The following is a 130650-nucleotide window of genomic DNA, read 5'->3' as shown; positions in this document are numbered from 1 at the left end:
GCCCCATCCCCCATGCTGCGCACTCCCCCCGTCGTGCCCCATCCCCCATGCTGCGCACTCCCCCCGTCGTGCCCCATCCCCCATGCTGCGCACTCCCCCCGTCGTGCCCCATCCCCCATGCTGCGCACTCCCCCCGTCGTGCCCCATCCCCCATGCTGCGCACTCCCCCCGTCGTGCCCCATCCCCCATGCTGCGCACTCCCCCCGTCGTGCCCCATCCCCCATGCTGCGCACTCCCCCCGTCGTGCCCCATCCCCCATGCTGCGCACTCCCCCCCGTCGTGCCCCATCCCCCATGCTGCGCACTCCCCCCGTCGTGCCCCATCCCCCATGCTGCGCACTCCCCCCGTCGTGCCCCATCCCCCATGCTGCGCACCCCCCCGTCGTGCCCCATCCCCCATGCTGCGCACCCCCCCGTCGTGCCCCATCCCCCATGCTGCGCACCCCCCCGTCGTGCCCCATCCCCCATGCTGCGCACCCCCCCGTCGTGCCCCATCCCCCATGCTGCGCACCCCCCCCGTCGTGCCCCATCCCCCATGCTGCGCACCCCCCCGTCGTGCCCCATCCCCCATGCTGCGCACCCCCCCGTCGTGCCCCATCCCCCATGCTGCGCACCCCCCCGTCGTGCCCCATCCCCCATGCTGCGCACCCCCCCCGTCGTGCCCCATCCCCCATGCTGCGCACCCCCCCCGTCGTGCCCCATCCCCCATGCTGCGCACCCCCCCGTCGTGCCCCATCCCCCATGCTGCGCACCCCCCCGTCGTGCCCCATCCCCCATGCTGCGCACCCCCCCGTCGTGCCCCATCCCCCATGCTGCGCACCCCCCCGTCGTGCCCCATCCCCCATGCTGCGCACCCCCCCGTCGTGCCCCATCCCCCATGCTGCGCACCCCCCCCGTCGTGCCCCATCCCCCATGCTGCGCACCCCCCCCCGTCGTGCCCCATCCCCCATGCTGCGCACCCCCCCGTCGTGCCCCATCCCCCATGCTGCGCACCCCCCCGTCGTGCCCCATCCCCCATGCTGCGCACCCCCCCGTCGTGCCCCATCCCCCATGCTGCGCACCCCCCGTCGTGCCCCATCCCCCATGCTGCGCACCCCCCCCGTCGTGCCCCATCCCCCATGCTGCGCACCCCCCCGTCGTGCCCCATCCCCCATGCTGCGCACCCCCCCGTCGTGCCCCATCCCCCATGCTGCGCACCCCCCCGTCGTGCCCCATCCCCCATGCTGCGCACCCCCCCCCGTCGTGCCCCATCCCCCATGCTGCGCACCCCCCCCCGTCGTGCCCCATCCCCCATGCTGCGCACCCCCCCCCGTCGTGCCCCATCCCCCATGCTGCGCACCCCCCCCGTCGTGCCCCATCCCCCATGCTGCGCACCCCCCCCGTCGTGCTCCACAGTCACACCCCACTTCTGCCTGTGCCCTCCGGTGGGCAGTCCCAGCAGCTGTGCTGCATGCCGTGCTCTTCTGCCTTCTGCCGACACGCACACCTCCGATCGCGTACACGCACACCTCCGATCGCGTACACGCACACCTCCGATCGCGTACACGCACACCTCCGATCGCGTACACGCACACCTCCGATCGCGTACACGCACACCTCCGATCGCGTACACGCACACCTCCGATCGCGTACACGCACACCTCCGATCGCGTACACGCACACCTCCGATCGCGTACACGCACACCTCCGATCGCGTACACGCACACACACTGACGATATCGCACAGACGCGCTCACACACTCCCAACATCCGGAGATACCACATGCTTCCGGCCATGTGATCCTCCGGCAGGTCCTGGAAGGTCACTGCACGCCAGTATCGCCGCCGAGAAGCAAGCGATATCACTGGATGGTGTGAGTGTGTGGATGCGATCTGATGTGTGTGTGAGGTATGTGTGAGAGTGAGTGTGATCTGGTGTGTGTGTGTGTGTGTGTGTGTGTGTCTGTGTGTGTGTCTGTGTGTGTCTGTTCTTATGTGTGTGCGTGTGCGTGCGTGTGCGTGTGTGTGTGTGTGTTCCGCCGCTGCAGGACCTTGATGCGCTCACCTGGGAGCCGGTGTACGCTGGTAACCATGCTACACAATATTACCCGATGTGTACCATGGTTACCAGCATACCCCGCCCCCCGCACGCACGGGAGCCCACACCAGCGTACGCCGGCAACCCCAGCAATGCGAGGGTATGTGTCAGCTGGGTTGCCGGCGTACGCTGGTGTGGGCTCCCGGGGGTACAGCACTCACCTGGGAGTCGGGGCTCCATGTCAGTTCGGGGAATGCGTGTGGGGGGCGGGGCCAGAGCGAGCGTGCAATGCGTGAGGGGGGCAGGGCGTGGCAGAGTTGCCAATCCGTGCGGGGGCGGAGCCGAGGCGAGCGGCCAATAAGACGCTTGTCGCGGTAACGACAGAATTTTAGAGCAAGACAGACAGAATAAGGCAAATATGTATGTATGTATATATGTATGTATATATGTGTATATATATATTCAAGAACATCAATATTTTGTTTAATAATGCTGTAAGAAGCGATCAAAACATCATATCTATTTCAAAATGGTATCAATAAAAATGTCTCCACAAAAAAAATCCATCACATGGCTCCATGGACCGAAAATCTAAAATGTTATGGGTCTTGGAAAATGTAGATACAATCGCCCCAATTGTTTTTTATTTATTTGCAAACTTATGAGTTCTTTTTTTTTTTCACCACTAAAATAATAAAAAAAACAAACAAAAAAACCTTGAACCTGTTTTGGTATCATTGTAATCCTATTGATGAGGAGAATATTATTTCAAGGTCCTTTTTACAACAAAATATACACCATAAAAATGATTCCCCCCAAAACGTTTTTTTTTTTTTCATGCTTTTTAGTGCACTGTGTGCTAAAATGAATGGTGTCATTCAAAAGTGAAACTCGTCTCGCAAAAAACAAGCCCTCATATATCTATCTGGACGGAGAAGTATTAAGACAAACGGAATTTGGCCACGTTGTGAAGGGGTTAATGCAAGAAAACAAAACGTAAATGCAATATAGAATTTGACTCAGAGGTTTGCTCTGAAGCCTTCACAATTGTGAATTCAACTCTGTGGGGTAAATTCAGCTCAAATTACCGTATTTTTCGGACTATAAGACGCACCTGACCATAAGACGCACCCTGGTTTTAGAGGAGGAAAATAGGAAAATAAAATTTTAACTAAAAAATGTTGTCATGACACACTGTTATGGGGCGAGGATCTGCTGCTGACACTGTTACGGGGGTAATGTCCCCAAATTCTCTACTATCCCATTCTGGAAATAATCCTCCTGCCTTGTTTATGATCCTGCTCATATTACCCCCATCCTGCTCATATACCCCCATCCATCCTGCTCATATACCCCCATCCATCCTGCTCATATACCCCCATCCATCCTGCTCATAATATACCGCCATCCATCCTGCTCATAATATACCGCCATCCATCCTGCTCATATGCCCCCATCCATCCTGCTCATATACCGCCATCCATCCTGCTCATAATATACCGCCATCCATCCTGCTCATAATATACCCCCATCCATCCTGCTCATAATATACCCCCATCCATCCTGCTCATAATATACCCCCATCCATCCTGCTCATAATATACCCCCATCCATCCTGCTCATAATATACCCCCATCCATCCTGCTCATAATATACCCCCATCCATCCTGCTCATAATATACCCCCATCCATCCTGCTCATAATATACCCCCATCCATCCTGCTCATAATATACCCCCATCCATCCTGCTCATGATATACCCCCATCCATCCTGCTCATGATATACCCCCATCCATCCTGCTCATGATATACCCCCATCCATCCTGCTCATGATATACCCCCATCCATCCTGCTCATGATATACCCCCATCCATCCTGCTCATGATATACCCCCATCCATCCTGCTCATGATATACCCCCATCCATCCTGCTCATGATATACCCCCATCCATCCTGCTCATGATATACCCCCCATCCATCCTGCTCATGATATACCCCCCCATCCATCCTGCTCATGATATACCCCCCCATCCATCCTGCTCATGATATACCCCCCCATCCATCCTGCTCATGATATACCCCCATCCATCCTGCTCATGATATACCCCCATCCATCCTGCTCATGATATACCTCCATCCTGGTATATGGCCTGTATCCCATGGCACAGAAAAAAAAAAAAACGTTTACACTCACCCTTCCTCACTCCCTGCAGCACCGATCATCTTCCTCTGTCTCAGCTGCAGCGCCACTGAGTGGAGCAGTCACCGTGTGTGGAGCCGTCCCCCTGCAGCTTCGCGATGTCTTACTGTCTGTGCCGGTCAGCTGATCTGTGTGGACACTAGTGGCGCGCACAGCGATGACGTCATCGCTGTGCTCACCGCTCTCTATACAGATCAGCTGACCGACACAGACAGGAAGACATCGATGCTGCAGGGGGACGGCTCCACACACGGTGATGGGTGATTACAGATTCATTGCACCCCGCGCTGATAATGATGCGCGGGGGCAGTGAATACTGCTGCACATGATCACTCCAGGCTGCAGTTGCCAGGGGTGATCATGCGGCCGGCTGTTAATTATGCGCGCCCCCCCCTCGCTCATAATCCCGCCTACCTGTCAGCGCCGGCTTCACCACTGAGATGGGCAGGAGGATGGGCGTGCATATGTAATGAGCGGGCCCACGTGGTCATGGCAGGCTGCTACAGCCTGCTCGTGCCCCCGATGACCTGTTCCACCGCAGCACCTCATTCCCCGCAGCCACATTCAGACCAAATGACGCACCCCCATCTTTCCCCCAACATTTCGGGGAAAAAAAAGTGCGTCTTATGGTCCGAAAAATACGGTATGCTCTGTGGTGTGAATACAGCCTTCAACTCTGTATCGGTAGCCAATAATGGTAATTCCTACATGACCTGGATCTGAGTCAGGTGAATTTAAAAAAAACAGCCTCAGGGTACGTACGCACAGTAAGTATTTGCAGACATTTCTGCATCAAAAACATGTCAGAAAAAAAGCTGTATGTAAAATACTTGTGTTTTGCCGCTTTTTGCTCTTTTAATTTTTTTTATGCATGTTATCTCATATCTTGTTCACTTTACTCGGACAGTAAAATGCTGCGTGTGAATGGACCCTCACTATGCCCGATGTAGGAATGAATGAATTTTCCTTGTCCAACTATACTGTGTATGAGGAACCTTAAGAATTAAATTGCGCCCAATTATGAGATGATCAGTTGCCGCAATTCTCACTCATCCAACCTCATGCATAAATGCCTATATGGATATAGTAATGAATTATTTTAAGCTTTTTTTTAATTTTTTTTTCTTGACAGTATGACTTTACCCTGGAGAAGAAAACTGTCCAGTGGGCAGACGAAGTAAAACAGATCAAAGCTGCTCAGAAGGAAGCCGAAAGGAAGGCCGAGGTAGCCCGATCCCAAGCTGCTTCCGATTCTCAGGCGGAGAAAGTGGGTGACGAAGGTTTAGGATTCCCTCCCCCTATCAACCATATCCTCAGGGCAAGCCTCCAACACAACAGCATCCTGACCCCAACGCCCGCCAACAGTAGTGCCATACCGCAAAAAGTGCTGAGCCCCCCTCACGGCAAGGCGGATTTTAACCCTGCTGACTTTGAGTGTGAGGAGGACCCCTTTGACAAGTTAGAATTAAAAACCATCAATGATAAAGAAGAATTAAAGACCATTCTTGACATTCACGTGAGGCCTGTGGTGAGCCAAGACTCGAGTAACGCCGACACAGTCCAGAACTCCCAGTCGCCGCTGAAGGACGAGGACGCCCTCTCCAACCTAAAACAAGAAGCTTTAGACTTTAAGCATCTCCACAAACCCAATGGATTTATCACTTTACCACAGTTGGAAAACTGCGAACTGCCCCCGTCTTCCAAAGTGTCACTTGCCCCCATGACTACGGTCAGCAATATCAAATCCCTATCATTTCCCAAACTAGACTCTGACGAGAGCAATCAAAAGACGGCACATGCAAGCACTAACTGCCTGCCTAATGGCACTTTCCTTAATTCCTTACAATCCCGCTCGCCTCATAATGATGATGAACTGAACGGACATCTCGTGTGGGGATCCTCCCCGCTCTCGGACAGTGTGGGACCAGTCACTGCTACAGAAGGAATTTCGAGGACCTGTCTTAGTGGTGACACAAAGGTAAGATGTTATAGAAATCCATGGGGGGGGGGTTCTTTGTACGTATGCCAGTTTTCTTTACTAAAAATTTAGCAAATTCTTCCTGTTTCCTGTCTCACAGCCATAGATGTAGGATAACTGTCACGGGGTGTTTGGCTCTAAACTTGCCGAGTGTCATGGCGGCATCTGACACTGTTCACACTGCAGAATCTGACACTCCACACTTCTCTAGTGCTTCTGAGTTGCACAGACAGGCTCGAGCGTCAACTATCTGTGTTCTCATTCATGATCAGGCTTGTAGGAGTTAATCTCTGTTAGGCAGGTGTCCCACTTGCGATTGCCTCGCGTATATCTTGCGCGAGTTTCACGGTGCATCACCCGTTATGGACTCACAGGAGCGGGTCGGCTGCATGCATCTCTATGCAGCCAACCCGCTCCTGTGAGCAGAGTTTGAGCCTGTGCCGGGTGATGTAATGCGAGACTCGCACGGCAATCGCAAGTGGGACACCGGCCTTACCCTGACCAAAAAAAAGAGTTTATAAAGTGGTACCTTTTTGGCTTCGGATTCTGTAAATGGGACACGGGGGCGGTGCTGTGATGTTTATTACCAAGCAACCGCCCATAATAGATAGGAGGTAACGTGGGGTCAGCAGCACCGCGCTTGCGCAGAACGAAGGACGCCGAGGGGGAAAGCGCGGTCCCGCGATTATGGGCGGTTGCTTGGTAATAAACATCACAGCACCGCCCATAATCTAAAGCCTGCGCGCACGTCACCAGCGGTGACACTGGGCACAGTGCTCATCCACGAGAGATAGGCACTGGGCATGCGCAGGGACCTCTGGAGCACTGGGCGGCATCCACAAGTATGGAAAGGAGCGATGGGGGACGGCCTAAAGCGGCAGGAGGCAGAATAACGGCCACCAAGCAGCCCGCCCCCGTGTACCATTTACAGAATCCGAAGCCAAAAAGGTACCACTTTATAAACTCTTTTTTTTTTTTTTTTTTGGTCAGAAAGGGGGCACAATAATAACAGGGACCTTTCTAGAATGCAGCCCAGGAGCTGCAGAGGGGGAATCTTTTAGGTTTTAGGGGAAATTTCTTCTGACAGGTTCCCTTTAAACCATATGATGATGTGTTCCAGTTGCTGGATTTATTGCTTGGGGTGCTGTGGAAATCCTCTCGTCGTTTGGCTATTTCTTCCTTATCACGTATTGTCTTATGTGTCAGTGTGTGCTAGCTGAGTGATGGAGTTTTTGGTTTTCCAGTTTGTCTAGATCTGTTGGTTCAGCCACTCCTGTCCCGGTCCTCCCCTGGGTTGGGGGAGTAGGGGTATGAGATTAGGGCTTGCCAGGAGCAGGACAAGAAAGGTGGCCCAGACATCTTCACCACTAGAGGTATCTCTGGGATGAGGGACAGCTAGAGCCCCTAGCCTGAGGGCCAGTTCAGGAGCCCCTGTTTATCCCTTCGCACCCATTGCCAGTGACATTCTGGCTTAGGTTTAGTAGGAGCTGTATACACTTCTGTGCCCTGACCTCCCCATAGTGGTGGCTGCGAAAATGTCATGTGAAGGGAAGTCATGTGAAGGGAAGCAGCAAATCTTGTATTCCGGATTCCACACGTTACCGATTTGATTCTTCTGCCTTTGTATTTTCCGTTTCTTACATCGCTTCATCAGGTGGATTTGCAGTTTGTTCTCTTCTGACCAGTATCTATCTTTTTTTTTTTTTTTTTTTTTTTACAGTTTTACCGGCGGCAGACTATTGTGAACGATCAGCTGATCGCTCCCTGCAGCCGGGTGATCATCTGATCGCTGCCTGCAGTCGGCCACCGGGTGATCAGCTGATCGCTGTCACTTGCCGGCGCCCGGGCGCTCAGCTGAACGTTCGGCCACCGCGAGCCAAAATAAAGTTTGTGATTTAAAAAAAAAAAAAGAGCATGCGCTGCTCAAAACAACGTTACATGCTACGTTCCTCCCGCTGCACGGAAGCAACGGAGTGTCGCCCAGTGGAAGCAACGCAGGTCCTTTTGGTACAATCCGTCAACCATACAAGTCTATGGGAAACAGCGGAATCCGTTAACGGATTCCGCTGTTTTCCAAAAGGGCGGATTGTAACGGAAGGAAAATAACGCAAGTGTGAAAGTACCCTTAAAAGTTCCCTGGAGCTTCTGTTAGGAGCCTCGACACAGAAAATAGCCAGATATTCCTCCGGGAAGGACCTAGCCAAGAAGTGACTCTCTTTAGGAGACCACTATAACCACCATATTAAGTGGCCCTTTTAGTCAATAGGATTTCACTGTGTTGAGCGCCTTTGCTGGCTGCCGGCAGTGTTTTCTCTGGCTGGTCTCCCCGAGATCAGTGATTGTTTTGTCCTGCTGTATCTTAGTTATTTTGCAAGAAATACAGCGCGCACTTGACCAATGTGTATCGCTCCCATTGAGCTGATGATGAATACAGTAGACACTACACACGTCCTTAGTGACATCTGCTATATGCCAAATACTGTATGTACAGGAGCTCTATGGACCGGGTTCAGATACTAATCGCTATCACAGAAGTTTAACCCTTTTTATGCTGCCATCACTGCTTAGTCAATTCCGTTTGCTGACTGTTTCCATGTACTGGTTATTTCTGGAAACAAAAAGTAAATATTTGGCATAAGACTTAATGAAACAATAGAATTTTGTTGCAATAAATGATGATTTATTACTTCAGTTGCAAATAAGAAATCCGGACACAGGAATTTAACGTTTCGAACTATAGGTCTTTTTCCAGATTATCGATGACCTTTCCACATTCTCCTTCTTTACCAGCCACTTTCTGCCAAAACAGTACTGTCCATGGCTGGTGTGGAAAGCATTGATAATCTTGAAAAAGACCTCATTGATGATGATGTCCAATTTATCTATCTGTATTTCTTATTCGAAATAGGAGTAATAAAGCATCATTTATTGCAACAAAATTCTATTGGATCATTAAAGGGGTTTCCCACAGAGTCCATTTTAATCACTAGATCTTGGAATAATAATAATTTCCACAAATTGAATGTTTAAAAAAATGTTCCTGTGAGGTAATGTTATGTGTCCCTGCTATGTACTGTGTAATGGCAGTGTCTGGTATCTGTATACTTTCTGTATACCCACATCTCCGGCCCAGGAGTTGTGGTATTATCAGACCATGTCCCTGTATGGGCAGACATGGCCATTACACAGCGCTTAACAGGGGCACATATACTACTCACAAAAAGTTAGGGATATTTGGCTTTTGGGAGAAGTTTAAAGGGAACCTGTCTACCAGGTTTTTCCCCTTATGAGCTGCGGCCACCACCAGTGAGCTCTTATACACAGTTTTCTAGAATACTGTATATAAGAGTCCAGGCTGCTCTGTACAACATAAACACCTTTATAATACTCACCTAGGGGGCGGTTCAGTCCGGTGGGTGTCGTTGTTCTTTATCCAGCACCTCCTTCATCTTGTCCGATTGCCATCCTCCTTCGCAGGACCGTGTGGAGGACATGTCCTACATCATCCACACAGGCAGGCATTGTGGTCCTGCGCAGATGCACTTTTATCTGCCCTGCGGAGGCTGGTTTCCCACTCTTCTTGAAGGGAGAAACTCTGGTCATTGAGGTTCTGGGGTACAGACTCATGAGCCTCTACATGGTGACTCAGCTGATTCCATAGATTTTCTATTGGCTTCAGGTCTGGAGAAAGTGCAGCCTCTCCATTTGAGGGACCCATATTCTCCAGCAGCCGTTCCCTAGTGATGTGACCTCGATGAGCTGGAGCTGTTATTCATGCAGAGGCACAAGGACTGGATTAATGATGTTATTCCAGTAGTACGGGCTGTCACTGTACCATTCAGACAGTGCAGGGCCGTTCTGTATTTTCTGCCCACACTGTAGCACCACCACCAAAGCCTCATCTGGTGACAGCATTGGCTGATGCTGTCTCTCCATAATGTCTCCAACATTGTTGGTGGCCATCGTTTCTGCTCAGCATGAATCCACTTTCATCTGTGATCACCACTGAGGTCCACTGGTCCCTCATCCAGCATACAGTGGTGTGAAAGGGTTTGCTCCCTCCCTAAGTTTTGTTTTCTTTGTCGCTCCATTGGGAGACCCAGACAATTGGGTGTATAGCTTCTGCCTCCGGAGGCCACACAAAGTTATTACACTTTAAAAAGTGTAACCCCTCCCCTCTGCTATACACCCTCCCGTGCATCACGGGCCCATCAGTTTTATGCTTTGTGTTGAAGGAGGCACACATTCACGCAAGCTCCACATTTTAGTCAGCAGCAGCTACTGACTTTATCGGATGGAAGAAAAGAGGGCCCCTAACAGGGCCCCCGGCATGCTCCCTTCTCACCCCACTTGGGTCGGCGGTGCTGTTGAGGTACCCATTGCGGGTACACAGGCTGGAGCCACATGCCGTTTTCCTTCCCCATCCCTTAGGGGCTCTGGGAGAAGTGGGATCCTAGCCGGTCACCAGGCACTGGGACCGGGCTCCCTCCGCAGCCCCTGTGGGATCCTGACGGACAGGAGTCTGGATGTCATCAGGGACAGGCCCTGCTTCTTTGAGGTACTCTGTGTCCCCTTGGGGACGGCGCATAGAGCGCCTGTGGATCGGATACTGCAGCAGCTGCGCTGTGTTTGGGGCCGCCGGGACTACCGCGCCGACCGTGCCTGTTTGCCGGCCGCGCTTATAACTCGAGTCCCCGGCTTTTGCGGCCTAGTACCGCATATTCCCGCCCCCGGGCCTGCCAGTCAGGGGCAAGGGCGGGACGCTAGACTTAACGTCAGCGGTGAGGGCTGGAGCATACTTAGTATCCTCCTCCCCCCTCACTGAGCACCGTGGGGCACCAGATTCCCGCACTTTTTAAGGCACGCCCACGGCTCCCTCCTCCTCACAGAACGCTGGCAGCCATTATTACATCGATGCTGCTGGAGGAGAACTTCTGAGAGAGCTCATAACGCTGGGAGGCCCAGGCAGGGAATCTGGTGGACACACAACCGCTGTGCGCGGTCGGTAAGCCGCACCTGTTACAGGTGCTGGCCCCCCTGGGTGCCGCAGTGTATATATATATATCCATATTGGGTATACATTTGCTCTGCTCGGCTGCAGTATTTGCTTAGCTATATACCCTCACTATTTGCTAAGAGGAGATAACAGCATGTCGTCTGCAAAAAGCAAGGGTGCCAAGGCACAGGCTTATTTTGCAACTTGTACCTCTTGTGCGGCCATGTTACCTGCAGGTTCCACCTACCCTCATTGTGTGCAATGCTCGGCCTCTGTGACACTCACTCAGCCGGAGCCTCAGGCACTGGTGGGACCCTCGGCTCAGGTAGAACCACCGGCTGCCACTGTCCAGGTGGCAGGGACAGAGTTTGCAGTGTTGGCTGAGAAACTTTCTGACTCCCTTTCACAATCCATGGCTCAGTCTATGGACAAATGGTCTGCTAAGATACTTGAAACTTTGCAGTCCAGACCGGTAACACAGGCCCCGGGCACTGTTGAATCATTGACCCCAGGCCCCCCTCGGTTAGAGCAGCAAACTGCTCCTGAGGTGACACATAGGTCCCACGGGGAGGACTCCGACTCGGACTGTAGTCACAGACCGTCTAAGCGGGCTCGCTGGGGACCTTCATCCACTTCATCACGCTGCTCAGGGTCTCAGCATGAGGACTCTCTGGAGGATGAGGCGGACGTTGCAGCTCAGGGCTCTGATCCGGACGGTGCTCTCAATCTTGATACACCTGAAGGAGACGCCATTGTAAATGACCTTATAGCGTCCATTAACCAGGTGCTAGAACTTCCTCCTCCAACTCCACCTGTTGAGGAGTCAGCTTCACAACAGGAGAAACACCAGTTTAGGTTTCCCAAACGTACAAGGAGTGCTTTTTTCGATCACTCTAACTTCAGGGATGCTGTCCGGAAGCACAGAGCATATCCGGACAAGCGCTTTACTAAGCGCCTTAATGACACACGTTACCCCTTCCCACCTGATGTAGTTAAGGGTTGGGCTCAGTGTCCCAAGGTGGATCCTCCAGTCTCTAGGCTGGCGGCTAGATCCGTGGTATCAGTGGCAGATGGCTCATCGCTCAAAGATGCCACTGACAGGCAAATAGAGCTCCTGATGAAATCCATCTATGAAGCCATAGGCGCGTCTTTTGCTCCAGCTTTTGCAGCCGTGTGGGCGCTCCAAGCTATCTCAGCTTGTTTGTCTGAGATTAAGGCGGTCACACGCACCGCTACTACGCAGGTCGTGTCTTTGACTTCTCAGGCGTCGGCTTTTTCGTCCTACGCCATGAACGCGGTCCTCGACTCGGTGAGCCGTACAGCGGTAGCATCCGCCAATTCGGTGGCAGTCCGCAGGGCCATGTGGCTACGCGAATGGAAGGCAGACTCTGCTTCCAAGAAGTTCTTAACCGGTTTGCCATTTTCCGGCGACCGCTTGTTTGGCGAGCAATTGGACGAAATTATCAAGCAATCCAAGGGAAAGGACTCGTCCTTACCCCAGTCTAAACCGAACAGACCTCAGCAGCGAAAGATTCAATCGAGGTTTCGGTCCTTTCGGCCCTCAGCCAGGTCCCAATCCTCCACGTCCAACAGGTCACAGAAGGGCCAGAGCAACTCTTCGGCATGGCGGTCTAAGTCACGTCCTAAAAAGACCGTCGGAGGAACCGCCCCCAAGGCGGCCTCCTCATGACTTTCGGTCTCCACAAACCGCATCCTCGGTCGGTGGCAGGCTCTTCCGCTTTTGCGACGCCTGGTGGCCACATGTCCAAGACCGATGGGTGAGAGACATTCTGTCTCACGGTTACAGGATAGAGCTCAGGTCTCGTCCTCCGACTCGTTTCTTCAGAACATCTCCGCCCCCCGAGCGAGCCGATGCACTTTTTCAGGCGGTAAACACTCTGAAGGCAGAAGGAGTGGTGATTCCCGTTCCACCTCAGGAACATGGTCACGGATTCTACTCCAACTTGTTCGTGGTGCCAAAAAAGGACGGATCATTCCGTCCCGTTCTAGACCTCAAGCTGCTCAACAAGCATGTGAGCATCAGAAGGTTTCGGATGGAATCTCTCCGCTCTGTCATCGCCTCGATGTCACAAGGAGACTTCCTAGCATCAGTCGACATCAAAGATGCTTATCTCCATGTGCCAATCGCTCCCGAGCATCACCGCTTCCTGCGTTTCGCCATCGGGGACGAACACCTTCAGTTCGTGGCACTGCCTTTCGGCCTGGCGACAGCCCCACGGGTCTTCACCAAGGTCATGGCAGCAGTGGTGGCGGTCTTACACTCTCAGGGCCACTCGGTGATCCCTTACTTAGACGATCTTCTAGTCAAGGCACCCTCCAGGGTGGCATGCCAACACAGCCTGACCGTCACTCTGGAGACTCTCCAGAGGTTCGGGTGGATCATCAATTTCCCAAAGTCAAATTTGACACCGACCCAATCGCTGACTTACCTCGGGATGGAGTTTCATACCCTTTCAGCGATAGTGAAGGTCCCGCTGGACAAACAGCGTTCACTACAGACAGGGGTACAATATCTTCTTCAGGGTCAGTCACACCCCTTGAGGCGCCTCATGCACTTCTTAGGGAAGATGGTGGCAGCAATGGAGGCAGTTCCCTTTGCGCAGTTTCATCTGCGTCCACTTCAATGGGATATCCTCCGCAAATGGGACAAGAAGCCGACGTCCCTAGACAGGAACGTTTCGCTGTCACGGACAGCCAAGACCTCTCTTCAGTGGTGGCTTCTTCCCACTTCCTTGTCAAAAGGAAAATCCTTCTTGCCCCCATCCTGGGCTGTGGTCACGACGGACGCGAGTCTGTCAGGGTGGGGAGCGGTCTTCCTCCACCACAGGGCTCAGGGAACCTGGACTCCGACAGAGTCCTCCCTTCAGATCAACGTTCTGGAGATAAGGGCAGTGTATCTGGCCCTAAAGGCGTTCCAGCGGTGGCTGGAGGGACGGCAGATCCGAATACAGTCGGACAACGCCACGGCGGTTGCGTACATCAACCACCAGGGCGGCACTCGCAGTCTTCAAGCCATCCGAGAAGTTCAGCGGATTCTGCTGTGGGCGGAAGCCACAGCCTCCACCATCTCCGCAGTTCACATCCCGGGCGTAGAAAACTGGGAAGCAGATTTTCTCAGTCGCCAGGGCATGGATGCAGGGGAATGGTCTCTTCACCCGGACGTGTTTCGGGAGATCTGTTGCCGCTGGGGAACGCCGGACGTCGATCTAATGGCGTCTCGGCACAACAACAAAGTCCCGGCATTCATGGCTCGGTCCAAGGATCACAGAGCTCTGGCGGCAGACGCGTTAGTTCAGGACTGGTCGCAGTTTCAACTGCCTTATGTATTTCCTCCTCTGGCACTGCTGCCCAGAGTATTACGCAAGATCAGGTCCGACTGCAGTCGCGCCATCCTCGTCGCTCCAGACTGGCCGAGGAGATCGTGGTACCCGGATCTGTGGCACCTCACGGTGGGTCAACCGTGGGCACTCCCAGACCGACCAGACTTGCTGTCTCAAGGGCCATTTTTCCATCTGAATTCCGCGGCCCTCAACCTGACTGTGTGGCCATTGAGTCCTGGCTCCTAGCGTCATCAGGGTTATCTCAAGATGTCATTGCCACTATGAGACAAGCCAGGAAACCAACGTCCGCCAAGATCAACCACAGGACTTGGAGGATCTTCTTATCCTGGTGCTCTGATCAGGGTTTCACTCCCTGGCCGTTTGCCTTGCCCACTTTTCTTTCTTTCCTTCAATCCGGATTGGACAAGGGCTTGTCTCTCGGCTCTCTCAAGGGACAAGTATCGGCGCTTTCTGTGTTTTTTCAAAAGCGTCTAGCCAGGCTTCCGCAGGTCCGTACGTTCCTGCAGGGAGTTTGCCACATAGTCCCACCTTACAAGCGTCCGCTAGAACCCTGGGATCTTAACAGAGTGCTGACGGCTCTCCAGAAGCCACCTTTCGAGCCGATGCGGGATGTCTCTCTATCTCGCCTTTCGCAGAAGGTGGCCTTCCTAGTGGCAGTCACATCACTTCGGAGAGTGTCTGAGCTAGCAGCGCTGTCATGCAAAGCCCCCTTCCTGGTGTTTCACCAGGATAAGGTGGTTCTGCGTCCGGTCCCGGAATTTCTCCCTAAGGTGGTATCCCCTTTTCATCTCAATCAGGATATCGCCTTACCTTCTTTTTGCCCTCATCCAGTTCACCAATGTGAAAAGGATTTGCACTTGTTAGATCTTGTGAGAGCACTCAGGCTCTACATTTCACGCACGGCGCCCTTGCGCCATTCTGATGCGCTCTTTGTCCTTGTCGCTGGACAGCGTAAGGGGTCGCAAGCTTCCAAGTCAACCTTGGCTAGGTGGATCAAGGAACCGATTCTTGAAGCCTACCGTTCGTCTGGGCTTCCGATTCCTTCAGGGCTGAAAGCCCATTCTACCAGAGCTGTAGGTGCGTCCTGGGCATTGCGGCACCGGGCTACGGCTCAGCAGGTGTGTCAGTCAGCTACCTGGTCGAGTCTGCACACTTTTACAAAACACTATCAGGTGCATGCCTATGCTTCGGCAGACGCCAGCCTAGGTAGGCAAGTCCTTCAGGCGGCAGTGGCCCACCTGTAAGAAGGGACCGTTGTTTCGGCTCTTTTTTATCGAGGTATTCTTTTACCCACCCAGGGATTGCTTTTGGACATCCCAATTGTCTGGGTCTCCCAATGGAGCGACAAAGAAGAAGGGAATTTTGTTTACTTACCGTAAATTTCTTTTCTTCTAGCTCCTATTGGGAGACCCAGCTCCCGCCCCTGTTCCCTTCGGGCTGTTGTTCTTTTGTGTACACATGTTGTTCATGTTCAATTGTTCTTTGGTTCATGGTTTCAGTTCTCCGAATATCCTTCGGATTGAATTTACCTTAGACCAATTTATAAGTTTCCTCCTTCCTGCTTTGGCACCAAAACTGATGGGCCCGTGATGCACGGGAGGGTGTATAGCACAGGGGAGGGGTTACACTTTTTAAAGTGTAATAACTTTGTGTGGCCTCCGGAGGCAGAAGCTATACACCCAATTGTCTGGGTCTCCCAATAGGAGCTAGAAGAAAAGGAATTTACGGTAAGTAAACAAAATTGCCTTCTTTTTTTTATCCTTTTTGATGTTTTTTTTTTAAACATTTAAATCACCAAACAAAGTTAAATATTAGCCAGCAATACCACAAAATGCAGTTTATAGAAGAAGGCCTTTATTATTAAGGGGAAAAAAATCCAAACCTACAGGGCCCTGTATGAAAATGTGATTGCTCCCCCTTAAAATATAAATTAACTGTGGTTTATCACATCTTTAGGAAGCTGAGTACAGTTTGCCTATCCACACCCAGGCCTGATTACTGCCACATCTGTTCTCAATCAAGAAATCACTTAAATAGGACCTGCCTGACAAATTTGAAGTAGACCAAAAGATCCTCTAAAGCAGGGGTCTCAAACTCGGCTGGGTGTATGGGCCGCACAGAGGGAAAAAAAATTATTTGGGGGGCCGCACTCTTTGCAGGACAAAGTGACATTTTTTATTGGTACCATATATAATATATGTATATATGTATATATATGTATATGTATGTATATGTATATGTATATATGTATATGTGTGTATATAATATATATATGTGTGTTATATATATATATATATATATATATATATGTATGTATATGTATATATATATATGTATGTATATGTATATGTATGTGTGTGTGTATATATATGTATGTATAATATATGTATATATTTTTTTTTTTTTTTACACACACCTTGGGATCACTGATTTTGAACATTTTCACTTGTTCATTATAGCAAACGTGCACATTTTGTTTAAATATAAACATTTTTTTTATTACATTTTATTCCTTTCTTGTAACTAATAGTCTTACAATTAGCACTATATAGAAATTTTGACCAACATCTTTTAGTAATGTTCCCCATATTGTTGTAACGTGCCCATTCTTGTCCCCTTGTAGTATTGTGCCCCATCCTAGTCCCCATCCCACAGTAATGTGCACATCCTTGTCCCCATCCTAAAGTAATGTTCCCCATCCTTGTCCCCATTTTGTAGTAATGTGTTCATACTTGTCCCCATCCTATAGTAATGTCCCCAATCTATAGTAATGTCCCCAATCTATAGTAATGTGTCCATCCCCCATCTTATAGTAATGTTCCCCATCCTTGTCCCCTTGTAGCAATGTCCCCATCCTATAGTACTGTCCCCATTCTTTAGTAATGTGCCAACCTTGTCCCCACCCTATAGTAATGTCCCCAGCATTATCCCTATTCTATAGTAATATTTCCCATCCTTGTCCCCTTGTAGTAATGTCCCTATCCTACAGTAATGTGCCCACCTTGTCCCCATCCTATAGTAATGTGCCCACCTTGTCCCCATTCTATAGTCATGTGCCCATCCTAGTCCCTATCCTATAGTAATGTCCCCATACTATAGTAATAATGTCCCCATCCCTATTGTGCCCATCCTTGTAATGTCTCCATCCTATAGTAATGTCCCCAGCCTTGTCCCCATCTCATAGTAATGTGCGCACTTTGTCCCCATCCTGTAGTAATGGGTCAGCAGCTCTACTCACCTTCCACAGACTCTGGAGTGAAGCTGAGGGGAGTGGTCTGCGGCCGCAGATCCACAGTGATTGGAGAGATCGGTCACAAGGCCGGTGTCTCCAATCAGAGCTGGGGGCGGGTGAAACACAGGTCACCCAGTTCCAGCCAATGATCAGGGCTACAGCTGCACTGATCTTGGCTGGATTTCAATGTTTCAGCGATTTTTCAATGGCTGAAACATTAGTGGCTGTGATTGGCTGACGAACGCCGCTCAGCCAATCACAGCCTCCGTAGGTCCGGGGAGGAGACACCACCCCTCCTGAGGTCCCCTCCTCCCCGCATCTAATGTATTTGCAGCGATCGCAGCCACCGGGGCTGCGATTTCGCCATGAGGTACTGGGTACGTCATGGATCCTTAAGTACCAGGGAGCTATAATGTACCCAGTACGTCATGGGTCGCTAAGGCTACTTTCACACATCAGTTTTCTGCATTCAGGCACAATTCTTTTTTTCCCTGATCCAACGGATCCGGCAAAAAAATGTAAAAACCGTATCCACCGGATCCGTTTTTTAATGGATCCGTTATGCCGGATGTGTAAAAAAAACGGATCCGTTGGATCCGTTTTTGCATCCGTTTTCTCCGTGTTTTTTTTTCTTTTTTTTTTGCTGGATCCGTTTTTTCCAAAACATTGGAGCATGCGCAGTTTACAAAAATGGATCCGGCAGTCTAGTTTTTTGCCACATTGTACCGGATCCAGCGTCCATAGGCTTCCATTGTAAAACACGCCGTATCGCGCCGAATGCGGCGCGATGCGTTTTTTTTTGCTGGACAAAAAACCGTTGCAAGATACGTTGCCTACGGCCGCCGCTTTAATTAATTTTTGCCGCATCCGGAAAAAAACGGATGCAACGCAAAGCCATCAGGCACAATCCGGTAACAATGCAAATCTATGGGGATAAATCGGATGCGGTACCGGATCCGTTTTACCTGTTTTTTTTCCGGATTGTGCCTGATGGTAAAAACCTGATGCGTGAAAGTAGCCTAAGGGGTTAACGTCCGACACACACACACACACACACACACACACACACACACACACACACACACACACACACACTTCTTCTCACCTGTCCCGCGCTCTCTCTGCTGTCTCATCTCTGCTTCGTGCGGCCCCCAGGCCCGTGCCCCCGGTCACTATCGGGGCAGCTGCAGTGTCACTGTCAGTGATTTATGTGAGATGATTGTATTGCCGGCGCGAGCGCGCAGCACCAGCAACACATTCATCTGACAAAGTGCAGACAGTGGCTGCGGCCCCTGCACCCCTGCGATAGTGACCAGGGGCACAGGCCTGGGGGCCGCACAAACTACCCTGAGGGGCCGCATGCGCCCGCGGGCCTCGTATTTGAGACCCCTGCTCTAAAGCCAAACATCATGCTGTGATCCCAAGAAGTTCAGGAACAATTGAGATCTATCAGTCTGGAAAAGGTGTTAGGCTATATGCGCACGTAGCGTAATTACATGCAGTTACGCTGCGCTTTGTAGCGCAGCGTAACTGCATGTGTCCTGCGTCCCCTGCATAATCTATGGAGATTGTGCAGGGGCCGTGCGCACGTGGCGTTTTAGAGCGCAGCGCTTCGGCTGCTGCCCGAAGCGCGCGTTCTAAGAATTGACATGTCACTTCTTCAGTGCGCTTTGCCGGCAGCTCCTGCTCGGTCTATGGCAGGAGCTTCAGGCAGAGCGCTTGAATCTGCTTTTTTTTTTTTTTTTCTCTACGGACATTTTCTGCAGCGATTTGAAGCACACGTGTGCTCTTCAGATCACTGCAGAAATTTCTGCAGGGCTAGTACGCAACGTGCACACATAGCTTTACAGCCATTTCTAAAGCTTTGGGACTCTAGCAATCCACAAATGGGTGAGAGGACTATTTAATACCATTGCTAATTGAATCTGAAGTTTATTGGGCTGATTCACGGATCAAACACCTTTTTGTGAATTTTACCATTTAAGCTCCTTGTTAGATAAAGTTGTGCAGAAAGTCGTGAAACACTGAACAGTTGGACATGAGCATCCAAAAGATTAGAGAAGGTCACAATAAGTTCATCGGAAAAAGTTAGAGGGCATTTTAGGATCATCCCAAAATTTTACTAGAAAGCCATATATTCCTAACTTCTTGTATGTAGTGTATACAGGATTATCTCCGCACAGGAATCCAATTGCTGCACTTATTATTCCAAGATCTATTGAGTAAAATTAACTTTGCTCATGGGAAAACCCCTTTAAGGCTCTGTGCGCACTGGGAAATGAAATTTCCTTGCGTAAATTCCGCATGCTCTCAAAGATTACCGCACCCGCGGTAAAAAACCACGGGAAACCGCACCCGAAAACCGCATGCGGCTTGCCGCGGTTTGCTGCGGTTTTACCGCGGTATTGTTCGCGGTATTGCCGCGTGCGGGTTGGGATGTGCTTTATTGCATTCAATGCAATAAAGCACATTGAAGAAAAAAAAAAAAATACATTTAATTCTGATAGTAGATAGACAGAAGAATAGATAGAGGGATAGATAGATAGACAGATAGAGGGATAGATAGATAGATAGATAGATAGAGGACAGATCGCTGCATTTCCCACGGTCGGCAGTGAGTTCACATTACCGGCCGTGGGAAATGACCGGTAATTACCTCTGCTGTCTGCTGCATTCAGCCTGTGTCTGTGACAGTCGCGGCTGGATGGAAGCAGCGCAGGACGTCGGAGCGGTGGATTACGCCGGAGCTTTGTTTGGGGGGTTAATAAAATGGTGAACGAGGCTTGTTGGTTTTATTTAAAATAAAGGATTTTTCGGTGTCTGTGTTTTTTTCACTTTACTTACGGGTTGATCATGTCAGCTGTCACATAGACGCTGCCATGATCAAGCCTGGAGTTAATGGCGGTGATCCCCCACCACCATTAACCCCTTATATTACCTTGCCACCACTGCTACACGGTGGCAAGAAGAGCTGAGGACACTCCCGATGCTGCCGCATAATGCATGCGACAGTGCCGGGGCAGCTGCGGCTGATATTCTCGGCTGCGGGAGGTGGGAGGGAGGCGGGGGACATTACCCCTGCCCCTCTCCCTCCCCAGCCTGAGGATACCGGGCCGCCGCTGTGTGCTTACCTCGGCTGGAAGGTAAATATGCAGCGGAGCCCACGTTCTTTTTTTTCTATATTTCCGTTTGCTTTCTATGTGTGTTCTATGTGTCTGTGTCTTTGATCTATGTCTGTGTGTGTGTGTGTGATCTGTGTGTGTGATCTGTGTGTGTTTACTCTGCATGGCTTCCTCTTCCTGTAATGACATCACTTCCCTGCAAAATCGCAGACAAGTGATGTACATTACCGGAGGTAAACCGCGAAATACCGCAGGGAATAACGCAGGAAAACGCAGTGAACCGCACAGAATTTGCTGCCTGCGTTATTCCCTGCGGGATTTCATGATTAACATTGAGTCAATGGAGTGAAATCCCGCAGCGATGTGCGGAAAAGAAGTGACATGCACTTGTTTTTGCTGCGGGATTCCCGCAGCAAAACATGCAGCTGTCAAATTCCGCCCAGTGCGCACAGGATTTTTTTTCTCCATAGGATTTGCTGGTGATTCACTGCAGAGATGTTATGAACATTTTCTGCAGCGAAACATGCAGCAAATCCGCGGAAAATCCGCGGCAAAATCCGGTAAGTGCGCACATAGCCTTAGTCTTGTGCCGAAGATTTACTTTTTGTTATACGACTTTGCTCATTTTTTCCCTGCATAGCACATGTAGGCAGAGTATGAGTAAGCCAATCTTATGTATGTATGAGTGCAGCTCTGGGGTGTAATACAGTATGTAACTCAGGATCAGTGCATGATAAGTAATGTAATGTACAGTATGTATAGAGTGACTGCACCAGCAGAATAGTGAGTGCAGCTCTGGAGTATAATACAGGATGCAACTCAGGATAAGTAATGTATGTACACAGTGACTGCACCAGCAGAATGAATAGTGAGTGCAGCTCTGGGGTATAATATAGGATGTAACTCAGGATCAGTACATGGATAAGTAATGTATGTGCACAGTGACTGCACTAGCAGAATAGTGAGTGCAGCTCTGCAGTATAATACAGGATGTAACCCAGGATCAGTACAGGATAAGTAATGTATGTACACAGTGACTCCACAAGCAGAATAGTAAGTGCAGCTCTGGGGTATAATACAGGATATAACTCAGGATTAGTACAGGATAAGTAATGTACCGTATGTACACAGTGACTGCACCAGCAGAATAGTGAGTGCAGCTCTGGAGTATAATACAGGATGTAACTCAGGATTAGTACAGGATAAGTAATGTACCGTATGTACACAGTGACTGCACCAGCAGAATAGTGAGTGCAGCTCTGGGGTGTAATACACAGCTGCAAAGTTGTGTTTGCAGGGGGGAAAGTGGTGGAAAATGCTGGATATAGGTCAGATAGCAGCCAGACATTAGTTTATTTTTATGCACAGTCAACGCTCAGTTTTTTCTGAAATGACAGATATACTTTTAAACGATTGTGAGAAATGAATCGGAATTCTCTCTTCTTACATTTTCTATATTTCTCTTCATATTTGCAGACGTCGGGTCATCAGGTCTCAGTGTTCAAAGTGCCCAATAGTGTAAGCAGTGTGCGGCGGCTCAGTGTCCCGGGCTCCGAGGAGCTGCTCCAGGCGCTGTCCAGCAGCGAGCGGCAGTGTGCCGAGACCATTGTCAGTATGGGCTATTCCTATGAACACGTGATGAGAGCCATGCAGAAGCAAGGACAGAACGTGGAGCAGGTGAGGGTGCGGGGCTGATAAGGGGATCACACCTTCTTATATATAATGGTGACTCTGTAACGCTTGATGCTGCATTATCACCCTGTGTAACACCTGGATGTGCCAGCCTGGCGGAGAGCGTGGTGTGAGCAGATGAAGTGAAGCGGGTGACATCTATTCATGTTGTTACGACACGGATTTCCTCTTAGTCAGGATTAATCACTTCTGTATGGGCATTTAAAAACCACTGTCCGAAATCGCTCCCCATAAATCTTTTTATTCTAAAGTCCTGGCTAACGACGCACTGCCAGTATGAGCCGACATACAGTACTCATTATGGTAAGACCACTATGTATGCTGTCAGTCACACCCAGGGAGGCGGGACTAGAGGATCTAAGGCAGGACTAGTCCAGGGGAAGAGGCATCTCACTGGACTAGTCCCACCTCATCAGCATCTATGATGTTGGAGAATAAAACGTCATTCTTTAAAGATTGCAGCATTAGTAGGTTACATCTAATAATGTGTTAACATTCAGAATTATAGGCTCATACGACTGCTGTAGTGTAGTGTGGACCGTTGGGAGGACTCGCTATGCAGTGGTATAGTGAGTACACAGAGCTGGGCGTTCGAGCCCTTGTGTCGTACCTTCTTTTGTGGTGGGTGGAATTTCCCTGAATTTTAGAACCAGTTCTGATTTCTGGTAAATTCTGTTATTACTTCACCTGATATGAGAAGTGTAGCCGTGACCTGTGCAGCTTTTATTGTTTACCTGATTAGTTTCCTGTGGATTGTATTTCTTCTGTAGACAATGTGTTTGTTTTCCAGGTGCTGGAGTACTTGTTCATCCACTCCCAGCTGTGTGAGAAGGGCTTTGATCCATTGCTGGTGGATGAGGCTCTAGAGATGCACCAGTACTCGGAGGAGAAGGTATGTGGCCAGCGTCAGCTCTATGATCTACTACAGTGAAAGCGCCACTCCAGTGGCTTGGGGTTTTTTTTTCAGCTCTGGAGTGGCGCTTTAAATGTAAGCCTCTTGTCTTAGAATCACCTTCTGGCAATTTCACCGTTTCCCACCATCGCTTTGGTCCCCTGTACTTTTAACTGGCCAGAAATCAGAAGACATGTCACAAGGTCTCAGTACAAGTCTATGAGAACCCCAAAGGGGCTCTGAGTTGTATTAATTTGTGACCTCCGGCACCCTCCATGAAACACTGGAGCAGCCGGCAGCTGACAAATCTGAGATCGCCCAGAGCGGCACCAGAAGAAAATGAAGTCGGCAGAGGATCACTAGAAGACCGGGGGAGGGGAATTAGATTTCAAGCACCACTCGAGTGGTTCAATAAATAAAAGCTTAAGTGGTGCTTAAACATGACTCACCCGAGTATCGCCGCCCTATAATATATGCATCATTTACAAAGCACAGGATATAGGTGTGATCGCTCTGAGTATATCTTGCTAATCGTCCTGTATTCGACTGTATCACATTTGATGAATCAAAGATGAAAAGATCTGTACTGTTTGTTTCTTTGTCAATCTGAAGTCCCCTATAATATTATCTCCCTATAGTTCTGAATATGACTATAATACTGCCTCCTATGTACAAGAATATAACTACTATAATACTGCCTCCTATTTACAAGAATATAACTACTATAATACTGCCCCTTATGTATAAGAATATAACTACTATAATACTGCCCCTTATGTAGAAGAATATAACTACTATAATACTGCCCCTATGTACAAGAATATAACTACTATAATATTGCCTCTATGTACAAGAATATAACTACTATAATACTGCCTCTATGTACAAGAATATAACAACTATAATACTGCTCCCTATGTACAAGAATATAACTACTATAATACTGCTCCCTATGTACAAGAATATAACTACTATAATACTGCTCCCTATGTACAAGAATATAACTACTATAATACTGCCTCTATGTACAAGAATATAACTACTATAATACTGCTCCTATGTACAAGAATATAACTACTATAATACTGCCTCTATGTACAAGAATATAACTACTATAATACTGCCCCTATGTACAAGAATATAACTACTATAATACTGCCCCTATGTACAAGAATATAACTACTATAATACTGCCCCTATGTACAAGAATATAACTACTATAATACTGCCTCTATGTACAAGAATATAACTACTATAATACTGCCTCTATGTACAAGAATATAACTACTATAATACTGCCTCTATGTACAAGAATATAACTACTATAATATTGCCCCTAGGTACAAGAATATATCTACTATAATACTGCCCCTATGTACAAGAATATATCTACTATAATACTGCTCCCTCTGTACAAGAATATAACTACTATAATACTGCCTCTATACAAGAATATAACTACTATAATACTGCCCCCTATGTACAAGAATATAACTACTATAATACTGCCCCCTCTGTACAAGAATATAACTACTATAATACTGCCTCTATGTAGAAGAATATAACTACTATAATACTGCCTCTATGTAGAAGAATATAACTACCATAATACTGTTAATTCTTGAGCAAAAACATCAATATTTATTCAAATACAATCAGTCCTCACATTCTGGAACATCAACATTTTGTGTTCTTCCTATTACTAGCTCAGATGTCAATTTTCTTTTCTGATCTGCTATTCTTATGGTGCAGAACCCGTCCTATAGTGGTGGGTACATGCCATATTTGCAAGGTTTAAATTAGCTGCTTATATTTATTATTCTCTATGTACTGTTAAGTTTACCCCTAGGAGAAAGTAGACACCCCGTAAAAGAATCGCACTTACCAGACCCCAAACAATTAGAGTTGGCAAGTGAATGGGCTCTCACATACAAATCTGTGTCACTATCTGGTCCCCTTGTGTTGTACTGCGGTTGGCTCCCCCTGGTGACTGGAAGTAGTATCACTCAGGCGCAGCGATACTGGTACTCCGATCTGTGTGTGAGAGCTGCAGTGCAATGTAGCTGGTATGACAAGGGACCTGACAACGATGCAGATCTCTGCGTGAGAGCCCATCCACCATCAGCATTTGCCAACTGTAATTGTTTTAGGGTCTGGTGAGCCCAATTTTTTTTTTTTTGGGGGTGGGGGGGGTCTACTTTCTTTCAAGAGTCCCACTGTATTTAACTTTTTTAGCTGCTTGGACATTTCCTTATGGAACCGCAACTAGGACTTATATTATAAGGATACTCGCAGCCCCAAAGTTTTACTAGGGCTTAATTTTGGGGAAGGTTTTTTTAAGGGAAATGTCTTGCTGTAATATTTTTTTTTTTTTTCTTTGTTGTATGTAAACATTGCTTTTCTGTTTTCTTTTTCTCCAGACGATGGTATTTCTTCAATTGATGAGTAAATTTAAAGAGATGGGCTTTGAACAGAAAGAGATAAAGGAAGTTTTGTTACTACATAACAATGATCAGGACAAGGCACTGGAGGAGCTAATGGCGCGCGCCGGCCCAAGCTGAATCCCCCTTCCCACCTCTATCACTATAGGCTCTTAACAAATGTTGGGATAGGCGAATCCTACGACAAGCTTTCCGTTCACAGAGGAGTGCAAAGAGCGTGCGGCCAGAGCCGCTGCGTAAAACCATGTTATAATGTATTCTACTCGGTTTTTCCCTTTTTCACAAAAAACGCCAGCTACAGAAATATCGTAAGAAGTGCCCTTTCACACCCAAACCTTTACCCCCGCCTAAGGAATAAAAAGATTTTGGACCCTTTATATGCACGACAGTGGGGGAGTTGCATTTTCTATCATTTTTTATTTCTTTGCAGTGTAAATGGGAGCTGAGAAAAATTGATGTGTGAAGCTGCTGATGCTTATACTGGAATACGGACTGGAGTACCCTGATATGGCAAACATTAGTGCAATTTAATTATTTTTTTTTTTGATAGTTAGTGCTACACTGGTCTTGAAATATTACGTTCAGGAGCAATAGAGTAAGATGCAGACTAACCTGTCCTCTCGGTCTCATCCACTGGCTCGGCCCTGACTCGAGCGGCTGCTTGGTGGTGGTTACAGTTTAGCACTGGTAAAGCTGTGACTGATTATCGGGATTGTTTATATGCTATAAGTTATTGAGTTTTCAGAGCTTTATTTGTGCATCAAAGGACATTATTCACCCAACCCCCTGTCTCAAAGGACTCCAGTTTGGAAGGTGTTAACTTATAACAGGTCGATCCATTGTCTGGTTCTAGTAGCTGTTGAGCTGCCCTCGGAAAGCAGGTTGTAGTCAATGTTACCCTTTCTCCCAAAAAATGGTTAATTTTGGCTGAGAAAAAAGTCTTTGGATTGTTTGAGCTCTCCCACTGCAAGATGAGGATCACAAATGATCATTAGCAAAAGTAAAGGAGGAAAGGACGAACCTCAGGGGCGGAGCAGTTACCGCCAGCTCTCCATATTTTGCAAAGCCTCTACAACTCTCATCACGCCTTGACTGTTTATGGCTTTCAGGGTCTTTTTGGAGTTGTAGTTTAGCCGCAAGCTGGTGACTACTGCCACATGGTAAGTTTTCATTATCGAGCTTGGAATTGATGGGCCCCTGTAGCTCAGTAGCCACTAGACCCAGATGGAAAGTGGCGCTACCTGTCCACGTGAACCAAGTTTCTATAAGCACTTTGTTCTCCCCGCTTCTGTTCCTCCCCAGAATTATATCTAGTATTTCAAATCATCTTTTGATAGTACAAAGTGTATTATGTTGTACATTGTTTAAGATAAAAAAAAAAAAGAACTTGTAAATCTTAAGTCTTGATGAATATATAAGTAATTTGCTAAATATTTTCTTTCTCCCTACAGAGGTACTAATAAAACTCTAAAAGAACGATCATTGTGTGGTTTTCTTCATTACGCCTCGAAATTGTCTAGTACCCCCCCCTTTTTTTTTTTTTTTTTTTTTTAATGCCCTATCACCACCAGCTAGGACGGCCACCAGCGCAGCAAACAGTGTTCATCGGTCCTATTAATTAGAATAGGACACGTACATTGCACAGAATGTGTCCGGTGGCTGATTAGTTGCCCAGTGTGGTGTGGTCTCTTCACGCCGACCAATATGGCTTCCTCGATTGCTTCATTGGGGGTCACCTTTGCTTCGGTGCAAGTTTGGGCAGGAAGATTCTTCTGGTAGCTGTTAATAAAGCTTCAGCTACACAAGTAGGTTATGTAATATTAACAGAATGTTTGTTTTATTTTTTTGTATCCTTTCCCACCCTGGAAGTACCAGGGTTGTGTGTTCCCCAATTAAGCGACCGAGTAAAGTAGATTTTGCAGTGAGTACCAAAAATCTATTTCTTGTTAGTCTTCAGATTACCAAAATTTTTTTCTTTTGCAGGTATGTTTTTAATATAATGTTTTTCACCTAAACTGGTTCTTGCATAGGAGCTCCAATTACAGGAAACATTCCCCTTCTAGTGCTATGAAGCCCTGGTAGATCAGGGTCTCCGAAAAGCCAGCAACGTTTTAATGCAGGTGATTACCCCAATAGAGACTCAGGAAAACACAAAGATGTCAAAATCCTTTTCTTTTTATTTTGTAAGTGAAAAAAACGTGCAGAATGTGCTGTACAAAAGTCCGCCAGATAACGTTTCGGCCTTCTGGCCTTCTTCAGGTCAGACAGACTTAAGAATAACAGGATATGGAGTGGGTTGGTGTGTGCAGGACACGATTGCTCGACCATGTGCTGGATTGCTGCGTAGATCAAGATATGCGGGATAACCAATATTGTGATGCACTACGGGTGGAAGGTAATTCTGTCATGGAAGAAACGCTTTGGATCCAGTATTCATATGCGAGCTGCAATGTGGTGATTCAAGGTCATACACAGGGAGTCTGGGTTTCATCAGAGTCAATATATGTGGCGGGTGACCTCAATAATCATCTGTGTGTGGGTGAATCTCTGGCGCAATCAGGGATCTTAAAATACCTGGAGGAATGTAGTTATGCCTGGAATAACGTATTGAAGCCAAGGGCTAGGAGCCACAGTATGGTCAGAGAGGATGGAGGGTAATCAGGCAAATAAGTGCCGGTCCAGGTAGCTACCTGACTGAGGCTCCAGTGGCTTTAGTCTGGATGAGGGTCCATAGAATGTAATGGTAGGAGTCCAGGTAACATGCGCCTGCGTTATTGTGGGGGTGGACCGCACGTCATGTACGGAGTTAGCATTTTTATCTCAAAAACAGAATGAGAGCGAGAGAGAAGGATTTTTGTGTACTCACCGTAAAATCTCTTTCTCTGAGTCTTCATTGGGGGACACAGGACCATGGGTTATGCTGCTGTCACTAGGAGGCTGACACTAAGTAGACAGAAAAGTTAGCTCCTCCTCAGCAGTATACACCCCGAGCCGGAGGCGGACTCAAATCAGTTTAGTGCACAAGCAGTAGGAGGAGAACCAAAAACAACCATAGATAGGACAAGGTAAAAATTATAACCAATTAGCCGTGCGACAAGTGGCCTGGGAATATGGACCACTGAGGCAATAGACAGGTAATATGTAACAAAAAACACAAGCAGGGTGGGTGCTGTGTCCCCCAATGAAGACTCAGAGAAAGAGATTTTACGATGAGTACACAAAAATCCTATCGTTTCATTGGGGGACACAGGACCATGGGACGTCCAAAAGCAGTCCCTGGGTGGGAAGAGAACAAGCACCGGAGATAGGTAGGAAACAGCTTCCCCCTGTCGGGCTTGACCCAGACCTGCAAGCACCTACCTTGTTACAGGTGTGCTACTGCCGCCCCCAAAATTTACACCAAGACTGGTCTCTGCCGATACTTGGGTGTGATCATGGTAGAACCTAGCATAGGCATGCAGACTAGACCCGAGGCGACCTCGCGGACCTGGCCGGTCGACGTCTGAAGTCCAATTGTCCAAGATGCTCCCATTGCACGGGTAGCGTGCGCCTTCACTACCCGAGGCGGGGATCCGTTCTTCAAGCGATAGGCCTCAAATATAGCGGAATTGGATCTGTGTGTCAATCTTGGCCTTGGATGTCGGCATGCCCCTCTTGGGACCGGGTAGAAGGAAGAACTGACTGTCGGTGTAACCGAAAGGTGCGGTCTTGAGGACCTAACAAAAACTGAGAGCTCGTACCAGGGCCAGAGGAAATCAGGCCCCTTTCAGGCTGAGAAGGACTAGGACAGAATGACCGAAACCCAATCTCGTCATCTGGGTGGAACGGCGAGACAGCCCTGGACAGAAAGAGGGGTCTGGCCGGCGCACCCCCCCTGACCAGGTGGAGAACCAGAAAAAGGGGGAGAAAAAACGACCAGAGAGCACTGCCCGCTCTGACGCCCTTCGTAAAAAACGTGATGGCAACGAGGAACCCACTTTCCAAAACAGGTGAGAAAAGGAGGAAACTCGGAAGGTACAAACAGGATACCTTGAAGCGAACCCATCACCAGATTAAGGTCCCACGTCTCTAGTGGACGACGATACAGCGGAGCCAGATGGGTGACTCCCTGGGTGAAGGTCCTGATCGGCGGACGAGAAGCGAAAGGCTTCTGAAACCGAATTGATAGAGCCGACACCTGGCCCTTAAAGGGACGCGGGTGAGACCCGCATCCAGACCTGACTGCAAAAATGCCAGCAATGACGGAAGGGAGAAGGAGCAAAGAGAAGATGTGCTCCTCACATGACCGGAGGAACTCTCCACGTGTCTTAATAGATTCTTGATGAAACAGGCTGCCCGGCCTTAATCATTGTCTGTATTGCTCTTGTCGAGAAGCCTGTCTGAGCTAGTACCCGGGATCCACTAGTAAGGCCGTCAAATTTAGGACCTTTGAGTCTTGGTGGAAGAGAGGACCCAGACACGGAAGATCTGTACGGTCTGGACGGTGCCACGGGGCAACTGTGAGGAGCTGAGTGAGTTCTGCGAACTATGCTCGGCTGGGCCACTCTGGCGTCACCTTCTGCCTTGATTTTCTGGAAAACCCTTAAAATCCTGGGAAGCAGAGGGAAGATGCACGGGAGCCTGAACTGACTTCACGACAGGGCGAGGGCGGCGATACCTAGGCCAGGTGGAGGGGGCACTACTCGATGAACCGTGGACTTGATAGTTGAATCGGGAGGCCATTAGGTCCCCGACAGGAGTCTTTCTTCGCCGAAGATCTGGCTGGGGACTTCTCTGTTGAGGAACCATCTGCCTGACGCAAGGCCTTCCAATTGTCCACGCTAGGGATGTGCACTGCCGAGATTAGAGAGAAGAGGCCCGGCCCAGTGCAAGATCTTCTTGACTTCACCCATTGCCATGATACTCGTTGCGCCTTCCTGGTGGATGATACACGCCACTACTGTGGCATGGACCGACTGGAACCTGACTGGGCAACCCAGTCCCGGTGCTGAAATTCTAGCCCGGCTAACCGGATGGCTCTGATTTCCGGAATGTTGATAGGGAGACAACACTCTAGAGGTGTCCAACGGCTTTGTGCTGTGGGATGGTGGAAAGGCACACCCCAGCCTTGGAGATCGGTGACGGTGGACACCATCCTCCAGAGGAGAAGAAGAAAAGGGACCCTCCCAAGGGAGGTTGCAAAGACTGGTCCCTTAGGAGGGGAATGGCAGTTCACCGGTGATAGACTGAACCAGCGGTACATAGCAAGGAGAGATTTGACCCCGTTCTTCAGCAGGGCCCGCTGGAAAGGCCGAAGATGAAAACTGGGTACAGTGTACCGCCTCTATCCCCGCCGTCAACTGACCGGGGACTCGCATACCAAAACCGATGGAACCGGGTGCGGATGGCAGAGAGTACGGAGGCCTCGGTGCAGGGAAGAGAACTACTCTTGTGTGAGGAGTACCTGACATTGGACGGTATTGAATACCGTGCTTAAAGGGATGATCAGCCGGGCCGGGGTCTGAGAAGACCATTTCCGATAGATCAGTTACTCTAGTAGCGAAAAGGTGACGATGGCTACCTAAACACCTAGACGACAGTCCTTGAGGGAAGAACTCTTGACCACCAGGTCGTCCCAGGGCAGTGTGACCATAACAGTTCTGGAGTGTAGGATGGGTATGGCAGCCGCCATGATCTCTGTAAGGACTCTTAAGAATGGAAGTGGTCTATTGCCTCGCAAGGTGGAGGAACTATTGGTGGGACAGAGGTGCCCTGAAAGGTTGAGGCGCGAAAAGACTGGAACCGAGCGGTGGAGCGACGCACCTGGATGCGTCTGTGCCGATGCTGGGGGGGGGGGGGGAATGAATCTCTTCCCTCACGTAGTCTAGGGGATCCACTGGACTAGCCTATCTCCGAAAGGACGTTCCCCTAAGAGCGGAAGGGAAGGCAGCGGCTCCTTAGAGGTCGCTTCCGCATTCCAGATCTTGAGTCAGAGGGCTCAACGGGTGGTCACACTGCTGCTAGAGACTTAAGCTGTGCCGCTGGCAGACACGAGGGCTGTGTTGAGAAGGTACTCACCGAAGATGTCAACCAGTTCTGAATCTGCAGATATGGAACGTAGTCCGCTGCGTAGGGTGTCCGTGGAGTTCCTGCGAGACGTCACGTTAGGGATGAGAAGCCAGGCGGAACACTGGCGGGTCGATCACAGGGTAGCATGCCCATTCTCTCCGGAGCCCTTTGGAGAAGGGATAATGACAATAACAAGACTTACCGCTGGTAAACGACGTATCGACAACAACGACGGTTGTTGGCTGTGATCACGCAGTAACTTGGCGAACTGGATGTCCGCTGAATACATCATGGGTCCGCCAGAGACGTCTTAAAGGAGACCTGTGTGCTCAGAGAGGAGAAGAGGACTCTCCGTACCTTTATGGTCTGACTTACCGTTTCTACCAGGCTATTCGTCATGCGCCGAACATCGGGCGCCTGCTCGGAATCCAGGAGAGGTGGTACGCCTGGGCCATCACCAGGGAGGTCGGGATGCTTCCGGTGGAGCGGTAGTTTGGACCTGGGGATGAAGGCGCCGAAGGTCCCTGGTACGGGACTCGCCTCCCCCTGTATGTGCACGGAGAGAACAGGGCTGTCCGTACCTTTTATGGGTTGATTCACCATTTCTACCAGGCTATTCGTCATGCGCCGAACATCAGGCTCCTGCTCGCAATCCAGCAGAGGCGGTACGCCTGGGCCATCACCCGAAAGGTCGAAGGGCTTCCTGGACCTGGGGATGAAGGTGAAAACTGGGGGGCCGCCGAAGACTAGATCTGGCGGGCCCGCTTCGCGCAGTGGAGGTCCCTGGTACGGGACTCACTTCCCCGAGGGGATCACGCCAGTCCTGTGGAGGTATGACAGAGCGTCGGCCAGGGACGTCAGCGAGGGGACTTATGGCCTGAGACCGGGGCACTAACCAGCCGGCAGGGGCGGGATACCGGGGCCTGCAGTGTCAGGGGCTGCGGTGGCTGTAATCACTAAAAACGACATCATTTGGGGAAATTCACAATTGAGGGTATAGCAATCTTGACCCTCACCGGTCCGGGATAACTAATTATTCAAGCTCTGAGTACTCTATATACTAACCGTATTGAGATGTCAATTTGGGGGAATATTGTATCTATAATGCAAACGAGTTGGCCCGAATAAGCACCTGAAGAGTTAATATATATCTACATATACTATAGTAAACTCAACCCCTGATAGAAAAAAACACTATTGATATATGACTGTGGCTGCTTTGAGTTAAATTTCCCTGTTATAAGGGTTGCTGCAGCCTCCGCAATCCGCAGACCGGGAGTTTGTTTTAATCCCTTTTTTTTAGGGTAAAATGGACGCTGAGGAGGCTGGAGGCGGGCCGAGGAGAGCGGGAAAAAACATCCACCGCCCCCACTGTGATGCCTGGAGCTGAGCGGAGGGCGGAGACGGAATGGCCGGCAGCCAATAGCGCTGCAGCGGAGGGCGGGCCTGAGACACTGGAGACAAGGCCGCAGCCGGGGCCTAAATTTTGGAGCTGCCGGAGCGCGGGAAGGCAGAGACAGGTGGTCCGGTCCTACCTGCGAGCAGTGGTGGCGCAGCAGTGATGTCCGGTGCGCGCCGCTGACTGCTGGACGTGGCTGGGGCGCGGAGCGACTAGGCCCAGATCGGGGCCTCAATTTTGCAGCTGCCTGCATAAGAAGGTAGGAGGGTCCTACCTGATCTCGGCGGCGCCAGGACCAGCGATGGATGCGGTGCAGGCAGGGCGCCCTGCCCCTGCCTGTGTGCAGTGCCCCCGTCCTGGAAGACTGCGGGCTCCGGGGGAGCAGCGTGCTGCGGCAGGGAAGTGGACATCAGGATGAGGGTAAGGAGCCCCCCTGCAGGAGAAGGCAGGATTCCAAACGTGCTGCGGAGGTCCCATCCCTGCTGTATGCCCCTGTACGCCCTTTGGGGTGATACCGCAGGGCGAATCAGGGGTGCCCATGAGGTTCTGCCCACTCGCGCAAACCCGGGAGTGGTACCACGGGGATGGGCGGGGGAGAGGGCCCGAAGTCTCAAGCCCCTGCGACCCTGGGGAGTGGTACCCACAGGGCTGCAGAGGATGAGTGATTAGAAGAATACCTGCAGAAAACGAGAAGACAGGTATGAGAGCGATGAGCGGCGCAGAAGAAAAAGAAAAAACGCAAAAACCAAATTGCTGAGGGGGGCCGAGATGGCCCACATCAGCCTCCTACGACACTAAGCAAAAACTGATTTGAGTCCGCCTCCGGCTCGGGGTGTATACTGCTGGGGAGGAGCTAACTTTTCTGTCTACTTAGTGTCAGCCTCCTAGTGACAGCAGCATAACCCATGGTCCTGTGTCCCCCAATGAAACGATAGAGAAAGAGTGAATTACAAAGTTGTAGGGCATCATCAATTCAATACGAATTGACTCCTTGCATACAGAAATGCTATGATATGAAACCCATGACCCCCCAAAACATTGAATGCTGGTCACGCATATGGCACTCATTTAACTTTGATGCTCAAAGTGGCCCCCGTCAGCTGCAATGCACATCTGGACTCTGGACAGCATACTGTATCTTGCTGCACGTTGGGCAATATGGTAGGTGACACATTTGCACAAGCATCTGTGATACGTCGTCGTAGGTCCTGCAATGTTGGTGGAGGGGTCGCATACTCCTGCTGTTTGATGTGACCTCACAGAAAGAAGTCCAATGGGGTCAGGTCAGGTGAGCGTGGAGGCCACTCCATGCAGCCACCATACCCAATGACTTGTAGGAAGGTCTCCATGAGGTATCGCTTCACGTCCGCAGCCTTGTGAGTTTTACACGTTGTAATCATAGCATTTCTGTATGCAAGGTGTCGATTCGTATTGAATTGATGATGCCCTACAAGTGTGTAATTCACTTTTTTTTCTCTATCATTCCATTTTCGGAATAAAAATGCTAACTCCGTTGTTTTCCACCAGGTGGCGCTATAGGTGGTTTCATTGCGTAGCACATGGCTACTTTACTATACCTAGACACCACTTCTATGCCTATAGCTGCCGCCGTTCTCAAGTTAATGGCAGTGGACAGGAAATGGGTGGACACACTGTATACACTGTAAAACAAGAAACAAGTGATCATTTGTCATCTTTGTGTGTCTGCCTGCGTGTAAGTAACTCATTGGCTTTTATCCGGTTTGTAGACTTAATCTTTTACATTTGTAACAGTCATACAAGTACATTACCTAGTCGTTGTAAGGTTAAGGTGTGTAACGGGAGTATTAAAGAGGATCTGTGACTAGATATCACAACACATGCTTCATACATTATTAGATCTAAACCCTGATGAAGCTGGTATACTTACATTGAAAATCCATGCCAAATGGCTGTAAACTCTGACAACAAGATGAGCACTATTCAACGCTAGCTATCGAATGAAAAATAATCAAATCCAAGTGCATATAGTTTTCACCCAGCCAGCCTGACAGCAGCAGCTTGTACTGAGCAGTGCGAGATCTCAGCAGCAGACAGGAAGGAGGTTGAGGACCCGTCAATCAGATTAAGCTGCCAGAAATTGAGTTACACTTTCAAAGGGGATTATGCAGCCATATTGATTTTTTTTTTTTTTTTCAACAAGTAAATAAAGCATCCTTATCAGGTCAAAGCTTAGTAATGTATGCAGTTTTCTGACAAATTTGCTTTAATGCAGTGATCTCTTGACATGGTTGAGTCCTGAAAATCAACCAACTCTATTGTTGAGTGATTCTTTTTTACAGTTTTTATTTTTACCTTTTTAGTTATTGCTTTCCCTTATTTGTTTCAGTAATATTTGGGATGGTTCTGGGTCAGTTTTGTATTAGAATTTTAGTTTTTCCCTTTCACCCATGACAGTACCATGGGAGAGAGGGATCTGCCCAGCGAGGACAGGAAACCATTCTGAAATAAAAGGGCGGTACCTCTCCCCTTCGTCAGCTGGTTTCCTGTCCTTGATGGGGACCCTTGTTTCTGAAGCGGCGGATCTTTCGTTTGGTAGAAGGGTGCTTGAGGCGGTGGTCCCTCCCTAAACAAGTGGTTCTCTGTAAATCTCTCACACGTGGTGCTGTCATGGGTGAAGGGGAAAACACCAAGGTTACTTAGCGGTAGCCGGTTTTTCCAGAACCCATGATAGCACCCATATAATCCCTCCCTTTCTCACTTTTGGTGTACACTATTCTGGGTGTGCATGTTTGTGGTATAGTTGGTGGTGGTGTTTAGTTCTAACGATTGCTAGAGGTCCTCTCAATTCCCGGTAATCAACTGACGAAGGGGAGAGGTACCGCCCTTTTATTTCAGAATGGTTTCCCTCTCTCATGTGGTGCTGTCATGGGTTCTGGAAAAACCAGCTACCGGTAAGTAACCTTGGTGTATCACTTCAAAAATTAATTTTCTTGGTGCAACAGCCAACCTCCACCTTCCCAGCGATCCAGGCTAGACATAAATAAAAAGTATCAAAATTCACAACAATGTTTCGAAAATGCATTTTTATTTTTTTGTTTTTCTTAAGGATATCAGTCATTAACTTAAGTAATAAATAAGCCAAACATCTCACATCACGCATAACCCCGACCTGAAATGACATCTGATTTGTATTAAATCAAAACCGTTGAAGAGGATCAGGTAGAAAATGTTACTTATTCATTACAACAATGATGTTATTTTTCCTGGAAATTCAAAAAGTAGCCGAGTGACAAGGAGAATGATGATGCTGTATATAGTCAGCATTAGACTCTATAGAGGCAATATTCACTTCCATTTCAAGGAAGAATAAGAGAACCTTGCAGGACTCTTAAGAAAATATATTCCTGAGGAATAAAATATTTACCACAATGGACACTGCAGGAGAGCGAGCATCAGAAGAAAAGATAAAGCATAATTCTTGCACAAATCCTAGTTATAGGGTAACTAAACTTTGAACATATTTGGCAGGCACTTTACAAAGTTTGGGGGTCTCCTCCAATTAAAGCTTAGCATTCAGGAGTACATACGCCAAGTGGGATTAGGGTTACTATGAGCACTTTGGTGATTTCACTAAATATCATCTTTCTGTAGCAGCCCACTCTTATTAAAAAAAAAATCACCCCAAGATTGTTGTTAGTAACTTTAAACAAAAATCTTTTCAAATATTGTCCAGGCAGAGGTTTCCTCCGTCATGCACAAGATCAATCATTACAAATTTTGTAAAAAAAACAAAACAAAACCCCAAAGCAAAACTGTGAGATTATAGTCTAGTCTCCCACAGATCGTGTGTATGTGCATATATAATATAAATATACACACATATATATATATATATATATTATATATAAAAATATACACACACATCTATACACACACGCACATTAGCTGTAGTACCCGGGATAGTATCCGTCTCTCTCCCAGTCTCTGCCTGTGTGTTGTTGTTTCTGTCTGTCTTTTTCCTTGTCTGTCCGTGTCTGTCTCTGACTAGTTCTCTCTGTCTGTATTTGTATAAGTCTATCGGTCTCTATCTCTGTATCTGTCTGTCTCTGTGTGTCTGTCCATCTGTCTCTTTCCCCGCCTATCTCTTTGCCTGTCTGTCTGTCTCCATATCCATCTCTCCACCAACATCATATAACCTCACGCATAAGCTTCAACTAAGTTTATTTTGTTCCTATAGCAACCACTGACAGTTGCTATTAATAACCTGTAGCTCCCAGCTCCATTCAGTTTAATGGCGGCAGGATTTTAGAGACTAACTGTAAAGCAGAGGGTTACATTTTTCTGTCAAAACATAGTCTACGACGCTCCCTGGGTCACATGAGGTGTCTGTGCAAAATTGTAAATGCGATGGTGCAGATTCCTTTAGCGGACACACACACACACAGCTTTATATATTAGATATATATGTATATACATAGTCTAATATATTAAGGTGTGTGTGTCCGCTAAGGGAATATGCTCCACCACATTTACAATCACGAAATTTTGCACAGACGCCTCATGTGACTCGGGAAACGTCATACTATTTTCATGGGAAAGTTTAACCCCGCGCTTTACAGTTATGCTATGTGCGTACGCTGCGTTTTTGGCTGCTAAAAATGCATAAAAACGCACCCGTGGCAAAACGTGCAGAAAACGCATGCGTTTTTACCGCGTTTTGGTGCGGTTTTGATATCTGCGGTTTTCTGCGTTTTTTCCATTCCATGCATTGCATGAGGGAAAATGCAGAAAAACACAGGAAAGAATTGACATGTTCATTTTTTTTTTTTTAAGCTCAAACGTAGCTGAAAAAAAAAAAGTTGTGTGCGGACAGCAAAAATGAAAACTCAGACTTTGCTGGGGATAGCAAAGTCATTCAGTTTTGAGGCCAAAAATACGCTAAAGCACTGCGGAAAACGCACTGTGTGCACATAGCCTAAGGCTAAGAACGCACTTTGCGTTCTACTTGCAGTTCTAAACGCACGTTTTGGGCTTAATTGATTTGACAAAAGTTGCCTTTTTCAGAACTTTAGCGCTGAAAACGCATGCGTATATACCGCGTTTTAGATGCGTTTACAGCGCTTTTTCACCTGCGTTTTGACAGATGCGTTTTGAACATCAAGACACTGCTAAATAAAGATTAACCCCTTCACGACCATGGACGGATCTTTCCGTCATGGATCGTGTCCCGGTAAGCCCCGCCCCCTGCCGCGGGCAGGCGGCGTGGATCGGCACACATATCAGCTGTTTTCAACAGCTGACATGTGTGCCTACATGTTCCGAGCGGAATCGCATTCCACCCGGAACATTAACCCCTTAGATCTCGCTGTCAAAGTCTGGCAGCGAGATCTATATGCGCGCGGCCATGTTTTTTACTTACCGCCGCCCCCTCCGGACGTCACGTGAGTGATCACGTGACGTTCGGTGGTTGCCATCGTAGCACAGGGTCATGTGATGACGCCTGCTGCTATGATGTTTCACTTTCATTCTTCCTCGGCACGGAGCAGAGGAAAAAAGAAAGTGACTATTTCTGCTGTTTACAGCGGTATAGCTGTGATCAGCAGATAGCGATCAGCAATCTGATTGCTGATCGCTATAGCCCCCTAGGGGGACTAGTAAAATAAAATAAAAAAAAGTAAAAAAAAGTTTTAAAAAATTAAAAAAAAAACAAAACCTAAAAGTTCAAATCACCCCCCTTTCCCCCCATTGAAAATTAAAGGGTTAAAAAATAAATAAATATACACATATTTGGTATCGCCGCGTTCAGAAATGCCCGATCTATCAAAATATAAAATCAATTAATCTGATTGGTAAACGGCGTAGTGGCAAAAAAATTCCAAACGCCAAAATTAAGTTTTTTGGTCGCCGCAAGTTTTACGCAAAATGCAAAAACAGGCGCTCAAAACGTAGCATCTGCGTAAAAATGCTACCATTAGAAACATCAGCTCGAGACGCAAAAAATAAGCCGCAACTGAGCCATAGATCCCAAAAAATAAGAACGCTACGTGTTTTGGAAAATGGCACAAAACGTGCGCCACTTTTATTGGACAAACGTGTGAATTTTTTTTAACCCCTTAGATACAAGTAAATCTATACATGTTTGGTGTCTACAAACTCGCACCGACCTCAGGCATCATACCTACACATCAGTTTTACCATATAGTGAACACCGTGAATAAAACATCCCAAAAACTATTGTGCCATCACACTTTTTTTGCAATTTTTCCACACTTGGAATTTTTTTGCTGCTTTCCAGTGCACCATATGGTAAAACTTATGGTTTCATTTAAAAGTACAACTTGTCCCACAAAAAACAAGCCATCATATGGCAAGATTGACGGAAAAATAAAAAAGTTACGGCTCTCGGAAGAAGGGGAGCAAAAAACAAAAACGCAAAAACGGAAAGTGCCCCGGGGCTGAAGGGGTTAAACAGTCAAACAGAATGAAAAAAGAAAAAAAAAAAAAAGGATCAAATCTATATTAATGGGAAAAATAATGAAAATAGATATTTCATAAAATTATAGCGGTAATGAAGGGAATTTTGTTTACTTACCGTAAATTCCTTTTCTTCTAGCTCCAATTGGGAGACCCAGACAATTGACAATTGGGTGTATAGCTATGCCTCCGGAGGCCACACAAAGTATTACACTAAAAGTGTAAAGCCCCTCCCCTTCAGCCTATACACCCCCCGTACTGCTACGGGCTCATCAGTTTTGGTGCAAAAGCCAGAAGGAGGAAAAAATTATAAACTGGTTTAAAGTAAATTCAATCCGAAGGAATATCGGAGAACTGAAACCATTTAACCTGAACAACATGTGTATACAAAAAACAGGGGCGGGTGCTGGGTCTCCCAATTGGAGCTAGAAGAAAAGGAATTTACGGTAAGTAAACAAAATTCCCTTCTTCTTTGTCGCTCCTAATTGGGAGACCCAGACAATTGGGACGTCCAAAAGCAGTCCCTGGGTGGGTAAATAATACCTCATAATAGAGCCGTAACGGCTCCGTCCTACAGGTGGGCAACTGCCGCCTGAAGGACTCGCCTACCTAGGCTGGCATCTGCCGAAGCATAGGTATGCACCTGATAGTGTTTCGTGAAAGTGTGCAGGCTCGACCAGGTAGTTGCCTGACACATCTGCTGAGCCGTAGCCTGGTGTCGCAAGGCCCAGGACGCTCCCACAGCCCTGGTAAAATGGGCCTTCAGTCCTGAGGGAACCGGAAGCCCCGAGGAACGGTAAGCTTCGAGAATTGGTTCCTTGATCCACCGAGCCAGGGTTGATTTGGAAGCTTGTGTCCCTTTACGCTGGCCAGCGACAAGGACAAAGAGAGCATCGGAGCGGCGCAGGGGCGCCGTACGAGAAATGTAGAGTCTGAGTGCTCTCACCAGATCTAACAAGTGCAAATCCTTTTCACATTGGTGAACTGGATGAGGACAAAACGAGGGTAAGGAGATGTCCTGATTGAGATGAAAAGTGGGCAAGGCAAATGGCCAGGGAGAAAACGCCTGAGCAGAGCACCACGACAGGAATATTTTCCACGTCTGTGGTAGATCTTGGCGGACGTTGGTTTCCTCGCCTGTCTCATAGTGGCAATGACCTCTTGAGATAATCCTGAAGACGCTAGGATCCAGGACTCAATGGCCACACAGTCAGGTTGAGGGCCGCAGAATTCAGATGGAAAAATGGCCCTTGAGACAGCAAATCTGGTCGGTCTGGCAGTGCCCACGGTTGGCCGACCGTGAGATGCCACAGATCCGGGTACCACGACCTCCTCGGCCAGTCTGGAGCGACGAGGATGGCGCGGCGGCAGTCGGCCCTTATCTTGCGTAACACTCTGGGCAACAGAGCCAGAGGAAGAAACACATAAGGAAGCTGAAACTGCGACCAATCCTGAACTAAGGCGTCTGCCGCCAGAGCTCTGTGATCTTGAGATCGAGCCATGAATGTTGGGACCTTGTTGTTGTGCCGTGACGCCATTAGGTCGACGTCCGGCATCCCCCATCGGCAACAGATCTCCTGAAACACGTCCGGGTGAAGGGACCATTCCCCTGCGTCCATGCCCTGGCGACTGAGAAAGTCTGCTTCCCAGTTTTCTACGCCCGGGATGTGAACTGCGGATATGGTGGATGCTGTGGCTTCCACCCACAGCAGAATCCTCCGGACTTCCTGGAAGGCTTGCCGACTGCGTGTCCCACCTTGGTGGTTGATGTAAGCCACCGCTGTGGAGTTGTCCGACTGAATTCGGATCTGCTTGCCTTCCAGCCACTGCTGGAACGCTTTTAGGGCAAGATACCCTGCCCTGATCTCCAGAACATTGATCTGAAGTGAGGACTCTTGCTGAGTCCACGTACCCTGAGCCCTGTGGTGGAGAAAAACTGCTCCCCACCCTGACAGGCTCGCGTCCGTCGTGACCACCGCCCAGGATGGGGGTAGGAAGGATTTCCCTTTCGATAATGAGGTGGGAAGAAGCCACCTCCGAAGGGAAGCTTTGGTTGCTTGAGAGAGGGAGACGTTCCTGTCTAGGGACGTCGGCCTCCTGTCCCACTTGCGTAGGATGTCCCATTGAAGAGGACGCAGGTGAAACTGCGCGAAAGGGACTGCTTCCATTGCTGCCACCATCTTCCCCAGGAAGTGCATGAGGTGCGTCAAGGGGTGTGACCGACCTTGAAGGAGAGATTGCACCCCTGTCTGTAGTGAACGCTGTTTGTCCAGCGGAAGCTTCACTATCGCTGGAAGAGTATGAAACTCCATGCCAAGATATGTCAGTGATTGGACCGGTGTCAGATTTGACTTTGGAAAATTGATGATCCACCCGAAACTCTGGAGAATCTCCAGAGTAACGTTGAGGCTGTGTTGGCATGCCTCTTGAGAGGGTGCCTTGACCAGCAGATCGTCTAAGTAAGGTATCACTGAGTGACCCTGAGAGTGGAGGACCGCAACTACTGTAGCCATGACCTTGGTGACAACCCTTGGGGCTGTCGCCAGGCCGAACGGCAGTGCCGCGAACTGAAGGTGTTCGTCTCCTATGGCGAAGCGCAAGAAGCGCTGATGCTCTGGAGCAATTGGTACGTGGAGATAAGCATCCTTGATATCGATCGATGCTAGGAAATCTCCTTGGGACATTGAGGCGATGACGGAGCGGAGGGATTCCATCCGGAACCGCCTGGTCCTTACGTGTTTGTTGAGCAGTTTTAGGTCCAAAACAGGACGGAAGGACCCGTCCTTCTTTGGAACCACAAACAGGTTGGAGTAGAAACCGTGACCCTGTTGCTGAAGAGGAACCGGGACCACCACTCCTTCTGCCTTCAGAATGCCCACCGCCTGCAGAAGAGCCTCGGCTCGCTCGGGAGGCGGAGATGTTCTGAAGAATCGAGTCGGAGGACGAGAGCTGAACTCTATCCTGTAACCGTGAGACAAAATGTCTCTCACCCAACGGTCTTTTACTTGTGGCAGCCAGGTTTCGCAAAAGCGGGAGAGCCTGCCACCGACCGAGGATGCGGTGTGAGGAGGCCGTAAGTCATGAGGAAGCCGCCTTGGTAGCGGCACCTCCGGCGGTCTTTTTAGGGCGTGATTTAGACCGCCATGCGTCGGCGTTCCTCTGATCCTTCTGAGGCCTTTTGGACGAGGAGAATTGTGACCTGCCCGCACCCCGAAAGGACCGAAACCTCGACTGTCCCCTCCTCTGTTGGGGTGTTTTTGGTTTGGCTTGGGGTAAGGATGTTTCCTTTCCCTTGGATTGTTTGATGATTTCATCCAATCTCTCACCAAACAAACGGTCGCCAGAAAATGGCAATCCAGTTAAGCACTTTTTGGAAGCCGAATCTGCCTTCCATTCCCGCAGCCACAAGGCCCTGCGTATTACCACCGAATTGGCGGCTGCAACCGCCGTACGGGTCGCAGAGTCCAGGACAGCATTAATAGCGTAGGACGCAAATGCCGACGTTTGAGAGGTTATGGACGCCACCTGCGGCGCAGACGTACGTGAGTGCGTCAATTTGCGCCTGACCAGCTGAGATAGCTTGGAGTGCCCATACGGCTGCGAATGCTGGAGCAAAAGAAGCGCCGATAGCTTCATAGATGGATTTCAACCAGAGCTCCATCTGTCTGTCAGTGGCATCCTTGAGTGAAGCTCCATCTTCCACTGCAACTATGGATCTAGCCGCCAGTCTGGAGATTGGAGGATCCACCTTGGGACACTGAGTCCAGCCCTTGAACACGTCAGGGGGAAAAGGGTAACGTGTATCCTTAAGGCGCTTGGAAAAAACGCTTATCTGGATAAGCTCGGTGTTTCTGGACTGCCTCTCTGAAGTCAGAGTGGTCCAGAAACATACTCTTTGTACGCTTGGGAAACCTGAAACGGAATTTCTCCTGCTGAGAAGCTGACTCCTCCACTGGAGGAGCTGAGGGAGAAATATCCAACATTTCATTGATGGACGCAATAAGATCATTCACTATGGCGTCCCCATCAGGAGTATCAAGGTTGAGAGCGGCTTCAGGATCAGAATCCTGATCAGCTACCTCCGCTTCATCATATAGAGAGTCCTCTCGCTGAGACCCTGAACATTGTGATGATGTCGAGGGAATTTCATAGCGAGCTCGCTTAGTCGGTCTGGGGCTGCGGTCCGTGTCAGAGACCTCACCCTGGGATCCATGAGACACCCCGGGAAGACATTGCTGTTCCAACTGAGGGGAACCAGAGGACAATGATAACACAGTGCCCCTGGCTTGAGATGCCGGCCTGGACTGCAAGGCTTCTAATATCTTAGCCATAGTCTCAGAAAGTCTTTCAGTAAAAACTGCAAACTCCGTCCCTGTCACCTGGACAGTGTTAACAGGTGGTTCTCCCTGGGCCACCCCTAGCAGAGGCTCCGGCTGAGAAAGTGCCACAGGGGCCGAGCATTGCACACAATGAGGGTCAGTGGAACCTGCCGGCAGTATAGCCGTACATGCTGCACAGGCAGCATAGTAAGTCTGTGCCATGGCACCCTTGCTATTTGTGGACGACATGCTGTTGTCTCCTCTGAGCAATACAGGAGGGTAAATAGCCACAAATCAACAGTGCACCCTACAGTGTAAAGTATAGACTATAATCATATAAACTATAAATACACTTCTGCACTAGTGGGGCCAGCACCACAGGTGCTGCTTACCGCCTGCGCAAAGCGTTTGTGTGGGCACCAGAATTCCTGCCTGGGTCTCTTTGAGCTTGTCTCTCCTCTCCAGCGTTAGCAGAGCTGAGAGGAATGGCTGCCAGCGTCCTGGGGAGAGGAGGGAGCCGTGGGCGTGACCCAGAAAAGTGCGGGAACTGGTGCCCCACTGTGCAGAGTGAGGGGGGTGGAGTATGCAAAGCATGCTCCAGCCCTCAGTGCTGCCGACCTGTACAGCGTCCCGCCCTTCCCCTGACTGGCAGGGCTGGGGGCGGGAAAAGAATGAGACTAGGCCGCAGAAGCCGGGGACTATAGTTATAAACGCGGTCGGCGCGGAAGTCCCCGGCGCACTAACAGTCCCAGCCGCGCCGCAGGCATAACCATGGCAGCGGCGGTCAGCGCGGCAGTCCCCCTACACAAATACACTCAGCGACGCTGAGTGTATAGTGGCACACATGCAGCCAGCGCTGCTGTCCCCGGTGCACTAGCACACCCAGCAATGCTGGAGTGTTGCTGTGCGCAGTCCCCACGGGGACACAGAGTACCTCCAAGTAGCAGGGCCATGTCCCTGAACGATACTCGGCTCCTATCCAGCAGGGTCCTCAGGAGCTGTGGATGGAGCACGGTCTCCTGTGCCTGGAGACCGATGGGATCCCACTTCACCCAGAGCCCTAATTGAGGGATGGGGAAGGAAAGCAGCATGTGGGCTCCAGCCTGCGTACCCGCAATGGATACCTCAACCTTAACAACACCGCCGACAAAAGTGGGGTGAGAAGGGAGCATGCTGGGGGCCCTGTTATGGGCCCTCTTTTCTTCCATCCGACATAGTCAGCAGCTGCTGCTGACTAAGCTGTGGAGCTATGCGTGGATGTCTGACCTCCTTCGCACAAAGCATAAAAACTGATGAGCCCGTAGCAGTACGGGGGGTGTATAGGCTGAAGGGGAGGGGCTTTACACTTTTAGTGTAATACTTTGTGTGGCCTCCGGAGGCATAGCTATACACCCAATTGTCAATTGTCTGGGTCTCCCAATTAGGAGCGACAAAGAAATACATTTTATCGCTAAAATAGCAATAAATGCATATTTTTCTTAAATTAAATTGTCGGATTATGTATGTGCGTGCATATCAAATCATTATTTTGATATCCAAAACGCATGTTTTCTGCACATAAAAAGCAGATAAAACGCAGGAATTTGAAGGAATCTTGGTTTTTGCCATATCTCATTGACTTCAATGTTAGCAAAACGCACCCAAAATGGCAAAAACGATTGACACGCTGCTTCTTTGAACGCATGGTTTTTGCCACAACATATGCAAATTAAACGCAGCATTTAGAAACGCAAAGTGTGGTCTGAAAATCACCATTTTCCATTGACTTTGCTGAAAAATCAAAACGCATACCTTTTGGCATGAAAAAGGTGCTTCTCAAAACGGACCTAAAAAGCACCTGAAACTGAGGCGGAAACGCAAAGTGCGTTCTTACCCTTACTCTCAAAAAAACCTGCCTCCATTAAAGTCAATAGAGCTAGGAACTACAGGTCATTAATAGGATCTGTGATTGGTTGCTATAGGAACAAAGGATATTCATAGTATAAGAAGCTTATGTGTGAGAGATGGTGATTTCTGTGGAGAGAATGGAAACAGACAAAGGGGGAAATAGACAGGGAAGGAGGCAGAGCGGGAAAGAGTGACAGGGAAAGAGACAGACGGAGAAAGACACACAGAGAGAATGAGACGGACAGATCGGGAAAGAGACAGACAGAGATACAGAGAGACAGGGAAACAGACAAAGAGAGACAGACAGAGACTGGTAGAGAAACAGACAGTTACTATCCCAGGCAATGCCGGGTACTACAGCTAGTGTGTATGTATGTGTGTATATGTAGATTATAATATATATATATAAATAAATAAAATATCTATGTGTGTAAAATATATCTTTTAGATATAACATGTAGCATCTCTGCAACCATATCTGGATGAAGAAAGAGAAAAAAAGTATACAGCTCTTGTGCAGACCCATGCGTATCCACAGTAACAAAGTTCCCGCTTTTATGATTGTATTTCATCAAGATGAAGGGGATGGGAAGTAATAAGATTGCAGGATCAAATCACCCATGTACCATTGGTAGCAGGGTACACAAAATGGGAGGAATATATTTGAATAAATTGCATTTTTTTTTTATTTTTTTTTATTTATAAAGATGGTTCAGATGCAAGACAAATTGTTTGCAAATGTATACATCCCTGTAATCTTATCAGGACAAGGGATTCCTAGGTGCTACGAGTTCAGAAACAATGGGAGGAACTGATGAGAGAATGCCAAACTCCAAGTTGTGCCAAAAGTTTTGAACTTTTCAAACCTTTTTCTCCAGAATTCTGCCATAAAAGCTTTGATGAATCAGGCCCTATGTTTATACTGTGAAGCTTTGTCAGTGTGGGGAAAAAAAAGCTCTGATTTTATTTCCAAAGGCTTGTCAAAAATAAAACAGGTCACTAAGCCTAAATCTAAAGCCTGCTTTACACGTTGCAATTTCGCATACAATTTCGTATGCGATTTGCAACGCCCCCATCGTATGTGTGGCATGTTCAATTTGCCGCACATACGAGTAACCCCCATCACACGTACTTACCTTCCATATGACCTCGCTGTGGGCGGCGAACGTACACTTCCTGGAGTGGGAGGGACGTTCGGCGTCACAGCGACGGCAGCCGGCCAATAGAAGTGGAGGGGCGGAGCTAAGCGGGACTTAAACATCCCACCCACATCCTTCCTTCCGCATTGTGGGCCGGGAGCCGCAGGACGCAGGTAAGATCTGTTCATCGTTCCCGGGGTGTCACACACTGCAATGTGTGCTACCCCGGGTACGATGAACAATCTAACATGCAATTCTAGAGACAGGTACGATGTATATGTGATGAACGTTTTACCGTTCAATCGCAATCGCACGTACCTGTCACACACTGCAATGTACCTTACGATGCCGGATGTGCGTCACTTACGACGTGACCCCCGCCGACACATTGTAAGATACATTGCAGCGTGTAAAGCGGGCTTTAGAATCACTTTGTGTTTCACATATTTTTCTCCAGTCTCATTCTCATCACAGACAGGATTACAATGAAAGGTAACACCTCCATATAAAGTAGGCAACAAGTGATGTCACAGGTCACCTGCTCCCTCTCCCTTCATAATGAGCTTTTCTTTAATCCGACCATGCTAACTACATATGTCAATACATTTAAGTCGGGGCTGACTGTCTTTTGCTGCTAATATAGATGTGGTTATCCTGAATGAACAGGACGTCAAGTAATGGGTTTAATGCTCAGTATCATTTTAACTTAATTACAGATTATCCAGCCAAAAAAAAAAATAGCAACCAAAAATATTTAAAAATTAAAATTAAAGCCCCACTTTAAACAATAGCTCATTTTCTGCTGACACGTTTGTTTAGAAAGAAACTAACAGCCGTTCATTGGTCTTGGGCTACGTTCCCACGATGAGTATTTGGTGAGTATTTGATGTTGCAGATTTTCTGCACCTATTTTTTTTCCTTGCGTTATTTTTGGTTTTTAACGTGTATCGTTCTGTTTTTTTCTTGGTATGTGATGCAATAAATAAAGCCCCTTTATTTTTATACTACATGCATTTGACAAATCTAGATTTATGTGTGGATAAGGATAATATGCGTTTCTGCACTGGAAACGCATGTGGGTTTTTTTTGCCTCAAGAAATTTCTGTATCTAATGTAAGTATGTGAAAAATCTACACACACAACTCTGGATACCTGCAAGAGAAAGTGACATGTTCATAGAATGGTAGAGTTTGAAGGGACCTCCAGGGTCATCTTGTCCAACCCCCTCCTCAATGCAGGATTCACCATCATCCCACACAGATGTCTGTTCTCTGAAGACATCCACTGAAGGAGAACTCCCCACCTCTCGTGGCCGCCTGTTCCACTCATTGATCACCCTCACTGTCAAAAAGTTTTTTTCTAATTTGTATCTTCTCCTTTCAGTCTCATTCCGTTGCTTCTCATGTTTCCTTGTGCAATTGAGAATAAGGCTGATCCCTCTAGAGTGTGACAGCCCTTGAGATATTTGTAGACAATTAAGTCTCCTCTCAGTCTTTTTTGCAAGCTAAACATTCCCAGATCCTGTAACCGTTCCTCACAGAACATAGTTTGCAGTTCCCTCATCCTGGTTGCTCTTCTCTGAACTTGCTCCAGTTTGATGTGTTTTGTTTTTTTGTTAAATGTGATGCCCAGAACTGGACACAGTATTCTAGAGGAGGTCTGACCACAGAGGAGTAGAGGGGGATAATTATTATATGTGATCTAGACGCTATGCTTCTGTTCATACATCCCAGAACTGTGTTTGCGGTTTTTGCTGCTGCATCACACTGCTGACTCCTGTGCAGTCTGTGATCTATTAGTATAATAATAATAATTTATTTATTTATATAGCGCTATTAATTCCACAGCGCTTTACATACATTGATCACACTGTCCCCATTGGGTCTCACAATCTAGAGTCCCTATCAGTATGTAGACCTCGGAGGAAACCCACGCAAACACGGGGAGAATATACAAACTTCTTGCAGATGTTGTCCTTAATGGGAATTGAGTATAGCCAAGTCTTTTCCACATTTGCTGCTGCTTGGTTCTATTCCTCCCATTCTGTATATCTTAGTGTTTTTTTCCTTAGGCCAGAGTCACACTTGCGACTGCCTTGCGTGTAACTCGCGCGAGTATCTCATTGAATCACCTGGCATGGCTGCATACTCTCCGGACAGGAGCGTCTCAGCTGCATAGACATACATGCAATCTACCTGCTCCTGTCAGGAGAGCGTGCAGCCGAGCCAGGCGATTCAATGAGAGACTTGGGCGAGTTACACGCAAGGCACTCGCAAGTCTGACTCTGGCCTTAGATGTAGAATTTTGCATCTCTTGGTTTCCATGTTTTGAATTTGAGACACGCACCGCAGGTCAGTTTATGCCAAGTAAATAAGCACAGTGGGCAGGAGATCTCTACTAAATACCATCCATTATGCTGGAGCTGTAAGATGCTGTATTTTTGACTAAGTGAAAATACACAGCATCAAAAACTCCCCGTGGACAGACAGCCTAAGTGATCATGTGAAGCTAAAGGGCACAAGTTGGCTGAGGCCAGCATTTACCTGCAATGATCCCGTGGTAGATGTGATACTACTGCTGCCATCCTTTCAAAGAACGATGCTGAAGTGGCTGGGGCAAAAACGATTATATTGTTAATTATTAAAGCTTTTCCTATCTCTGTAGGTGAACGTTCAGACGAGTATATGTTAAATCATTCATTCTTCATCCAGTAAAACACTGACAACTGTTACCCATATATCCAACACACATGACATCCGTTTTCCTAAGCTTCCCATTGAGTTCAATGGTAAAGTCTGATCCAAAAAAATGGATCATAGTGCATGCTGTCATTTTTGTAAAACTTCTTAACTGAACTACTATTATTGACTTGCTGTCCAATAATCTGGAATACTACATAATCTTTAGGTCTCACTGTTGCTGGATTAGGAGAGTTTTACTGTTTTTGGATACTTGTATTGCCATCTGGTATCACACAATTCGGGTCGTTTTAGTTCATGTGTCATATTCTATAAAAAAAAAAAAAAAAAAAAAGTAGAGAAATCTGATTCATTAGCGGAACAATCAGAAAATGGTGACTGATTTCTACCATCTCTTGTGCATGATAAAAAATAAATCATTTTCTCTTTCATTAAATCTTTCCTTCTTTGTCGCCTCTTATTGGGAGACCCAGACAATTGGGTGTATAGCTATGCCTCCGGAGGCCACACAAAGTATTACACTAAAAGTGTAAAGCCCCTCCCCTTCAGCCTATACACCCCCCGTGCTGCCACGGGCTCATCAGTTTTTATGCTTTGTGCGAAGGAGGTCAGACATGCACGCATAGCTCCACAGCTTAGTCAGCAGCAGCTGCTGACTATGTCAGATGGAAGAAAAGAGGGCCCATAACAGGGCCCCCAGCATGCTCCGTTCTCACCCCACTTTTGTCGGCGGTGTTGTTAAGGTTGAGGTATCCATTGCGGGTACGGAGGCTGGAGCCCACATGCTGCTTTCCTTCCCCATCCCTCAATTAGGGCTCTGGGTGAAGTGGGATCCTTTCGGTCTCCAGGCACAGGAGACCGTGCTCCATCCACAGCTCCTGAGGACCATGCTGGATAGGAGCCGAGTATCGTTCAGGGACATGGCCCTGCTACTTTGAGGTACTCTGTGTCCCCGTGGGGACCGCGCACAGCAACACTCCAGCATTGCTGGGTGTGCTAGTGCACCGGGGACAGCAGCGCTGACTGCGTTTGTGCCATTACACACTTCAGCGTCGCTGAGTGTGTTCGTGTAGGGGGACTGCCGCGCTGACCGCCGCTGTCATGGTTATCACTGCGGCGCGGCTGGGACTGTTAGTGCGCCGGGGACTTCCGCGCCGACCGCGCTTATACGGCGGCCGCGCTTATAACTCGAGTCCCCGGCTTTTGCGGCCTAGTCTCGTTTTCTTCCCGCCCCCAGCCCTGCCAATCAGGGGAAGGGCGGGACGCTGTACAGGACGGCAGCACTGAGGGCTGGAGCATGCTTTGCATACTCCACCCCCCTCACTCTGCACAGTGGGGCACCAGTTCCCGCACTTTTCTGGGTCACGCCCACGGCTCCCTCCTCTCCTCAGGACGCCGGCAGCCATTCCTCTCAGCTCTGCTAACGCTGGAGAGGAGAGACAAGCTCAGGGAGACCCAGGCAGGATTTCTGGTGCCCACACAACCGCCTTGCGCAGGCGGTAAGCAGCACCTGTGGTGCTGGCCCCACAAGTGCAGAAGTGTACTTATAGATTATATGATTATAGACTATACTTTACACTGTATGGCGCACTGTTGATTTTTGTCTATATACCCTCCTGTATTGCTCAGAGGAGACAACAGCATGTCGTCCACAAATAGCAAGGGTGCCAAAGCACAGACTTACTATGCTGCCTGTGCAGCATGTACGGCTATAGTGCCGGCAGGTTCCACTGACCCTCATTGTGTGCAATGCTCGGCCCTTGTGGCACTTTCTCAGCCGGAGCCTCTGCTAAGGGTGGCCCAGGGAGAACCACCTGTTAACACTGTCAGGTGACAGGGACGGAATTTGCAGTTTTTACTGAAAGACTTTCTGAGACTATGGCTAAGATATTAGAAGCCTTGAAGTCCAGGCCGGCATCTCAAGCCAGGGGCACTGTGGAATCATTGCCCCCTGGTCCCCCTCAGTTGGAACAGCAATGTCCTCCCGGGGTGTCTCATGGATCCCAGGGTGAGGTCTCTGACACGGACCGCAGCCCCAGACCGATTAAGCGAGCTCGCTATGATATCCCCTCGACATCATCACAATGTCCAGGGTCTCAGCGAGAGGACTCTCTGTATGATGAAGCGGAGGTAGCTGATCAGGATTCTGATCCTGAAGCCGCTCTCAACCTTGATACTCCTGATGGGGACGCCATAGTGAATGATCTTATTGCGTCCATCAATGAAATGTTGGATATTTCTCCCTCAGCTCCTCCAGTGGAGGAGTCAGCTTCTCAGCAGGAGAAATTCCGTTTCAGGTTTCCCAAGCGTACAAAGAGTATGTTTCTGGACCACTCTGACTTCAGAGAGGCAGTCCAGAAACACCGAGATTGTCCAGATAAGCGTTTTTCCAAGCGCCTTAAGGATACACGTTACCCTTTCCCCCCTGACGTGGTCAAGGGCTGGACTCAGTGTCCCAAGGTGGATCCTCCAATCTCCAGACTTGCGGCTAGATCCATAGTTGCAGTGGAAGATGGAGCTTCACTCAAGGATGCCACTGACAGACAGATGGAGCTCTGGTTGAAATCCATCTATGAAGCTATCGGCGCGTCTTTTGCTCCAGCATTCGCAGCCGTATGGGCACTCCAAGCTATCTCAGCTGGTCAGGCGCAAATTGACGCACTCACACGTACGTCTGCGCCGCAGGTGGCGTCCATAACCTCTCAAACGTCGGCATTTGCGTCCTACGCTATTAATGCTGTCCTGGACTCTGCGAGCCGTACGGCGGTTGCAGCCGACAATTCGGTGGCAATACGCAGGGCCTTGTGGCTGCGGGAATGGAAGGCAGATTCGGCTTCCAAAAAGTGCTTAACTGGATTGCCATTTTCTGGCGACCGTTTGTTTGGTGAGAGATTGGATGAAATCATCAAACAATCCAAGGGAAAGGAAACATCCTTACCCCAGGCCAAACCAAAAACACCCCAACAGAGGAGGGGACAGTCGAGGTTTCGGTCCTTTCGGAGTGCGGGCAGGTCCCAATTCTCCTCGTCCAAAAGGCCGCAGAAGGATCAGAGGAACTCCGACGCATGGCGGTCTAAATCACGCCCTAAAAAGACCGCCGGAGGTGCCGCTACTAAGGCGGCTTCCTCATGACTTACGGCCTCCTCACACCGCATCCTCGGTCGGTGGCAGGCTCTCCCGCTTTTGCGACACCTGGCTGCCACAAGTAAAAGACCGTTGGGTGAGAGACATTTTGTCTCACGGTTACAGGATAGAGTTCAGCTCTCGTCCTCCGACTCGATTCTTCAGAACATCTCCGCCTCCCGAGCGAGCTGAGGCTCTTCTGCAGGCGGTGGGCATTCTGAAGGCAGAAGGAGTGGTGGTCCCGGTTCCTCTTCAGCAACAGGGTCACGGTTTCTACTCCAACCTGTTTGTGGTTCCAAAGAAGGACGGGTCCTTCCGTCCTGTTTTGGACCTAAAACTGCTCAACAAACACGTAAGGACCAGGCGGTTCCGGATGGAATCCCTCCGCTCCGTCATCGCCTCAATGTACCAAGGAGATTTCCTAGCATCGATCGATATCAAGGATGCTTATCTCCACGTACCAATTGCTCCAGAGCATTTGCGCTTCGCCATAGGAGACGAACACCTTCAGTTCGCGGCACTGCCGTTCGGCCTGGCGACAGCCCCAAGGGTTTTCACCAAGGTCATGGCTACAGTAGTTGTGGTCCTCCACTCTCAGGGTCACTCAGTGATACCTTACTTAGACGATCTGCTGGTCAAGGCACCCTCTCAAGAGGCATGCCAACACAGCCTCAACGTTACTCTGGAGATTCTCCAGAGTTTCGGGTGGATCATCAATTTTCCAAAGTCAAATCTGACACCGGTCCAATCGCTGACATATCTTGGCATGGAGTTTCATACTCTTCCAGCGATAGTGAAGCTTCCGCTGGACAAACAGCGTTCACTACAGACAGGGGTGCAATCTCTCCTTCAAGGTCGGTCACACCCCTTGAGGCGCCTCATGCACTTCCTGGGGAAGATGGTGGCAGCAATGGAAGCAGTCCCTTTCGCGCAGTTTCACCTGCGTCCACTTCAATGGGACATCCTACGCAAGTGGGACAGGATGCCGACGTCCCTAGACAGGAACGTCTCCCTCTCTCAGGCAACCAAAGCTTCCCTTCGGTGGTGGCTTCTTCCCACCTCATTATCGAAGGGGAAATCCTTCCTACCCCCATCCTGGGCGGTGGTCACGACGGACGCGAGTCTGTCAGGGTGGGGAGCAGTTTTTCTCCACCACAGGGCTCAGGGTACGTGGACTCAGCAAGAGTCCTCACTTCAGATCAATGTTCTGGAGATCAGGGCAGTGTATCTTGCCCTAAAAGCGTTCCAGCAGTGGCTGGAAGGCAAGCAGATCCGAATTCAGTCGGACAACTCCACAGCGGTGGCTTACATCAACCACCAAGGTGGGACACGCAGTCGGCAAGCCTTCCAGGAAGTCCGGCGGATTCTGCTGTGGGTGGAAGCCACAGCATCCACCATATCCGCAGTTCACATCCCGGGCGTAGAAAACTGGGAAGCAGACTTTCTCAGTCGCCAGGGCATGGACGCAGGGGAATGGTCCCTTCACCCGGACGTGTTTCAGGAGATCTGTTGCCGCTGGGGGATGCCGGACGTCGACCTAATGGCGTCACGGCACAACAAGGTCCCAACATTCATGGCTCGATCTCAAGATCACAGAGCTCTGGCGGCAGACGCCTTAGTTCAGGATTGGTCGCAGTTTCGGCTTCCTTATGTGTTTTCCTCCTCTGGCACTGTTGCCCAGAGTGTTACGCAAGATCAGGGCCGACTGCCGCCGCGTCATCCTCGTCGCTCCAGACTGGCCGAGGAGGTCGTGGTACCCGGATCTGTGGCATCTCACGGTCGGCCAACCGTAGGCACTGCCAGACCGACCAGATTTGCTGTCTCAAGGGCCGTTTTTCCATCTGAATTCTGCGGCCCTCAACCTGACTGTGTGGCCATTGAGTCCTGGATCCTAGCGTCTTCAGGATTATCTCAAGAGGTCATTGCCACTATGAGACAGGCTAGGAAACCAACGTCCGCCAAGATCTACCACAGGACGTGGAAAATATTCCTGTCGTGGTGCTCTGCTCAGGGGTTTTCTCCCTGGCCATTTGCCTTGCCCACTTTTCATCTCAATCAGGACATCTCCTTACCCTCGTTTTGTCCTCATCCAGTTCACCAATGTGAAAAGGATTTGCACTTGTTAGATCTGGTGAGAGCACTCAGACTCTACATTTCTCGTACGGCGCCCCTGCGCCGCTCGGATGCACTCTTTGTCCTTGTCGCTGGCCAGCGTAAAGGGACACAAGCTTCCAAGTCAACCCTGGCTCGGTGGATCAAGGAACCAATTCTCGAAGCTTACCGTTCCTCGGGGCTTCCGGTTCCCTCAGGACTGAAGGCCCATTCTACCAGGGCCGTGGGAGCGTCCTGGGCCTTGCGACACCAGGCTACGGCTCAGCAGGTGTGTCAGGCAGCTACCTGGTCGAGCCTGCACACTTTCACGAAACACTATCAGGTGCATACCTATGCTTCGGCAGATGCCAGCCTAGGTAGGCGAGTCCTTCAGGCGGCAGTTGCCCACCTGTAGGACGGAGCCGTTACGGCTCTATTATGAGGTATTATTTACCCACCCAGGGACTGCTTTTGGACGTCCCAATTGTCTGGGTCTCCCAATAAGGAGCGACAAAGAAGAAGGGAATTTTGTTTACTTACCGTAAATTCCTTTTCTTCTAGCTCCAATTGGGAGACCCAGCACCCGCCCCTGTTTTTGTATACACATGTTGTTCATGTTAAATGGTTTCAGTTCTCCGATATTCCTTCGGATTGAATTTACTTTAAACCAGTTTATAATTTTTTTTCCTCCTTCGGGCTTTTGCACCAAAACTGATGAGCCCGTGGCAGCACGGGGGGTGTATAGGCTGAAGGGGAGGGGCTTTACACTTTTAGTGTAATACTTTGTGTGGCCTCCGGAGGCATAGCTATACACCCAATTGTCTGGGTCTCCCAATTGGAGCTAGAAGAAAAGGAATTTACGGTAAGTAAACAAAATTCCCTTCTTTTCTTTCATTGTCCCTTTTTTCTCCAATCCAGGTCCTGATCAAGCCTAAGAAAAGTGTAATTTATAGAAGTGTCGCTTTATTTTGGGCTTGTTGAGCAATATCCGGGTGCAGTTTGATTACAGTCCCACCACTATTACAGAATATCCCATAATATGTCCCCTCTGATATTATGGGGTGTTCATCGGAGTACAGGACCAGGCCTGGGGTCATGATGTAGGTTTTTATTTTACCCTCTCAACTAATACGTTCTCACTTAGTGATGGGTTCGGAGCAGCAGAGACGGTCGTCCAACGTTTGTGCGTTCTTCCCATGAGCGGAGGGCGGCAGAGTCGTCTTCTCCGCAGGTTTGTTCTCCTGGAACCTCTGCAGCTGAGCTCTCAGGGTCTCGATGTGTTTACACTTGAGGGCCAAGATCTCATCAAGTTTCTTCACATACTCTTGAAAATCCTATAGACAGAATGAAGATATTTATTGGGCTTGCCAAGATAAAACCTTACAGTAGGCCGGGGCTCTGACCACAGAGATTGTAAACCCTCGCTCCCCCAAACAAATCGTGATCACAGTGGTCTCTATATTGTTTTACCAAATAGTCCATCTTTTGTCCACACATTGTGACTGAGGATTTGCTACAAGATCAGACACACTCCATTCAAAAGAATGGCACCGCATATGGAAAAAATCCAAAGGGGGCTCCTTTATGCTTAGAAACGTAAACTGGACCCTTAAACAAATAAAGGGTTGGGGGTGCGTCTGACTGCAACCAATCACAGGCACCGGTAGCAGGTAAAAGCAGTGCATATGCAATAAAGACTAATTTGCGGTCCCGGAAGTGAATAGGTAGCCTGGAAGCAATGTACAGCCGACCCGGGGCCTCGCTAATTACAGCGAACTTCCTCCTATCCCAAGAAATAAGTATGAAAGAAGTGAAGGCACTCACCGATCTTTGCTGCGAAACGGCCGTCGTCTGACACGTTATTCCGTCTTACCCCCTCCCTGCTGCCACAGCATGTAACTTCCACCCGTGATTTAATGTTTCCACTGCGCAGCAAAGATCAGTGAGTGCCTTCACTTCTTTCATACTTACTTCTTGGATTATTTTGGACCTTTGTATGAGCACCACGTAGCTGTTGCAGGAACCTTTCTGCCATGCCATTTTGATTATTGCAGCAAAAAGCGCATTTATAAAGCAGAATGTGAATACTGGCCTCTGCTAAAATATTCCTTGTGTTGAGCAGTGCCCTGATTTTCCCTCCTCAATTTTTTGGCTTCCTCCTATCCCTTCTACCACCATTTTTAATCCCCAGATTCTGGTCCCCATAGGCATATATGGGGACCAGCATCCAGCCCGGATCCGGATTTGGAAAAAACAGATAACAGGGACCCGTAGGTCATGGCTATCTGCAAGTCCACCCATCACTGATCACAATCATAAATGTGGACTAGAGCACCTGTGTATTAATCACGTAACCTATCAAGTAATCTATCAAAGGGGTCATGTGACATGTCACGCGATACATCGGACACTAGGGAGAAAGGGGTCGGGGTGGGGGGGGGGGGTGCATCTTCCAAACTGCCGGGGAACTTGCTACTCTTAATCCGTGTTTGGATGTGGTATACTGTGTAATCAGATATTGTACACAAGATAATAGGCATCTGCTACAATATCTGATGTCTATAATCCTAGTATAATATATGACAATCACATACTATCCTGCATATAATATCTGATGTGTACAGTGATAATATATCATTTTTCAGTAAAAGAAAGCAAATTGATGCGCATGCCACTGGTCAGGCAGTCACATCAGTGGTCCGTGGCCACCAGACTAGAGCCCTGCAAGCCTCCTCCTACCTGCCGGCATCTCTGGCTCCACTTTTGATTTATAGTCCGTGTGTGATGACATTTTTAAAAGGCATGATACATACCTGATAGCTACAAAGAAAAAGCCGAGGATGCCGACAGGCAGGAGGTGGTCTCAGGGCTCCTATACAGCAGCCATATTGACCTGACCAATGTACCAGGGTCCTGCAAATGAAGTTGCCAGTCTCTATATACTAGTCTTATATTCTCCTGTATATACTGTATTCAATGTTTTCTACTATATATACTAAGTGCACAGTCATAAGATGGTATACTCCGAATAAGTGACTGGTAATCCATATACTATAACCTTTTTTCATGGCTGTGGAGTTGAAGTTTAAATTGATGACTTGGTTGATCAAGTATGTTTGAGAAAATACACAAAGGAAATCTTTATAAGAATATATTCATTAGACCCTTAGTTATGTGACTAACTTCGGGATGTTTTTTATTTTTAGGAGTGTAGTAAAGCAGTGCACCCCGCTTTACTACACCCTTGAAAACATATATCCTGTTTAAGGCCCTGTGCAGACTAGAAAATGGAATTTTCTTAAGAAAAATCCACAGGCTCTGAAAGATTACCGCACTCGCTGTAAAAAACTGCGGCAAACCGCACCCGAAAACCGTATACAGGTTTACCGCAACTTTTCCGCAGGTCGTTCCCTGCTGTTTTTGACCATTATCCATGGCACAAACCGCAGGTACCTGCGGAAAAGAAATGATATGCAATTCTTTTTGCTGCAGAAAACATGCAATGCACTGTGTGCACAGCATTTTTTTTTTTACCATAGGTTTTGCTGGGGAAGGACTGCAGCAAGGTTATAAACATTTTCTGTAGCAAAACCGTGGCAAAAAACGCAGAGTGCGCACAGGGTCTAAAGATAGTAAGACGTAAGAATAATATGTACTACGCCTGACCACTAAAAACACTCATCTGAACTGGTCTGAGTGCTGTCAGTTCTTTCTACAGGCAGACAGACTATACGGTCATGTGAATATAGCCTATGAAGCAGCCAGAAATAAACATGTTAAAGGGGATGTCTGGTCTAAATCTACACGTCTGCAGTCACGCTATTTCACTTTATGTGACTGCAGACCTGTGAATCCTCACATCATGTGCACTGCACAATGTGAGATTTTTCCAGAACTGAGGGGGTTGAAAAGGGGAAATGACTGCAAAGTATGTGATTTGCAAACCTGCGGTCACATGCCGACTAGACATGTACAGCCTCACTCAATACAAGTGTATTTAGCCAGGCTGGAAACAGTCTAGTTGGAATGTGGCAGGAAGTATGCAAATCACATAATTGCAGTCATATGACCACCCGCTCCTGGGACCGGACAATCCTCACAGCACACAGTAAGCGCAATGTGAGGAATCACAAATCTGCACTTGCAGCATGACATAGCATGACTATAGACTTGTAAATTAAGACCAGACAACCCCTTTAAAGATGGGCTGCTACGCTTGGGACAATGCTGTGTGCTTGCCCCTTAGGGCTGCTTTACACGCTACGACACAGACATCGCGATAGCACCCGCCCCCGTCGTACGGCCGATATGTTGTGATTGCTGCCGTAGCGAACATTATCGCTACAGCAGCGTCACACGCACATACCTGTTCAGCGACGTCGCTGTTACTGCCGAACAATCCCTCCCTCAAGGGGGAGGTGCATTTGGCGTCACCGCGACGTCACTAAGCGGCCGGCCAATAGAAGCGGAGGGGCGGAGATGAGCGGGACGTAACATCCCGCCCACCTCCTTCCTTATTGCCGGCGGACGCAGGTAAGGTGAGGTTCCTCGTTCCTGCGGTGTCACACATAGCCATGTGTGCTGCCTCAGGAACGACGAACTACATCGTACCTGCAGCTGCAACGATAATTGGGAATGGACTCCCATGTCACCTTTAGCGATGTCGTAGCGTGTAAAGCGGCCTTTAGGCTAAAATTTGCCAGCCAGCCCCTGGGTGTATGGTTAGCATGAGTTTATATACAGATGGAGCAAATACTTACATTTTCTATTCTCAAACCCTAAAATAAAAAGGTATCACTCCACTCACAGAATGGGACGCGCGGTTCAGCAGCATTTCCTCCTCGGAACTCAAAGCCGACATCTCATTCAGTTGTTTGCTATGTGCTTGAAGAACAACCTGCCTAAAAAAAAAAAAAAAAAAAAAAAAAAAGACAGACAAAACAAAAACTGTGGAGGTTAAAAGAAGCTGTCCACTACTTTTACAGTGATGGCCTATCATTAGGATAGGTCATCAATGTCTGATTGGCTAGGGTCCGACACCCCACACCCCCGCCGATCAGCTGTTCACGGTCCCGGAAGCAGCAGCAGGCAGCCAGAAATGCTCAGTTCTGGAGCAGCTCAGTCTTCTTGCTGCAGCACATCCACCTCGCATTCTAATCAATATGAGGCAGTTGTGCAGTATCTGGCCTTGTCCGCTAACAAAAGATGGAGCAGCGCCAGAACTGAGCAACAGACTGAAAACAGCTGATCGGTGGGGGAGTGGGGTGTCGGACCTCGGCCTATCAGACACTGATGACCTAGCCTAAGGATACGCCATCAATGTAAAAGTAGTAGACAACCCCTTTAATACACAAAATGACCAAGGGACCATCAACATTAAACAGTTCACTAATGGTCCCAACATATTTACAAACCCACCAGCTATACTTACTGAGCCTTTTCTAGAGTCTTCAGCTGCTGACTTGCTGCATGGGGCGAATGTAACGGGCTACTTGAGGTTGGCGTTGTTCTTGATTCGTCTCTGCAGAGGGCACATTTTGGTATCTCCTTGGCACCACTGTGGGCAAAGATACAGTTCAAAAGTTTATGTTTAAGATGTTCCAGTTCACCATCCCTTATTGGCAGCTTGAAGGAGTCTTCGGAGTCCACCACACTGGCCTGAAGCGGTACAGGGCTGATACTGGTGGCTGAGACCTTACTGCTGTCACAGTCTATTGCACCTTCAACATCTTCTGATTTTTTCCTTCCAAGAACCAATGATGGACTTAGTAATCCCTGAGCTTTGACTTTTGCAACACTGTCCTCAGTATCTGCATCATAATAATGGCTAACCTGATCCCTACATCTGGATTGAGAAGAATCTAAAAAAGAATCGCTATTGCAGTAGGATTCATTTTTCACATAGGGAAGTGGTTGTCCTATGTGGCCAGGTCTAGGTGACCTCTTCTCAGCCAAACCCGATTGTGTCAGGGACTGCGGAGAATCAGCAGAACTAGATTTAGATTCAAAGCAGCTGTCTGGAAACCAGTCCTTGCCTCGGTATTGAGGGCTCTCTATTCGTAAACTCTCATTGTATTGTAGCATTTTCTTAACCAGATCGGATAGGTTCTTCTCAACAGATTGGTCCTTGGCGTAAAATTCAACCCCCACTTTATCTGAATTTGCACTATTTGATCCATCATTAAATCCAGAAAGACCATGAGCCTCCTTCAGGTTAGGTGTAGACTCCAGTGACAAGGTAGTGTTCAGCAGCGACACAGTGAGGGGCGCCATGACCGCCGACTCACACGAGGTATTTGTGGCTCCGGCTGCGGTTCTCATTGCCGGAGAGTCATCTAAAGACACAATTTGACTACACTTCTCTTGTAATGGGTTAAAGTCACTGCTTGACTTGCGAGACAAAGCTAAATCCTTTGACTCCTCCTGGTTTTCTAGGTCTTCCTGAGAAGAATATGGCTTTTCGGGTGTATTGCTGATACTGGAAGAATCTCGAGGATTGGTGGACTCTTCTTCAGAACTCCATATGGAGAGGTCACCGGTTTCCGCTCTTTTTCTGTCTAACAGTCTACAATCGCATTTACTGTTTAGGGTACTTCTGTTCTCTTTCGACTGTCCCATCCCAGACACCTTCCTAGAATCTAAGCTTGGTGAACCCGGATGAAGAAAAAAAGAAAGCCTTTCTCGAACCATCTCTTTTCTTCCTTTCTTTTGGTTGGAGGTGAAGGAAAAGGAGTCTTCGCTAAAGTCGCTGTCGTCGGGATCATCTACTGGAGTTCCTTCACGCTGTGACGCGGAGCTTCTGAGATGACCCACTGTCACCTCATGGGGTTTATATTTGTCCAATATTTTTTCTAGTGGTTGATAGTGAAGCTTCTGAAGGAGGATGGGAGGGTGCTGAATCTGCTGGTGATAGTTCCTCAAGCGTTCCTCTCTTTCCTTTTGGGCTGGGTGACCCCTATAATCACCAATCGTCTTTTCACAAGTGGACTCGTCATCAGTATCCCACAATCGTGCCTTCATATTGGTAAACATCCCATGTCGGGAGACTATTTGCTTTTGCACAGACTGCACTGCTTGTACTCTCTGCACAGGCTGCCGACTACGATCCTCCTTAGGTTCACAGCCCATGTCTGGCTTGATACTGTGAGGATTCCTGGGGCCCGTAGGGATCTTATCCTGGTTTTCATTCTTTTTTCGGCCTGTCTTTAGCGTGCCTTTCACTGGAGTAGTATGGGTTAGCCAAGCTTGGGTTGGAGCACATCTCCCCCCTGTATTTTGCTTTGTGCAGATTTTTGGCGTAGATGACAAGGGGACATTGGATGGATGGAAAACTGATGGGCAGGACTTGTGCTTAACAATTGTAGGAGTGGAGTGGGACAGCCCAAGTTTTACTTTTTTTGGAGATATTTTGTCACCCAAGACGGATGGAGAACTTTGGCCTCGTTTAGGAGACAAACATAGAGCAGGCCTGCCCCGGCCGCTGCTGGATGTGGGGCACGTCATACCTTTTTTCAGTTCCTTCACTCTAGAAAACAACATTACATATTTTAGGTGGTAGCAACTATACTAGAAACATGAACATAAAGCAACGATACACACAGTTTTGGAATTCATCTTATTAGCGTAAAGTAACATCTCCTAGGCCCTCCAGCTGCTAGTAGGCCCGTTCAGAGCAACTCTCCATCAATATCCAGTTCTCCCTGACATCAGGCGGCCCTCATGGACTGGTGCTGCAGAATCCGGACATTGGCTGACTGATACAACATGAACAATCAGCAGCTATGTTGGTGCCATGTGATGCTGCGCCTAGAGGGCGGAGCCCTGCCTGTTGATTCTGCTGTGCGGTTTTTTTGGGGCTGTCTGCCATGTCTGACTCCATACAGGAAGGTAGAGAAGTGACATCTACTACATTATCTGTACTCAGAGTTATCACTGTGTTATCTGTAGTGTTACATATGACTGCAGATAATATCTACTACATTATCTGTGGGGTTACATAGGACTGCAGGTAACATCTACTACATTATCTGTACCCAGAGGTATTACGGTTACCTGTGGCGTTACATAGGACTGCAGGTGAGATTTACTACATTATCTGTACTCAGAGAGGTATTATTGTGTTATCTGTGGTGTTACATAGGACTGCAGATTACATTACTACATTATCTGTCATCACTTATCTGTGGTATTACATAGGACTGCAAGTGACATCACTACATTAACAGTCATCACTTATCTGTGGTATTACATAGGACTGAAGGTGATATCTACTACATTATCTGTATATAAACAGAGGACAAGGAGTATCTTGTGCAATAAGATAAATTTTATTAAATGACAAACAAGCAAGACAGCAATATATGCAAATTTAAAAACAACTACCATAAGGTCAAAAGGGGCATGGAATAAAAGTAGAGATGTAATATCCAATAGCCGTGGGAGAGGTGGAAATAGTTCGTACGATGTACTAAAAATGTTCAAGTAAAAATGAACAAAACCACCTTCAGTAACCGTGGGAAAGGAAAAAGGATGTACACAAACATGGGCCAGTACATATGTGGTTCACACAATGGAGCACAATGAGCAATGTATAGCCATGGAGGAGGTGACCATTAATGTAGTGTTGCAGAGATAGCCGTGTGAGAGGTGAACAACAATCACCAAAAACTGCAACATATAGTGGTCACAGATGGGGTGTATGAAATAATAACACCACGGTGCCCCAAAGTATGGTCACCAAGACTGATCCAAGGTATACATCATGGTGATAAAGGGTACCTAACTGAATTTAGCATAATTCCATATAAAGTGCAAATGCATTAGGATAAGAGGGGCAGGCACCCAAAAATACCATAAAATGGCAGAAGAATCCCACAAACACCCACAGCTAGAGGCATAAAGATATTCAAGACATGATGCACATACCCGGATAGGAGGGATCACCACCAACGCGTGTTTCGCGACGGTACTATTGCTTTCTCAAGGGGGAGAATGAGGATTCTCCCCCTTGAGAAAGCAATAGTACCGTCGCGAAACGCGCGTTGGTGGTGATCCCTCCTATCCGGGTATGTGCATCATGTCTTGAATATCTTTATGCCTCTAGCTGTGGGTGTTTGTGGGATTCTTCTGCCATTTTATGGTATTTTTGGGTGCCTGCCCCTCTTATCCTAATGCATTTGCACTTTATATGGAATTATGCTAAATTCAGTTAGGTACCCTTTATCACCATGATGTATACCTTGGATCAGTCTTGGTGACCATACTTTGGGGCACCGTGGTGTTATTATTTCATACACCCCATCTGTGACCACTATATGTTGTAGTTTTTGGTGATTGTTGTTCACCTCTCACACGGCTATCTCTGCAACACTACATTAATGGTCACCTCCTCCATGGCTATACATTGCTCATTGTGCTCCATTGTGTGAACCACATATGTACTGGGCCATGTTTGTGTACATCCTTTTTCCTCTCCCACGGTTACTGAAGGTGGTTTTGTTCATTTTTACTTGAACATTTTTAGTACATCGTACGAACTATTTCCACCTCTCCCACGGCTATTGGATATTACATCTCTACTTTTATTCCATGCCCCTTTTGACCTTATGGTAGTTGTTTTTAAATTTGCATATATTGCTGTCTTGCTTGTTTGTCATTTAATAAAATTTATCTTATTGCACAAGATACTCCTTGTCCTCTGTTTATGCATTGATTGTGAGTAGTGCATACATGCTGCCAGTATACAATTGCTGGCTGCATGTTTACCGTATGGCTCATTTATTGGGATTTTTTCTCATATTATCTGTATTTGGAGAGTTATGAATCTGTGCTGTTACTAAATTATCAGTTATCACTGTGATCTGTGGGGTTACATAGGACTGCAGGTGACATCCACTACATTATCTGTATTAATAATTATGAATTATCTGTGGTGTTACATAGGACTGCAGGTAACATCTACTACATGATCTGTACTCTGAGAGGTATCACTGTTGCAGGAGTCAACTACTAAAAATCGCATAAAATGGGACTGGGCCTCTAATTTAGGGTAAAGTTACTTTTATTTTACAAGTGAAGAAGAGACGTGTAGATTGGTCTGTTCTGGAGGAAGGCGCATGGTTTCCTCGTCACAAATAGGGAACCTGCTAAAAATTTTATCATACCCCTGCTGCAAGCTAAGCGTACGACATGACCGCCGGGCGACTGCACATTGTTTCCACGTAGTCTGTAACCACAAGAGACACAAAAGTCTGCATTATAGGAGCCGTGGACACAAAACAATCTGTTTCTGAAGCATTTTTGGTTTGGAATGATTTAAAAACAATAAGAAAAAAAAAAAAAAAAACTGTTTTAAGTTTGTGTTTACGCAACTCACATCGGTTCAGTTTGGTTATGAAAGTCAGCACAGGCATTAGCAACCTAGTAGATGACGGTGACATTCAGTATATAACAAAAGTGAGTACACCCCTCACATTCATGTACCGTATTTTTTGGACTATAAGACGCACCTGACCATAAGACGCACCCTGGTTTTAGAGGAGGAAAATAGGAAAATAAAATTTTAACCAAAAAATATGGTCATGACACACTGTTATGGGGCGAGGATCTGCTGCTGACACTGTTATGGGGGTAATGTCCCCAAATTCTCTACTAAGGTACCCCATTCTGATAAGGATCCTCCTGCCTTGTATATGATCCTGCTGATATACCCCCCATCCTGCTAATAATATACCCCCCATCCATCCTGCTCATGATATACCCCCATCCATCCTGCTCATGATATGCCCCCATCCATCCTGCTCATGATATGCCCCCATCCATCCTGCTCATGATATGCCCCCATCCATCCTGCTCATGATATGCCCCCATCCATCCTGCTCATGAAATGCCCCCATCCATCCTGCTCATGATATGCCCCCATCCATCCTGCTCATGATATGCCCCCATCCATCCTGCTCATGAAATGCCCCCATCATCCATCCTGCTCATGAAATGCCCCCATCCATCCTGCTCATGAAATGCCCCCATCCATCCTGCTCATGATATACCCCCATCCTGGTAAATGGCGTGTATCCTGTGGCACAGGAAAAAAAAAAATAAACGTTTATACTTACCTTTCCTCACTCCCTGAAGCACCGATCTCTGTCTCAGCTGCAGCGCCGCTGTGTGGAGCAGTCACCGGTGTCTGCAGCATCGCGTCTTCCTGTCTGTGCCGGCGGTAAGCTGATCGATTCTGGTGGATACTAGCGGCGCGCACAGCGATGACGTCATCGCGGTGCGCGACGCTAGTGTCCAGATCAGCTGACCGCCGGCACAGACAGGAAGACGCGATGCTGCAGGGGGGCGGCTCCACACACGGTGACGGGTGAGTACACTGATTCACTGCACCCCGCGCTGATAATGATGCACGGGGGCAGTGAATACAGCCGCACATGATCACTCCAGGCTGTAGTTGCCAGGGGTGATCACGGCCGGCTGCTAATTATGCACGCACCCCCCCCCCCCCCGCCCATCACCCCGCCCACCTGTCAGCGCCGGTTTCGCTGAGAGATGATGGGTGGGAGGATGGGCGTGCATATGTAATGAGCGGGCCCACGTGGTCATGGCAGGCTGTTACAGCCTGCTCGTGCCGCGGATGACCCGCTGCACCGCGGCACCCTCATTCCCCGCAGCCTTATAGTCAGACCATAAGACACACCCCCCCACTTTCCCCCAACATTTGGGGGGAAAAAAGTGCGCCTTATGGTCCGAAAAATACGGTAAATATTTTATTATATCTTTTCATGGGACAGCACTGAAGATCTGATCCTGTGATACATTGTACAGTGTCAGTGTGCAGCTTGTGTAACAGGGTAAATATGGTGTCCTCTAAATAGCTCAATACACAGTCATGAATGGTGTAAACCGCAAACAAGAAGAGTGAGTACACCACTGAGTGAAAATTGGCAAATTTTGCAAAATTAGCCATTTTATCTCCCCTGGAAGAAGAATTGTTGCTCTACATAAAGATGGTCGAAGCTATAGGAAGATTGTCAACAGCCTGACATTGAGCTGCAGCACGGTGGCCAAGAACATACAGCGGTATAACAAGACAGGATCCTGTTGTGAATATGTTTTCCAGTTTGGAGCTCCCTCTTGTGGTCAGTGCTAGGAGGTGCAGTTGATGTGTGGAATGGAAGCGACACACCTGCAGAGGACTGGCAATCAGGGTCAGATTGGACTATTTAACTTTGTAGCGTTCTCTTGTTACTTGCTGGTGGTCAATTGCTCCTGTGTGTTAAGGACATTCTGCAACCAGCTCTACTCTCTTCCAGAACTTCCCTCAGATAAGTGGTCTTGTACCTCTGTTATTTGTTTACCATCTTTTGTTGTTCTGCTTTGATACTATGCATGATTCCTAATTTGTCTGTGTGGAGTTCGTGGTGGAATGGGATCATTCCCTGCTGGGAGTGTCTGTATACTTAGCTCCATGATTCTGCAAGATTTGTGTTTTGTCATACCTGGTATTATTCAGTCCCTCATCTGTATTAGTGTTTTTGGATCCCAGGAACATCTGAGTGCTGGTACAGTGGGGGAGAGGTTTAGTAACCTCAGGATTTTTCCATATCAGAAGTGCTAGTATTTATTAGGCTATGTGCGCACAGTGCGTTTTTCGCGGCGTTTTTGCGCGTTTTTCGGGTGTGTTTTTGGCCTCAAAACTGCAGGACTTTGCTTCCCCAGCAAAGTCTATGAGTTTTCATTTTTGCTCTCCGCACACATCTGTTTTTATTCAGCTGCGTTTTTGTGGTGCCACAAAAACGCAGCATGTCAATTATTCCCGCGTTTTTCACTGCGCTTTTCATCCATTGAGTGCAATGGGATGTTGAAAGACGCAATGAGAAACGCAAATAGCTGCGTTTTGGTGCGTTTCTAAGACCAAAAACGCAGCTATAAACGCAGGAGGTGGGTAGTAAAGTGACGTGTACAGGAAGAGGATTCCTTCTGTCAGTAAATACAGAAGCGTGAATCCTCCCGGTACCGTCACCGTCGCTTCCACCTCCCGTCATGTGCATGTATGCTGCTGTGCGGCGCCATGTCTGGGCGGGAGGTGGAAGCGGCTGCGAAAACAAAAGTTAACAGTAGAAAAAAAAAAAAAAAAAAAGTTATACTCACCTGTCTGCAGGGTCCCGGTGACATGCCCGCTCCCAGATCCTCTCACGGTATCGCCACCCCCGCTCCGGCTGTGTGCAGACGGCCGGGAAAGCTCCGATGGATGCAGGACCTGGCGATGGATCACCTGATGCAGTCACCTGACGCATCAGGTGATCGTAAGTATCGCGGTGACGCGGGCGCCCGGCCGGTATCAGCGGATGCGTCAGGAGACTTCATCCCTGATTACCGGCAGCTGCTAAAGCGATGGGACAGGATCAGACTCTCATCCGATCGCTCCAGGAGCTGCCGGTAATCAGCACATAAGTGAGTATTATTTTTTTTATTTTTTTTTGCACCGATGCATCAGCTGATTGTATAATCGGCTTTTATACAATCAGCTGATGTGTGATGGGATTCAGGCACTTGATCATGACACATCATCTGATCGCTTTGCCTTCCAGCAAACCGATCAGATGATATTGGATCCGGATTGGACGGCGCGGGACCCTGACCCAGGTTTACTGCGGAGGGGGGTTCTTTATTTCAATAAAGATGGAGTCACTAATTGTGTTTGTGTTTTATTTCTAATAAAAATATTTTTCTGTGTGTTGTGTTTTTTTTTTTATCTTTACTAGAAATTCATGGTGGCCATGTCTAATATTGGCATGACACCATGAATTTCGGGCTTAGGGCCAGCTATACAGCTAGCCCTAACCCCATTATTACCCAGCGAGCCACCCGGCATCAGGGCAGCTGGAAGAGTTGGATACAGCGCCAGAAGATGGCGCTTCTATGAAAGCGCCATTTTCTGGGGTGGCTGCGGGACTGCAATTCACAGCGGGGGTGCCCAGAAAGCATGGGCACCCTGCACTGTGGATTCCAATCCCCAGCTGCCTAGTTGTACCCGGCTGGACTCAAAAATTGGGCGAAGCTCACGTCATTTTTTTTTAAAATTATTTCATGAAATTCATGAAATAATTTAAAAAAAAAGGGCTTCCCTATATTTTTGGTTCCCAGCCGGGTACAAATAGGCAGCTGGGGGTTGGGGGCAGCCCGTACCTGCCTGCTGTACCTGGCTAGCATACAAAAATATGGCGAAGCCCACGTCATTTTTTTTTGTTTGGGGGGGGGGGGGGCAAAGAAATCCTGCATACAGTCCTGGAAGGAGGATGCTGAGCCTTGTAGTTCGACAGCTGCTGTCTGCTCTCCTGCATACACTACTGGATGGAGGATGCTGAGCCTTGTAGTTCTGCAGCTGCTGTCTGCTCTCCTGCATACACTAGTGGAGAATGAAGAACATATTGAAGAAGGAAATGACATCAGACCTTTTTTTTTTTGTTCACTGATAAAAAACGCATAAGGACGCAGTGAGCAAAAATGCAGCAAAACGCAGCAAAAAAACGCACCAAATCGTGGCAAAACGCGTGCGTTATTTCGACGCAGGTGCGTTTTTAGCGGCCAAAAACGCACAAAAACGCAGCGTCAAAAAAACGCAGTGTGCGCACATAGCCTTAGGGGTTTTACGGCTGCAGACAGTTGCTCTTTCCTATAAAGATAGTTTGGGCACCACCTTTGCTGAAATCTGTCCTTTCTGGCTTTGTATTGTGTTTTTCTATATCATCGTAGCCTTTACATGTGGGGGGCTATCTATCTATCTTTGGGGACTGCTCAGAGGCAGATTAGCTTTCTTATATTTCTATCTGTGAGATTATTTAGTTCTCCGGCTTTGTCGAGGCATCCGGGTCATCGTAGGCACGCCCCACGGCTACTGTTAGCTGTGTGTCAGGATTATGTCTGCAGTCTAAGTTTCCAGCCACTCTGTTACCTGTTTGGGACTCCGCATTATTTGATCCTCCGCGGTCCCTGAATCATAACAGGATCCACTCAGAACAAGCCTCACCATGGTCGACCAAAGAGGTTGAGTGCACGTGCTCTATTTTTGTGCACTCAACTTCTTTGGTTGACCATGGCAAGGCTTGTTCTACAATGAACCTATCTTGGGCACAGTATGGCCTTTTTCACTTAGGGGTGTAGTCACTTTTGTTGCTAGCGGTTTTGACATTAATGTGTGTGCTGAATTATTTAGATGGCACCAAATTTACCCTGTTACACAAGCTGGACTGTGAATAAGGAAGCATATTCCGAAACGCGTCCCTCGTCCAGGTTTTTAACATGTATTAATAAAGAAGAACAAATTTTACATTTTAGATGTCGTGCTGGACTTTTTTGTTTTTCCTAGTGTCACGGCCAAGATTTTTTTCCGTGCACTATCTGACCGGACTTCCATCTGACTGGTGAGCTGGAATTGAGAGTTCACTCTCCTTTGTTTTGTGACTACTGTACATTGTATCACGGGGTCAGATCTTAAGTTGTCCCATGAAAAAATACATTTACAAAAATGTGAGGGGTGTACTAACTTTTGTGATATATTTTTATGTCTGAATAAATTGCGTTCCGGTGAGTCAAATTTTGTGGGGCTCCATGTGATTTGACAAATATTAATTAACATTTTCTTGGAGAGCCGCTTTGAGCTCACAGACCTGGGTGTTATGCTATATGCACACAGTGTCTTTGCCGAGTTTCTGAACGGAAACTCAACATTTTTGAGGGGTCTTTGGAGAGGTTTTTGCTCAATTTCTGCTCTATAAATCACTCAAAAAAAACCCTTAAAAATAAATTAGTTTCATGGCATAAAGAGGCTGTAGACTCAGCCCACAGGTTTTGATGCACCGATTGCAAAGCTTACACTAGTGCAAGGTATAAATGCTTCTCAAGGTGACCGCATTTATCATGAAGCATTTCCCATATCCCACCATTTCTTACCGATCTGCGTAGCGCAGAGTGTTCAGCGTGTGCTCGGTGGCGATGTGACTCGGGGATATATTGGCGATCATGCAGGTCTTGGAGTTTCCAATAAAGGAATCTTTCAGCACCTGAAGATAAAGAAGGGAATTTTGTTTACTTACCGTAAATTCCTTTTCTTCTAGCTCCTATTGGGAGACCCAGACAATTGGGTGTATAGCTTCTGCCTCCGGAGGCCACACAAAGTATTACACTTTAAAAAGTGTAACCCCTCCCCTCTGCCTATACACCCTCCCGTGCATCACGGGCTCCTCAGTTTTGGTGCAAAAGCAGGAAGGAGGAAACTTATAGATTGGTCTAAGGTAAATTCAATCCGAAGGATGTTCGGAGAACTGAAAACCATGAACCAAAAGAACAATTCAACATGAACAACATGTGTACACAAAAGAACAAACAGCCCGAAGGGAACAGGGGCGGGTGCTGGGTCTCCCAATAGGAGCTAGAAGAATAGGAATTTACGGTAAGTAAACAAAATTCCCTTCTTCTTTGTCGCTCCATTGGGAGACCCAGACAATTGGGACGTCCAAAAGCAGTCCCTGGGTGGGTAAAAGAATACCTCGATAAAAAGAGCCGAAAACGACCCCCTCTTACAGGTGGGCAACCGCCGCCTGAAGGACTCGCCTACCTAGACTGGCATCTGCCGAAGCATAGGTATGCACCTGATAGTGTTTCGTGAAAGTGTGCAGACTAGACCAGGTAGCTGCCTGACACACCTGCTGAGCCGTAGCCCGGTGTCGCAATGCCCAGGACGCACCCACGGCTCTGGTAGAATGGGCTTTCAGCCCCAAAGGAAGCGGAAGCCCAGAAGAACGGTAGGCTTCAAGAATCGGTTCCTTGATCCACCGAGCCAAGGTTGACTTGGAAGCCTGCGAACCCTTACGCTGGCCAGCGACAAGGACAAAGAGCGCATCTGAACGGCGCAGGGGCGCCGTGCGAGACACGTAGAGCCGGAGTGCTCTCACTAGATCTAATGAGTGCAAATCCTTTTCACACTGGTGAATTGGAATAGGGCAAAATGACGGTAAGGAGATATCCTGATTGAGATGAAAAGGAGATACCACCTTAGGGAGAAATTCCGGAACAGGACGCAGAACCACCTTATCCTGGTGAAAAACCAGGAAGGGGGCTTTGCATGACAGCGCTGCCAGCTCCGACACTCTACGGAGCGATGTAACTGCCACTAGAAATGCCACCTTCTGCGAAAGACGTGATAAAGAGACATCCCGCAGCGGCTCGAAAGGTGGTTTCTGAAGAGCCGTTAGCACCCTGTTAAGGTCCCAGGGTTCCAGCGGACGCTTATAAGGTGGGACTATGTGGCAAACTCTCTGCAGGAACGTGCGGACCTGCGGAAGCCTGGCTAGACGCTTTTGAAAAAATACGGATAGCGCCGATACTTGTCCCTTGAGAGAGCCGAGAGACAAACCCTTGTCCATTCCGGATTGAAGGAATGAAAGAAAAGTGGGTAAGGCAAAGGGCCAGGGAGTAAACCCATTATCAGAGCACCAGGATAAGAAGATCCTCCAAGACCTGTGATAGATCTTGGCGGACGTTGGTTTCCTGGCCTGCCTCATGGTGGCAATGACATCTTGAGATAACCCTGTGGACGCTAGGAGCCAGGACTCAATGGCCACACAGTCAGGTTGAGGGCCGCAGAATTCAGATGGAAAAACGGCCCTTGTGACAGCAAGTCTGGGCGGTCTGGGAGCGCCCACGGTTGACCCACCGTGAGATGCCACAGATCCGGGTACCACGACCGCCTCGGCCAATCTGGGGCGACGAGAATGGCGCGACGACAGTCGGACCTGATTTTGCGCAGCACTCTGGGCAGCATCGCCAGAGGAGGAAATACATAAGGCAGTCGAAACTGCGACCAATCCTGAACTAATGCGTCCGCCGCCAGAGCTCTGCGATCTTGAGACCGGGCCATGAATGCCGGGACTTTGTTGTTGTGCCGTGATGCCATGAGATCGACGTCCGGCGTTCCCCAGCGGCGACAGATCTCTCGAAACACGTCTGGGTGAAGAGACCATTCCCCCGCGTCCATGCCCTGACGACTGAGAAAATCTGCTTCCCAGTTTTCTACGCCTGGGATGTGAACTGCGGAGATGGTGGAAACTGTGGCTTCCACCCACTGCAGAATCCGTCGGACTTCCTGGAAGGCTTGACGACTGCAAGTGCCGCCTTGGTGGTTGATGTATGCGACGGCAGTGGCGTTGTCCGACTGGATACGGATCTGCCTGCCCTCCAGCCACCGATGAAAAGCCAATAGGGCTAGATACACTGCCCTTATCTCCAGAATATTGATCTGAAGGGATGACTCTCGGAGTCCAGGTTCCCTGAGCCCTGTGGTGGAGAAAAACCGCCCCCCACCCTGACAGGCTCGCGTCCGTGGTGACCACAGCCCAGGTTGGGGGTAGGAAGGATTTTCCCTGCGACGGAGAGTTGGGAAGGAGCCACCACTGAAGTGACGTCTTGGTTGCAAGGGAAAGAGAGACGTTCCTGTCGAGGGAAGTCGACCTCCTGTCCCATTTGCGGAGAATGTCCCACTGGAGTGGCCGCAGATGGAATTGCGCGAAGGGCACTGCCTCCATTGCTGCCACCATCTTCCCCAGGAAGTGCATGAGGCGCCTCAAGGGGTGTGACTGACCCCGAAGAAGAGATTGCACCCCTGCCTGCAGAGAAAGCTGTTTGTCCAGCGGTAGCATGACTACTGCTGACTGAGTATGAAACTCCATCCCGAGGTAAGTCAGTGATTGGGTCGGTGTCAACTTAGATTTTGGGAAGTTGATGATCCACCCGAACTGCTGGAGAGTCACAAGAGCGACGGTAAGACTGTTTTGACACGCTATCTGAGAGGGTGCCCTGACCAGAAGATCGTCTAAGTAGGGAATCACCGAGTGGCCCTGAGAGTGTAGGACCGCCACAACAGATGCCATGACCTTGGTGAACACCCGTGGGGCTGTCGCCAGGCCGAAAGGCAATGCCACGAACTGAAGGTGTTCGTCCCCGATGGCGAAACGCAAAAAGCGTTGATGTTCGGGTGCGATCGGCACATGGAGATAAGCATCCTTGATGTCGATCGATGCTAGGAAGTCTCCTTGTGACATCGATGCGATGACCGAGCGGAGAGATTCCATCCGAAACCGTCTGGTGCTCACATGTCTGTTGAGTAGTTTGAGGTCCAGAACGGGACGGAACGAACCGTCCGTCTTTGGCACCACGAACAAGTTGGAGTAAAAGCCGCGACCATGTTCCTGGGGGGGAACAGGGATCACAACTCCTTCTGTCTTCAGAGCGTCCACCGCCTGAAAAAGTGCATCGGCCCACGCGGGGGGCGGAGAGGTTCTGAAGAAACGAGTCGGGGGACGAGAGCTGAACTCTATCCTGTAACCGTGAGACAGAATGTCTCTCACCCATCGGTCTTGAACATGTGGCCACCAGGCGTCGCAAAAGCGGGAGAGCCTGCCACCGACCAAGGATGCGGTTCGGGGATGCCGAGAGTCATGAAGAGGCCGCCTTGGAGGCATTGCCTCCGGCGGGTTTTTGGGGGCGTGGCTTAGCCCGCCACGCATAGGAGTTCCTCTGGCCTTTCTCCGGCCTGCTGGACGAAGAGGATTGGGGCTTGGCGGAGGGACGAAAGGACCGAAACCTCGATTGTATTTTCCGTTGCTGAGGTCTCTTCGGTTTGGACTGGGGTAAGGAGGAGTCCTTTCCCTTGGATTCCTTAATAATCTCATCCAATCGTTCGCCAAACAATCGGTCGCCAGAAAACGGCAAACCGGTTAAGAACCTCTTGGAAGCAGAGTCTGCCTTCCATTCGCGCAGCCACATGGCCCTGCGGACTGCCACAGAGTTAGCGGATGCCACCGCTGTACGGCTAGCAGAGTCTAGAACTGCGTTCATGGCGTTGGAAGAAAAAGCTGACGCCTGAGAAGTCAAAGACGTAACCTGCGGAGCAGAATTACGTGTGACCGCATTAATCTCAGCCAGACAAGCTGAGATAGCTTGGAGTGCCCACACGGCTGCAAAAGCCGGGGCAAAAGACGCGCCCGTGGCTTCATAGATGGATTTCACCAGGAGCTCTATCTGCCTGTCAGTGGCATCTTTTAGCGATGAGCCATCTGCAACCGATACCACAGATCTAGCCACCAATCTAGAGACTGGAGGATCCACCTTGGGACATTGAGCCCAACCCTTAACTACGTCAGAGGGGAAGGGGTAACGTGTGTCAGTAAGGCGCTTAGTAAAGCGCTTGTCCGGAACCGCTCTGGGCTTCTGGACAGCATCTCTGAAGTTAGAGTGATCGAAAAACGCACTCCGTGTACGTTTAGGGAACCGAAACTGGTGTTTCTCCTGCTGAGAAGTCGACTCCTCTACAGGTGGCGGCGGGGGAGATATATCTAACACCTGGTTGATGGACGAGATAAGGTCATTTACTATGGCGTCCCCTTCAGGTGTATCAAGATTGAGAGCAACGTCAGGGTCAGAGCCCTGAGCTGCGACGTCCGCCTCGTCCTCCAGAGAGTCCTCAAGCTGGGAACCCGAGCAGCGTGAAGAAGTCGGGGAAGATTCCCAGCGAGCCCGCTTAGCCGGTCTGGGACTGTGGTCCGGGCAGGAGTCCTCCATGTGAGACCTAGGGCCCCCCCTGGGAGCGCGCTGCGGCGCGGACCGAGAGGGGCCTGGAGGCGACGATCCAACAGGGCCCGGGGCCTGTGTAAGGACCGGTCTGGACTGAAAAGCTTCTAGCAGCTTGGCAGACCATTTGTCCATAGACTGAGCCATGGATTGTGAAAGTGACTCAGAGAGTTTCTCAGCAAAAACAGCAAACTCTGTCCCTGCCGCCTGGACAGGGGGAGCAGGGGGGTCTACCTGAGCCGAGGGGCCCACTAGTGACCGAGGCTCCGGCTGAGCAAGCAAAACAGGGGTCGAGCATTGCTCACAGTGAGGGTAGGTGGAACCCGCAGGTAACATAGCCGCACAAGAGGTACAGGTCGCAAAATAACCCTGTGCCTTGGCACCCTTGCTCCTTGTGGACGACATGCTGTTGTCTCCTAGGAGAGTGATCACTGAGGGTATATGGGAAAAGGTATATAGCCCGACCGAACAGAAGAAGGGAATTTTGTTACTTACCGTAAATTCCTTTTCTTCTAGCTCTTATTGGGAGACCCAGACGATTGGGGTATAGCTACTGCCCTCCGGAGGCCACACAAAGCACTACACCAAAAGTGCAAGGCCCCTCCCCTTCTGGCTATACCCCCCCGTGGTATCACGGGTACTCCAGTTTTAGTGCCAAAGCAAGAAGGAGGAAGCCAACAACTGGTTTAAACAAATTAACTCCGATTAACATCGGAGAACTGAAAAACCGTTCAACATGAACAACATGTGTACCCGCAAACAGCAAAAACAATCCCGAAGGACAACAGGGCGGGTGCTGGGTCTCCCAATAAGAGCTAGAAGAAAAGGAATTTACGGTAAGTAACAAAATTCCCTTCTTCTTCAGCGCTCTATTGGGAGACCCAGACGATTGGGACGTCCAAAAGCTGTCCCTGGGTGGGTAACGAAATACCTCATGTTAGAGCTGCAAAACAGCCCTCCCCTACGGGGGTGTCACTGCCGCCTGCAGGACTCTTCTACCTAAGCTGGCATCCGCCGAAGCATAGGTATGCACCTGATAATGCTTGGTGAAAGTGTGCAGACTCGACCAGGTAGCTGCCTGACACACCTGTTGAGCCGAAGCCTGGTGCCGTAATGCCCAGGACGCACCCACGGCTCTGGTTGAGTGGGCTTTTAGCCCTGAAGGAACCGGAAGCCCAGCAGAACGGTAGGCCTCTATAATTGGTTCTTTGATCCATCGAGCCAAGGTAGCTTTAGAAGCCTGCAACCCCTTGCGCGGACCAGCGACAAGGACAAAAAGTGCATCGGAACGGCGCATGGGCGCCGTGCGGGAAATGTAGATCCTGAGAGCTCTCACCAGATCTAGCAAACGCAAGTCCTTTTCATACCGGTGAACCGGATGAGGATAAAAGGAAGGCAAGGATATATCCTGATTAAGATGAAACGAGGATACGACCTTAGGGAGAAACTCCGGAATGGGGCGCAGCACTACTTTGTCCTGGTGGAACACCAAGAAGGGAGCCTTGGATGACAGAGCTGCCAGCTCAGACACTCGCCGAAGCGATGTGATCGCAACAAGAAACGCCACTTTCTGTGACAGGCGAGAAAAAGAAACTTCTTTGAGAGGCTCGAAAGGCGGCTTCTGGAGAGCAACTAGTACTCTGTTCAGATCCCATGGATCCAACGGCCGCTTGTACGGGGGCACAATATGACAGACCCCCTGCAGGAACGTGCGCACCTTAGGAAGACGTGCTAGACGCTTCTGAAAAAACACGGATAGTGCCGAGACTTGCCCTTTAAGGGAGCTGAGCGACAAGCCCTTTTCCAACCCTGATTGCAGGAAAGACAGAAAAGTGGGCAATGCAAATGGCCAGGGAGACACTCCCTGAGCAGAGCACCAGGTTAAGAAAATCTTCCACGTTCTGTGGTAGATCTTAGCAGAAGTTGACTTCCTAGCTTGTCTCATTGTGGCTACCACTCCCTGGGATAAGCCTGTTGACGATAGGATCCAGGACTCAATGGCCACACAGTCAGGTTCAGGGCCGCAGAATTCTGATGGAAAAACGGCCCTTGAGACAGCAGGTCTGGACGGTCTGGAAGTGACCACGGTCGGCCGACCGTGAGATGCCACAGATCCGGATACCACGATCTCCTCGGCCAGTCTGGGGCGACGAGTATGATGCGGCTGCAATCGGATCTGATCTTGCGTAATACTCTGGGCAAGAGTGCCAGAGGCGGGAATACATATGGGAGGCGGAACTGCGACCAATCTTGCACCAAGGCGTCTGCCGCCAGAGCTCTTTGATCGCGCGACCGCGCCATGAATGCCGGGACCTTGTTGTTGTGCCGAGACGCCATTAGGTCGACGTCCGGCACCCCCCAGCGGCGACAGATTTCTTGAAACTCGTCCGGGTGAAGGGACCATTCCCCTGCGTCCATACCCTGGCGACTGAGGAAGTCTGCTTCCCAGTTTTCTACGCCTGGGATGTGAACCGCGGAGATGGTGGATGCTGTGTCCTCCACCCAATTCAGAATGCGCCGGACTTCCTGAAAGGCTTGCCGGCTGCGCGTCCCTCCTTGGTGGTTGATGTATGCCACCGCTGTGGAGTTGTCCGACTGGATTCGGATCTGCTTTCCTTCCAGCCACTGTTGAAAGGCTAGTAGGGCAAGATACACTGCCCTGATTTCCAGAACATTGATCTGAAGGGTGGACTCTTGCGGAGTCCACGTCCCCTGAGCCCTGTGGTGTAGAAACACTGCTCCCCACCCCGACAGACTCGCATCTGTCGTGACCACTGCCCAGGATGGGGGCAGGAAGGATCTTCCCTGAGACAATGAGGTGGGAAGGAGCCACCATTGTAGAGAGTCCTTGGCCGTCTGGGAAAGAGAGACTTTCCTGTCTAGGGAAGTTGTCTTCCCGTCCCATTGGCGGAGAATGTCCCATTGAAGTGGACGCAGATGAAACTGCGCAAAGGGAACTGCTTCCATGGCTGCCACCATCTTCCCTAGGAAGTGCATGAGGCGCCGCAAGGGGTGCGACTGGCCCTGAAGGAGAGATTGCACCCCTGTCTGTAAGGACCGCTGCTTGTTTAGCGGAAGCTTCACTCTCGCTGCTCGAGTATGGAACTCCATGCCAAGATACGTTAGTGACTGTGTCGGTGACAGATTTGACTTTGGAAAGTTGATGATCCATCCAAAAGTCTGGAGAGTCTCCAGCGTAGCATGTAGACTGAGTTGGCATGCCTCTTGAGAGGGTGCCTTGACAAGTAGATCGTCTAGGTAAGGGATCACCGAGTGTCCCTGAGAGTGCAAGACTGCTACCACCGCCGCCATGACCTTGGTGAAGACCCGGGGGGCTGTCGCCAGACCGAATGGCAGAGCTACGAACTGAAGATGGTCGTCTCCTATCACAAAACGTAGAAAACGTTGATGTTCTGTAGCAATTGGCACGTGGAGATAAGCATCTTTGATGTCTATTGAGGCAAGGAAGTCTCCTTGAGACATTGAGGCAATGACAGAACGGAGGGTTTCCATCCGGAACCGTCTGGCGTGCACATGTTTGTTGAGCAGTTTTAGGTCCAGAACAGGACGGAACGAGCCGTCCTTTTTTGGCACCACAAAGAGATTGGAGTAAAACCCTCTCCCTTGTTCCTGAGACGGTACAGGAACCACTACTCCTTCCGCTCTTAGGGAGTCCACCGCCTGCCGCAGGACATCTACACGGTCTGGATGTGGGGAGGTTCTGAAGAACCGAGCTGGAGGACGAGAACTGAACTCGATTCTGTACCCGCGAGACAAAATGTCTGTCACCCACCGGTCTTTGACCTGTGACATCCAAGTGTCGTAAAAGCGGGAGAGCCTGCCCCCGACCGGAGATGCGGAGGGAGGGGACTGGAAGTCATGAGGTAGCCGCTTTGGAAGCGGTTCCTCCATTTGCTTTCTTGGGGCGTGAGTGAGCCCGCCAGGAATCTGAGTTTCTTTGCGTCCTCTGAGTCCCTTTGGACGAGGAGAATTGTGTTTTGCCCGAACCTCGAAAGGACTGAAACTTCTGCTGCCACTTTCTCTGCTGAGGTTTGCTTGATCTGGGCTGGGGTAAAGAGGAGTCTTTACCCTTGGACTGTTTAATGATGTCAGCCAATGGCTCGCCAAACAGTCTATCTCTAGATAAAGGCAAGCTGGTTAAACATTTTTTGGAACCAGCATCTGCTTTCCAGTCCTTTAACCACAATGCCCTGCGCAAAACTACCGAATTGGCAGACGCCATTGAGGTGCGGCTGGTAGATTCTAGGACCGCATTGATAGCGTAAGAGGCAAACGCAGACATCTGCGAGGTAAGGTGCGCCACTTGCGGCACCGCTGGATGTATGATAGCATCCACTTTTGCTAAACCAGCTGAAATAGCTTGGAGTGCCCATACGGCTGCGAATGCTGGAGCAAACGACGCGCCGATAGCTTCATAGACAGATTTTAACCAAAGGTCCATCTGTCTGTCATTGGCATCCTTAAGTGAAGCGCCATCCTCCACTGCAACTATGGATCTAGCTGCAAGCTTGGAAATCGGGGGGTCCACCTTTGGACACTGGGTCCAGCGCTTGACCACATCAGGTGGGAAAGGATAACGTGTATCCTTAGAACGTTTAGAGAAACGCTTTTCTGGATGAGCGTCGTGTTTCTGGATTGATTCTCTGAAGTCAGAGTGATCCAACAGAGCACTTAATTTACGCTTGGGATAGAGGAAACGAAACTTCTCCTGCTCTGCCGCTGCCTCTTCTGCTGAAGGGGCTGGGGGAGAAATATCTAACAGCCTATTGATGGCTGAGATAAGATCGTTTACCATGGCGTCCCCATCCGGGGTATCCAGATTGAGAGGGGTTCCAGGATTAGACTCCTGATCACTCTCTTCAGACACATCACATGGAGACTGATTGCGCTGAGACCCTGAGCAGTGTGATGACGTTGAGGGTCTTTCCCAGCGAGCCCGCTTGGGGTGGCTGGGGCAATCATCTGAGTCATTATACTCATCCTGAGAAGCCGGGGACCCCCTTGCAGTCTGGATTAAATCCAACTGCGGAGGATTAGAGGACATAGACCTCGCCGTGTCCATAGACTGAGCCCCAGGCATGGATTGCAAAGTTTCCAGGATTTTTGCCATAGCCACAGACATATTATCCGCAAAAACTGCAAAGTCTGTCCCTGACACCGGGGCAGGACTTACAAGCGTCTCAGCCTGGGTCACTACCTCTCCGGACTCCGGCTGGCGAAGCAGCACCGGATCTGAGCATTGCACACAATGGGGGTCATTGGAGCCTGCTGGTAGAGCAGCCCCACATGCAGCACACTCAGTGCACACAGCCCTAGCCTTGGCAGCCTTGCGTCTTGTGGATGACATGTTGCTGCCTCCTCAGAGCGATCTGGGGTATTCAGCCAGGAAGCGACCTCACAGTGCAAGAAATCAATAAATATCTATGTCCAGTGACACAGTACACTAATACACAGTAAGGCACTAGAGGGGCCAGCTGAAAAGCCGCTTACCGCCCGCTTAAGAGCGGGTGTGTGGTCTCCCAAAGCCCCTCAGTCTAGGTCTCCCAGAGCCTTGCGTCCTTCCTCCAGCCAGACATGCATGTAATGGCTGCCGGCGTCCTGAGAGAGGAAGGGGGGCGGGCCCTGGGCGTTCCTGACCAAGAGCGGGAAGCCTGCTTCCCTCTGTGCCTAGTGAGAGGGCTGGAGCATGTAAATCAGGCTCCAGCCCTCGTCGCTGCCGTGAAACAGCGTCTCTCCCCTACCCTGATTGACAGGGTGGGGGCGGGAACGATCGGAGCTGCCGGCGTCCTAGGCCCAAAAGCCGGGGACTAGAGTTATAAACGCCCCCGCCGTAAAAGCGCGGTCGGGGTATCCCCGGCGCACCACAAGTCACAGCAGCGCCGCCGGTCCAGTGAGGGTCGGCGCTGCGTTCCCAGAACACAAAGTCCCCCAGATAACTGTAGGAACACCAGCTCAGTGTACGGTCCCCGGCGCACTACAACGCCCAGCCAGCCCGGAGTGCGTCTGTGCCTGCCGGGGACACAGAGTACCTGTATGATGCAGGGCCCGGTCCCTGATGGTACTCCTGCTCGGCATCCACCAGGTGCTATGGGTCTGTGGATGGAGCCCGGCGTCAGAGCTTTGAGGCCGGCAGGATCCCACTTCCACAGAGCCCCCAAGGGGATGTGGAAGGAAAACAGCATGTGAGGCTCCAGCCCTGTACCAGCAATAGGTACCTCAACCTTACAACACCATCCAGGGGTGAGAAGGGAGCATGCTGGGGGCCCTATATGGGCCCTCTTTTCTTCCATCCGAAATAGTCAGCAGCTACTGCTGACTAAAATCTGTGGAGCTATGCATGGAATGTCTGACCTCCTTCGCACACAAAGCTAAAACTGGAGTACCCGTGATACCACGGGGGGGTATAGCCAGAAGGGGAGGGGCCTTGCACTTTTGGTGTAGTGCTTTGTGTGGCCTCCGGAGGGCAGTAGCTATACCCCAATCGTCTGGGTCTCCCAATAGAGCGCTGAAGAAATATATATATATATATATATTATATATTATATATATATATATATATATATATATATTAGTATCTATTCCGGCACCCTAAGGGGACCAGCACCGGGTGACTGGTGTGGCTTACCGACCGCTAAAAAGCGGAGCGTGTGTCCTCCAGATTCCCTGCCTTAGGTCTCCCAGAGTTGCAGAGCTCTTTCCTGGAAATCCTCCACCGGCAGAATGCCAAAAAAATGGCTGCCAGAGCTCTCAGGGGAGGAGTGGAGCCGTGGGCGGCGCTAGAAAAGTGCGGGAATCTGGGGTCCCCACAGTGATCAGTGAGGGGGGAGGAAACATACAGGATGCTCCGGCCCTCATATCCGACGTCAGGTCGGCAGTCCCGCCCTTACCCCTGACAGACAGGCCCGGGGGCAGGAGTTTTGCTACTAGGCCGCAATGAAGCCGGGGACTAAATTTAAGACCGCGGCCGACAAGCAGGCGCGGTCGGCGCGGAAGTCCGCCGGTCTTCACAAATCAGCAGCTGCTGCAGCGTCCGGGATGAAGGCGCTCCATGCACAGCCCCCATGGGGACACAGAGTACCTTAGAGATGCAGGGCCCGGTCCCTGAGGATGAATAGACTCCTGTCCGGCAGATTCCCACAGGGGCTGCGGAGGGAGCACGGTCCCAGTAAATGGATGACCGGTCAGGATCCCACTTCTCCCAGAGCCGCTAAGGGATGGTGAAGGAAAACGGCATGAGCCTCCGGCCTTTGTACCCGCAATGGGTACCTCAACCTTAACAGCACCGCCGACGTAGTGGGGTGAGAAGGGAACATGCCGGGGGCCCCGTGGGGGCCCACTTTTCTTCCAACCGATATAACTAATATGAGAATGCATGAGTGGATGTGTGCCTCCTTCCACACAAAGCATAAAACTGGGGAGCCCGTGATGCACGGGAGGGTGTATAGGCAGAGGGGAGGGGTTACACTTTTTAAAGTGTAATACTTTGTGTGGCCTCCGGAGGCAGAAGCTATACACCCAATTGTCTGGGTCTCCCAATGGAGCGACAAAGAAATACAAGAATTCCTCAATGTAAAATCATCCACTATAAATGTATCCTTGTAGCTAAACATTCAGATAGACTTGAAAAAGTTATCCTATAGGAGAAAAGTCTTTATTGTAGGTAAAAAAGTTCTTATTAATATACTTTACTAAATCTTCCCCTGAGATCCCATTTCAGCGCTCCTCCTCTCCGGGTCCCAGAAGCACCACTTGTCCATTTTTTGTGCTTCCCACTCCCTCGCTGTATCAGGGATGAATAGAGGGGGCTGTCGTCTGTCTGATTCAGTTAATTCGCTAAGCCAGCACCCTGTCACAGGACGGGCAGAGGAAGGTCCATACCCGAATCAAAATGAATGTAGGACCAAGAGTGGGTCTGAAATACTGTGGATGTGGGCAGTGTGAGAAAAACTTTACCCTGAAGACCCCGCCAAAAATGTTTCAGATTTTATGCTGGTATTGTAAGCTGGCCAGTGCCATTGTCGGGGGAGACCGTTAAGGGGTCTTCAGGGTCACAGAGTCGGAGTCCAAATCAAATCTGCACAGATGTATGTATGAGGAAAAATGACCACGTATCTCTATCCGGGAGAAGCTCAATGCTCATCTAATTCGTATATTATAAAATACACACAGTTATTCAGTTCAACATTGTCCCTGATTGGTCAGAGATAAACAGCAAATATAGTACGTCATCAGCCTGCTACTGGCTTCCTAATCCCAGTTTGAACCAGCTACTGAATACTTCTTTGTTCGTTGTACATTTTGGCTTCATTATCTTTGTTAACACCTTGCTGAGCATGAACAAGGAGTCAACATCACACATCCCACATGGTGTGAACCAACAGATTATAAATTCTCTCAGTAGGTTATGAATACTTGCATTGCTCAGCCTAGTATAATTTGTTTCAATGATCATAGCCTGGACCCTCACACGATCTAGAGGCCGAAAGAGTACAGTGTCTTATTGAATGCTAATTTCTAATGTATGTCTATATGCATTTAAAAGTGTAATGTGTTGTATATAAGACCTTTTAGAATAGAAAAGACTATACTATGTACAGAGTAAGACCATTTTAGATAAGAATTAGTGCAATGTGAAGTAGGGACAACTGGCCAAGAGTAGGGAGGTGTTAGTAACATTAGGTGAAGTGTTCTAGGTCAGTATAGTTAGGACAACAGGGTGGTTTATAGATAGAGAAGTTGTAGCAGAATTAGAAAGGTGCAGGTTAGCTAAAGAGTGCTGGTGCAGTGCAATAGCCGGGTAGCTCGGCGGCATTTCACAGCAAGTACACCAGGGGTTATGGAAAAGGTTTAGCCCCTGAGAGGAGCTTGGGAAATAGGTTCCTGGGACAAGGGGAATCTTCAGGGAGAAGAAGATGGCTGCCTGAGGAGCAGGGTGTGCATTTTGCCAGGGTCAGACCGGTCGCCATATGAGCAGGATCTGTTGTCGGCGGCCTGCTGGGTGAACATAGGGGCACAGAAGACGCTCAGAAGAAGGAAGAGTGCAGAGCTGGGACCCTAAGTAATGGACAGGGTTGGACCAGTCTCCTGTGGCAAAATGCAGCCAACAGAAGAAGTGCAGGCGTGCACAGAGAAAGAAAGGAACAGATAAAGGAAGATATTAAAAGGAAGGATTTAAAGTGACAGTAACCTGTATGAGAAAACCCTGCTGAAGAACAGTAAAGTTGTGTTTAAGAAAAGAAACCCTGATTGTTATGGTCTCCTTGATTGAACCTGAACCAGAGAAAAGAAGGAAACAAAGTATCCCCAGGTGGCAAGTAAGTGGTCAAACCTCCCAGACGTCTAAAGGGCCCTCAATCTGCCTGTAACAGGGCCAGGAGGCTGCACTAGACACAACACACTGACCACGAATAGAGCGCCCCCTGTTGCCCTTGTTTTACAATACACTGTCCCCATTGGGGCTCACAATCTAAAGCCCCCATCAGTATGTTTTTAGAGTGTGGGAGGAAACCGGAGAACCCGGAGGAAACCCACGCAAACACGGGGAGAACATACAAACTCTTTGCAGATGGCGTCCTTGGTGGGATTTGAACCCAGGACCCCAGCGCTGCAAGACTGCAGTGCTAACCACTGAGCCACCACAAGATTGCAGTGCTAACCACTGAGCCACTGTGCCGCCCAGCAAGTGACCTCGCTGGAATCAGGGTCACTGTCTCTACATCATGCTGTCTATGATGGGGGGAAAAAAAAATTGTCTCATTGTAGCTTTACAATTAAACCCTTGCTGGATATTGCAGTCTGGAGTTTGCTCCTACCTGGGTCAATTTGCTTTGTCTGAACGGTGTGTGAGCCTGCTCCTGATCCAGGGCACGGATACACTCCTTCAGCTGAGAAAGAAGAGGAGACACCGAGTGTTAAAACTGCGGCTTCATTACATACTGTAACCTCACAGTCCCATTCAGGGACTCAAGTCGAGGTCTCAACCAATTATGTGACCAGCGATGATGACACTTTACTGGTGAATCCCAAGAACGCTTCAATATGAATCTCTACCTTATGTAATTTTTTTTAAAACCAACAAAATTCTATTTTGATTAACCCCTTAAAAAAAATTTTTTTTTCATTGTCGCATTCCAAGAGCCACAATAATTTTTATTGTTTAGATGTAAGACAGCTTGTTTTCTGCTGGATGCTGCTATCAATCATAGGACGGCTTGTTTTCTGCTGGATGCTGCTATCAATCATAGGACTGCTTGTTTTCTGCTGGATGCTGCTGTCAATCATAGGACGGCTTGTTTTCTGCTGGATGCTGCTGTTAATCACTGGGATGTCAGGACAGCCGATGGCCTGAAGTCCTCCATGGCTTTCATGATAATTTTCCTGTTTCGTGCAGCCACAGGCACCTTCATCACAGCTACAATGCACATGTGGGAATACAGCTGAACTGTACAGAGACGTGCACCTACCGCGAGGAGGCTCTGGTTTATCTCTGCCCCTTCCATCTTGGTTTGCTTATCAGATTCGCGGGCATCAGAAGCTCTTTCACTTCCAGCTAAATCAATGAAAGACATTCTGGAGTAGAAGCATGGAAAAAATACATAATAGAGGTTAGTCTATCACTATGGGGAGGGCTTTATCCAAAGAACAAAAGCACTCTTTTTTTCTAATCCCAAAGAACTCTGTTAGTGTTTCTCTAAATATAAACATCATTTAGTTTTAACAGCTAAAATTTTGCACCAACTGTTTTCGAAATATACCCTTACCCCCATCAGAGTACTATATTCTGATACCCAGGCAAAAACCCTGTCTTTCTTCACACAAATCCCTTTAACTTCATGATTGTCTACCTGCAGCCACCGTTAGAAGGAGCATATACCAATTTACTATTGCATTGTATGAAACATGTATAAATCTGTATGCAGTGAGCTCCCTCTAGTGGTGGATGTATAAATCTGTATGCAGTGAGCTCCCTCTAGTGGTGGATGTGTAAATCTGTATGCAGTGAGCTCCCTCTAGAGGTGGCTGTATAAATCTGTATGCAGTGAGCTCCCTCTAGTGGTGGATGTATAAATCTGTATGCAGTGAGCTCCCTCTAGTGGTGGATGTATAAATCTGTATGCAGTGAGCTCCCTCTAGTGGTGGATGTATAAATCTGTATGCAGTGAGCTCCCTCTAGTGGTGGCTGTATAAATCTGTATGCAGTGAGCTCCCTCTAGTGGTGGCTGTATAAATCTGTATGCAGTGAGCTCCCTCTAGTGGTGGATGTATAAATCTGTATGCAGTGAGCTCCCTCTAGTGGTAAATGTATAAATCTGTATGCAGTGAGCTCCCTCTAGTGGTGGATGTATAAATCTGTATGCAGTGAGCTCCCCCTAGTGGTGGCTGTATAAATCTGTATGCAGTGAGCTCCCTCTAGTGGTAGATGTATAAATCTGTATGCAGTGAGCTCCCTCTAGTGGTGGATGTATAAATCTGTATGCAGTGAGCTCCCTCTAGTGGTGGATGTATAAATCTGTATGCAGTGTGCTCCCTCTAGTGGTGGATGTATAAATCTGTATGCAGTGAGCTCCCTCTAGTGGTGGCTGTATAAATCTATATGCAGTGAGCTCCCTCTAGAGGTGGCTGTATAAATCTGTATGCAGTGAGCTCGCTCCCTCTAGTGGTAGATGTATAAATCTGTATGCTGAGCTCCCTCTATTGGTGGCTGTATAAATCTGTATGCAGTGAGCTCCCTCTAGTGGTGGCTGTATAAATCTGTATGCAGTGTGTTCCCTCTAGAGGTGGATGTATAAATCTGTATGTAGTGAGCTGCTCTAGTGGTGGCTGTATAAATCTGTATGCTGAGCTCCCTCTATTGGTGGCTGTATAAATCTGTATGCAGTGAGCTCCCTCTAGTGATGGCTGTATAAATATGTATGCAGTGTGCTCCCTCTAGAGGTGGATGTATAAATCTGTATGCAGTGAGCTCCCTCTAGTGGTGGCTGTATAAATCTGTATGCAGTGAGCTCCCTCTAGTGGTGGATGTATAAATCTGTATGCAGTGAGCTCCCTCTAGTGGTGGATGTATAAATCTGTATGCAGTGTGCTCCCTCTAGAGGTGGCTGTATAAATCTGTATGCAGTGAGCTCGCTCCCTCTAGTGGTGGATGTATAAATCTGTATGCAGTGAGCTCCCTCTATTGGTGGCTGTATAAATCAGTATGCAGTGAGCTCCCTCTAGAGGTGGCTGTATAAATATGTATGCAGTGTGCTCCCTCTAGAGGTGGATGTATAAATCTGTATGCAGTGAGCTCCCTCTAGTGGTGGCTGTATAAATCTGTATGCAGTGAGCTCCCTCTAGTGGTGGATGTATAAATCTGTATGCAGTGAGCTCCCTCTAGTGGTGGATGTATAAATCTGTATGCAGTGTGCTCCCTCTAGAGGTGGCTGTATAAATCTGTATGCAGTGAGCTCGCTCCCTCTAGTGGTGGCTGTATAAATCTGTATGCTGAGCTCCCTCTATTGGTGGCTGTATAAATCTGTATGCAGTGAGCTCCCTCTAGTGATGGCTGTATAAATCTGTATGCAGTGTGCTCCCTCTAGAGGTGGATGTATAAATCTGTATGCAGTGTGCTCCCTCTAGTGGTGGCTGTATAAATCTGTATGCAGTGAGCTCCCTCTAGTGGTGGATGTATAAATCTGTATGCAGTGAGCTCCCTCTAGAGGTGGCTGTATAAATCTGTATGCAGTGAGCTCCCTCTAGTGGTAGACTTATAAATCTGTATGCAGTGAGCTCCCTCTAGTGGTGGATGTATAAATCTGTATGCAGTGAGCTCCCTCTAGTGGTGGATGTATAAATCTGTATGCAGTGAGCTCCCTCTAGTGGTGGATGTATAAATCTGTATGCAGTGAGCTCCCTCTAGTGGTGGATGTATAAATCTGTATGCAGTGTGCTCCCTCTATTGGTGGCTGTATAAATCTGTATGCTGAGCTCCTTCTATTGGTGGCTGTATAAATCTGTATGCAGTGTGCTCCCTCTAGAGGTGGCTGTATAAATCTGTATGCAGTGTGCTCCCTCTAGAGGTGGCTGTATAAATCTGTATGCAGTGTGCTCCCTCTAGAGGTGGCTGTATAAATCTGTATGCAGTGTGCTCCCTCTAGAGGTGGATGTATAAATCTGTATGTAGTGAGCTGCTCTAGTGGTGGCTGTATAAATCTGTATGCTGAGCTCCCTCTATTGGTGGCTGTATAAATCTGTATGCAGTGAGCTCCCTCTAGTGATGGCTGTATAAATCTGTATGCAGTGTGCTCCCTCTAGAGGTGGATGTATAAATCTGTATGCAGTGTGCTCCCTCTAGTGGTGGCTGTATAAATCTGTATGTAGTGAGCTCCCTCTAGTGGTGGATGTATAAATCTGTATGCAGTGAGCTCCCTCTAGTGGTGGATGTATAAATCTGTATGCAGTGAGCTGCTCTAGTGGTGTCTGTATAAATCTGTATGTAGTGAGCTCCCTCTAGTGGTGTCTGTATAAATCAGTATGCAGTGAGCTCCCTCTAGAGGTGGCTGTATAAATCTGTATGTAGTGAGCTCCCTCTAGTGGTGGCTGTATAAATCTGTATGTAGTGAGCTCCCTCTAGTGGTGGATGTATAAATCTGTATGCAGTGAGCTGCTCTAGTGGTGGCTGTATAAATCTGTATGTAGTGAGCTCCTCTAGTGGCGGCTGTATAAATCTGTATGCAGTGAGCTGCTCTAGTGGTGTGTGTATAAATCTGTATGCAGTGAGCTCCCTCTAGTGGTGGATATGTAAATCTTTATGCAGTGTGCTCCCCCTAGTGGTGGCTGTATAAATCTATATGCAGTAAGGTTCTCCTAATGGTGGCTGTATAAATCTGTAAGCAGTGAGCTCCCTCTAGTGGTGGCTGTATAAATTCTGTATGCCATGACATCCTCTAGTGGTGGCTGTTGTATATACTGAGCTCCCCCTAGCAGTAGTTGTATAAATATTTATGTCCTGAGCTCTCACTAGAGGTGGCTGTTTAACTGTGTATGTACGGAGCTTCCCCTTGTGGTTACTGTATACATCTGTATGTAATGAGCTCCCTCTAGTGGTGGCTGTATAAATCTGTATGTAGTGAGCTCCCCCTAGTGGTGGCTGTGTAAATCTGTATGCAGTGGATGTATAAAATCGGTATGCAGTGAGCTCCGTCTAGTGGTGGCTGTATAAATCTGCATGCAATGAGATCCCCCTAGCACCAGATGTAAAAATCAGTATGCAGATAACACCCCCCCCTTCAATTGGGTGCTTTAAGTCAGCCTGCAGTGAGTGCTACCTAGTGGTAGATGTATAAATCTGTATGCAGTGAGCTCCCCCTAGTGGTGGCTGCAAGTTGCCAGAATGTTGTCACTCAACCTTATGCTTGTATAAAGGGAAGGAGGGAATTCTGAGAGTTAATCCAATGGAGAAAAAAAAAATCTTATTTGGAGCATGAAATTTAAACGACTTGGTTAAATAGTATGAAAAATATATATTAATAAAAACAATTACTTACAGCAAGATGGGCTGCAGTGTGTACATCGCCCTGGCCAAAAACTAGTACTCTAGCAGGATACAGCTAAACCCCCACTAAAGTGGAAGCATCACAGGTGCAGGAGAAGCAAATCACACACACACCTCCATGGAATGGAGGAGGGCGATTGCTAGATGATAAAACTGCACACTAGTGGCTTGCATAGAGCGCTGTTCACATATGCAGATAACACAGTCACAAACCCGCAGCCTATTAGGTGACGCCCATACTATTAGATCAGGCGGGCTGCCAAGCCGTACCTCACCTGTGTATCATGCACGGACAGACACTCTACAGTGCAAGGCCCAACAGAGGCTATATTTTTTGGACAGGATACAGCCAGGCCCCTTTCTGTTGGGCCTTGCACTGTAGTGTATCCGTGCATGATACACAGGTGGGGTACGGCTTGGCAGCCCACCTGATCTAATAGTATGGGCATCACCTAATAGGCTGTGGGTTTGTGACTGTGTTATCTGCATATGTGAACAGCGCTCTATGCAAGCCACTAGTGTGCAGTTTTATCATCTAGCAATCGCCCTCCTCCATTCCATGGAGGTGTGTGTGTGATTTGCTCCTTCTGCACCTGTGACGCTTCCACTTTAGTGGGGGTTTAGCTGTATCCTGCTAGAGTACTAGTTTTTGGCCAGGGCGATGTACACACTGCAGCCCATCTTGCTGTAAGTAATGCTTAATTTTTGGAGGATATTTTCCTCTTTTTATTGCTATATTAATAAAAACAAGGTAAAAAAAAACAAACAACAAGATTGTGCACCCTGTGATCATCTGACCTCCCAAGTTTGCGGTTCCCAGCATCTTTGATCTGGACCTGAATGACAGCATGTGACCGAGAGGAGTCAGAATTCACCCCCGTGGCTCCGGTGCTTCGCTCTCTGCTGCCCCTCAGGATCACCTGAGAGAGAAATAAAAACCAGTTACTTTCCATTTTTTTGCTGCTTTTTTCAGTGATAAGCAGCAGGATTGTGCATTACTTACCTCTAAAAGGAAATCCACACTATTAACTTGAATTTCCCGCAGGCCCACGACCTGCACAACATGCTTCCCGTCTTCTCTAGCGTAGAGTCTGTGGGAAAGACCATGCAAGACGTCACAGTACTGAATGCCATGGGACCTGCAATAATGGCAGGGTGCTCCGCAGACATCGGGGTATGAAGCTGGAATGATCCATACAAAACCACAGCAAGTGATTCATTTAATTCCTATGAGCCTGGGATATAACATTACTTCTACACATTAGATGTGACGCTGATCCCTACATCTATAGTCTCATAATGACATTACAGGGCACCCTGACCTCAGATCACACCAACCTCTTCCTTCCATTTAGCAGATCATACAGCTGACCACAGTAGATCTCATAAAAGCTGATCCCCACAGAGTGATCTTTTCTCTGATGATTCGCCTGCAGCTCCTGGAAGATGTCTTTAGCAGCCAGCGCGTACAGTCCGGGGTTTTTTGGTGTGCCAATCATGGTGTAGGTTTTACCGGCTCCTGTCTGGCCGTAAGCAAAACACGTAGCATTGCCCCTAGAAATAAAAAAAAGAAGGGTATAGTAATGTATAACTGGTGGAATAAGAACAACAGAAGTGATGAGACGGAACTGGAAACCATACAGTGGATTAGCTTTTTAAAAGGGCCGTGCGGGCGCACTCTCCCATCATGCCTGAAAGTAGCAACTGGCGCTGGACGGTCAGGATGCTCCCCAAAATCCTATAGAATGTAAGCCCGCTAGGGTAGCGCCCTATCCCCTCGGTACCAATTTGTCTATTGTAACTTGTATATGTATTCTGTATGTAACCCCTTCTCATGGAATCAATGGTGCTCTATAAATAAAATAAATAAATAAATAAATTAATAATAATAATAATAATAATAATAATAATAATGTGTATAATGCAGGCACGCCATTGGAATCAAAAAGATCAGTGCCCAATACTCAACGAGGTTTGGATTGATGACTTGGCACCTGGACCCCCCAGCGTGCGGTCGCGTCTCTCTTTGCCCAACATGAGATCACACAGGAGAATACCCCAGCACAATCCCTTTAACTCTGCCCGTCCACAGCTCAACAGAACACCGACAATTATATTTATTTTTAACGCCTCATTTATTCCGTGACACGGGTTACCGTATATACTTGTGTATAAGCCGTCTTTTTCAGCACATTTTTTATGCTGAAAAAGCCTCCATTGGCTTATACTCGAGTGAGGGTTATAAGGCGAATTTTTCCCCCCAGAACTGGGGGGGGAAAAATTGGGGGTGCGTTTAATAATCCTGATAAAGCTTACCGGGTTGGCACAGCGTAGTGGGGGGGGGGGGCACAGGACAGAGGGTTTGCAATACTGTGGCTAGGGGCTGTTGTGGTGTTTTTATGGCTCAAGAAGGTTGGCGATACTGGGGGCTAAGGGGTGTCGTAGTGGTGTGCCATTGAACCTACCGGCGGGCTGCGATCTCCGTTGAGCCGGCCAATGGTTGACACGGTAGACTTCAAGAAAAAGGCAGCAGAAGTGGCGCGTGCGCTGATGGAGACATCTCAGAGCTGAGATCTCAATCTGTGCACGTGACGCTTTAGCAGCCATTTTCTTGAAGTATATTGCGTCAACCACCGTCCGCCTCAACGGAGCCCGCAGCCTACCTGAAGGATCAATGGCGCCAGCCGCAAAACCCCTGAGTTCCCAGTATCGCCGGCCCTCCTAGGCTGCGACTCCCCGAGCCATAAGTATTGCCGACCTGTGACCCCTCCTGAGCTGCAGACACCCCCGCCCTCCGAGCCCGCAGCATCGCTAACTTAACCTCCTGAGCCGCTCAACCACCATGCCGTCTTGGTGAGCGAAGACACACTAGGGTTATAAGATGCACCCCCACTTTAATATTCAAAATTATTTTTTCCAATTTTCCTTCTCTAAATTTGGGGTGTGTGTTATAATCCTGGGCTTATACTCGAGTCAATAACTCTACCCAATTTTTTGTGGCAAACTTAGGTGCCTCGACTTATCCTCGGGTCGGCTTATACTCGAGTATATATGGTATATACATTTAAAAGTCCACATTCATTCATACGGATTAACATAAAAATAGAGGATATCACAAGAGCACCTGTGATGGACAAACAATAAAAAAAAAAAGTAACCAAAACAATGTCCCCCTACCCGTTAAACACATGCTGGATAAGAGGATACGCGGTCTTCATGTACACGTCCTGATTGCTGAACGTCTCGCTAAACACTTCATCAAAATAAAATACGTGCTGAAAGGGGAAATGCAAACCCAATGAGATTATACAAAAAAAAATATGAAAGAGATAATAAGGCGACTATGGCTTTTAATACAGGATAAAAAGGAGGTAACTGCAAGGACAAGTCACAGAAGACGAGGGCCTCCCGGTGGAGATCAATCTGTGGATAGTACTGTGCACACTATGATAAAGATGTGGACACTGTGAGATTAGGGATAAGGGTGAGGCTTAGGGGTACTTCTCACATAGCGAGATCGCTGCTGAGTCACGGTTTTTGTGATGTACCAGTGACCTCATTAGTGATCTCGCTGTGTGTGACACTGAGCAGCGATCTGGCCCCTGCTGTGAAATCGCTGCTCGTTACACACAGTGCTGCTTCATTTTTGGACGTTGCTCTCCCGCTGTGAAGCACACATCGCCGTGTTTGACAGCGAGAGAGCAACGATCTGAATGTGCACGGAGCAGGCGTCTGGAAGCTGCGGACGCTGGTAACTAAGGTAAATATCGGGTAACCAAGCGAAGCGCTTTGCTACCCGATATTTACCGTGGTTACTAGCGTACGCCGCTCTCAGGCTGCCAGTGCCAGCTCTCTGCACACTTAGCCAGAGTACACATCGGGTAAATAAGCAAAGCGGTTTGCTTATTAACCCGATGTGTACTCTGGCTACGAGTGCAGGGAGCCAGCGCTAAGCGGTGTGCGCTGGTAACCAAGGTAAATATCGGGTAACCAAGCGAAGGGCTTTGCTTGGTTACCCGATATTTACCTTAGTTACCAAGCGCAGCATTGCTTCCACGCGTCGCTGGTGAGATCTGCCTGATTGACAACTCACCAGCGATCCTGACCAGGTCAGATCACTGGTGGGATCGCTGGAGCGTCGCTAAAGTGTGACGGTAGCCTTTCATGCAGAAAACACATCATATTATACGGATTTACAGGCAGACTACCTGGGAGTAGCCCTCTAGTGATAAGCTCTTGCTGATAAAATAGAGAATTTTGTTTACTTACCGTAAATTCTTTTTCTTATAGTTCCGTATTGGGAGACCCAGACCATGGGTGTTTAGCTTCTGCCTCCGGAGGACACACAAAGTACTACACTTAAAAGTGTAGCTCCTCCCTCTGAGCTTATACACCCCCTGGTGAGCAGACCCAGCCAGTTTAGTGCAAAAGCTGAAGGAGAATAGCCACCCACAAGTAGAACAGAGCAAGAGCCGGAACAACCGGAGACTGTCCACGACACAGCCGGTGATAACACGCGGAACAAGAAAATTGCCAACAGGCAACAGGGAGGGTGCTGGGTCTCCCAATACGGAACTATAAGAAAAAGAATTTACGGTAAGTAAACAAAATTCTCTTTTTCTTTATCGTTCCTATGGGAGACCCAGACCATGGGACGTTACAAAGCTGTCCCTGGGTGGGAAATAAACAGAAAAACTAAGAAAGTAGGCAGAACCTAACTTCACAAATGGGCGACAGCCGCCTGAAGGATGCGTCTGCCCAAGCTCGCATCTGCCGAAGCATGAGCATGCACTTGGTAGTGCTTCGAGAAGGTATGCAGGCTAGTCCAAGTGGCAGCCTGACAGACTTGTTGAGCCGTAGCCTGGTGCCTGAAAGCCCAAGAGGCACCGACAGCTCTGGTCGAATGTGCCTTGATCCCCGGCGGGGGAGGCACCTGAGTACTCTGGTAGGCGTCCGAAATGGTCGATCTAATCCAATGGGCTAAGGTCGGCTTAGAAGCAGAGAGGCCCTTGCGCCGACCTGTGGTTAGCACAAAAAGAGAAGTGCACCGCCTAAGTGCAGCGGTGCGAGACACATAGATCCGGAGAGCACGCACCAGATCCAGAGTATGCAGCGCTTTTTCAAAGCGATGAACAGGAGCCGGACAAAAGGAAGGTAGGGTAATGTCCTGGTTAAGGTAGAAAGGAGAGACCACCTTAGGAAGAAAGTCCGGAGTCGGACGGAGAACCACCTTGTCTTGATGAAAAACCAAAAAAGGTGACTCCGAAGAGAGCACAGCCAAATCAGAGACTCTCCTGAGGGAAGTTATGGCCACCAGAAAGGACACTTTCTGTGAAAGACGATACAAAGAAACTTCCCTAAGAGACTCAAAGGGGGGTTTCTGCAAAACCGTGAGAACCAAATTAAGGTCCCAGGGATCCAAGGGCCGCCGGTAAGGCGGAATGATGTGAGACGCGCCCTGCATGAAGGTGCGGACCTGAGCCAGCCGAGCGAGACACCGCTGGAACAGAACTGACAGAGCTGAGACTTGTCCCTTGAGAGAGTTGAGGGACAGTCCTAGCTGCAGACCGGACTGTAGAAAAGACAGAAGGGTCGGCAAGGAGAAAGGCCAAGGAGGATGGTCGGAAGAGCGACACCAGGACAGGAACATTCTCCAAGTCCTGTGATAGATCTTAGCGGAGGAAGACTTACGGGCCCGAGTCATAGTGGAGATGACTTCAGGAGGAATACCAGAAGCCATCAAAATCCAGGACTCAAGAGCCACGCCGTCAATTTGAGAGCCGCAGAATTCAGGCGGAAAAACGGACCTTGCGAGAGTAGGTCTGGACGGTCCGGGAGATGCCACGGCATCTCTACGGACAGATGGAGCAGGTCTGGATACCAAGCTCGCCTGGGCCAGTCCGGTGCAATGAGGACGACTCGACGGCCCTCCATTCTGATCTTGCGCAGGACCCTGGGCAAGAGAGCTAGAGGGGGAAACACGTAGGACAGACGAAACTGGGACCAGTCTTGAACCAGAGCGTCCGCGGCGAATGCCTGAGGATCGTGGGAGCGAGCCACGTAAACAGGAACTTTGTTGTTGTGACGGGATGCCATTAGGTCCACGTCCAGAGTGCCCCATTTGCGGCAGATTGACTGAAACACTGCCGGGTGCAGGGACCACTCGCCACCATCCACGGTTTGACGGCTGAGATAATCTGCCTCCCAGTTTTCCACGCCTGGGATGTGGACTGCGGATATGGTGGACTTGGAGTCCTCCACCCATTGAAGGATGCGATGTACCTCCAACATTGCCAGGCGGCTGCGTGTCCCGCCCTGGTCATTGATGTAGGCAACCGCTGTCGCGTTGTCTGACTGGACTCGAATGTGCCTGCCCGCCAACAGGTGATGAAAAGCTAGGAGAGCTAGAAGCACGGCTCTGGTTTCCACCACATTGATTGAAAGGGCTGACTCGGACGGAGTCCAAGTGCCCTGCGCTCTGTGGTGGAGACATACCGCTCCCCAGCCGGATAGACTGGCATCCGTGGTGAGGATCACCCAGGACGGGGCCAGAAAGGAGCGCCCCTGGGACAGAGAGAGGGGCCGAAGCCACCACTGAAGAGAGCTCCTGGTCCGTGGCGACAGAGCCACTAACCTGTGTAAGGAGGAAGGCCGCTTGTCCCAACAGCGGAGAATGTCCAGCTGCAGGGGGCGCAGATGGAACTGGGCAAAGGGAACAGCCTCCATGGACGCCACCATTTGACCCAGCACCTGCATCAGGCGCCTGAGGGTATAACGGCGGGGCCTCAACAGAGAGCGCACCGCCAGTTGGAGGGACTGCTGTTTGACTAAGGGCAACTACACAAGTACCGGCAAAGTCTCGAACTGCATCCCTAGGTACGTGAGACTCTGGGTCGGAGTCAGAGTGGATTTGGGCAGATTGACCAGCCACCCGAATTGGGCTAGAGTGGCGAGAGTGAGCGAGACACTCCGCTGACAGTCTGCGCTGGATGACGCCTTGACTAGAAGGTCGTCCAGGTAAGGAATCACTGCCAACCCCTGTAGGTGCAGAACCACAATCACTGCTGCCATGACCTTGGTGAATACCTGAGGGGCTGTGGCTAACCCGAAGGGAAGAGCCACGAATTGGAAATGATCTTCTCCGATTGCAAAACGTAGCCAACGCTGGTGTGAAACTGCAATTGGCACATGCAGATAGGCATCTCTGATGTCAATGGACGCCAGGAAATCCCCTTGGGTCATTGAGGCAATGACTGATCGCAGAGACTCCATGCGAAAGTGCCGCACCTGAACATGCTTGTTGAGAAGCTTGAGATCCAGGATGGGCCGGAAGGTACCGTCCTTTTTGGGGACTAGGAAGAGATTTGAGTAGAAACCTCTGAACCGTTCCCGGGCGGGAACCGGTACAATTACTCCGTTGGCCTGCAAGGATGCCACGGCCTGAGAGAAGGCGGCGGCCTTGGAGCAGGGGGGAGTTGAGAGAAAAAATCTGTTTGATGGGCTGGAAGAGAATTCTATCCTGTAGCCGTGGGAGATGATATCTCTCACCCACTGATCGGAGACTTGTTGAAACCAAGCATCGCCAAAGTGGGAGAGCCTGCCACCGACTAAGGACATTGCCGGAGCGGGCAGATAGTCACAAGGAGGCTGCCTTAGTGGCAGCACCTCCTGCGGTCTTCTGTGGACGCGCTTTTGGGCGCCAGTTGGATTTCTGGTCCTTGGCTGAGTTAGTGGACGAGGCCGAGGGCTTAGAGGACGACCAGTTGGAGGAACGAAAGGAGCGAAACCTCGACTGATTCCTACCCTGGGCAGGTTTCCTGGCTTTGGTTTGTGGCATGGAAGTACTCTTCCCGCCAGTAGCTTCCTTAATAACTTCATCCAGCTGTTCTCCGAACAGCCGGGACCCAGCAAAAGGGAGCCCAGCAAGGTACTTCTTTGAAGAAGCATCTGCCTTCCACTCTCGAAGCCACAAGATCCTGCGGATAGCGAGGGAATTAGCCGAAGCAACCGCAGTGCAGTGAGAAGCCTCCAGCATGGCAGACATGGCATAGGATGAAAAAGCTGAAGCTTGGGAGGTCAAGGCAACCATTTCGGGCATAGATTCCCTGGTGAGGGAATGCATCTCCTCTAGAGAAGCAGAGATGGCTTTGAGAGCCCACACTGCTGCAAAAGTCGGGGAAAACTAAGCACCCGCCGCTTCATATACGGATTTGGCCAGAAGGTCAATCTGACGGTCAGTGGAATCCCTAAGGGAAAACGGTCATCAGAACCACGCTTTGGGAAGCGTTTGTGCCAGAGAATGAACCCCAGAGAGTATATACAGAGGTCCACAACCAGAGCCGGTTGTGGCTTACCAGACCGCTGTGCTGTGCAGAGCGGTGTTGTGTGCCCTCCAGATCCCGAAGCCCGGACCCCCAAACACAGCACCTCAGCAGGGATGCAGAACGCAGAGCATCACTGAGTGAACTCTGAGAAAATGGCCGCCGGAGCGAAGGGAGGGGGCGGGACTTGCATGAAGAGCGGGATCTGGAGGGCCATAGAGACCTACAGGGGAGGAGACACGCACAGCAGTGGGGAGTGTCCCTCCCCTGTGCAGAACGGCCGCCGGGAGGAGCCGCGCTGTCCCTCTGCATGAGTGACATGCGAGGGCAGTGAAACGAAACTAGGCCTCCGGCAAAGCCGGGGCCTAAATTTGAGCGGCGAGGCCGACGCGCAGGCACCATCGGCGCGGTTCTCGGGCGACAGCTAGAGAACCCGCCGGAAATGTCAGTAAATACAGTAAGCACACTCTCCCCAAACAATAAAAGCACAGGGACCCCCAAATATAAACGTCTCAGGTACTTAGCTGCTGAGACGCAGGGCCAGGTCCCTGGGGATGAGTGCTCCGGTCCAGCAGGGTCCTGAAGGGCTGCGGATGGAGACCGGTCTCCTGCCAGGCATGGAGACCGCGCTGCCTCCCACTTCAAGCCAGAGCCCAGGAGGGATGGTGAAGGAGCACGGCATGTAAGGCTCCAGCCTAGGAAATCAACCTTACAACACCGCTGACACAGTGGGGTGAGAAGGGACATGCCGGGGGTCCAGACGTGGACCCGCAGTTCTTCAAACTCATTCCAAAAGGAAAAAATCATATGAGAATGCATGTGTGGATGTATGCCTCCTGAACACAAAGCGATAAACTGGCTGGGTCTGCTCACCAGGGGGTGTATAAGCTCAGAGGGAGGAGCTACACTTTTAAGTGTAGTACTTTGTGTGTCCTCCGGAGGCAGAAGCTAAACACCCATGGTCTGGGTCTCCCAAAGGAACGATAAAGAAATAGTGATTTTATCACAACTTCCGGAAGCAGCCAAGTAAGTGACACATCACTGGAATCAGGGTCTGTCTCTATATTGTGCTGTAGTGGACAGGGTCTTTAATGTAGTAAACTACCTGGAGCTTCACCTTCTTTTCCATTCTTGTCGGGCAGCGGACGTGATACCTCAATGGCAATGTACGAGCCCGCACTAAGGTCTTACCTGCAGAATATATTCCTTCAGGTTCACAGCCTCCTTCCTCTCATAAATGGTTATGGTCTCCTTGTCTTCTGCTGTCACCACACTCACTTCCCCGCGTCTTTCCTCCCTCAGGCCAAGAGGACGTTTGCGGACGCACACTCGGATTTTATCGCTGTCGGTCCAGGGTCCCTCCTTGCTGGGCCTGTGCAATCAGAATAAAAAAAAAAAAAGTAATTAAAAAAGGGTTTTTCCATCACAAACATCCCCTTTCTTTCCGATGCAAGAGTCCCTATGACGTGGGGTGGTGCTGCGTCGGGATGAAAATCAGCAACATTACACTTTAAATCCCCCCAATAATAAGGTAACTATCATTTGCAAAGATGAATAGATTCAATACTGCAAATTCTTACTAATCCAGGGGTCTGGGATCTGAGACCCCTACTGATTGCTGAACACACCACTGTGAAGTGGAGGGTGTGCACCACAAAGGAGTACAGGCCTAATAGTAACTCCATATATCCATGGGTCCTTACAGTCTCCCACAGCAGCGGACAGATACGGAGATATAGTATCCAGCCCATTGTGCGCTCCTGCACTAACTGCAGATTTGGGTGATGGGTGGGGTATTAGGACCCCCATCTCTATTGATCATCAACTCCCCCCCCCTCCTATATAGGACTAAACTACAAGACAAATAGAGCGTGGCAGTATCTAACTTACCGTACGCATGTCTGTGGCACTCCATAGTTGTACCCGGACACATGCACCACTCTATGTACGATGGGGCTTTCATTGTCCCTGGGGGTCCCCACAGTGCCCCCCAGCACTTTCAGACAGGACTCTTCAGCCGATGAGCTGGGACTCTGCTCTCCCTGGCCAGCAGGTGGCGCTGCGTCACACACGGCAGTCAGATGTGTCATGGGATGAGAAGGAGAGGAGCCGGCGTTACTGTCCGCATCCAGGGAGATGTCGAATTGCAGCTGTCTGCGGGTGACAGATCGGCTATTGGGGGGCTGGAGGTAGACGCAGCCGGGCTGCAGAGGAGGGGTCCTGCTGTCATTGCTGTCCTCAGCTGCCACGCTCTGGATGATTTTAATCAGCTGGAAGAGGCGTTTGCGATCCTCCATCCTGTGGACGCCCAGCTTGGAGTAATCCCTCATCGTCACCTTCGCCAATTCCTCAATCTTCTGGAGTCCGATGGACACAAATTTGGGATAATACTGCTCCAGATCAGCCTCACAGAGGCACTCCAGGAGGCAGGAGGCCATGCTCGCACCCCCGGCTACTGTGTGAAGGGAGAAAAGCAATCGAAAAGTAAATCTTACCAACAAATGTAGCAATTAGGTGGTGTAATATTCTGATGAATGCTACATATCGAAGGACAAATCACACCACACTCTGCACAGCGCCACCCTGAGGGGACCAGCTGCTAATGAAAGCGGATTTTCATGTACAGAGCTGGACACAGGAAAACCTATATTACATTACTTATCCTGTCCTGATCCTGAGTTACACCCTGTATTATACTCCAGAGCTGCACTCACTATTCTGCTGGTGCAGTCACTGTGTACATACATTACATTACTTATCCTGTCCTGATCCCGAGTTACATCCTGTATTATACTCCAGAGCTGCACTCACTATTCTGCTGGTGCAGTCACTGTGTACATACATTACATTACTTATCCTGTACTGATCCGGAGTTACCTCCTGTATTATACTCCAGAGCTGCACTCACTATTCTGCTGGTACAGTCACTGTGTACATACATTACATTACTTATCCTGTACTGATCCGGAGTTACCTCCTGTATTATACTCTAGAGCTGCACTCACTATTCTGCTGGTGCAGTCACTGTGTACATACATTACATTACTTATCCTGTACTGATCCGGAGTTACATCTTGTATTTTACTCCAGAGCTGCACTCACTATTCTGCTGGTGCAGTCACTGTGTACATACATTACTTATCCTGTACTGATCCGGAGTTACATCTTGTATTTTACTCCAGAGCTGCACTCACTATTCTGAGGGTGCAGTCACTATTTATATTAAAGTTGAGCAAATAAGTTTCCCAACATGCCATATGAGATTTCGGGACTGTTGTGGAGGGCCACAATAGGCTGAACTTAATTCAGCTCAATATTAATTTTATGGCTTTGCAGTGCAGTAAATGCTGTTTATTTGCCATTGGGGAGAATACAGAGTTACCAGAAGCCGATTTGTAGCCGCTGATCATTTTATTTTAACAAGCTGCAATACAGACACATTTTTCACTTTTGTTTTTTGACTTGTGAAGGTTAAATAAATTGTTGCAGTCATCATTGCTGAGATGCAGCGCTCCCCATATACGCGTCTCACATCCACATACCACAAGCCCCTCACTCAGCTGCCACGGAGGAAAGCGACCATCACATATTCTGACAGTGGGAGTCCAGAGGCGCCGAGCATCAGGATGGAGCTTGTACACTTGGCCTGCATCTAATTTTCCGGTCCTTTCAGCTGCCCCCATCTGCGGGCCAGGCTTGGTCAACCAAAAGGCAGGCTGTAGTCGGCTAGACAAAATTTACTCAGGTCTGGAGTACATTACTCATCCTATACTGACCCCTAGTTACATCCTATATTATACTCCAGAGCTGCACTCACTATTCTGCTGGTGCACTCACTGTGTACATACATTACATTACTCATTCTATACTAACCCCTAGTTACATCCTATATTATACTCCAGAGCTGCACTCACTATTCTGCTGGTGGAGTCACTGTGTACTTATCCTGTACTGATTCGGAGTTACACCCAGTATTATACTTCAGAGCTTCACTCACTATTCTACTGGTAAAGTTACTGTATACATACATTACTGATCCTGTACCGATCCCGAGTTACATCCTGTATTATACTCCAGAGCTGCATTCACTATTCTTATAGTGGAGTCACTGTGTAAATGCATTACATATATTCTCCATACCTTATATTACAGCCAGTATTATATTCCAGATATGCACTCATATTATATTTTAAACAATGAAAGAGCTATTTGATAACCACACCTGGTAGCACACCTGAGTGCAGCTCTGCAATATAATACAGGAGGTAACTCAGGATCAGTACAGGATAAGTAATGTAATGTATGTACACAGTGACTCCACCATCAGAATAGTGAGTGCAGCTCTGGAGGATAATACAGGATCTAACTCAGGATCAGTACAGGATCAGTAATGTATGTACACATAGAATAGCGAGTGCAGCTCTGGAGTAAACTACAGGATATAACTCAGGATCAGTAATGTAATGTATGTACACAGTGACTGCACCCGCTGATTAGTGAGTGCAGCTCTGGGGTATAATACAGGATATAACTCAGGATCAGTAATGTATGTGCACAGTGACTGCATCAGCAGAATTGTGAGTGCAGCTCTGGGGTATAATACAGGATATAACTCAGGATAAGTAATGTAATGTATGTGCACAGTGACTGCACCCGCAGCTGCTCCTGGCTACTGAAGGTCGAGACCCTGATCATACAAGAGGGGTGAGGGCGATTGCAGTAGTGTAAAAATACATCCGGACAAACTAAAACAGCAGAGCTCCCCGTGTTACATATCAGTCAGAACAACAGCTGTCACCCGCAGCCTGGCATCATCAATATTAATAGGGCAATTCTCTGGGCATTGAGAGCACATGGGTAACTCTGTCTCTTCTTTAATTCCTTAATAGTAGTTGCAAACAATGAGTGTACGGACCTTTATAGACAGTAATATTAGGTAGGTTCCCACAGCAGCACATAGTATTTCAGAGGAGGCCAGTGCTGCAGGCGTGAGGAGGGGATGGAGCAGTGTGTAGACAGCAGGGTATATACAATGCTGCAGACTGACATCTGTACAGAGGTCTGTGACAGGCAATAAAGGGAACACCCTCTGGATTTAGGGCAGGGAAGCGCTGACACAAGTGTTAGGAAGCAAATGAAGCCAGGTTATGGATGTTTTCACTGGTCAGTGATAGAGGAGATGAAAGGGACGACGTCCCAGCACTGCCCAGTGCACAGCACACCCATCTCATCAGAGGCTGCGGGTGCGGGTACCACATCCTGCGCACACAGGGTATACGCGCCCCTAACCAGGGCACACGCGCCCCTTACCACACACACAACTATTTCCATGTTCCTATAATAACTTGCTAAGTCGGGCAGATCACAGCTGATATGGGGGACAGCTGCCTCCTGGAAGCAGCTGTACGAGGCCTGCCCACACCTCCAGCACAAGAAATATCATAACCAAGAACTGGATGTCAGTGGGGTGACTCTGCAGGGCCGGTATCATGGGGACGGGTCCAGGGTATAGGGACAGATCTTCAGATTTCATGAAATTGGTCAATGCGGAGAATTCAGCAACTAAGCAAATCCCAGACTAGGAGAAAATAAGGATTCTATAGTGTGAAGGAGTTTGGATTACTTTTGCTTTTCCATTAGAGTATGTTCACTTTGCGCCTTTTTCCAGCATCTTTGGAAAAAGGCGCAAAGTGAAGGAAACGCCATTTTTTTCTATAGTTTTTTTTAAAAAAACAATTGTTTATTTATTGCTTTTTCATAATTTCCTTTTTTTTTTACCTTATTAACATTTCTTGGGGGCAGAAACAGTAAAAGAAAGCGCAATAAAAATGCTCCAACGTTTCCGGGAACCTGCTTAAATTTTCCTATTGATTGTATTAATCCAGGAGTATAGCAGTATTTAGCGTCTTCACAGCATAACACGCCTGAAGAGCGGTCGTCTTACACTCGTTTACGCCTCGGCTTCATTTGTAAACCTGATGTGTTCACAAGAAACTCAAAAGCCTAAAAATGTGACAGCGAGGCATTTTTGCACAAAAATTAACATGTTAAGACTTTTCTACCTGCTACTACTAAAAAGCACAAAAACAATATAATATGGGGTGGAGCAATATGATGGGGTTTTTTTTCAAGTCTTTCCCTTGCAAAATGCTCAGAAAGCATAGAAAAATGCAATAAAAAAAAAAAACATATTTGGCCACGATTTACACTTTTTGGTGTGATTTTTGATATTCTTACTTCAACAATGCAGTGTTTTTAGCTTGTTTTCTGTACACAAAAAGACATTAACAGCCGTAATAAAACCACTGCAAAAATGATTTACGCACAGGGAATGAGTCAAAGGATGAAAATAATGTTTTTTGGGTTTTTTGAGCACAAGGGAAAAAAAAAACGCAGCATGGGCACTATAGATGTTTTCTTATGTAAACGAATGGGTAACCTGTCACAAGCAGATGTGAAGCGTTTTTTTTGTATCTAGATTTTAGCAAGAAATCTGTGTTACCTACCAATAGCTAAGTGCTGCGGCCTCGCCGTGTCCCACTGTCTCACTGTATCTCGACTGTGTCCTGCTGCCCCACCACATCCCGCTGCTCCATCATGTCCCAACTGTTTCCAGCTGCCCCACCGCATGCCGACCATGTCCTGCTGCCCCACCACGTCTGACCATGTCCTGCTGCCCCACCACGTCTGACCATGTCCTGCTGCCCCACCACGTCTGACCATGTCCTGCTGCCCCACCACGTCTGACCATGTCCTGCTGCCCCACCACGTCTGACCATGTCCTGCTGCCAAACCACGTCTGACCATGTCCTGCTGCCCCACCACGTCCCACTGTCCCATCGTGTCCTGACCGTGTCCTGCTGCATCCTGACTATGTCCTACTGCGTCCCACTGCCCCAACGCATCCCGACCATGTCCTGCTGCCCCACCACGTCTGACCAGTTCCTGCTGCCCACCACGTCCCACTGTCCCATCGTGTCCTGACAGTGTCCTGCTGCCCCACCACGTCTGACCAGTTCCTGCTGCCCCACCACGTCCCACTGTCCCATCGTGTCCTGACCATGTCCCGCTGCATCTTGACTATGTCCTACTGCGTCCCACTGCCCAACCGCATCCTGACCGTGTCCTGCTGCCCCGCAGCGTCCCACTGCCCTACCATGTCCCGCCAAATCCCAACTGTGTCCTGCTAACCCACCATCTCTGGCCATGTTCTGCTGCCCCACCACGGCCTGCTGCCCCACCGTGTCCAGACTATGTCTTGCTGCCCCGCCACATCCCGACCATATTTTGCTGCCCCGCCACATCCCACTGTCCCACTGTGTCCAACCATGTCCTGCTGCCCCACCATCTCCCACTACACCATTGTGTCTCGCTACTCTGCTGTGTCCCGTTACCCCACTGCATCCCGACCGTGTCTCGCTGCCATGCAGAAGACCCCCATTGCAGGGACTTGTGTTATCACTTTCTCCGCGGTAGGTAGATGGCAGCACAGGAGAAAGGACCTTAGGGTCCATCCTACGGTTCATAATAACGATGAGAATACCAGAATGACAAACACCAGCTTGTCCAAAATGTATTATCTAGTTTGCTTTTATTTCACTCTATGGTCACAAAACGGATTTTCCATCTGGATTTCCGGTTGCAAAATGTACAGTGAATTTATTATAAAAGCAAAGTGCATGTGATTTTACCAAATCCCATCTCTATCCAATACTTGGCAGGTTATGCTGCAGATTCTCAGCGCCAATTTTATAGATACAATTCACAACAGATGTGCACATGACAGACATTTCGATGAGGATTTGCATCCTGTCCGAGGCAAAATCTGCTCCTGAAAGCTTGCACACATGTACGTACCCTTAATCCACCGTACAGTACAGGGGGTAATATTTGGTATTGGGACCCCTTTTGCCTGAATTTTTGTTAAAGGGGCAGCACCAGACCAGTTGCTTGTGACTACGTTATGCCGACCCTTTGCACATTTTTCTGGATTTATTATGTCAGCACCTTCAACCCATTCCATAGATTACTTGGTCATTGATTATAGAGGACAAAAATATGGGACACCTAGAGGTTTTCTACAATGCTCATCATGGAAGACATGGAAAATGGACATAGGGCAAAGTAACAGCAGGGGACATCAAAGCCCGATGGACAGAGGCTTGGGTACAAGTGATACAAGTACTAATCTGCCAGGAGTTTGGGTTTCGGCTGATGCCCCATCGGTGCCGCCCAACCTTGTAACCAGAGGCCATTACTGGATCACTCACTAATGATCAGTGCATTATTAAGAGGCAGAGGATAATCCGGAGATGTGGTGATTGATGGATAATGACCGGGAGGACACCGGTCTGTGAGGAAAGACCTCGTCATACACCTACACTATAACGCCTACTCATTAATACGCGGACACGCCGGCTTTGATGCTAGAATTGTGCTTCATTGCACTTGGGATATTAACATCCGCTTCCTACATTACAGAAGGCCGATTAAGACAATTATGTGACTTTTACCCCACAATTCAGGTTGTCCCAGAAGGAAGCCTGTGGGCTAGCACTCTGCTGAGCAATTAGGAGGTCTAGGAGAACCTCTACAGTAATGCTCCAGTCCCATACTGCACAATGATCCAAATCTAGCTCATGGCCAAGAGCATCTATCTGGCCAGCTAGGGAGCCACACAGGTCTCCTGAGAAGTGAGGCTGTGGTGTGTGCAGCAGCTCTGCACATTCTTTAGTACACGCAGACCCCACTGCACACAATGCACCTGTGTATAACCCTATAGAGCGGACCTGGGCAAAGTGCAACCCACGGACAGCTATAATAGCATCCCGCATCATATGACTGCCTCCCTCACATATCCTGCTGCATGAAAAGGAGCTGCGGTGACGTCCTGCCGCGTGAGGTGGGGCGGCGGGGACTACCTACTGTGTGTGGAAGGATGTTGATCAAAATACATCTTTATTTAAAAGGGGTTGTCTGGTCTAACTCTAAAAGTCTGCAGTCAATACGTAACCGTAGACTTGTGGACCATCCACAAACGGGATCACACGCACCCATACAAGTCTATAGATGCAAGATGACATCCGAGTGCGGTCCAATATACACAGAGACAGGTAAAGGAGAACATGGAGAAATTAATCTCTCTCCGCACCTGCAATCAGATTCTCAAGGGAGAGATCAGTGAGTGAGCCTCGGAGCAGCAGATTGAGCCTCGCGTCAGATTATCTCGCATTGGATGCTCTATACTCATGTGACTCCAACTTTAGGCCGTATAGCATCTGACGAGAGGGCATCGGATGTGATCTGCTAATGACACTCAGCTCAAACTCTGCTGGAGCATGCTTCAAGTGTCACTCACTCTGATTCTCTCACATGCAGGAATCGGAGAACAGGTGCAGAAAAGAGGCAGAGATTCATTTCTCCATCTTCTAGATCGCACTGCACTTGGATGTCGTCCCAGTGCAGTCAGAGGTTTCACATGATCCCATAGACTTCTATGGGTGCGCATGATCAGACACGCTGCCAAACACAGCATGGTGCAATTGTTTTCTCATGCCGAATTGGAAAAAAAAAATCAGATCTGCTCTGCCTCAATGAATAACATTGGTACAATGAGAGATTTTCTCACATTGCACTCATCCGAGTTATATACGGTAGTCATGTGATTAAGGCTTTAACACCCTGCGGTATAAACTCCAGTATATACAGCTACAGAGCAGAGTATATACAGCTACAGAGCAGAGTATATACAGCTACAGAGCAGAGTATATACAGCTACAGAGCAGAGTATATACAGCTACAGAGCAGAGTATATACAGCTACAGAGTATATACAGCTACAGAGTATATACAGCTACAGAGCAGAGTATATACAGCTACAGAGTATATACAGCTACAGAGTATATACAGCTACAGAGTATATACAGCTACAGAGTATATACAGCTACAGAGTATATACAGCTACAGAGCAGAGTATATACAGCTACAGAGCAGAGTATATACAGCTACAGAGCAGAGTATATACAGCTACAGAGTATATACAGCTACAGAGTATATACAGCTACAGAGTATATACAGCTACAGAGTATATACAGCTACAGAGTATATACAGCTACAGAGTATATACAGCTACAGAGCAGAGTATATACAGCTACAGAGCAGAGTATATACAGCTACAGAGCAGAGTATATACAGCTACAGAGCAGAGTATATACAGCTACAGAGCAGAGTATATACAGCTACAGAGTATATACAGCTACAGAGTATATACAGCTACAGAGTATATACAGCTACAGAGTATATACAGCTACAGAGCAGAGTATATACAGCTACAGAGCAGAGTATATACAGCTACAGAGTATATACAGCTACAGAGTATATACAGCTACAGAGTATATACAGCTACAGAGTATATACAGCTACAGAGCATATACAGCTACAGAGCATATACAGCTACAGAGCAGAGTATATACAGCTACAGAGCAGAGTATATACAGCTACAGAGCAGAGTATATACAGCTACAGAGCAGAGTATATACAGCTACAGAGCAGAGTATATACAGCTACAGAGCAGAGTATATACAGCTACAGAGCACAGTATATACAGCTACAGAGCAGAGTATATACAGCTACAGAGCATATACAGCTACAGAGTATATACAGCTACAGAGCATATACAGCTACAGAGCATATACAGCTACAGAGCAGAGTATATACAGCTACAGAGCACAGTATATACAGCTACAGAGCAGAGTATATACAGCTACAGAGCAGAGTATATACAGCTACAGAGCATATACAGCTACAGAGTATATACAGCTACAGAGTATATACAGCTACAGAGTATATACAGCTACAGAGTATATACAGCTACAGAGCAGAGTATATACAGCTACAGAGCATATATAGCTACAGAGTATATACAGCTACAGAGCATATACAGCTACAGAGCATATACAGCTACAGAGCATATACAGCTACAGAGCAGAGTATATACAGCTACAGAGCACAGTATATACAGCTACAGAGCACAGTATATACAGCTACAGAGCAGAGTATATACAGCTACAGAGCAGAGTATATACAGCTACAGAGCAGAGTATATACAGCTACAGAGCATATACAGCTACAGAGCATATACAGCTACAGAGCATATACAGCTACAGAGTATATACAGCTACAGAGTATATACAGCTACAGAGTATATACAGCTACAGAGCAGAGTATATACAGCTACAGAGCAGAGTATATACAGCTACAGAGCAGAGTATATACAGCTACAGAGCAGAGTATATACAGCTACAGAGCAGAGTATATAGCACATGCACAACATCTCAAACCAACATCAGCACGCAGCCTCCTCTCTCTCTCTCCCCAGCACGCAGCCTCCTCTCTCTCTCTCCCCAGCACGCAGCCTCCTCTCTCTCTCTCTCTCTCCCCAGCACGCAGCCTCCTCTCTCTCTCTCTCTCCCCAGCACGCAGCCTCCTCTCTCTCTCTCTCCCCAGCACGCAGCCTCCTCTCTCTCTCTCTCCCCAGCACGCAGCCTCCTCTCTCTCTCTCTCCCCAGCACGCAGCCTCCTCTCTCTCTCTCTCCCCAGCACGCAGCCTCCTCTCTCTCTCTCTCCCCAGCACGCAGCCTCCTCTCTCTCTCTCTCCCCAGCACGCAGCCTCCTCTCTCTCTCTCTCCCCAGCACGCAGCCTCCTCTCTCTCTCTCCCCAGCACGCAGCCTCCTCTCTCTCTCTCTCCCCAGCACGCAGCCTCCTCTCTCTCTCTCTCCCCAGCACGCAGCCTCCTCTCTCTCTCTCTCTCCCCAGCACGCAGCCTCCTCTCTCTCTCTCTCTCCCCAGCACGCAGCCTCCTCTCTCTCTCTCTCTCCCCAGCACGCAGCCTCCTCTCTCTCTCTCTCTCTCTCCCCAGCACGCAGCCTCCTCTCTCTCTCTCTCTCTCTCCCCAGCACGCAGCCTCCTCTCTCTCTCTCTCTCTCTCTCCCCAGCACGCAGCCTCCTCTCTCTCTCCCCAGCACGCAGCCTCCTCTCTCTCTCCCCAGCACGCAGCCTCCTCTCTCTCTCCCCAGCACGCAGCCTCCTCTCTCTCTCCCCAGCACGCAGCCTCCTCTCTCTCTCTCTCCCCAGCACGCAGCCTCCTCTCTCTCTCTCTCTCCCCAGCACGCAGCCTCCTCTCTCTCTCTCTCTCTCCCCAGCACGCAGCCTCCTCTCTCTCTCTCCCCAGCACGCAGCCTCCTCTCTCTCTCTCCCCAGCACGCAGCCTCCTCTCTCTCTCTCTCTCCCCAGCACGCAGCCTCCTCTCTCTCTCTCTCTCTCCCCAGCACGCAGCCTCCTCTCTCTCTCCCCAGCACGCAGCCTCCTCTCTCTCTCTCTCTCTCTCCCCAGCACGCAGCCTCCTCTCTCTCTCTCTCTCTCCCCAGCACGCAGCCTCCTCTCTCTCTCTCTCTCTCCCCAGCACGCAGCCTCCTCTCTCTCTCTCTCTCCCCAGCACGCAGCCTCCTCTCTCTCTCTCTCTCCCCAGCACGCAGCCTCCTCTCTCTCTCTCTCCCCAGCACGCAGCCTCCTCTCTCTCTCTCCCCAGCACGCAGCCTCCTCTCTCTCTCTCCCCAGCACGCAGCCTCCTCTCTCTCTCTCCCCAGCACGCAGCCTCCTCTCTCTCTCTCTCCCCAGCACGCAGCCTCCTCTCTCTCACTCTCCCCAGCACGCAGCCTCCTCTCTCTCTCTCCCCAGCACGCAGCCTCCTCTCTCTCTCTCTCCCCAGCACGCAGCCTCCTCTCTCTCTCTCTCCCCAGCACGCAGCCTCCTCTCTCTCTCTCCCCAGCACGCAGCCTCCTCTCTCTCTCTCCCCAGCACGCAGCCTCCTCTCTCTCTCTCCCCAGCACGCAGCCTCCTCTCTCTCTCTCTCCCCAGCACGCAGCCTCCTCTCTCTCTCTCTCCCCAGCACGCAGCCTCCTCTCTCTCTCTCTCTCTCTCCCCAGCACGCAGCCTCCTCTCTCTCTCTCTCTCTCCCCAGCACGCAGCCTCCTCTCTCTCTCTCCCCAGCACGCAGCCTCCTCTCTCTCTCTCTCTCTCCCCAGCACGCAGCCTCCTCTCTCTCTCTCTCTCCCCAGCACGCAGCCTCCTCTCTCTCTCTCTCTCTCCCCAGCACGCAGCCTCCTCTCTCTCTCTCTCTCCCCAGCACGCAGCCTCCTCTCTCTCTCTCTCTCCCCAGCACGCAGCCTCCTCTCTCTCTCTCTCTCCCCAGCACGCAGCCTCCTCTCTCTCTCTCTCTCCCCAGCACGCAGCCTCCTCTCTCTCTCTCTCTCTCTCCCCAGCACGCAGCCTCCTCTCTCTCTCTCTCTCTCTCCCCAGCACGCAGCCTCCTCTCTCTCTCTCTCTCTCTCCCCAGCACGCAGCCTCCTCTCTCTCTCTCTCTCCCCAGCACGCAGCCTCCTCTCTCTCTCTCTCTCTCTCCCCAGCACGCAGCCTCCTCTCTCTCTCTCTCTCCCCAGCACGCAGCCTCCTCTCTCTCTCCCCAGCACGCAGCCTCCTCTCTCTCTCTCTCTCCCCAGCACGCAGCCTCCTCTCTCTCTCTCTCTCCCCAGCACGCAGCCTCCTCTCTCTCTCTCCCCAGCACGCAGCCTCCTCTCTCTCTCTCCCCAGCACGCAGCCTCCTCTCTCTCTCTCTCTCTCTCTCTCCCCAGCACGCAGCCTCCTCTCTCTCTCTCTCTCTCCCCAGCACGCAGCCTCCTCTCTCTCTCTCTCTCTCTCCCCAGCACGCAGCCTCCTCTCTCTCTCTCTCTCTCCCCAGCACGCAGCCTCCTCTCTCTCTCTCTCTCCCCAGCACGCAGCCTCCTCTCTCTCTCTCTCTCCCCAGCACGCAGCCTCCTCTCTCTCTCTCTCTCCCCAGCACGCAGCCTCCTCTCTCTCTCTCTCTCCCCAGCACGCAGCCTCCTCTCTGTCTCTCTCCCCAGCACGCAGCCTCCTCTCTCTCCCCCCCAAGCACACAGCCTCCTCTCTCTCTCTCTCTCTCTCCCCAGCACGCAGCCTCCTCTCTCTCCCCCCCAAGCACGCAGCCTCCTCTCTCTCTCTCTCTCTCTCTCTCCCCAGCACGCAGCCTCCTCTCTCTCTCTCTCTCTCCCCAGCACGCAGCCTCCTCTCTCTCTCTCTCTCTCTCCCCAGCACGCAGCCTCCTCTCTCTCTCTCTCTCTCCCCAGCACGCAGCCTCCTCTCTCTCTCTCTCTCCCCAGCACGCAGCCTCCTCTCTCTCTCTCTCTCTCCCCAGCACGCAGCCTCCTCTCTCTCTCTCTCTCCCCAGCACGCAGCCTCCTCTCTCTCTCTCTCTCTCCCCAGCACGCAGCCTCCTCTCTCTCTCTCTCTCTCCCCAGCACGCAGCCTCCTCTCTCTCTCTCTCTCTCCCCAGCACGCAGCCTCCTCTCTCTCTCTCTCTCTCCCCAGCACGCAGCCTCCTCTCTCTCTCTCTCTCTCCCCAGCACGCAGCCTCCTCTCTCTCTCTCTCTCTCTCCCCAGCACGCAGCCTCCTCTCTCTCTCTCTCTCTCTCCCCAGCACGCAGCCTCCTCTCTCTCTCTCTCTCTCTCCCCAGCACGCAGCCTCCTCTCTCTCTCTCTCTCTCTCCCCAGCACGCAGCCTCCTCTCTCTCTCTCTCTCTCTCCCCAGCACGCAGCCTCCTCTCTCTCTCTCTCTCTCTCCCCAGCACGCAGCCTCCTCTCTCTCTCTCTCTCTCTCCCCAGCACGCAGCCTCCTCTCTCTCTCTCTCTCTCTCCCCAGCACGCAGCCTCCTCTCTGTCTCTCTCCCCAGCACGCAGCCTCCTCTCTCTCCCCCCCAAGCACACAGCCTCCTCTCTCTCTCTCTCTCTCTCCCCAGCACGCAGCCTCCTCTCTCTCCCCCCCAAGCACACAGCCTCCTCTCTCTCCCCCCCAAGCACACAGCCTCCTCTCTCTCCCCCCCAAGCACACAGCCTCCTCTCTCTCCCCCCCAAGCACACAGCCTCCTCTCTCTCCCCCCCAAGCACACAGCCTCCTCTCTCTCCCCCCCCAAGCACACAGCCTCCTCTCTCTCCCCCCCAAGCACACAGCCTCCTCTCTCTCCCCCCCAAGCACACAGCCTCCTCTCTCTCCCCCCCAAGCACACAGCCTCCTCTCTCTCCCCCCAAGCACACAGCCTCCTCTTTCCCCCCCCCCCAGCACACAGCCTCCTCTCTCTCCCCCCAAGCACACAGCCTCCTCTCTCTCCCCCCAAGCACACAGCCTCCTCTCTCTCCCCCCCAAGCACACAGCCTCCTCTCTCTCCCCCCCAAGCACACAGCCTCCTCTCTCTCCCCCCCAAGCACACAGCCTCCTCTCTCTCCCCCCCAAGCACACAGCCTCCTCTCTCTCCCCCCCAAGCACACAGCCTCCTCTCTCTCCCCCCAAGCACACAGCCTCCTCTCTCTCCCCCCAAGCACACAGCCTCCTCTCTCTCCCCCCAAGCACACAGCCTCCTCTCTCCCCCCCCCCAGCACACAGCCTCCTCTTCCCCCCCCCCCCCCCCAGCCTCCTCTTCCCCCCCCCCAGCCTCCTCTTCCCCCCCCCCAAGCACACAGCCTCCTCTTCCCCCCCCCCCCCCCCAGCCTTCTCTTCCCCCCCAAGCACACAGCCTCCTCACTCTCCCCCCCAGCACACAGCCTCATCTCTCTCCCCCCAAGCACACAGCCTCCTCTCCCCCCCCCCCCCCCAGCACACAGCCTCCTCTCCCCCCCCCCCCCCCCAGCACACAGCCTCATCTCTCTCCCCCCAAGCACACAGCCTCCTCTGTACACGCAGCCCCCGGTCATCACTGTACCTGTCCGGCCTCTGCACAGGTCGGAGACCGCTTGCTCCTATTTCCCCGCTCTACCACCAACCGTCAGTAGTACTAGGACAGCTGTTCACGTCTCCATGACAACGCCGCTGCAGGCCAGCCAATCCCTGCTTTCTAGGGGCGGAGTAAGGTAAAGTTAACCCACGTGATATTTGCCATTTCCGACTATGGAAGCGGGACCGAAAAGCGGTTTATACTTTCTCCTCTTCTTCTCGGTTATCTCCACTGGTGTTAACGCTTCCGGGCCACAAACGGCAGAGCTAAATCATGCGACAATGCAATAAGTTATTTTGCACGTGCCCACAAGGAAGATGGCCGGCGCTGCACTGCGTCACGTGACTATCGTAATACAGTTCGTGCTGCGCATGCGCACCTCTCTTATTTCCTGGGTATGTATGGAGGCCGGGGCATTCTGTAATATTCTCATGGAAAGCTCATTACTTTCTCCAGAGCAGCGGCACAAACAGTTTAGTTGGCAAAAAATCCTTGCTGAACCCACAAGGATAGTAATAATCTCAATCCCTATTAGATTGGATGCTTCACAAATTCACTGCTCTAACTGCAAAGAATCCTTTTGTATTGTGCTTTTTCAATAGTCAGTCCCAACATTTTGTTACCTAAATGTCGTCCAGTCCTTTCTAAATTAATTTTCTGTACTGTATATCTGCAAATTTTGGCACATTTTAGCAAATATGCCACTATGTTTGCATTAAAAAGGTTAAAGACCGAAATAAAAAGCATTTTTATGTGAATTGTGGGCACATGTGACTGACTGAACAGAAAAGCAGCATTTAACAAAAAACGCAAATTATGAATCAGGCCCAAAATATAAAAGAATGATAATAATATATGTTCATGCAGCCTATAAGGGATTGTCCACTTTTTCTATGTGGTGTGTGATTGTATTCTTTACTTTAATTGAGGGGGAGGGTCTTTAAATTGCTAAAAATGTGATATAAAGGGGGAAATTTCATAGCGAGACTGTGAGGGGCTTGGGTGGGCTCCTCTCGGCCCCCTGTAATCTATAGTGTTCTGCAGGAATCATGGCGGTGAGAGCCTGCGGTCTGATCATCTTCAGAAGAATCTCGGAGGCCTCTGTGCGTGATATCGAGTTTCTCCTTCTTCAGACGTCGTATGGAGCTCATCACTGGACCCCTCCCAAAGGTGAGAACGTCAACCAGCCACAGCATCGATGAGTCTTCCTCAGTTATGGGGGGGGACTTCACTTATTTGAACAACTAGGGAATGGGTCGCGGGTAATTCTCGCTTTTCTTGCATCCACATTTGCCTGCACACAGACTGGTTACATACTGGGAAATGAGGAAAAGGAAGGTCCAATACATATAGTGCTGGGTGAATGCTGATGAAAAAACAAACAAACCTCAAAGAGTTACTGAGCATAAGAATAAGGTCAGGTCCTGGACATATTAGACTGTTGTGTACCAAAATCTGTTTTTCTTGTAGTGGATGAGCACAGCTTTTGTGTAAAGTGTCATGTATGCTCTAGTGCAGGGTTCCCCAACTCCAATCCTCGAGGGCCGCCAACAGTGCATGTTTTCAGGATTTCCTTAGCATTGCATGGGTGTTGGAATCCTCAACTGTGTAGATGATTAAATTATCACATGTGCAATACTAAGGAAATCCTGAAAACATGCCCTGTTGGCGGCCCTTGAGGACTGGAATTGGGGACCCATGCTCTAGTGTAAAGGGGGTGTTACACGTGACGCAGCGATATCGCTAGCAAGTGTACCCGCCCCCGTCGTGTGTGCGTCACGGGCAAATTGCTGCCCGTGGTGCACAAAATCGTTAGGAGCCGTCACATGGACTTACCTGCCTAGCGACGTTGCTGTTGCCGGCAAATCGCCTCCTTTCTGAGGGGGCGGTTCGTACGTCGTCACTAAGCGGCCGCCCAATAGAAGCGGAGGGGCGGAGATGAGCGGCTGTAACATCCCGCCCACCTCCTTCCTTCATTGCCGGCGGCCGCAGGTAAGCTGTAGTTTGTCGTTCCCGAGGTGTCACACGTAGCGATGTGTGCTGCCGCAGGAACGACGAACAACCTCCGTCCACAACAATCAACGATTTTTTGAAAAGGAATGACCTGTCAATGATGGACCATAAGGTGAGTATTTTCCATCGTTAACGGTGGCTCGTAGCTGTCACACGCAACGACGTTGCTAACGATGCCGGATGTGCGTCACGGAATCCGTAACCCCGGCGATATATCGTTAGATACGTCACTGCGTGTAACGGAGCCTTAAGGCCTCCGCTTCTATTGGGCGGCCGCTTAGTGACGCAGCTGTGACGCCGCACGAACCGCCCCCTTAGAAAGGAGGAGGTTCGCCAGACACAGCGACATCGCTAGCCAGGTAAGTCCGTGTGACAGGGCCTAGCGAACTTGTGCGCTACGGGCAGCGATTTGCCCATGACGCACACACGATGGGGGCAGTTACGCTTGCTTGTAATATTGCTGCGTGTAAAGGCCCAGTCACACTAAACAACTTACCAGCGATCCCAACAACTATACAACCTGATAGGGATCGCTGGTAAGTTGCTAGGAGGTCGCTGGTGAGATGTCACACTGCGACGCTCCAGCGATCCCACCAGCAACCTGACCTGGCAGGGATCGCTGGAGCGTGGCTACACGAGTTGCTGGTGAGCTCACCAGCAACCAGTGACCAGCCCCCAGCGCCGCGTGGAAGCGATGCTGCACTTGGTAACTAAGGTAAATATCGGGTAACCAACCCGATATTTACCTTGGTTACCAGCGCACGCAGCTACATGTGCAGAGAGCAGGGAGCAGCGCACACCGCTTAGCGCTGGCTCCCTGCTCTCCTAGTTACAGCACACATTGGGTTAATTACCCGATGTGTACTCTGCTACACGTGCAAGAAGCAGGAGCCGGCACTGACAGTGAGAGCGGAGGAGGCTGCTAACGAAGGTAAATATCGGGTAACCAAGGACAGGGCTTCTTGGTTACCCGCTGTTTACCATGGTTACCAGTGTCCGCAGAAGCCGGCTCCTGCTGCCTGCACATTCAGTTGTTGCTCTGTCGGTGTCACACACAGCGATCTGTGCTTCACAGCGGGACAGCAACAACTAAAAAATGGTCCAGGACATTCAGCAACAACCGGCGACCTCACAGCAGGGGCCAGGTTGTTGCTGGATGTCACACACAGCAACATCGCTAGCAACATCGCTGCTACGTCACAAAAGTTGTTCGTTAGCAGCGATGTTGCTTAGTGTGACGGGGCCTTAACACCCCCTTTAGAGTCTAAGGGTTCAGTCCAGTGACAATCCACCACTGTCTGCTGTCAAAGAAAATCAGGTTATGACATTTTGTGCTCTTACCCTTAAAATCCTTTGTTGGCCTGAAGATAATTGTCACCGCGCACCACTGCCAGACACGTAATCCCCATTTCATTGAAGGAACATGTTCTTTTGGGTTTATAGTGCCATCAGGCTGATGATTATGGGATGACTGCGGGTGTTAAAAATACTCGACGTGGTGAGATGTCTTCCAAGAAGAGATAAAAGACCTAGAAGATTTCTTGTTTGCTGATTTAAAGGGGTTGCCCCTGCCCCAAGACTCATGGTTGTACTAGCTCAAAAGGAGGGCGCTTCTACTCAATACTGAGCAAAGGGTCTGAATACTTATGACCTTGTGATATTTCAGTTTTTCTTGTTTAATAAATTTGCAAAAATTTCTACATTTCTGGGTTTTTTTTTCTTGCAAGATGGGGGATGGGAGGAAAAAAATGAACTTTTTTGAATTTACCAAATGGCAGCAATGAAACAAAGAGTGAAAAATGTAAAGGGGTCTGAATACTTTCCATACCCACTGTATATGTGGTAGGCTGGAATGACGCACAGCTCAGCTCTGCTACATCGGTCTAGTACATCCTGATTCAGCAGCTATGATGTATTATTTCTCACATTATAGGAAACAGTCATCTTGCATGACAAAGACATCCAAAGTTTCATGTGATGTTACCTAATTATCAAGACATAAAGCACCAAAAATGTGTTTTTTTTTACAGTACTCCCTGTGACGATCTCCTCTTAAGAGTGACATTACAGGAAGCTGGAGCTGCACTCACTTCCTGCAGTATCTATCACTTCTTTCAGGACTTCATGAGGGGGTGGCACTGTGATTACTTACTAGTTTCTTGCATTGCTGCCCCCTTTGAAGACGTCTTGTATTCTGGGAGATGGACTCTGTGGGTGAGGGAAGTGCAGCACCGGCTCTCTGCTTCCTTCTGTTCCGTTGCTGTAGCTTCTGTGAAAGACAGCATCAGGGGACGGAGATAGAAGTAGTGTGAGTGAAACAAGCACCGCCCTGTAACTTCTAGCCCTGCCCTCAAACGAATCTTCATTAGGGTCCGGCGCTGGTGTCACTCACTCCTTCTATCAGCACCCCCTGATGTCTTCTTTCACAGTTAGATGCTTTGGCAGCGGCACAGTTGGAAGCAGAGAGCTGGAGCTGCACTCACATCTCACACAGTGTCTATCATCCAGGATGTAACGGCAGCGCCTCCTCCTGGTGACTTCCTGTTCTAGGAGAGGCGATGGACGCTGCAGACAGTGGAGTGCAGCCCCAGCCTCCTGTGACGTCAAATGAAACATGAAGTGAAGTTAAAAAAACAAAAACCCATTTTAAAGATTAGCCAGATGGGGAAAAGTGTAGGGTATGGTGTAATAAAGATAATTACAAATGTGGTTAGGTGGTGAGGAAAATATATTCAGGAAATACATTTTTGGAGCATTTAGGTACTTTTTTTTTTTTTTTTTTTTTTTTTTAATGAAAAACTGCTTTCATACTTAGTGTAATCTCACCCCACTCCTGCTTAGTAGATAGATCCTCATTGAATTCTAATTACTATGGGTATGAAATATTTTTTTTCCTGTTTTTTCTTTTGTCTAAATCTGGGTAGTCTGAAAATACAGTGTATACCCTGCCAGGGAATCCTAACATACAGGGTGTCTTTTATTCAGGACTAGGGCTGAGCAGATCCGGACTGCAAAAGTCCGGATCCTTGCGGTTTCAAAGATGCCCAGGGGATTCCGGGTGCACGATCCGGACTGCAAAAGTCAGGGAAATTTAATTGAAAGATAAAGAAAACAAGAATTAAGTGAGAGTTTCATACTTACGGAGACTCTGTGTCATGCGGCACACTGCTTCTGGGTCGCGTGTTCACTTCCTGTACTGCGCAATACAGCTTTCCTTGATTCCCCGCCCACCGGCCGTCCTGTCGTCTGTGATTGGTTGCAGGCAGACGCGCCCCCAGCCTGTGACAGCGTCTGCCTGCAGTCATCACTCATCACGGCTCAGTCATAGGCTACATTCACAGCTGGCGGTCGTTCTCTATGGTCGCTGGCTGTGAGATGTAGCAGAGCTGGATGTGTCGTCGTGGGACCTCGTGTGGATTACGCCGGACCTGCAGGGTGTTGGGGGTTAATAAAGTGGTGAAGGAGGGTGCGTTTTATTTTATTTTATTCCAAATAAAGGATTTTTTTCTCTGTGTTTGTGTTAATTTACTGTCATTAACAGGTTATTGATGCAGGTATCTCATAGATGCCTGTGCCATCATTAACCTAGGGCATGGGTCCCCAACTCCAGTCCTCGAGGGCCGCCAACAGTGCATGTTTTCAGGATTTCCTTAGTATTGCACATGTGATAATTTAATCACCTGCACAGTTGATGATTCCAACACCCATGCAATGCTAAGGAAATCCTGAAAACATGCACTGTTGGCGGCCCTCGAGGACTGGAGTTGGGGAACCCTGACCTAGGGTTTAGTAGCAGCTGTGCGCTGCTATTAACCCCTTATTACCCCGATTGCCACCGCTCCAGGGCACCGGGAAGAGCCGGTAAAGCACAGGGATTGTCACATCTAATGGATGCGGCAATACCGGGCAGCTGCGAGCTGGGAATACCAGACCCCAGCCGGCGTTATCTTGGCTGGGATGAAAATTAGGGGGGGGGACTGTATGTGGGGTTTTTTTATTATTATTTATTTAAATAAAAAAAAAAGCTGCATGCAGTTTCTCTTAGGCCGGAGTCACATTTGCGAGGGACTCGCACGAGTCTGACATCGCATCACCGGCACAGCCGCACACACTTCTGACAGGAGCGTGCATGTGTTTCTAGGTATATGCACGCTCATGTTCAGAGAATGGCGGGCCGTGCCGGGTGATGACATGCCAGACTTGTACAGACTGACATAGCATCACCGGCACAGCCGCGCACACTTTTTACAGGAGCGTGTATGTGTTACTGTCTACATGCACGCTCACCATACTAACCCGCAGACACTTTCTCTGCTTTCCCCGCCCACTGGCTGTCCTGGTGCCTGTGATTGGTTGCAGTCTTCTGACACGTTGTCACTCAGGGTGGTGGCGCGTCTAATTGCAACCAATTACACGTGCCAGTGGGCGCGCAAAGCAGTGAATATTGGATTGTCGGCTCCGGAAGTGAAAAGCGTGACCCGAAAGGAGTGTGCCGCCATGACACAACTTCAGTGAGTATACCGCGCGTGCTTCTACCCTTTTATAACATCCACAATCATTTTTAATCTCTGGATTCAGGTATCCATTAATTTATATGGGCACCAGATTCTGGAGTGGATCGAGTTGGGGTTTTTTTTGTTTTTTTTTCTTTCTTTATTCAGCAGTGATCCACTGGTCCCGTTTTTTGCCAGTCCGAGCAGCTCAATTCAGAACCCTATGCGCTAGTGCAGAGTAAAGAGCGATTTTAAAGTGACTCTTTCATTCTGTCAATCTTTCATCTCTCTTTCTCATTGGCTTTCATTCTTTTTATTTCTCTCATTACCTTTCTTTCATTCTCTTTCATTCTTTTTCTCTTTCATTCTCTCACTTTCATTTTGTTTCGCTTTCACTTTTTCGTTCTCTTTTTATTTTTATTTTTCATTCTCACTCTTTCACCCTGTATATCTCTTTATTTCATTCTTTCATTCTCTTTTCTCTTTTTCATTCACTTGTTCTCGCTTTCATTTTTTTCTTTTTTCAATCTCTCACTATTTCATCCTGTGTATCTGTTTTTCCATTCTTTTTCTCTTTCATTCTCTTTCACTATATCTTTCTTTTCTCACTTTCTTTCATTATCTCTTTCATTCAATTGTTCTTTCTTTCATGCTCTTTCATCATGTGTATTTCTTTCATTCTCTCTCATTTTCTCTTTCATTTCTCTCTTTTTTTTTCTCTTTCATTCTTTTCCTCTCCTTCATTCTTTCTCCCTTTTTATTCTTTTTCTCTTTCATTCTTTTTTTTTTTTCTTTCATTCGGTCTTTTATTCTCTTTTCCTCTCCTTCATTCTCTATATATACTGTTCTGCATTATATAGACATACAACATGGAGCTTTTTCTACTCTATGACGAGGAAGAATACAGACGTGACTAAGGAGAAAACACAAACTAAGTTTTCCCTCTTTATCCTGTCCAGGCCATGTTGACCCCGGAGAAGACGACATGACGACGGCGTTACGTGAGACGGAGGAGGAGGCCGGACTGCAGCCCAGCCAGTTCCATATTATGGATGGATTCAAGAAGGAATTAAATTACGAGGTCAACAACAAACCAAAAACCGTAATCTACTGGCTGGGGGAGCTGAAAGACCAAAACGCGTTAGTGAAGCTGTCGCATGAGCACCAGGATTTCCGCTGGCTGCGGCTGCAGGAGGCCTGTGCCTGCGCCGGCTTCCAGGACATGCAGGAAACACTTAATGAAGCTTATCAGTTCCTGCAGGAAAATAATTAACCTCCTATGTTTAACCTATAGCCTCATTATAAATTATTTTTAATATTTTTTTGTCAGTCTTTTTTTTTTAATCCAATCTAAAATCAAAATCTATTAAATTATATAAAATGAAGGTTCCTGCTGTCACTGTATTACCAGAAATGAGGTATACTGATAATAGTAAAAGCTGCAGCATTTTACAAAAACGTAGCACATACAGCGGTTAGAAAATGCAGGACCCCTACCGGCCATATGCTTTCTGAACACCATCTAATTATTAATTACCAGCTGTAGTACCCAGCGTTACTCGGGATAGTAACCAAGTGTCTGTCTGTCTCTCTGTTTCACACTCTGTCTGTCTGCCTCTCTATCCATCTCTCTGTCTCTGTCAGTCTCTCTGTCTGTCTCTCCTCCAAAATCATATTAACTTAAGCTGTTTATACTATCAGAGCTCATATTAATGACCTGTAGCAAAATAGAAGCAGAGTTGTGTGTCTCTTTCTTTGTGTGTGTCTCTTTCTTTGTGTGTCTTTCTTTGTGTGTGTCTTTCTTTGTGTGTGTCTCTTTGTGTGTGTGTGTATCTTTTTTTGTGTGTGTGTGTCTCTGTGTCTCTTTGTGTGTGTGTGTCTTTCTTTGTATGTCTCTCTTGTGTGTTTCTCTCTTGTGTGTGCCTTTCTTTCTGTGTACCTCCTTGCTTTCTGTGTGTGCCTCTTTCTTCGTGTGTGTGTGTGTCTCTCTCTTTGTGTGTGGGTCCTCTGTGTCTTTCTCTGTCCATTAAAGGAGTCTATAATAACATATCTGCTCCCAGCTCCATTGAATTTAATGTAAGGAGGTTTTTTGGTGAATAACTGTAAAGCGCAGAGTTATATTTTCCCCTCAAAACATAGTCTATGTCGTTCCCTGAGTCACATGAGGTGTCTGTGCATAATTTCGTGATTGTAAATGCGACGGTGCGGATTCCTTTAGCGGACACACACACACACACACCCCTTTATATACTAGATAATGGTAAATGGTCGGCGCACATGACCATGATGTGTCATCACTTTGATCGGTAAATTCAATGGCTTCTTAGGCTTTTCTTATTTCTGTAGTGCCTCTAGTGGCCAAAATTAAGTACTGCACCTTGGAAAAGACAAAACTAGAAAATTGCCATACATTACTTAATAATTACAATTAGAAAAACTTGGTAAATTCTTGTAAAAAAAAAACAGCGCCAGGTTTCTTTACAGGTTTTGGGGGGTATTGCAGCTAAGCCCTATTCACTTGATAGAGATGAAGCATTTTATTTTCTAATTCTTACAACCATTTTTTAGATATGTTCACACTGGGAAGGGCGGTTTAAGAAGCTTTTGGCATGTCACAATCAACATTTAAAATAAAAAAAAAAACTTTTCAAATTGGATTGCAACCAAAAAACACTCCTATAGTGAACATGTAGTTTTTTTTAATTTTTTCCCACGCGTTTTTAATCACCTCAATCAATACATCAATTATTTTCTACTAAATTGTGGTAGAACACACACTATTGATACACCCCACCCATATTATAATGAAAAAATAGCAAAAAAATTGGAACAAAAAAAGTGTAAAAATGGCATGTCATAATATCACATGTGTTTGTGTTGGTCTTATGTGGCTGTAGCCTCCTTGTTGGGGGCACCGAGTGCTAATTTTATCTATAAACTATATTATATGGTAAGTTTTAAAATAAGATTCTTATGTCCTTGAAAATCCCGGAAAGTTAAATGTGAGCAGGCGGAGAATTCTCTCTTTCATGTCTTATCCTGTCTGGATGGATCGCTATACACTGTTCTCAAATATCACATTTAAAATGGCAAAGCACCATCTGTTATCAGCGGATTGTCCCAGTCCTCCCAGTGAAGGTAACCACCAAAGACACCCGATCCCTCACAGGCTTTGGAAAATATCTACAGAGTTAGAATCATAATTCGGACAGCCGGGCACATTCCTCTACTTTACATCTTGGATTATAATTTACTACAATGTTTACTATATTTCCATATTCATTATTTGGACGATCTGCAAATATATTGTGCAAGGATGGGGACAATGTAACAAGTTTTTTGTTTTTTTTAATTTCTTTTTTAAAAAATGTTGAACATTCCCCTCTATGGGTCATTTTTACTCTTCCTGCATCCCTGGGTTCATGAACAGAAATGGCAGAACTACAGCACAGACACGCAGGCTGAACTTACCGGCTGTGTACACCTGCGCACAGAATTTAGCTTTAGTTCTCATTTACGGTACTTCCTAAATGCAAAGCGAAGCCTTCATTAAAAATGTACTGCCAGTTTGCGGCTGCAGAGTTTTCTGTAAGTCCTTTAGCTGAGTGATCAACAAAAATGTTATCAATTTGACATAGTTCCTGTATTTGGTTCTGATAGCTTTAGCTCTGAGAGAAGAGAGGGGGACAGTTAAGAGATCTAACACAAGGAAGTGGTACACTGCTGTCCAAACTATAGTGATGGGAGAAAGTATCTACAGCAGGGGTGGGCAATTAATTTTCCCATAGGGTCGCATGAGAAATTGGGATGGTTTTAGAGGGCCGGACTAATATAATTAACTCGGTTATACACACACACACACACACACACACACACACACACACACACACACACACACACACACACATATATATACACGAACACTCATATATATACTGTGTGTGTATATAATATATATATACACATACACACAATGTATACATACACACACACACACACACAATCCCCATATACTACATCACTACACCCGCCACATACTACACCTGTAATATACATCCCTATACACTACACCTGTAATAAACTACGCGTCTATATACTATACCACTATATACTACATCACTACACCCCTATCTGCAGGATCTGTCCTCTGTTTCCTGCCCGGCACGCAGCGTGTGATGAGGGCAATCTGACCACGGGCCTCCCGGAGCCTGGTGCTCCGGACAACAGGTCAGATTGCCCTCATCAGTGACCGGCCAGCAAGGACGTCCTGAACCAGGCGGGCCGGTCACAGAGAGTAGGCGGGCCGGATGTGGCCCGCGGGCTGCCCCTTGCCCAGGTCTGATCTACAGTCTTGACCGAACCACAAGTCCCAGGAATTAAATAGGATTGATGCTATCTGGCATTACCCACAACAACAGTGTGCTGCTGCATAGCAGCCGAAGCAGAAACCAGTACAAATGCTACAATATGCATGTACTGATGGTGGTTATAGTGATGTTTTCACGTACTGATGATGGTTCTAGGGATGTGTGCATGTATTGATGATGGTTTTGATGATGTGTGCATGTACTGTTGATGGTTCTGGTGCCATATTCATTTAGTGATGGTTGTTCTGGGGCTGAATTGTTGTAGTTCTGATGCTTCTGGTGATGTATTCATGTAGTGATGATGATTATGGTGAATAGTCATCGCCAAAACCATCATCAATACATGTGTGAGGGTAGGCCTGGGCTATAGGCCGTTTGTCCAGATGTAATAAGATGATTTGTGTATGTAAATAATCAAAGTATAGATGTCGTTGCATAATTATCTGTGTGTCTATATGAAAATCGCATAGAAGCTTCATAATATGATTCTAAGATGTGTGTTCTGCAATGTGTTAACAAAGATTATGAAGCCAAGGTGAACAATGAACAAAGAAGTATTCATAACATACTGAGAGAATTCATAATCAGTTGGTTCACACGATGTGGGATGTTGACTCCTTGTTCTTGCTCCAAGGTCAAATGTTGTATTGTATAATCACAAGTTTCTTTATACGTGAGTCAGAAGCTAGCTTCTGCTCAATCAGTGAACACGTCTCATTGTCTGATTCATTTATATCTGCGCAGATCGATTTGAACTCCATCTCTGTGACCCTGAGAAGTACCATTTGTGATTTCCTCAAAATTTCCAACCTTGATACATGAATATGAAACAAAAATCATCATGAGTACATAATTAGAGAACCAGAGCCATCAATAGTACATGAATATAGTACTAAAGCAATCACCAGTAAATGCATATGTATTGTTTGGGGACCATTTACACAATATGGGGGAACAAAATAGCGATATGCATCCCTGATGTACTATATTTTAAATATCAAGCCTAAGGATAGTCATGGAAAATATTATAGCATAGCTATGATGGGGGCGTTTGGTTTCAGTTAAGGTGTCCACAAGATAAGCTAATGGAAACAATCAGAACCCCATTATAAATAAAGGGATACAGGTGATGATTTTTACATCTGTCATGCAACAAATAAAGCTTGCACAAACCTGATGGTGGATCTGGTGATATATTTGTTACGTGTACACTGTTAGTAATCACCTGACAGCTCCAAATTGGCTACCATTACCAGGCTTGGGTCAAGCTACTCCGTATCTCAGAACCCGGGGATCGCACTGGCTTTCGCCTTCACCTTTTAACCCCTATACAGGCATCTGGACTTACACAGTGGTGTTTGGATAAAGGCCACAAAGTCAGCTGCTGTGTGGTGGTGCAAGCTGGCAAGAAAGATAGTCAGGAAGCCGGGTCAGATCTTGTAGCTAACGTCAGAAATAGAATAAAAAAAAACCAAGAAGGTATTCAAATGTCAAGCCGAAGTCAATTAACGGTAATTAACAGGTCAAAATACATGATCGAGGCACAAACTAGGATAGAATCTCTATGGACTGGCAATAGGAGCTTGCTCTCTGGGGTTTATATAGAACAGCCCCACCCAGTGCTGACAGCAGGCAGAGACCAAAACAACAAATTAAACCTGTAGTTTCCAGACTGGACAGAACCACAAGTTCCAGGAATAAAATAGGATTCATGCTATCAAGCATTACCCACGACAACAGTGTGGTGCCACCTAGCAGCCAAAGCAGACACTGGCACAGATGTTACGATATTCATGTACTGATGGTGATTTTGGTGATGGTTTCATGTAGTGATGATGGTTATGGGGCCGCATTATGGTTCTGGTGACATATTCATATAGTGATGGTTGTTCTAGTACTGTATTCATGTCGTTCTGTTGACTCTGGTGATGTATTCATGTAGTGATAATGATTCTGGTGATATATTCATCAACAGAACCATTATCAGTACATGAATATGAAACTAAAATCATCATCAGTACATAATTATGGCACCAGAGCCATCATTAGTACATGAATATGGCACTAGAACCATCATCAGTAAATATATGTCACCAGAATCACAATTAGGCTGGTTTCAGACGTCCATGTTTCAGGTACGTGTGACATTAGTTTTTAACACGGATGCCACACGCACCCATGTTATTCTATACTGGTAAATCTAGAATATCTTTTTATTTCACAGACACATGTTTACTCCGGTACCTGTCACACGCATGAAAACACAGATGTCACATGTGTGACATACATGTGACACATGTAAGACACACATATGATACACATATGACACACATATGACCATAACCATGTGTGTGACTTGTACCTGATTAAACAAGGACATCTGAAACAAGCCTTAGTTCATCAATGCATCACTAGCACCACCATCAGCACACAAATTCATTAACAGATCCACCATGAGTACATGACTGCATCATAATAACCTCCATCAGTACATGAATGCATCACCAGAACCACAAGTACTTGAATACAAAAACCAAGCTTAGTATAATGATCAATTGTAATGTCAAGTCAGCCTATATACAATTATATCTCATGAACCTACAACTCCCAATATATCCTTAACAATGATAAGGAGATGCTGAGAATTGTTGCTACCAGCCATCATCAGACTTCTGACCACACAGGAACCACAGTACTGTTGAGATGCAGTCAGTATCACAAATTAACATTTACATACAGGTACTCTCTGATAGAGAAGTCATCTCTTTCTTTTCTCCTCCTGTCCAGATGCCATGATGACTTTTCACATCCACAGCTCGTCTCTGCAGACTTCCCTCTTCTCTGGTCTTCTGCAGCACATCCCAACATTTTGCCCTTCAATATAAGAGTCTTATTAAAATGCCCTTTTTTATAAAAATATATGTAGATACTACACCATAAATCATCCTCATATGGAAAATGACCTCCACACTGTATGCCTTAATGAGCTATAACTACCACATTATCCTCTATTATGAACCATAGCCTATACCATGGCTGTCTCTGCTCTAATTTTCCATTACACCCATTTAGATCTCCACACTGTCCCCCCATGCTAACCTTTCTTCATATTGTGCCCTCATTTCACGTCCCATCTCCATATTCATTCTGTGCCCTCTCTTCACGCTATGTCCTCACAGTTCATACCATGCTGTTTTCTTCAAACTGTAACCACTCATTACACTGTCTGCCTACACAGTATGATGGTCACTACAGCCATTCATATGGTATGATATCCACAACAACCTCCCAATATATAGTATGGTAACCACTACAGCCCACCATATGTAGTATAATGATAAAATCGGGTCCCATATATAGTATTATGCCCCCCACAGCACCCTATACAGTATGATATCCACCACTGCCCCCTATCTAGTATGGTCACCTGTAGTGCTAAGATGTTAGTGGCTATCAGAAATCCATATTGGTAGTCTGTCTTTAAGACATATCAATGTGTCATTTATCTGCTGAAGCTAATCCCTAGGGATATGGCGTTGCATTTAAATGATATATGGTTTCCAGATGGCAACGGGTGGATTTTAGTGCTAAGATGTTAGTGGTCAGCAGGAATCCATATTGGTAATCTGTCTTTAAGGAACCCTTTAAGATATTAGACAGTAACAGTTTAGTTTATGTCAGCTTGTTTTTCTGCAATTTTCCCCAAACACCTGGAGTTATAGCTCTTTTATTAATGTTTAGTGAGAAAGTACATGTTTATAGTATCACCCAGTACCACATAGCTCTTTTATCAATGTTTAGTGAGAAAGTGTATGTTTATAGTATGGTAAAACATCTTGTACCAGGATCCTTTGACATGTCTCATTCGCTGACGTATTTGTCCGGTGTAGATTGACATCTAAAGAGATGGCCACTCAGAAGAGCGATACTATATTGGACAAATAGAACATTTTAGAGGTAACACTTGGTTACGCAAGCATTTGTTTTCAAATGAGATATAAACTGGTGACAATTCCAGCAAAGTCAGAAACCTGTTAACCTTTGGACTAAAAGGGGACACCAGTGTGGATCCCAGGAATTTTAGTGTCTTTGCTGTTTTGCTTCTCATGGCTGATGTTTCCGGGCAGATGATGTGTGTAGCTCCTGCTGAAGTTTTTTTCTAGGTAGTGTGCAATGTAAGTACTTTATCTTAGTGATTTATATTCTGCAAAAGTGTACGCAATATCACACTATTTCCTATTTTCTGTAATCATTGAATCATTATAATAAAATTAAATCGCCTTCTTTAAAGCCGTATCTGATCCCTTTAAATAATTGGCAAAACATCACCACACCCCCCAGTATAATATCCTCCACAGCCCTATATACATTATATTGACCACAGCGCCTCGTATTCTTTGCTCTCTCCCGTAAAGTCCCTCATTTGCTGTCCACTGCAGAGCCCCTCATTTTCTGCCCTCCCTAAAGAGTCCCCATTTTCTCCCTTCTCCACCACACAGCCCTTTATTTGCTGGTCTCTCCGGCGCAGCCCCTCATTTCATGGCCCCCACCACAGCCCCTCATTTTCTGGCCCACCAAACAGTCCTTCATTTCATGGTCCCCATCAAAGCCCCTCATTTGCTGGCCCCCCACACAGCCCCTCATTTTCTGGTCCCCACTGCAGTCCCTCATTTAATGGCTCCCACCATAGCCCCTCATTTTCTGGCCCACCAAACAGCCCATCATTTCATGGTCTACATTAAAGCCCCTCATTTGCTGGTCCCCCGCACAGCCCTTCATTTTCTGGTCACCACTGCAGCCCTTCATTTAATGGCTCCCACCATAGCCCCTCATTTGCTGATCCCCCGCACAGTCCCTCATTTAATGACTCCCACCATAGCCCCTCATTTAATTGCCCCCACCACAGCCCCTCATTTGCTGACCCACCGCACAGCCCCTCATTTAATAGCTCAGACCATAGCCCCTTCTTTGCTGCCACCACCGCACAGCCTCTCATTTCATTGCCCACTGCATAGTGGTTCATTTCATGTCCCCCAGCACAGCCTCTTATTTAATTGCCCCTTGTACAGGCCCTTATTTCATGGCAAAATAATTAAAGAATTTAAAAAAATATCATGTGCTCACCTTATCCGGGCTCCCCAAGCACCATCTCCTCTTCTATCCTGTACACCAGTGGGGGCTGGGTAGCGCTATGACATCACTGCATTGCACCGTCTGACATCCCCGACACACGTTGCCTCCATCATGGCACAGGCCATTGCAGCCTAGATACTGATGGCAATTCTGGCGGGCGAGGGAGCCAATTACAGCTCCTCTGCTCTAGTACCGGCGGCGCTCTCATCA

At 48.6% G+C, this 130650-nt stretch overlaps 3 protein-coding genes across 6 annotated transcripts in view; 2 read left to right on the top strand and 1 right to left on the bottom strand.

The window, feature by feature from the left end:
- UBAP1 (ubiquitin associated protein 1) overlaps positions 1–27403 on the top strand; it is a 60029-nt gene extending 32626 nt beyond the window's left edge. The window contains exons 4-7 of the mRNA XM_075327076.1: positions 5349–6194; positions 22383–22583; positions 23389–23490; positions 25911–27403. Of these exons, the coding sequence (XP_075183191.1) occupies positions 5349–6194; positions 22383–22583; positions 23389–23490; positions 25911–26051 (1290 nt within the window). The 3' untranslated portion in view covers positions 26052–27403. The remainder of the gene's footprint in view (positions 1–5348; positions 6195–22382; positions 22584–23388; positions 23491–25910) is intronic.
- A 28782-nt stretch (positions 27404–56185) lies between these two features.
- KIF24 (kinesin family member 24) lies at positions 56186–114675 on the bottom strand. Of its 3 annotated transcripts, XM_075327071.1 has the most exons (14): positions 114638–114675; positions 114423–114554; positions 100486–101050; positions 99787–99967; positions 93452–93549; positions 91613–91828; positions 91278–91365; positions 91073–91194; positions 86205–86310; positions 85554–85625; positions 71047–71156; positions 60524–62617; positions 59900–59993; positions 56186–56426 (listed from the first exon to the last, which is right to left on the bottom strand). In XM_075327071.1, the coding sequence occupies exons 3-14, from the start codon at positions 101031–101033 to the stop codon at positions 56229–56231; spliced, it is 3927 nt and encodes a 1308-aa protein (XP_075183186.1). In that variant the 5' UTR covers positions 101034–101050; positions 114423–114554; positions 114638–114675; the 3' UTR covers positions 56186–56228. The 3 variants fall into 3 exon arrangements, with proteins under 3 accessions (XP_075183186.1, XP_075183185.1, XP_075183187.1); XM_075327070.1 differs by having other exon boundaries at positions 114423–114658; XM_075327072.1 differs by having other exon boundaries at positions 100486–101047; positions 114423–114658.
- Positions 114676–114755: 80 nt separating this feature from the next.
- On the top strand, positions 114756–122260 carry NUDT2 (nudix hydrolase 2). 2 transcript variants are annotated; one of them, XM_075327073.1, is made up of 3 exons: positions 114756–114829; positions 115479–115604; positions 121900–122260. In XM_075327073.1, the coding sequence occupies exons 2-3, from the start codon at positions 115484–115486 to the stop codon at positions 122211–122213; spliced, it is 435 nt and encodes a 144-aa protein (XP_075183188.1). In that variant the 5' UTR covers positions 114756–114829; positions 115479–115483; the 3' UTR covers positions 122214–122260. The 2 variants fall into 2 exon arrangements, with proteins under 2 accessions (XP_075183188.1, XP_075183189.1); XM_075327074.1 differs by lacking the exon at positions 114756–114829 and adding an exon at positions 114887–114906.
- Positions 122261–130650: the final 8390 nt, after the last annotated feature.

Source organism: Anomaloglossus baeobatrachus, chromosome 1 (genome assembly GCF_048569485.1).
Source record: "Anomaloglossus baeobatrachus isolate aAnoBae1 chromosome 1, aAnoBae1.hap1, whole genome shotgun sequence".
NCBI lineage: Eukaryota > Metazoa > Chordata > Amphibia > Anura > Aromobatidae > Anomaloglossus > Anomaloglossus baeobatrachus.
This window is presented reverse-complemented; position numbering and strand designations above follow the sequence as displayed.

What these genes read in the sequence shown, in the direction of transcription:
- KIF24 (XM_075327071.1), bottom strand. Translation starts at nt 101,033, where the DNA reads ATGGCCTCCTGCCTCCTGGAGTGCCTCTGTGAGGCTGATCTGGAGCAG. An exon ending in ATCCAGCATGTGTTTAACGG is followed by an intron (nt 91,829 to 93,451) that starts GTAGGGGGACAT and finishes TTTTATTTCTAG; the next exon opens with GGGCAATGCTACGTGTTTTG. An exon ending in AAGACTCTAGAAAAGGCTCA is followed by an intron (nt 59,994 to 60,523) that starts GTAAGTATAGCT and finishes TTTTTTTTTTAG; the next exon opens with GCAGGTTGTTCTTCAAGCAC.
- NUDT2 (XM_075327073.1), top strand. Translation starts at nt 115,484, where the DNA reads ATGGCGGTGAGAGCCTGCGGTCTGATCATCTTCAGAAGAATCTCGGAG. An exon ending in TCACTGGACCCCTCCCAAAG is followed by an intron (nt 115,605 to 121,899) that starts GTGAGAACGTCA and finishes TATCCTGTCCAG; the next exon opens with GCCATGTTGACCCCGGAGAA.